The 123,572-nt window shown below is 37.4% G+C and overlaps 6 protein-coding genes and 1 long non-coding RNA gene across 11 annotated transcripts; 2 read left to right on the top strand and 5 right to left on the bottom strand.

The window, feature by feature from the left end:
* Positions 1-20,478: 20,478 nt before the first annotated feature.
* LOC133847597 (uncharacterized) lies at positions 20,479-22,428 on the bottom strand. Its single transcript, XM_062282754.1, has one exon. The coding sequence runs from the start codon at positions 22,426-22,428 to the stop codon at positions 20,479-20,481; it is 1,950 nt and encodes a 649-aa protein (XP_062138738.1).
* Positions 22,429-39,501: 17,073 nt separating this feature from the next.
* LOC133849423 (uncharacterized) lies at positions 39,502-82,289 on the bottom strand. The gene is made up of 3 exons (XR_009895376.1): positions 82,136-82,289; positions 77,648-78,122; positions 39,502-39,617 (listed from the first exon to the last, which is right to left on the bottom strand). It is a non-coding gene; the product is annotated as an uncharacterized LOC133849423 (long non-coding RNA).
* Positions 82,290-84,445: 2,156 nt separating this feature from the next.
* On the bottom strand, positions 84,446-89,674 carry LOC133847208 (mitochondrial import receptor subunit TOM40 homolog 1). Its single transcript, XM_062282088.1, has 4 exons — positions 89,275-89,674; positions 88,025-88,287; positions 87,547-87,964; positions 84,446-85,773 (listed from the first exon to the last, which is right to left on the bottom strand). Exons 1-4 carry the CDS (start codon positions 89,498-89,500, stop codon positions 85,634-85,636), a joined length of 1,047 nt encoding a protein of 348 aa, XP_062138072.1. The 5' UTR covers positions 89,501-89,674; the 3' UTR covers positions 84,446-85,633.
* A 591-nt stretch (positions 89,675-90,265) lies between these two features.
* On the bottom strand, positions 90,266-92,503 carry LOC133847209 (ras-related protein Rab-39B). Its single transcript, XM_062282089.1, has 2 exons — positions 92,051-92,503; positions 90,266-91,102 (listed from the first exon to the last, which is right to left on the bottom strand). Exons 1-2 carry the CDS (start codon positions 92,156-92,158, stop codon positions 90,551-90,553), a joined length of 660 nt encoding a protein of 219 aa, XP_062138073.1. The 5' UTR covers positions 92,159-92,503; the 3' UTR covers positions 90,266-90,550.
* Positions 92,504-92,965: 462 nt separating this feature from the next.
* Positions 92,966-97,220, top strand: LOC133847207 (pyruvate dehydrogenase [acetyl-transferring]-phosphatase 1, mitochondrial). The gene is made up of 4 exons (XM_062282087.1): positions 92,966-93,401; positions 93,503-94,004; positions 94,938-95,505; positions 96,617-97,220. The coding sequence occupies exons 1-4, from the start codon at positions 93,288-93,290 to the stop codon at positions 96,885-96,887; spliced, it is 1,455 nt and encodes a 484-aa protein (XP_062138071.1). The 5' UTR covers positions 92,966-93,287; the 3' UTR covers positions 96,888-97,220.
* Positions 97,221-99,438: 2,218 nt separating this feature from the next.
* Positions 99,439-101,852, bottom strand: LOC133848089 (probable serine/threonine-protein kinase DDB_G0267514). Its single transcript, XM_062283477.1, has 2 exons — positions 101,341-101,852; positions 99,439-101,280 (listed from the first exon to the last, which is right to left on the bottom strand). Exons 1-2 carry the CDS (start codon positions 101,510-101,512, stop codon positions 99,566-99,568), a joined length of 1,887 nt encoding a protein of 628 aa, XP_062139461.1. The 5' UTR covers positions 101,513-101,852; the 3' UTR covers positions 99,439-99,565.
* Positions 101,853-103,644: 1,792 nt separating this feature from the next.
* On the top strand, positions 103,645-120,197 carry LOC133848342 (homeobox protein Hox-B3). 5 transcript variants are annotated; one of them, XM_062283852.1, is made up of 7 exons: positions 103,645-104,476; positions 105,550-105,834; positions 114,998-115,210; positions 115,271-115,353; positions 115,424-115,542; positions 117,776-118,515; positions 118,662-120,197. In XM_062283852.1, the coding sequence occupies exons 1-6, from the start codon at positions 103,791-103,793 to the stop codon at positions 118,049-118,051; spliced, it is 1,662 nt and encodes a 553-aa protein (XP_062139836.1). In that variant the 5' UTR covers positions 103,645-103,790; the 3' UTR covers positions 118,052-118,515; positions 118,662-120,197. The 5 variants fall into 5 exon arrangements, with proteins under 5 accessions (XP_062139836.1, XP_062139837.1, XP_062139838.1 ...); XM_062283853.1 differs by lacking the exons at positions 103,645-104,476; positions 105,550-105,834 and adding an exon at positions 109,823-109,911; XM_062283854.1 differs by lacking the exons at positions 103,645-104,476; positions 105,550-105,834 and adding an exon at positions 109,838-109,967.
* The last annotated feature ends 3,375 nt before the right edge of the window (positions 120,198-123,572 follow it).

Raw genomic sequence — 123,572 nt, 5'->3', positions numbered from 1 at the left:
GACTAATATTTACTCGCTGTTTTGAGATCGCTGTTAATATTATTATTTCTTACCTCTTACTCGTTTAGCAAGTGTCTCATTTCTTTGCTTCTCTTTTCATGAATTTATTGTACAATAGTTATTATTATCTTATACTCGTTACTATCGACTCGTTACTCTCAGTGTAATCCCAATGTAGCGGCGACTCTTGCCATCTGCATGTGACAGAGTGTCAAGTGACGGGGACAGGGCGATGTAGGAAGGCACGGAGCGGACAGCGAGCGACAGGTGTTGAAGTTAACGCCAACAACGTTGAGAGCTGAGCTGAGCCAGAAGCAGAAACAGAGACAGAGGCACTGCAACGAGACACAAGAGTCGAGAGTCGAGACATAATCCCCAAGACGCACACAGGACATTCAAAGGACAACAGACGAAGGCCGACGACGACGTTAATAAGCAACAGCTCTAACTGTCTCCTCTAACTCTGTCTCTTTCTCTTGCTCACTCGCTCGCTCGCTTGTTGTCGTTATTATTGAAAGCTTTTAGACATGGCAGCAGGTCACGTCCCTCAGTCAGTCCATCAGGCAGTCATTCAGACAGTCAGTCAGCACCCAAGTCAAATGAGCAAACCAAATGCAAAATACACACAGATAGAGAGAGAGAGAGAGAGAGCAAGAGACATAGCCAGACACAGGATACAGACGACAATCCGTTTTCATGGCTGATTTAACAAAGTTGGAAATATCCTCTGAATGCCATGGCTGAATGATAGCACAGAACATTGCATAGAACACTGACTGTTGTGTAGTGCAGCGTACTGAAAGATAGTCACCGCAAAGTCTTAAAAAAGAGGAACAAACTGTCAGACAAACAGATGGACAGACAGAGAGGGTACAACAGACGAACAGAATTCAGCTAGGTGACTCTAAAATACACTTCAAATAACGACAAGTTTTGACAAATTAAATCACACACTTAGAATAGGCAAAAGAATCAAAGAAGATGTTTATAAAAGCCTTATCAACCACTCGCAATATGCTCAGCGGAGAACGAACAATCCAAAGAGTGTGACCATATACTTGCTTTAGGGATTTTTATGTTGATTTTTGCTAAAATGATCTGTATCAAATTATGTTAAGTTAAAAAAGTAACTATATTAACAACTATACGAAAGAATCAATTTATTTTATTTATTGTGATGTTTTTAAAAGCTTTATCAACCACACGCAATATGCTTACCGGTAAGAGAAGAATTCGAACAGTGGGACCATATACTCGATTTAGGGATTTTATTTTGCCTATGATAGAAAAGTCGTGCAACAAATTAAGTTAGAGCAAAACTTAAGAATCCCTTTGTTATATAAAGAGAATCCAAATTGTGTGACCATAAACTTTAGGGATTTTTAAGTAGATTTTTAATAGTTTTAATTTAAGGATGACTGGGATAGTTAGAAACTAGTTTTTATACACTTTCATATATAATTATTATTTTTTTAACTAGTTGATGTCTAGAAATTGAAACAGAATTGATGAGAACATTATTTGTTGACCAGCTAATATGCTGTAAGCATTTGTAGAGTGTTTGCAAACTGATAAAACGTGAAATTGACAAAGCTTTCAATGATTTGCGAGTCGTTGGTAAGCCGCAGTCTGCAGTCTGTGAAAAAGAAGGAAGAGGAAAGGGGTTAGAATAGTTCATTGGTAAAATGTCAGGCCAGAAATTGAATGTGTGCGGCAGGTGGAAAGAGAGAAGAGAGAGAGAGAGAGAGAGCAAGACCGAAAGTGCACATAATTGCAGTTATAAAATAAAAACGAAACTAAGATTGGGAATGAAATGAAACAAAACACGACATTAGCGGGACAGTTGGACAAAGAAAGAGAAGCGAACGAGTTGAGTTGAGCGTAAACCAAAAATCACATTAAGCCACGACGAGACAAGACACAGAGAAGATTAAGCCAAGGAGGCTGCCAAATAGGCATAAGACAGAGAGATGGAGAGGGGAAAAGGGAAAGAGAGAAGCTGAAGAGTGGCCTATCAAGGAGAAAGCAAGCAATGCAGACACGACGACGACGACGACTAAAAATCAAAAATTTGAATTTCGATCACGTCTTCAATTACGTCGAATCGACGTGCATATAAATCAACAGCGAACAGGCCGAAGAAGAGGGTGACGACTACAAAGAGTGTGAAGAGGGGATGGTGAGAAAGGGGAAAGGGGGGCAGCAAGTCAGTCAGTCAGTCAAATGTGGTTTCACCCATTGTTGCTTCTTGCTGTTGATGTTCTCTGTGTGTGTGTGTAAATCAAGTGGAAACGCCACGAACAAAACAAGTGAAAACGACGCTCGACACGAAAATATGTTGAGTTTAGAAGCATCTTTAAGAGTAGGATTTATTTCAAATTTCTTCAGCCTGGGATAAAACAAGAAAAATAATAATTAAAGTAAAGATTACGAGTTAGTAGCTTTTTATTTATTTTTTAATAATTCCAATCATTTTATTCAACTAAAAACTGAGGTTAGGTTAAAGCGCTAGCTGCAAGGAGACTGAGCATAGAACATGGAGGGTGCACAGTTCTACGTTAATATTGTACAATAATTATAATAATAGAAGCTTCATAATAATAAATTTGATTGTATTAGAATACAAAAACTTAATAATAATATCGATAATAACAAAAGCACAAATATCTTTATAATATAGGCAGATTAAGTCAGTTGATATCAGTCGAGGATATTTCCACGATTATAATGTTTGAGGGCGCTTTTGCTGTTATCGATAACAAGACAAACACAATCGTAACTTAGATATTAGTGGGGTGTGTTTTAACGATTATAATGCTTTCTTTTTTATTATGAGAAGTTCGTTACTTTCTCCTTTGTATTTCTGCAACCCAGAGGGCTCTCTTTCTGTTATCGATAACATCACAAATACAATTGAAACTTCGATATTAGTCAATGATATTTTCACGATTAGAATGGTCTCTTATTTATTATTATTCGCTTCAAACAAAACTTATTCCTTTGTTAAATGTTGTATTTCTGCACGACAGAGGGCGCTTTTGCTGTTATCGATAACAAGACAAATATAATTGAAGTCGAGTAGAGTTGAAAAAGCATATTTGACTCGCTTTAAGAGTGATGAAAAGTCACACAGTAGCACGTAGATAAGCTACCCGCTCTTTGCAGCGCATGCAGGGTGTATAAAAATCGAATCGACTCAAGATGTGAGGAGAGAGAGAGAGAGAGAGGAGAGGAGAGACAGAGAGAGGAGATAGAGTACAGCCAGCGCATTAAAGGGACAATTCAAGCGGTCTGAGCAACTAGAGAGAATGGGCAAGTGCCACATGCTTTTTGTCTGTCTGTGTGTCAATATGTGTGTGTGTTTGTCTCTATATATATATGTGTGTGTGTGTGTGTGTGTGGAGGACGCACTCATGCAAAGTGCAGTTGACATGGCGGAAATTGTAGGTGCGCCTCCTTCGAACAGAACTCGACTCAACTCAATTCAACTCAGCTCAGCTCAATTGAAGTCTTCTTCAATGGGGCGTGGCCACTTGAAGGGGCTGCCCGAGTGGGTGAAGGGAGAAGAAGAAGGTACTCGACAATAAATCGTGCGAAAAGCGTAATACGCATGCAAACACACACACACACACATATAGACACGTAGATACTTTAGAACTGCGAGCAACGCTTCAGGGATTCAACAGAGAACAGAGAGAAAGCGAGAGAGAGAGAGAGAGAGAGAGAGAGAAACACTCGAGTTTTGCGCATTTTGCGCCGTCGAAACTTTTTTGTGCGGCATTTTGTGGCGCTAATTGCAACAGTGAGTGGCATGCCACAGCAATGAGTGCAATGTGCTTGCAGCAAGGTCACAAAGCAAAACAAAACTTTCACAAGCGAGCAGCGTACGTTCATATAGTTGTCTCTCTCCCTGATGTTTATCGCTGTTGTCGCTGCTGATTTGATTTGTAAGCAGCAACAGCAACAACTAGTCAACAACAACAACTAGACAACGATGAGAGTACGTCATACTCGTCAACGGTTGCCTTCATCTTCAGCTGCCCATGTTGAGCTCTCTCCCTCTCCCTCCCTCGCTCTCCCTCTCTCTCTTTCTTTTAAGTCCCTTCTCCCTCTTTGGTTGGAATTACGTCTGGCAACTGCTTGAGCTACTGTTGCAACAACATGCATGAGGCAACAACAACAGCAACAACAGCGTTGAATTTCCATTGCCCCCAAGTGAGAAACATGTTTCAGCATGTGTGTGTGTGTGTTAGTATGTGTGTGGGTGTGTGTGTGTGCCATATAAAAGATGTCAGTCATTGGCACAAGTGCGCTTTATATGTATGGAGTCTTGTCACTGTCAATGCGCAATGCACAATTCACATTAGGGGCACTCAACGTGAACACAAAATTCGCTGCTTTATAAAGTGGCCGCTAAATCAAACTATTTGAAATAGTCACAATATTCTATTTGAAGAAAATCGCTTCACTTATAGTTTATACGCGATTAAAACAAAATAAAACGTTTCAATTTTTTTGGTGTTGCTGCTAAGCGAGATAAATATTCGAGAGATAATGGCGTTTAAAGTAAAGTAAAGTGAACTAAAGCTAATGTAACTTAAAAGTATCGCGAAGAACGTAAAAGAAGCATACTTACATATATCTAATCAGTCAGTGGAAATAATATAAGAGGGACAATCAACACATCCAATTTTCCTATTTAATAAAGTGGCCACTAAATTAAATGATGTGTACACGTTTTAAATGCAGTTGCGTAATGCAAAAGATCAACAATAGTATTTTTATTTTACTGCTTATTATTGTTGAAGAGCTCTTTACTTATATTTTAAAGAAATCTTTAATGCAACAGCATTATTTTTTGTTGTGGTCACTAAGCGAGATAAATATGGTGGCAAGCGAATTTTGCTACTGCTTAAACTAACATGTATGTAGACGTATCTGGACATTTAATGCAAATAATATTAGGCAAGGGAACACTTAACATATTCTAATTTGCTGTATAATAGAGTGGCCACTAAGTCGAATTATGTGTCAATTAAAGTTGTGTGATTCAAAGTAGCACAAATGATTTTTTTTCTGTTTAATATTAATAAATATCACTTCACTTACAGTTAATACGCGTCGATGCGTCTGCAACAGCATTAGTTTTGGTGTGGCCGCTAAGCGAGATAAGTGTATTTTGGCTCTGCTCAAAGTAACACATATTAATATTTGTTGCAGACTGGTTGTTATGTGGTTTTCTCTGGCATCATCAATCTTTCATAAAATACACGCACATAATTGCTTCCTTCTTTCGCTCCAAAGTTTTTTACATTGATACTCCCGAATTTCTTTATTAATATGTTAAATGAAAGTAATCTATAATCAATCCCGAATTTCTTTATTAATATGTTCAATGAAAATAATCTATAAATCATTTCAAATTTTCATAGTGTACTACAAATTTCAGTGATGCGATGAGGCTTTAGTTCATTAAACGGAAAGTTTAATCAAAGATTTCTCTTACTCGAAATTCTTGAACTGCATTCGAAAATATTTTTCAATTGCAGCTCCTGGCTCACCCTACTGTGTATCGCGCTGCTTATGTATTAGATAGACGATGGGGGCAAATAAAAAAAACCCTTGAGCCTGCTTCCTCCTTCCCACCGCTTCCTCCCGCTCCCACTCAGTGTCCGCTCTGTGTATTCTGTATCGCCTTTGACGTCAGCTGAGAACTGAGAGCTGAGAGCTGAGACTGTGTGACAGCTTTCTTGAGATGCACTTCACGTGCATTTGACTGCTTAAATAAATTTTGTTCATGGTAATAAATTCACTTAAACTCAAACTACGCCCCAAAAAAGCTCAGTCTGTTCCGGGTTTTCTCCTCCCCCCCCTTCCCCTTATCTATGTGTGTGTGTGTGTGTGAACAATAAGAACGATGAAGGCTTTATGCAAGTTTTTGTTTAGACATTCATAAACATAATTGACGTCATAAAAGCAGACGACAACAAAGACAACGACAACGACAACAATGACATAATGTCATGTAAATCTGTGCTCTCGGCATGTGTGTCTGTCCCTCTCCCTCTTCCTCTCTCTTTCCATCTCTCTCTGTCTGAAAACTGTGGTTGCTCTTCTCCTTTCTCTCCGCTTCGACCAGCCTAAGTGAAAATCATTAGTTGCAACTTTATACAAAAGCCTGGGCATTTGTTTGAGCTACTTTAAAATAAAATACCACTCATGTTTTATATTCTCCTCTCCTCCCCTGCCGGTTAGCCAACCCCCTCCCTGCACTCTTTCTACCACCGACCCCCGACAGAAAAAGAAACCATCATTCGTTGCCCAAAAGCGGCCTGCGTTTTTGTATAAATTCTAACAAATTGTCTACACTTCCGACCTCGTACCTCACTGAAGTCCCGAGGGGTGGAGCAGGGGGAGAGGGGGTAGACTAGGTCCTGCTGCCCCGACTTTATAAATCAAAAAGTGCTTGGCTACAGTTTTTCAGTTTTGTGCACACTTGCTTTGTGTGCTCGCTCGCTATCTTTCTCTCCCTCTCTTCCAGTCTCTTTTTCTCTCTTTTTTTTTTGCGCCCCACATTTTATGAAGTACGCTCATGTGTGGCATGAGGGGAGAGGGATGGGGTAGCTAAGAATTCCGGATGCCGTATTCCACATGCCTGGCATGCCGCACTTTTGTGCGCCGTCGAGTCTAGTTTAACATATTAAGAGTCAAGTAAGCGACCAGGACACACAAAAGTATTCAGCCCCCCTTGCTTGCATTGTAGTATTATCCTTATAGTGTCCTTTCCATGACTAGTGTATTGTTGTGCCCAAGCTATTGAAGAATGTCATCCCTAAAACGCATTCTTCATCATCCCCGGACTGCTTTCAATAATTAGCGCTGTGCTCTAGCTTTAGTGGCAATGACTTCTTAGGGCGCTACTTTGACCGCTTAAGCGCCTTTTTAGCATTAATGCAACTGTTTGCACAACACTTCAAGTGCAGCTCGCCTTTTTTTTTTTTTGTGTGGCTGGCAAACAACTTGAGCAACGCCACAGCGCAAAAGTTGAAGGCGAAGTCAAAAATCGGTTAAACAACAGTCGCTCTAGAACTTATTCGGCGTTCTGTCTGTCCGCATTTTGTGTTGCTTATAACTCGCTCGATTCTCAATTTGATACATTTTTTAATTAAATGCATAAATCAATGATGACAAATAATATAATATACAGCAATGCAAACTAAATAAATATAATACAATTTAATGTGATAAAACATTTAGTGAATATAGAAATTAAACTACTTTAATAATGTGTGATGATAAATATATTTAGTATAGATTAAAATGTCCCTTCCTCTGCTGCTTTTGTTAAACACAATTCAACATTATAAACTATTTATTAAGTATAGAAACTCAACATCATAAATAATATTCTGAATATATGATGATAAATACATTTAGTACAGATTAAATTGCTCAGTTCTCTGTAACTTGGATTAAATATAATACAATTCAACGTGATAAACTATTTGTTAAGTAATGAAATGATACATCATAAATAATAATTGCTCTTTCCTCTTCTGCTTTCGTTACTCACATTTCGTGTCACGCGTGTCTTACGCTCTCATCGCTAACAGAGTAATGGAAAATCCTTTTATGGTGTATAAGCTCATCTGTTCTTAGTCAGCGCCTCTCGCTGCGCGTTGTCCTTGCACAAATTATTGAACAGCATTGAAAACATTTGAAGTGTGCCAGCAACAGCAGCAAAAGCAGCAAAAGCTGCAGCTCAAAGCCAAGTGGCCCGCCAAAGCAGCAAAAGCGATTAAAGGAATGCATGCCAAGGGAGTGGGAAGAGAGAAAGGTAGAGAGTGGGAAGTGGGAAGCATTCTCCTAGGAGAAGCAGCTCCTTCGCGTTCACTTGTGGCAAAAGGAGGCGAATGCTTTTATGCTTATTAATGGCCCTACATGCAATTTATGTGTGGTAGTTAAAATGCAGGCGCAAATTAATGGAAGCTTCGGATGTTCCATCGATGCAATCGATGCAATGCACCACACCTCTTCCTCTTTCTCTTCCTCTTTCTCTTTCCCTTCGCACTTGGTTAATATAGCCTCTTATTGTTAAGTTTGGCATTGCATTGTTTGTTGTTGCTCACTCTTGGCATTGAGAGATGCTCGCCTCTTGGCCAGAACAACTCAATATCAATTTGACTTTAGCTTTTTGAAGTAAGCTACTTTAAACTACACTTTAAAGAGCTGCTTTAACAGTTCTCATAACTCAACCATTTGCTTCAAGTTTAACAACATTTTATAACAAAAGCTAGTTGCAACTTTATGATGCATTAAATTATTTGTTGCTAATATGCGAACATTAAAAATTATAAATAGATCGAGTTGAAACAACTATTTTATTTCACAAGGAAATATCTTAGATAGATAAATTCACAATGTGTGTCAAAACTTAAAAACATGTGAGAAAGCTACAGTCAAGTACTTTAAAAATGTACTAATGGAATATACCCAAAAATACTAAAATATACCAAAGGTTATATTTGGTAAATCAGTATACATTGTAGTAATACAGTTAAATTATACTATATTCTAAAAATATATCAAAAAGTACAAAATATACCAAAGGTATACATTCAAAATATACCAAATGATTATACCGAAAAATACTAAAATATACCAAAGGCAATATTTGGTAAATCGATATAGTAATAAATATATTCAAAATATACCAGATTCTGAAAAATACTAAAATATACCAAAGGTTGTATTTGGTAAATCAGTCAACTTATACCATATTCTAAAAATATATCAAAAAGTACAAAATATACCAAAGGCCAAAATTTATGTACATTCGAAATATACCATATTCTTGAATATACCAAATGAATATACCAGAAAAATACTAAAATATACCAAAGGTCATATTTTGTAATTAGATGTAGTAAAGTATTCAAAATCTACCAGATTCTTAAAATATGCCGAATGAATATTCCAAATCAATATACTGAAAAATACTAAAATATATCAATGCTAATGTCTGGTAAATTAGTATAGAAAATATACCATATTCTTAAAATATACCAACGAATAGCTAAATATACCAAAGGCTATATTTGCTAAATCGATATAGAACTACAGTCAAAATATACTATGGAATATAAAAGCAGCGTAGCCAGTTTAGGCTGAAGAAACCCCGCATTTTTGCACAGCGAAATATTTAGAATTAAGTCCGCAGGTGGAGCTTACTTTTTGGCCTGTACGTTCGATAGTTTCGTCAGTTAACTAATCACAAATTGATTTGCAACAATAATTAACATTTTATAGCATACATTTGAGAGTAAAAAGTATACCTGAGGTGAAATCAAAGCTGGCATGCAAGTTGAGCTTGATCAGCTTTTCAAATCGAAAAAAATCAGCTTTATCTGTCAATTCTAAAAAAGCAGACTGATCCAGTTTTAGGAGCTGTCATAAGTGCTTGCCCTCGTTCTCGTTTCCATCCTGAACCTGAGCTGCTTTAGCTGCCACCTGTCGAAAGGAGGCAAAGCAGAAGCTGCTGCTTAAGCTGCAAGAGTTGTCTTCGATGGGGGAAATAGAAAAGCCAGCTGAAAATGCTCTCTAAACTTTTCAAACACACACAACGAACGCCACACTTTGCCCCCTTGTTTCCCGCCCTGGTTTTCTGCCTCCCAAGTGACTGCAACCAACTTTTGACTTCAGTTCAGTTTAGCGAGCGGGGGTGGAGAGGAAGAAAGAGGCGAGCTACGAGAATTTATGGCCAATTCAATAAACGATTTTATTACATGCGCACGTTGTGTTAACAATGTTATTATTATTGGCGCTCCGAAAAAAGGGTTGCCGGAAGCACACCCCCCTCTGCCTCTCCTCTCTAACTCTCTTCCTCGCTGGCGGCAATGCGGCAAAACAGTTCAACGTGTTCCTAGACCAGACGAGGCGAGGCGCAGTGTTGATGTCTATTTGCCGAGTCCGACCAATTATTATGAAAATTAATTTATTTTCTATCGGTAATGCGAATGCACTCGACTCCCCTCCTTCCCTCCCTTCCCCTCCCCTCTACCCACTCGCTGCTGCTCTTTTGCTCCTTATCAACAGCTGCCCAGCTGAAGCTCAATTCTAGCACTTTGCTTCCCCTTCCCCACTCTCTCCCTCTCTCTTTCTCTCACTTATTCTTCTCTGCCTGCATTCAGCCTTTGGCGTACACTTCCAAATGCTTTTACTTTGTTTGCTTTCAATGGTAGTTTCCTCGCTCTCCTCTATACCCTGTAACTATATTCCAAATGGCCCACCAGTGGGGGACATCTGTGAGGAGATACACGCTACCCCTTATTGAATAAAACTTTATTCTAAAAATATACCAAATAAATTTACTGAATATAATATTGAAATATACTAACATATTCAAAATATGTCATATAAAAATGAAAATATACCAAATACATTTACTGAATATAATATTGAAATATACTAACATATTATTCAAAATATTCCATATTCTACAAATATACCAAATTAATATACCGAAACAATTAAAAAATACTTTATTTCATATATGCTATATTCAAAATATGCCATATTCTAAAAATATACAAAAAAATAATAATAAAATATACTAAAGGCTATATTTGGTATATCAGTATAGTACTACATTCAAAATATTCCACAGAATTTGAGAGCTGCGTAATCAGTTTTTGAGCACTTCTTTTTGCACAGTGAAATATTTTATATTGAGTTCATAGTTGTATCTTACTTTTTGTGTTGTTTCGTCAGTCAGATCAGAAATGGATCAGCAAAAATAGAGAGCATATGAAATTTATTCTGATGTATAATATTTTATTATATCTCGTTAGTTTGTAAACTAAAATAAACAAAATAAATGTATTTGATTTTTTTTCTAGCATCTGTATGTGAAACTTTGCCATTATTCCTGACATTTCTTTCTGGTGAGTCAAATTTTGATGATATCTAACATATAACTCTAATTTCTGATCCTGGGATCAAGTGAATGTGTGACGAAATTCGGTAGAAATGCGGAAAAGTGTAGCGAAAAATGTTGGGAAATTTTAGAATTGCCAAAAATATAATTCAAATGTATGAAACTACAGTTATAACATATAACATATGAAACAATAGCTATGTTGGTATAGAGAAAATTGTCTCATGAATTTTTGTCCCGCCAAGGGAGATATGTCCGCTTAAAATAGGAAAATTTCTGAAATTTTCAATATTTTGTGTTGCAACCAAACATTTTAAATGAAGACACAGTGAAAACTCGCTTGGTCGGACACGCATGCATTTTTGTCCAGCCAAGGGGGGTAGTAAACTTAAAAGTGACTGAAATTTGAAATCCATTCAATGGAGATACAGTGAAAACTCTCTTGCTTGGACACACATACATTTTTGTCCAGCCAAGGGGGGTTTATCAGCTTAAGAGTGGTAAAGTTGCTCTGATATTTCAAATAGTTTGTGGTGCAACCAATCTCATTAAATATCCTGTTAATCGATATATCCACTAAGGGAGTTTTCACTGTAATGCAATTTAATTATTTAATTATGAATTGAAATACGAGTATAAACAGAGAAAATTGTAAAAGTTGGGTCACTAGTAATAAAATAAATAGAATGTCAATTAATAGAAGAAATTAAAAAGAAAATATAAATCTACACAATTATACTTTAACGTCGAGCATACCCGCCATCAGCTGTTGTTGTTTTGTTCCTCTTGCTGTTGTTGTTGTTGCTGTTGTTGTTGCTGTTGTTGTTGGTTGTGTGTGACCCCTTGGCGGCCCAGTGGCTGTCAACGCTTTGCGCTTTTGTTTGCCCAGCACACAAAAGGCCAGCACAACATGCATTGCGAACGGTGGTTACCAGGGGGGGGGTGCTGAAGTGGGGGGGTGCTCAGTGCGGCAACCTTATTTTCTGCAAATGCATTGTGTATGTATGTGTGTATGTGTGTGTGTGTGTGCGAGTGTGTGTCAATAGAGAGCTTAACAGGCGCACTCATGTGCAACGCAACAAGGCAACAAAAGTCTCATTACTTTTACTTGGCAAATAATGAAGCTAACAAACAAAAACAACAACAGCAACCGCCAGCCGACAACAACGAGGACACCAACAACAACAACAACAACAACAATGAACAGACGTCGCCAAAGAAGAAGACGAAGAAGAAGAAGAAAGAGAACCACCAACAACCACAACAACAATTGTCAATTGAGTTGCGACTCCTTTTGCAGTCGCTTTCACTGTCTCTCTCTCTCTCTCTCTCTCGCTCTGTCTCAGCGTGTAATTGTCGCCTCATTTTCTGCTTGCCCTGTATACCCTGTGCATACCCTTTACTTATTACTTTATGATTCAGCTACTCCTCAATTTAAGGTGCATTACACAAGGAACATTGTAACATAATGTTGATATGTTTTTATTCTGCATGCTGATTACGAAATTCTGTGAAATTCACATAATATTTTGTGTCCTTATGAACGCCTAGATATCAGAGACTATTAGAAATAGAGCAGCAATTGTTATAAAAATATACCAAATATACATTTATTGGTCTTTTTTTACAATACTTTAATATGTTGAATATAATTGGTATATTCTTAAACTTTAGGGTATTTTCGGTATATTAATTTGGTATATTTAACATAATTTGGCGTTTTATTTTATATTTTGACTATTCGTATTATAAAAATATACCAAATATACATCTCGGTTTATTTCAGTATTTTTCAGTACCTTAATTTAGAATATTTAACAGTATTTGGTATATTATTTCTTATTATACATATATATATTAAATTGGTATATTTTATAGTATATGGTATATTTTGTGTATAGAACAGGTAGCCAGTATTTTTCGGTATATTAATTCTTGTATTGAGAACAGGTTGCGTCGAGTAGCCTCGACTCTCTTTCTTACCTGATTTGCGTTTATGTTTAATATTTCTAATGCTAATGCTAATAATAATGTTAATAATATTCACATTGATTTTTTTACTTGTTCCTAAACAGATGAAAACTGTTGATGGCAAGCAAATGAATGAATTCAAAAATGCGGTAAGTGATATTCTATTCAATGCTTATAATATCGTTATATTTGAATGCAAAAAGAGATAAATTTTCAACTAGCAATTGAAACTATTTTACTTTTTGAATATAGTATGTAGTCGCAGTTGTTTCGGTTGATTTACTTGAGGGTGCACACACTTCACCTGAAGCAAATCAAGCAATCAAGTTGCCAACTTATGGAAATGAAAATGCAAATGGAATTGTGAAATGTGTGAAATAGTAATCTTAATCAATCTAATTTCGAGCAAATTGTTTGGATACGCTTTTGTTTGCTAGTCGACCCAAAGAGAGAGAGAGCACATATTCCATCAATCTAATGAGTAGCTCCAGTCAGCCAGCCATATAGATATAGATATACATAGAGGAGGGAAGAACTCTACTCGCTGCTTGCACAATCATTTTGCGCAATCATGCTGACACTCAATTTAATTGATTTTAAAGTTGCTGTCAAGCAAACAAAAAAATGAAGAGAAAAAAATGGGAGAGTGTAGCGAAAAAAAATAGCAAGGCAAGCACCTTACTCTAGACTGTTCAGGAAGTGGAAGAGACACTTTGAGAAATAGAAACAGAGCGAGAAAAAGAAAGAGAGAGAGAGAGAGAGAGAAGAGAAGTGGTCATAAAACAATGAACTGGCATATGCAGCAACCACGAAATGCGTAACAGGTTGAAGACGAAGCAAAGGCTCCCACTTTTTGTCCCACTCTCCCTCTCTCTCTCTCTTTCGATTTCCTGCTCCGTTCTGCCAAAAACTGTGACAGACCCAAACTTTTGTGGCTTGAAACTGAAGCGAAGAGGGAAGAGAAGAGAAGAGGAAGTTGAGGAAGTTGGGTCTCCTCGGTTTTCGGGTTCAGTTTCAGTTCTCGGTCAGGCGGCTTTTGAGTGTTTTCCACCTGAGCGCAAACTTAAGTGGCGAAACTTGATTAAACCACACACACACACACACACACACACATACGCATCTGTGCATGGATAAAGTTTTGACTGCATGCGAGTGTATATATATATATATATATAGAGAGAGAGAGAGCAACTTTGGACTGCGGACAGAGATTAAGTTGCGGTTGTGCAACCGATGACAAAAGAGTTGACTTCCCCACTTTTCCTATTTGTCAATTGCAGTCACAGTTGCAGCAACTATTATCGTATACCCTATAATGCAGAGAGCGAGGGCAACATTTGACCTGACAACTGCGGGTAATCAAAAGTTAACGTTACTCGTGCTAGAGGAAATCAATCAAGATATAATTTCGTAACACTGCAGGGTATACGCTAGTCGATCAGTCATGTGCTGCAACTTATAACCTTTTGAATGCTTTCAAAGAATATATTTAAAGAAATAGAATAGATGCGTTGCATTGAACGTTATTACAGGGTATTCACTAGTCGAGTACTGACTTATATACTATACATTTTTTATTGTTGCAACAGTTGGAAAAGATAAAAAACAAACGAATATTTACATTTTATTTGAATAAAGACAAAGAAGAGATATATTTCTTTTGAACTTTATTACAGGGTATTTAGTAGTCCAATATATTTATATCCTATACATTTTTTGTTGCTGCAACAGTTGGAAAGGCTTAAAGTCAAACGAGTAGATACATTTGAATTCCTCTTTATTACAGGGTATACACTAGTCGGTACTGAACCTATACATATTTATTTCTTTGTTGTTGTGAGTGTTGGCAAGGAATAGAGAAAGAGAATATATAAATTTCAATTAAACTTTACAGGGTATTTAGCAGTCGGATACTTTTGTAGGGTATACACTAGTCGAGTAGTTATTTGTTATACTTTTTTTCTTTGCTGTTGCAGCAGTTGGAAAAGATTAAAGACAATAAACTTTGTGATAGATTTTGATGGAGCTTTATTACATGGTATTTAGTAGTCGGATACTTTTGTAGGGTATACACTAGTCGAGTACTGATTTAATTTCTTTGTTGTTATTACAGTTGAAAAATAGACTGTCATACATTTTGATTGAACTTTACAGAGCAGTTAGTAGTCGGATACTTTTGTAGCTTATAACGAAGTTGTAGTTCAATGCCAGGTATACGCTAGTCGAGCTGATGGCTCAGTAGTGCTGCAGTGGCAAGTCCAGAGCGTATTCATGCTGCAGCGGCAGCCACAAATGTTGCAGCTGCTGCAGTTGATGCTGCAAAACAAATTCAGGCTGTTCCGTTAGCTGTTGATGCTCCTGCTCCGTTGATGTTGCAGTTGAAGCTGCCACAATTGGTGGCAAATAAGCATTGCTGGGCAAGTCAGCTGATGAGCACAAGTTGAGGCACAGCAAGCAGCTGATGAACAAGAGGAAGAGCAATGCCAACTGCATCTTGACGACTTTGAGAACTGTTTGAATTCTCCAAGCAGACTCGATGCGCTTTTATAGCTCATCATCATCTTCAGATCGCGTGCGAAGCTCGCTGAAAATGCGACTGCGATAAGCAGATCAGCCAACTGAAGCCAAGGCCAAGTCTGCAAGCCAAGACAAAAGCAAAAGCTAAAACAAAAACAGTTATCGCACCTAATTGCAACTGCGAGAGAAGTTTGATGAAAGTGAAAGAGAGACAGGAAAGCATTATATTTGCAAATTAAAACTTTAAATTGGCAACTTTAAAAGTAAAGTACTTATTCAATATACCAAATATTGCCTTTGGTATATTTTTAGAATTCTTTGACAAGAAAGCAAACTAAAACAAGATCAATACATTTAGAACTTTAAAAATAAAAGTAAAGTACTATTCCAATATTCCAAATATAGCCTTTGGTATATTTTAGTATTTTTCTGTTATTTTAATTAGGCATATTTAGTAATGTTTTATTATATGGTGTATTTAATAGTATTTGGTATATTCTTTAAAGTTTTTGATTGCACGGGTTTTAAAAGTATACCAAATATATGTATATCTCGGTATATTTAAGTTTTTTTCAGTATATTTATTTGGTATGTTATTTTACATTTCTGACTGCATAAACATTTTCATTTCAGCATTTTTCGATACATTAATTTGGTATATCTAATATAATTTGGTATATGTTTTATTGAAAATAGGCAGCTAGTATTTTTCCGTAATTTGGTATATTTACTGCACGCTGTTTAAAATTATACCAAATATATACATCTCGGTATATTTAAGTATTTTTCAGTATGTTAATTTGGTATATTTAATAGTATTTAGTATTTTCTTTTATGTTTTTGATTACACGGGTTTTTAAAGTATACCAAATATACATCTCGGTATACTTAAGTCTCTTGCGGTATATTTATTTGGTATGTTATTTAACATTTCTGGCTGCCCGTGTTATCATATTAACACTTTGGTATATTTCAGCATTTTTCGATACATTAATTTGGTATATTTAATAGAATTTGGTATATTTTTTATTGAGGATAGGTAGCTAGTATTTTTTCGTAATCTGGTATATTTAATAGTATTTGGTATATTCATTTATATATTGCACGCTTTACAAAAATATACCGAATATACACATCTCAGTATATTTAAGTATTTTTCGGTATATTTGTTTGGTATTTTTAACAGTATTTGGTATGTTATTTAGCATTTTTAACTGCACGTGTTATCATATTAACATCTCGGTATATTTCAGAAGTAGACTAGTTATCATCACATATGATTTCTCAGTAATTTTTCGAGCTGCCCTCGCTGCGTTGATTTAAAATTGCAAATTTTATTGTCCGCGTTATTTTGGTTAATTTTTTGGAGTCGTTTAATGAGCTCGATTGATTTGCGATCACACAGAACACTCAGAACTTTGTGCTCCACATATCGAGAATTTCCCAGTGTTTTCTCTGCTGTGTGTTTGACTCTTATACGTCGATGATGTGGCTGGTGGCAAGTGGCAAGTGGCAAGTGGCAGGGGCAAGACTTCGGCAATCGTTGGGCAATCGCGCAAACTCGGCCAACGCATGCGCTTTGCTTTAAGCGGCAGCCGACGAATTGCAACGTTTCCCGCCAAACGTAATCGCTGCCAAGGCGAGGGGAAGGGGGGACAGGTGTGGGTGGGCGAAAGAGAGTGAGGAGGAAAGGTGGGGAGGAAAATTCCGCTTTTTGTTTACCTTTGTTATCAGCGCTTATCAGCTTCTGGAACGTTTGAAGCTGAAGTGTGTGCCCATTGGTGGGAATCTCATACGCTGACAATGTGTAGGCAGAATGCAATCTGAGAGAGGAGGAGAAGTGGGGTGGGAGGAGGAGAACAAGGAGTAGGAGTAGGAATAGGAGAAGAAGCTGTAAAGATGTTTAAAGGCATGTGTTGGATGATGACATGTGGCAAATGCAGCGGGACAAAACTCAATCCAAAGTCAAAGGCCAAGACAAAACTCACCAACAAGTGGAAATCGAATTCATTACTTCGTTTTTTGATATCACTTTGAATTCAATATTATACTTTAAATCACTTTGAATTCAATTCAGAACTTAAATTCATTCAAAATAATTAGAATACTCTAAATTGGCTTCACATATTCGAAAGTGGCAAATATTTCATCTTAATCGAGTAAATCTTCAAATCAAATGCTTTTAAATTGATGCCAATAATTTAGTGAAGAGTTGAATAGAAATTAAAAGTAATGTTGCAAATTCAAGCTAAGTTTAAATAAATATATTACTTAGTTTATAAAGTCTCCATATTTTATCGATCATTAAGCCACAAGATAAAGCAAGCACATTCTTTGATATGGCAATAATAATTTAGACTTAAAACTTCAGCGTTCAAAAGCATCGAAAGTTAAATTCTTGCTTAACTGCCTTATTCTGTTTTTCTTGCTTTTGAACGCTGAGCTGAAAACTAATCTCTTAACAAAATGCACATCAACTTAAAGACAAAGCATACTGTAAAAAATCAATTCTAGATTAAAAAGTAAACTGTAAATCTTGGTGTTCAAAACTATTTGAAAACTTTCAGAACTATTTTTGAGACAAGAATTTCAAATTAAAACAAATACTGTGACTTCGAGATACCCGCTACACATTCTGAATAAAAGCAAAACAGTGCGGTATTATTTCCAAAATATACCAAATTAATATACCACAATATCAAATAATATACCATAGAGTACCAAAAAACCAAATGGACAGCCAAATCATCTAAGAACCGTAGAAGTATTTCTTAAATAACTTTTATAAAGAAACATAGAGACTATAGTTACTATTGCATACCAAATATACCAAATAATATACCATATAATATACCACATAAACCAGATTGTCAGTCAAAGAAGCATTTCTTAAATAACTTTTATAATTTTTATCCAATCGCAACCAAATTTTCAGGAAACATAAAGTCCATAGTTACTATTATATATACCAAATTTTGAATTTGTGCTCTGAGAAATTTGTTGGGTTTATTAAAGAAGTAGAGAGTTCTTATTTCTTAGCGATAAAATAAAAGTTTAGCTTGCTAATTGAACAAGTTATAACTTATAACTATTATGTATAACTAGTTAAGTAATGAGAAAGCAATGTGCAACTGCTTAACCCACTTACGCACAGAAGAATTTGTTGAATTTCGATGCGTGAACATGATCGTGCACGCACAGACATGATTGTGTTCGTCACCCAGCTTTGATTATGTTTTTGGCGGTAAAGGGAGGCGACATGCTGACAACATTTGTTACTTGCAACCAGTCGGGCCAGTTGCCAGTTGCCAGTTGCCACAGCGTGGCTGTCACACTCGTTGCTCTTGCTCTTGCTGTTGCTGTTGTTGTTGCCTGCTGCTGTGTGGCAAGCAACACTTCCGGCATTTAAGCAAACAAAATATGCAGCAAGCCGAGGCAACATTTGCAACAGAGTCGAGTTGGAGCAAGCAAGCAAGCGAGTTGCCGCTGGCTGCCACATTTGTGTGCCGCACTTGTGACATGCGGCGTGCGGCATGAGGCATGAGGCATGAGGCATGCCCCACATACTGTGTACTTCATGTATGTAGGCGGAAAATGCGGCCATGTAGGCTAATGAGTTGCACGCTCGCTCCGCGTCGTCCGACCTCTGTTGCAGTTGCCACTGTTGTTGTTGCACCTCTTTTTTTTTTGTCCACCGCTGCTGCTGCTGCTGTTGCTGGTTAACGAGGACGCCGCACTCTGTGGCAAGCACTGTGTGCGCCTGCAACAAATGCTCGTGGCGGTGTCATAATGGAAATGTGCATGAAAACAAGACTCTTGTTATTTGCCGACCACGACTAACCAAGCAGCAGCTTGCCACAAAATGGGGCACACACGGTTGCCCCTCCGTATCCGCTACCCCTCTCCACTAGTCACTCGTCACTTACAACCTTTGAATGCCCCTTTGGATGTGGCATGTGCCAAACTCAGCTGGACATCGAATATTGTAATTGAGTTCGTTGACTTTGAAATACTCTGTGATCAGTGAAAGCAATTTATGAGCTTTAATTACTCTCTGATCAATGTTGAAATTAACATAATTGGCTATTAATTATTAATAATTTGTTAAACAATCTGTTTTAGAATAATCAATTTTTGTCCACACAACTTGTAACCCCAGAATAAGCCATCTGATCAACAAACATTACAAACTATTGACTAAATTGCAGCTTAAAGTTATTTATATCAACTTCTGTTATAGTTTTAACTTTAGAGACCCTTTACACTTGCTTAAAGTGAGACCATTTTAACTTGGTTAAGAGTGAGAAAGATAAAAGTTCAGTTCATCATTATCTTTCATCTTAGTATTGACTGTCAGAGACCCTTTTCTCATCATAACCACATACAATTTCAGTTTATCATCATCTATGATAACTTTTGACTTTTGTCAAAGACCTTTTTTTATCTCTCCGAATTAAAATTTACTTCATTATCATTTATGATTACTTTACTTGCAGTATTGACTGTCAGAGACCCTTTACTCATTTGGAACTCGTTTAAACACATCACACATTTAAACAACTTTATTTATTGTGGTGAGTGTTTCTATATTCTTTCTATTAATCTTTCTATTCATCATTTATTATATATTTATAGGATCTATTATGTAGTCTTGACTTTTAAAGACCCTTTGTGATAATTTATTAGGACTAGTTACTAAATTATATTCATCATAATTTCAACTCTTCAGCACATGTGATTACTTCGTTTATAGTATTGACTCTTAGAGACCCTTTGTCATTATTGGTAATCTGCTGCTTAAAGTGCAGTCAATTATCATCAATGATTATTTAAATTCTGTTCCTGGTCAACCATGATTCTTTCTATCATAAGTATTAACTTCCATAGGCCCTCTTCTTAAAATTTAGTTCTCTCTCTATTGACTCTCAGAGACCCTTGCAAGTGAAAAACATTCTTTTAACTTCTGGGTGCCTTATTTATTGAGCGGTGCAAAGTGTTGAGTGAGCAAGTGAGAAGTGCGAAGCCCAGATATGTTCGAATATGTAGCTTACAAGTTAGACAAAGTATCGCCTTAGCCAGCGCACACGTAAACTGAGCAGCTCGAGGAGAAAGATGAGGACGGCAAACGTGAGCATGACGTAGCAGACAAAGTAGAGGCCACAGAACATCTCGAGTCGAATGGCGACCACCTCGTGGGTCAATCTCGTGACGGGAGCATGAACGAAACTGTGCTCAAAGTATCGATTCACATAGCTGACGATGCCAGCTGATTGAAGCTGCTTGAGTTTGCGATCGAAGGCAAACTTGAGGATCGAATGGCGACGCAAATACATGACCAGCTGATAGAGATAGATGTGCTCTCGCACATGAGTGAGACGACTCGTCTGCCAGTTGAACTGATTGTAATGCGCCAGATTGTCGAGCAACGAGATCGTCGTCAACTTTGCACCCGGCGGTGCATTCTCCAACTGCGCGAAGCGAGTGAGAAAGTTGTAGGCGCTGAGACGCGTCCGATTCACCGGAAAGTAGTCGGCGTAGTCCGGGGCCAAGTAGATGTAATTCCCACTCAGCAAGTCCGCGATACGCTCGGGAACCGGTGGAAAATACGGCAACCGAAAGACATCATAGAGCTTGCCCTGATACGCGACACGCAGCACCAAAGCGAGCAGCAGCCAAACCCCTAAAAGGCCACGCACGACGCTCACATGCGGGAGAGCGGGAGTCTCCAGGGGATTCCCGAGGAGCGTGGTGTGCACATGCAACGCACTGGCAGACATATCGAAGCGACGGTAACGTAGACGCCACGCCCACTGCAAAAGCAACGCCAGCAGACAGCTGAGACTCAAGGCGAACCAGACGCTTCCGCAGAAAGGCTGCACGAGCTGATTGACAGCGCCCATGATGTGCTCCACGCGCACCACGAAGATCAGAGCGCTCTGGTGATACGAACTCGTCGTGGAGAAGCGTTCGCGATGCGAGAAATGCGATGCACTCAGCGCCCCGATGGCCACCGAGGAGTTGAGGTCGGCCAGCTCCTGGAAGCAGTCGTCGGAGTGAGTGAAGAACCCGAAAGTATGTAACGTCCCGTCCGACACCGTTTGGATGACTCGTTTGTTTTCACAGGGCGCCAGGAGATTGATGCGAAAGTCATAGATATCGGCAAGCTTCTTGAGGAGTACGCCATCGACGCCGCTAAGGCGAGAGAGGTCCGCTCGATGCTGGGGATCACTCGAGTTGCCGTCGAACATGACGAACGGCGGCATCGGATGCCAGCTGACGTTGATGGGACAACCGTACAAACTGCCCATGGGACGTGGAAATAGCTGTTGATTGTGCACCTGAAATTGGCCGCCTTCGTAGCGATTAAGCAGCTCGGGAGTGAGCGAATCGTGGCACCCCGAAGCATACAGTCGATAGCCGTAGACGAGCACCACGCCATCGAGTTGTTCGAGCAGCACAACAGCGTTCAGCACATGGAAGCTGAGGCAGGTGGCGAATATATCCCGCAGCGCAGCGTAACGTTGTTCCTCCTCGTGCTCTCTTCCGCTCCGAGCCAGCACGATGAGAAAGTGAAACTCCCTGTCGAACAGGGATTTGGCAAAGTGAAAACGCAGACCACGAAACGCACGCGTCGAGTCCACCAGAAAGAGAATGTGATCCTTCGGATCCTCGATGAGGGCATCGCGGTGCAGCTGCAATGCCACACGCTCTCCCAGCTGCCTCAGGAGATAGCTGATCGCCAGCCTGTGCTGACGTTGCACCGCCACCGAGTGCGAAAGATCTATGATGGCCAGCGCATTGTAGCGTTGACTCACATGCCTCTCCAGCACTTTGAGTGCCGCCTTCATTAGCTCAGGGGCGTGATATACGCTGGGCACAGGCACCGAGGCAATCACAGGAGTCGGACTCGGACTCGAACTCGAACTCGAATTGTGCCGGGGCAAGGAAAAGCCCAAGAAGAGCAGCAGCAGCGGCAGCAACACCAGTTCACGGCAGTGTGGCATGTGGCTGTGGCAAGCGAACAACTTGAACTGTCCTGTCCCAAATGCCAATTGCAGCGTGCAACACTTGCTGCTGTTGCTGCCACACGCACACTTGACTCGACGTCCTATTTCTGTAATTGCGATCGTTCCGCCAGGATAAGCTGTTGTGGCTGGTTTGACAAATTAGCGGATCAGCAGCGTAAGACAGCAGGACAGTGCGAAAGGGTTTTTGAGGTCACTTAAGGGTCGCACATGCTAAGGCTATGCAGTTGGGATGGCGAACAACTCGAGGCGCAGACATTCCCTTCCCTAGGAGCAAAGGGAACTCCTTGAGGTCAGGTCAAGGGAAAATTCCTAAAAGTCAGAATGGCAAATAAATGCGTTCGAGGTATATCTGTTGCTAGCCGTATCAATTAAAACTAGGAAAGCGTTTTACTTGGTTTTGATTGGGAATAGTTCCTTGTTCGTTTAAGAGAATTCCTTGAGGTCAGGTCAAGGGAAAATTCCTAAAAGTCAGAATGGCAAATAAATGCGTTCTAAGGATGTCTAGAAACGTTTTTTTTACCTGATTCTGATTAGGAATAGTTTCTTGTTTGTTTAAGAGAACTTCTTAAGGTTAGGTCAACACAAAATTCCTGGAAGTTTTTTGGTTGAGGACGAAATACTTTGGAGGGAAGTATATATTTATGATATTTCTTCACAATGTGTGTCAATTAAATTATGGAAAGTGTTTAAGCTTCTTCTGATTAGGCAGAATTCTCAGTTCGTTTAAGGGAATTTCGTAAGGTCAAGTCACGGAAAAGTCTCTTGAGGAGAAAAAGCGTGACAAAGAAATACAACAGTCCTGCAAAATCTTTAACCAGGTTGTGATGAGGAATGACTAAGAGTTAGTTTAAAGGAAGGTCAAGTTAAACCCTTATAGTCTGTTTGTTTACAGTAACCAGCTTGTGATGGGGAATACCCTTTTATTCCATTATACCGTATGAGTACTTTGAGGTCGGGTCAAGACGAACAAGTGATAATTCGTTTGAAGCACATGATCTTTCATTTCTCACTGAAGCTAAAGTCTCTTTTGGAATACTTTTGGGAAAAGAATCCTTAAGAACTTTCTGCAAGGGATCTTGTGAGTTGCAACTCCGTCAACAGTTTGAATTTAGTGTTGTACGAACGAAACTCAATTCGCAATTGAATTGTCAATCAAGCAGTCAAGCAGTCAAGCAGGCAGGCAGTCAATCAGTTAGTCAAAAAGTCAATAGCAGTTGTGGCACAGTTGAGTATTGAACTAGAGTTAGTTAGAGCAACTTTCAACTTGTGACTTGTGCAATTCCAATTCCAATTCCAACTTGCAAATGGAATGCAAAACGTTTCATTTATATACATATACATACATATGTATATCACACACATGCACGCACGTAGTTGGGTGCCATAAGTATTTTGTCGGCTGGAAATGTCGCAGTTTTCCTAACAAGCCTCATAATTACCAGTCGCAATAACCAGAAGAAGTAAGTTAGGGAGCGAGTGTGAGGAGTGTGGGAGAAAGGGAGACAGACATGCATGAGCATTTGCATGTACGAGTTGTGAAAGGTCAGAGGAGAGAGAGAGAGGAGAGGAAAGGGGGTCTGCTTGAGCAGTTAAAAAGGTTTTGTGACTTTTATTTTGTGTTTGTACGCTTCGCTTTTTTTTTTGACTGCGGCGAAAACTTTTAATTTAGCAACTTTTTGCCGACGACTTCTACGACATTTTTCCCAGTCATGTGTTTATATGAGTGTGAGTGTGTGTGTGTGTGTGTGTTGAAGATGTGTGGAAATCTGTTGACGTCTTATTAAGCAAATTATTGTCGATGTGCGAGCTCATCAGTTGCCTCAGGGGAGAAGGCGGTAAAGAAATGGCAAGACAACACAGTAAGAAAAAAAGAGGCAAGTTGAGAGAGAAGGCAGGAAAAGGGAACGGAGTTGGAGGAGATGTTGGGAAGTAAGAAGGAGTTAAGCAGAGTGAGAAGAACAGAGAACAAGGAAGAATCTGTGAAACAAGGAAAGACAGTTGAGTAGGTCGAACAATTATGTATATGAGAGTCAAGGGTAATAGGGAGAGAAAGGAAAGCAATGGGAAGGAATCGAAAGGAGTAAAGATCAGGAATAGTTTAAGGGAATTTGGTATTAGCTGCGGGAATATATTGGGAAATAAGGAAATGAAGAGGGAAGAAGCCGTAAGTGAAGAGAGAGCTAAGAGACAGAAAACAGAGTTGACAAGGTCGCAGACACAATCTACATAAGGACTACAGGAAGAGGAAGGAATGGGAACAGAATAGAAAGAAGTGAAAGGAATGGGAAGGAAAAGAAGCAAGTCAGGAATCGAAAGGAGCAAAGATAACCAATTATTAACTATTATGAGAATTTGATATTAGCTGCGAGAATATGATGGGAAATAAGAGAGATGTAAGCAAGGCTGATGCCGGAAGGAAGTGGAAGTGAAGAGGCTAGTAAGTGAAGGGAAAGCTAAGAGACAGAAGAAAGAGTTGAGAAGGTCGGAAACATAATCTACAGAACAGAATGGAAAGAAATGGAAAGGGAAAGAAGCAACTCAGGAAATGAAAGGAGCAAAGATCACTAATAGTTTATCAAAGGATACTATTATGAGAATTTGGGACGATATGTTGGGAAATAAGAGAGAAGTGAGCAAGGCAGATATAGGAAGCGAGAGAAAGTGATAGGAAAGGAACCGTAAGTGAAGGGAAAGTTACGAAACATGGAAGAGAGTTGAAAAGGTCGGAGACGCAAGAGTCAATACCAACAAGAAGAGGAAGGGATGAGAAGGGAAGGGAAGGAGTGGAAAGGCAAAGAAGTCAGGAATTCTAAGGAGCATAGATCAGGAATAGTTTATCAAAGAATAGTTTTGAGGGAATTTGGTGTTAGCTGCGAATTCTTTTGTTTATCAAATGCGCACAATAATTACGCAAAAGCACACGGCTGCAACAGAACAGAGAAAACGAAAGGAAGGAAGGGGCAGAGGCAGACAGAGAGAGACGTGTGGCAGTGTGCATTCATGCAGACAGCTATACAGCCACACACAGACACGCAGATATATCCTTCACACCCGTTTTTGTCGACAACATATCGTTTTACCAGTCAGCAGGACAGACTGAAGGACAGACGGACGGACAGACAGACGGATGGACGGACGGACAAACGGGCAGCAGGACAGCAGTCGACGATGCGGACAGCAGCCGCGGCAGCGTCGACGGCGGCATTTGCATTTATATGCAGATCCTTTGTGCCCCAAAGGATATTACATTTTTCCACTTGAAGCATTTTTGTGAATTTAATGAAATTTTTAATTTTTATGCGCACAACCGAATGTGCTGCGGCGCAAGGCTGTGCTGCTAACATGCCACACACAGCAGCTGCAGCTGCAGCACACACGCAGCCACTCGGCCACAATTGCAGCCAATCCCAATCCCAATCCCAAAGCGCAAAGATAAATGCACAAACTAAATAAAAAAAAATGGAGCAAGTGAAAAAAACGCAGCGCCGCTGGCCTGCGTATCTCGCGCCTCCTCTCCCCCTCTCTCTCTCTCCCTCTCTCTCTCTCTCTCTTCCCTGCTCCATCTTTCTCTCTCTCTCTCTTTTGCTTTGCCCCTAGGCCAAGACGCAAACGCAACCACAGCAACAAGCTTGAATCGAGTGCTCATTCATTTGATGCAGTGACTGCTGATTACCCTGTAATTGGACGCCACTGTAAAGCTACAGTGGCGTGCAAGTGTGAGTACATGTTTGCAACTACTGACTTTGGGTTCGCATTAAAAAGTTATTAGTAAAGTAAATGAGTCCAAATTTTTTGTGTTTATTCTTTGAATATTTATTAACAAAATCTTATACAAAATATACCAAAAAATACTAATTGGTTTATTTAAGAAATAAAAAACAAAAAAAACTCGCATGTACTCAGTTATGCTCATTTTGAACACTTTTCACCAAACGTTTTTTTTTTAATACTTGGTCCAAAGATCGATATTTGTAATTGTGATATTTATTAATTCTGGTATATTTTCTACCAAAGTTGGTAATATTTATTTTAGAATAGCTCTCCATTCGTGCTGGACTCGTTGTTGTATCTTGCGCTAACTTGCTGGTACTGATTCGTAGAGTCCCAATCATTTTCTCATTATCGACCACAAATTTTCGATCGGATTGAGATCAGGACTTTGTGCTGGCCACTCCTTTAACTTAAAATGTTGTTTTGCGATCCATTCCTTGAAGATTTTGGACGTGTGTTTTGGACCTCCATCTTGTTGAAATGTGATGTCTCTCCCCTTATATGCCCATTTGTCAACAAAATCGCAAATATGGGTTTGCAAAATATCTGGAAAGTCTTCCTTTTGCATAGTATCATCTATTTTCATAATTGGTTCAACGCTCCACCAAGTAGAACAGCTCCAGGTCATGACATTTCCTCCTCAGTGTTTCGCAGTTCCTTGTACGTGGCCTATCTGCAACGACTCTTCTGGCTTCTTCAAACAATATTGTTTACAATCCGACTGGAATCGATTGAATTTCGTTTCATAAGACCATATAACTATTTTCCAGTCGTCCAATTCCCAAGATTTATGGAAGAAGCCAGAAGAGTCGTTGCAGATAGGCCACGTACAAGGAACTGCGAAACACTGAGGAGGAAATGTCATGACCTGGAGCTGTTCTACTTGGTGGAGCGTTGAACCAATTATGAAAATAGATGATACTATGCAAAAGGAAGACTTTCCAGATATTTTGCAAACCCATATTTGCGATTTTGTTGACAAATGGGCATATAAGGGGAGAGACATCACATTTCAACAAGATGGAGGTCCAAAACACACGTCCAAAATCTTCAAGGAATGGATCGCAAAACAACATTTTAAGTTAAAGGAGTGGCCAGCACAAAGTCCTGATCTCAATCCGATCGAAAATTTGTGGTCGATAATGAGAAAATGATTGGGACTCTACGAATCAGTACCAGCAAGTTAGCGCAAGATACAACAACGAGTCCAGCACGAATGGAGAGCTATTCTAAAATAAATATTACCAACTTTGGTAGAAAATATACCAGAATTAATAAATATCACAATTACAAATATCGATCTTTGGACCAAGTATTAAAAAAAAAACGTTTGGTGAAAAGTGTTCAAAATGAGCATAACTGAGTACATGCGAGTTTTTTTTGTTTTTTATTTCTTAAATAAACCAATTAGTATTTTTTGGTATATTTTGTATAAGATTTTGTTAATAAATATTCAAAGAATAAACACAAAAAATTTGGACTCATTTACTTTACTAATAACTTTTTAATGCGAACCCAAAGTCAGTAGTTGCAAACATGTACTCACACTTGCACGCCACTGTATACTCGTGGGCATTCTTGTGTCTCGACTTTAAGCACTGATTTTCCTCCCTGTTTATCTCATTCTATTTTCTTCTCACTCCGTCTCTCTATCTTCCTTTCTCTCTCGATCTTCCTATCTTTCTAAATATCTCATTTTCTCTCTCTATCTTTCTATCTCTCTCTCTATCTTTCTCTTTCTCTATATTTCTCTATATTTCTCTCGATCTCTCTCTATATTTCTCGATCTCTCTCTCTCTCTTTCGTTTTCTCTCTCTCTCTCTATCTTTCTCTCTATCTCGCTCTTTCTCTCTCTATCTATCTTTCTCTCTCTCTCTATCTTTATATATATATATCTCTCTCTATCTTTATATATATATCTCTCTCTCTCTATATCTATCTCTCTCTATTTTTCTCTCTATCTCTCTCTTTCTCTCTCTCCATCTTTCTATCTATCTGTCTCTCTCTCTCTTTCTCTCTCTCCATCTTTCTATCTATCTCTCTCTCTCTCTCTACATTTCTCTCTATCTCTCCCTCTTTCTCTTTCTCTATATTTCTCTATCTATCTCTCTTTATCTTCCTATCTATCTCTCTCTTTCTTTCGCTTTCTCTGTCTATCTTCCTCTACCTGTCTCTTTCTCTTTATCTTCTATCTCAATCTCTTTTTCTCTCGCTTTCTATCTTCATCTCTCTCTCTGTCTCTTATGGTAATGCTTGTTTGGACATCACTGTAAGTCCATACTAGCGGTCATTCTATTAGTCACTGTGTTGCGAAAATTCCCAATTTTCGGGTATTCTTAAAATCAAAGTTAGAGTTTATTGTTGAAATTCTTTGATTTTAGTTACTATTTTTGTCGTAAATCATCAGACTTTATCAACTGAAAAGTCTAGCATTGATTCCTTAATTGGCATTTATAGTAAATATTAAGGTAGGTAGTTAGGTAAGAGGTGCGGAGTATAGAACTGTGGAGATCCGTAGCTATTTAGTTTAATATGTTCCTCAGATGTTATCATAGAGATAATAACAAGTTATTTTAATAATCATATAGATAATTTCAAGTTATTTTAATAATCTTCAATTATAATTGAAATGAAGAATCTAGTTTGGACTCCCTCAATTTCTCAGCTTGCTAAAAATTAATCAATGACTGAAATTAGTATTTCAAAATTGGGAGGTTTCCCTTCTTTCCTCTCCTGCTGCTTGCTTTTTAAGTTATTTTTATAATCATAAATTATAATTTAAATGAAGAATCTACTTATAACTCCCCGACAGCTTGTTAAAAACGAATCAATGAATGAAATTAATATTTACGAAAATGCCAGTTTTCCTATTTCCTCTGCTGCTCTTAAATTATAGGGTATAACAAGTAGATTGGCCCTCAGAGTAGAGTAACTTGTTATTTTATAAAGCCACAGCTCAGTTCAGTTCAGTTTCGCAGTTTCGGGTTCGCATTCGCTTTCGGCTTCGTTTTTTGCCGCGTCTTCTCCTGTTTTCTCTCTGCTTCCCTGGGCAGCGTTTGTGATGGACATCAGTGAAATGCGAGTGGAGAGGAGAGCGGAGAGAAGAGAAGAGAAGACTGCATGCAACTGCAATTGTTTTTGTTGTTGTTATGCTGTTGTGGTTGAGTTGCTGCGGCCTCTGTGGCTGTCCGCTTTTGCTTTGTAATCTGCGGCGGCAAGTTGAGATAAATAAAAAATATGTTAAAACTCGTGTTGCGGCGAAATTATGAAACTCGCGCTTATTAATCGTTAAACATTTCAGTTATTGAAGACTTCTCTGCACCTTTACACGAAACATAACCTCAATTAGTATTCTGTCTGTCTAATTAAAATTCATAAGACTTTTCGATTTATTTAGTAAATCACTGCAACAATAAAACAAATGCAGGTTCAACGCTTTAGCATAATGAGTGTGGTAAAGAGAAGAAGAGCGGGGATCAAGTAGAGTTGAATTCTTTCTAGAAATATATAGTAGTATATTGGGAACTGAGAAGAAAAATGTCACATAATGTTGTATGTACTAATGAAATGACTAATGCTTTATGTTTAAGTTTGTTCTTAAAGTTCTCTTATTTCAAGAAACACAATTTTTAAGACGAATGTTTTTGATTTAAGAAACTGGTCTATTTTCAGTGTATCATTTCTGTTGTTAGAGACTATTCGGAACCTTCACACCAAACATAACCTCAATTAGCTTTCCTGCTGCCCGTCTGTCCGCTTGTTTAAATGATAACTAGAGTCTCAGCTTGGCAGTTGCTCCAAATGAAAATCGCTCAAGTTATAAGTTGCAGCAGTAAATGAATCTTTTCTTCCCGGTTTCTTCGGTTAACTATATTATATGGAGTCAATATTAAATATGAATATTCCAATTTAATTTCGTATCTAAATATTCTTCAAATTCCAACTAAATTGCTTAGGAATTTTGTCTAGTCTTTAGAGAATTCTTGTAAATGTTTGCTTGGCTTTAGGCAAACCAAACTTGGCTGAATTTGCCATTCTCAAGTCTAGAAAAGATGTTTAAAGTTTTCTTAGAAATAGAGTCTAAAGCTTCCGTTTAAATTAGTCTACTCATTGGCCATTAGAGGGTTAAGGTTTCCAAATGTTCATTTCCTAAAATAGCTAATCTTTTATTGTACACTGTTCCTCATCCCTATATTAAGAATTTAATAAGAACAATTTCGTTTATCTTTCGCAGAACTTTCATTAATGTTTGCTTGACTTTGGATTCTCTAGAAAATTTGCCAACAATTACCTTAGTAATAGATACTAAAACGTATATTTAAGTTAGTCTAGTCATTTACTAGTATTCATTTCCTAAAATAGCTAATCTTTTGCACTGTTCCTTTCCCTTCCCTTTGAACTCCTTTCGGTTGTTTTGGTCAACTGGAGGTGTGGGAAATCTTTTTGAAGGTGTCGTTTTCCTGAGACACCTTCCATATGCAGATTGTGTGCCCAAAAGCCGCAATTAAATTGTATGCCACATGCTGCGCAATAGGTGAAAGGGTAGGGGTGGGAGCGGAGGAAAGAAGGGAGAGAAAGGAGGGAAAGGGTAGACAAAGGAAAGTCTCACTGATATGGGCCATAAGTCAACTATCTGCCTCAAAAGCGAAGTAGCTGGAAGGAGAAGCTCCCAAGTTTAGTCAAAGTTCTGGTAGAAAAGCAAAGTGAAAGAGGTGGGAATGGAGGGGAGGGGAAGGGAAGGGAGGAGAGCTCAGGGGTTCGCCTTCATTCGGTGCATAAATTAAAAATGACAAGGGATATGCCAGAAACGGCGACAGCGAAGAGAAGCGAGAGAAGTGAGAACCGAGAGAAGCGGAACGCATTGTGTAACCCAAGGCGCCAAGGTGGGCAACAAGTTGCAACACTGTTTGAGTGTGTTTGTGTGTGTGTGGCATGTGATACATGGGGCAGGCAGCAGCCACTCGAATGGCAACACATACGTAGAGAGTAGAGAGTGGCGAGTGGAGTGTAGTTGAGTGTGCAACTCTTTCTCCTTCTTGGCTTCCGCAACAAAATTTTCTACAAATTCAGCGAAAAGTATTTTTCCACCTTTAAAAGTGCCTACGCCAGAGCAGAGAGAAGAGATAGGAGAAAAAAGAAGAGAGCGTGGCAAGGCTGAGAGCGAGAAATGATTTATGAATGCAAAAAGTTTTGGCCCCAACTTTGCGGAACCGTTTGGTTACCTTTCATTGTTGTCGTTGTTGTTGTTGTTGTTGTTGTTGTCAGTGCGACATGGGCAGCTTCGAGTTACGCAGACACACAGCTAAATAGACACACTCACACACCCACACACATGCAGGCACACATGAGTACACACACACACACACACGAGCTGCCGCTTAATGGAATTATAAAAATGTTAACTTCAGCAGAAATTCAAACAGCGCCTCGATGTATGCAACACTTTTTTTTTTGCAGAGCCACGCTGAGTGCGAGTTTGTATGAGTGACTGAGTATGTGTGTATGTGTGAGTGTGAGTGACTGTGTATGAGTGTGTGTGTAAGTATTGGCAACTAACCTTTTTTTTTTCTTTTTGCTTGTGTTTGGTACGAATTCAGTTATAATTTTGTTTAACATTCGAAGTGGCTTTGTTTGCGGCCAGCAGCGGGGGAGGGGGAAGGGAGAAGGCAACAGTATAGTATTGTGGCCAGAGAAAAAAAAAAAAGAGAGAAAGAGAAATATTGAAGCGAGCTTTGTATGGACAAAACACTTTCAACATTTTTCCATCAACTGTCTAAAACAAAAATATTTGCCAACTGACCTTTGACGAGAGGCAGCGAAAGAAGTGAGAGAAGTGAGTGAGGAGAAACTAGAAATTATAGTTGGAAATGAGAAACATATTTATATTATGTAGATTAAATCATATAAATCATATAATATATCCTCATATCCTCAATTTAAGCTACATCTAAAAACCTTAACCCTTTACTGTCCACAGTTTTCTACAGGCAACAGAAAACAAGAATTTCAGTTCGAAAACAAGATTTGTAATCTTTAAATTTATGCTTGGACAAATTAAGAATGTTCTTGGATTAAGAATTTTATTGCTTGATGTCTTTTGGTTTAGTCATTTTCCCATATTCTTTAGTTTAATCAACTGCTCTATTGCACTCCATGGTATATTTTGAATGTAGTACCAATATACTAAATACAACCTTTGGTATATTTTTAGTATTTTTTCGGTATATTTATTTGGTATGTTTTGAAATTAATACTGAGTTGGCGTTATTCAATATGTTTTTAATTTCGGTATATTTTTAGTATTTTTGTGGTATATTTATTTGGTATATTTTAAAATTAATACTGATTGTCTGCCATTTAAAATGTCACATTTTTTGTATATTTTCTGGTATATTTATTTGGTATATTTTTGAATTATTAACAGTCTTGCTTTTACTCAAAATGGTGTATTTTTGGTATATTTTTAGTATATTTGAAATGGCTAATTACCTCGTTAGGCGCAGTTGAATCTTACTATAACTAGAATGCTATTTTTGCATTATATTCAACTTAAGTAAGCATCTAAAAAAAAATCATTTTAAACTCTCATGATTTATCGTTCGATTAACTATTGCCGTATTTCAATACGCATCAACGTTATTTCGATTCGTTTGGCTTGTCTTCAATTTTCGTGGATTGTTTTTTACGATTGTTTATCTCGTGAATGCGCCGCTTAAAAAATTAAAACAAAGCAAAGCAAAGGCCGCCGACGTCAGCATCAAAAACAGCAGCTGAGAGAAGAGAAGAGCAGAGCCTCAAGCAACATTTGCTGCATGGGTTAAATGAAAGCGCAAAGGGTAGAGGGGAGAAGGGAAAAGGGAAAGAGGGTGGGGGGGGGGGGCGGAAGGGAAAGCCAATCCAATATACTTTTCAAAGCAAACACAGAAGACTTGAAGCCAAGCGCTGGCTAAATCGAAAGGCTAAGGCTCAACTTGAGAGCAAAAGTAGCTGGAGAGAAGCTGAAGAGAAGCTGGAGAAGCAGCCAATCTAGTGCCAAACGAGCCACCGAAAAATGCACGAAAATGAGTTGACACGACGCACAGATACCCTGTACGAAAAGCCAAGTAATTTAAGTATGAAATGATAACGAAACAGGGTGTATACGTAATGTGGCTTAGGAACTAAATAAGAATGAAATGCTGTACCCAAGCTTAAAAGATGATTCCTAAACAAGATTTGTATACTATAAAGAGGAATTTCAATTCTTAAACAAGATTTTTGTACTGAAAACAGGAATTTCAATTCTAAAACAAGTTCAGAAAATAAGAATAATTTCAAAACAAGATTTTTGTACTAAAAGTGGAATTTCAATATTTAAATAAAACTTTTACTTTGAAAAGAGAAATTTCATTCTAAAATAAGATTTCGTTCCGAAAGGATGAATTTCAGTTCTCAAACAAGTTTCTTCAAAAAAATATTTTATTTTAAACTTTAATGGAATTTCGATAGATAGCAGATTTTTGTAATTTAATTTTGCTCTTATATTGAGAGCTTGGCATTTTTCAGAATAATGTTTCTTAATATGGTTTTATTTAAAGAACAAAAATTTTCATAGATTTCATTGAAATTCTTTGGTTATAGAGTTAGAAGTTTATGTTCTCAATTCAATTATGAATCCAATTTTTTTTCATATAGTTTTGTTCTTTGTCTTCTCTCTGATCTGGACTACCCTCTTGCCGTTGTCAGTCGTATTCCAGGGTATATTACAGCATCAACCACATATGTACAGTAATAGTAATAGAAATGGCACAGCAACTGCCTCAGCCTCAGCTACAGCCTCAGCTTCAGTTGCTGCCGTTTGCTGCTGCTGTTGATGTGTCTTATCTTATCTGCTCTGGCAGCGACGTCGACGCCGACTGCGACAGCGACTGCGACCGCGGCGTCAGTGTTTGCGTTGGCGTTGGCGCATCCTGAAGGTTTTTATCTTGGCGTCATGTTGATGTTTGTCGGAAACTTGATTATTTTCGCTGCTTTTTTTTTTTTTATTCGCCTGCTCCCAATAATGTTGCTGCTTTTTTTGCTTTTGCTGCTGCTGCTGATGTTCTTGCTCTCCACATGTTGTCTGTGGCTGCTGCTGTTGTTGTGCTCAGAGCTGGGCAGCGAGCGATGCTCGTGACAGAACGTTTGCTTTGAAGCACGCTTTAGAGTCCAGCAATTTTCCAATGCTGCACTTTTCATTGCTATTTTCAAAACTTAATGGCACAAAGGCATTGCTAATTAAGTTTCTCTTTACAGGTTTTCAATTAATTTTCGCTTTTTTAAGTGATTTTAAATGCTAGCTTAAATACATACTTATATTTGATCAAATCAAACATTCTTTGAAACGAGAAAAACGAATCTAAAACTATCTACTAAACTATCGATAGTAAATTGCGATAACTATAACAAGTACAGGTTAATTTCTCTTTTTAGGGGTTTTAAATACTAGCTTAAATATATACATATATATAAATAGTTTATATTTGTTCAAATCATGCGTTCTTTCAAGTTATCTTTTAACTGCTAAACTATCGATAGTAAAGTGCGATAATTATTATTGACAGCATTTGTATACTTCAATCGAGTTTATTCTTCACACCATATATATTTTTTTTAAATGAAGCATTCTTTCAAGCTAAGTAAGCTTTGTGAAACTATCTATTTTACATAAATCAGCAGTAGTTGTAAATAAGGTGCTGATATTATCGATAGTAATCATCGATGTCTATTTTTAAAATACTTGAATCAACTTTATCCTTTAAATTCATGCATGTCATGCATATTATAGAATTTTCTAATGCCAACATAAGCATTAATCTTTTATTTGATTTGTTTTATTCATAAATTTCTTATTTACTATCGATGTAATTTGCTGACTATCGATAGTTATGGCATCTGTGGTGTCATATATTATCATATATTTTTTTCTCAAGTCAAGCTTGCTTTGAAACTTGTCTGAAATATTCTAATTTAAATAAAACATCAGTAAAAGTAATATTATCGATAGTATACAGCGGTAACTATTATTGATTACGTTGAAATGATTAAATCAAGTTTGTGCTTCATATTCAAAAGATGTATTTTTGCTTTTAATTTGTCATAGTATGTCAACAATCTTTTAATTAATAGCTTTTATTCAATGACTATTTACTTACTATCGTTGTCATTGCTGACTATCGATAGTTGCGAAATCTGTCGTGTCACGCGGCCATTGCTAGTGACTCTGCTGGCTGGCTGACTGACTGAATGACTCGCTGACTGAAGATGTTTGTGCTGTGCCCGCAGCGTACAAGCGGAAGCAGGCAAACAGCAGGCGAGAGGCGTCGAGGGCGAAGGCGAATGGAGGCTGTTGTTGGAGTCAAGGATTAGCCCAAATGTACTCTGTATATGTGTGGCCATAAGTGTGTATGTGTGTGTATGTGTGGGAGACCAAAGAGTTTTGTGACTTCAATGTAAATGCAACTTTAAGTCGAAGCAAATGCCAAAAAAGGAAAAAACAAAAGACTTTACAACCATTCAGTTGTCGTCCTGGTTATCCTGGTTGTTCATATTGTTCGTGTTGCTGCTGTTGTTGTTCGTCTTATGCTTGTTGTTGTTGTTGTTGTGCTGGTAAAAACAAGCATAAGTAAAATAAGTTGTAATAAGAGCAGTTAACAACAAGGACTAACCAAGGCAAGGCAAAAGTAAAGGCAAAGGCAAAAGGTAGAAGGTAGAAGGCAAAAAGCAAGCAGCAGGAACACGGCTGAAGATGAAGTCGTCGTAGCACACCTGAGCACACACACACCCACACACACACACACACATGCATGCATGCCAGAATTCCCCTCTCTCTCTCCTTTCTCTCTCTCTTCCGCTCTTCGTGCTGTCGCTGTCTCGTTTCGCTTTCTCTGACAACTCCTTTAAAATGTAGTTACTGTTGTTATTATTCAACCTTAATGAACTTAACAAGCTCGCACGACGACGACGACGACGACGATGAGGACGACATGCCAGGATACTGCTGCTGCCAGAACATCAGCTCCTTGAGTTGGACACAGCGCTGACTGCCTGCTGCCTGACTGCCATGACTCCCCATCAACAAACAGTAAAGAGACAAACAGACAGACAGACAACCGGACGGACGGACCGACGGACAGACGGACAGCGCAACAGACACATACGTTATGCAACAGAGTGTGTGTGCTATGTGTGCTGGTGTGTGGGTGTGTGTGTGTGTGGCGAACGAAGTTGCATGTTCATGTCGCAAGAAATTTCAGCGCTCAATGGCGCAGGGTCACGTAACTCAAATAAAGCGCCCCAGTCACTTGGTCGCTCGGTTGTTGTCGGTAGTTGCTAGTTGGTAGTTGGTAGTTGCTTGTACTACCAAAGTACCCAAAGCCAAAGCCAAACTAAACCAACCCGGAGTTGCTCGCAGTCGGTGCCGGAGCCGGAGCCGGAAAATAAGGCAACTGAAATCTCAAACACACTGAATCAACAAGCAGTAAATACGCGACAAGTGCAGCTAGCAAATTCCCCCAACAACAAATTACACTGGAATTTAAATCTATGATTTAAACAAGTCAGAAAACTACAGTCGAGTGTGCTCGACTGTGAGATACTCGCTACTCATTGTTAAAATGTATAAAATATATACTGCATTCAAAATGCAGATTTTTCCCACCACGAAAGTATTGTAAATATTTAATTGTATTGTAAATATTTAAACCATATTTGATCGGCGCAGAAACATAACAAGTTCCGTCGGACAAAAATGATATCTCTATCTCTATGGGTAACCTATATAAAAATACATAAAATTAAGATAAAACTGACACATGTTGCACCTCACTTGAATGTCAAGGGTAGTGGGAAAATTCTACATGCCTTTTGTGTATGATGTTTTTAATTAATTGTAATTTTTGAATAAACAAAATTGCTAAATGTATTTATTTATTTTGAAATTTCTTATTTTTTAAATCGTTTGATTGATATTTGATATTGCCAAGTTTATTTATTTATTTTAAAATTTCTTTTGTTTTTCAGGATGACTTGCGGAACGGCTCAACCAGTTGCAAGTAAGAGAAGTGCGGCATCCATTCCAGATTTTGAAAGAATTTTGGCATCCATACCGTCCTCCAAGTCCTTCTTTTTAATAGTTTTATTTAGAAATATTAAATATTAATAAATATATACAATTATGCATTCATACTCCTTACAAAAAAGTGCATCTAAAAATATGCATTTTTAATTTTATGTATCTTTGATTAATAAATAATTATAATAATAATAAAAGTAAATACGCATTTGAATCTGAGGTACAAACACAAATATATATACATATATAATTTAATAAAATAAAAAATCGTTGTTTAAATTGAAATCTATTTGCATTTTTGTCGACATCTTTAAAATTACAAATTTGAAATTGGCGCGCTAAAAGCTACTGCAACTATTTGGAAACAAACTAAAACATACTTTCAGGATGCATTTGAATTGCAAATATTAAATTGGCATTGAAAAAATTTCAAATTATGTAGCATACTTTGGGGGTGACCCAATTTGAAGAGTCATTACGAAATTGATCAATAGATGGCGCCACTCCACCTGATGTACATCGGCTTGCTGCTGATTTCTGTTCGCCTGGTATTTCACCTGCTGAGTTGGTACTTTTTGACGGCCGACGATAGCATCAAGAGGCCACCAACAACAACCATAATGACAAAAGTAGTTGTTGCTTTCATTACTTGTGCTGTACTTGTTGTTGTAACAAATTTTTTTTTGGTCGAATACATTCAAATTTGAAATTGGCGCTAAGCAATTCTAAATTTTTTACTGCATACTTTTAGGGTGCAATAAGGGTAAATTTTAGAAAAAAGCCTATATCTCGGCCATATCCTGCCAAATTTTCAGGGGACACATATTGCCAGGATCGTAAGGACCAACTCCATCGATTGGCATCAAAAGTTTGTTATTATTCCGTTCCGTTTATAAAATGAAAAATAGGTAATTTAGAAATTTAAGGATAACTCGAGAACCCCAAGGACGATCAGGATCAAATTTGGCAGGAAAATAGTCCTCTGAAGTACGCTTTGATTGACATAGGACTCGCAAGGTATGTCTGAGATATACCCTTTTTTCTATAAACAGTTTATCACAGATTTTTGTAGCATACTTTGGGGGTGACCCAATTAGAAGAGTCATTGCGAAGACGACCAATAGATGACGCCACTCCACTTACTGTACATCTGCTTGCTGCTGATTTCTGTTCGCCTGGTATTTCACCTGCTGACTTGGTAATTTTTGACGGCCGACGATGGCAAAAGTTGTTGTTGCATTACGTGTGCTGTAGTTGTTGTTCTAACAAATTTCATTAAAGCAATTTTAAATTTTTTATTGCATACTTTCAGGTTGCAAAATGGGTAAATTTTAGAAAAAAGGCTATATCTCGGCCATATCCTGCCACATTTTCAAGGGACACACATTGCCGGGATCGTAAGGACCAGCTCAAAGGATTGGCATCAACAACTTATTATTTTTCCGTTCCGTTTGGAAAATTAAAAATACGTAATTTATAAATTCAAGGATAACTCGAGAACCACAAGGACGATCAGGATCAAATTTGGCAGGACAATAGTCCTCTTGAATACGCTTTGATTGGCACAGGACTTGCGAGGATCGTTGAAGATATCTCCGAGATATATCCTTTTTTCTGTAAACATTTTATTACAGATTTTTGTAGCATACTTTGAGGGTGTAAGAATGATTATATATTGAAAACAAGCTATATCTCGGTCATATCTGGACTGATTTTCAATGGACTTGTATTGCTAGGATCACAAGGACTAACTCCATCGATTGACATCAAAAAAGTATAAGGTTATCTAAAGATCCAATACTTCGTCTTTTTTAGTATACAAGATTTGTTTAATGTCTAGGTTTTTGAACAGAATTGTAAACAAAAAGTGCTTATAAATTGACAAAAATAAATATAATAATAAACAGATTATTCAGAATTTTAGGGACTACACATCATTTGCACATAGAGATATTAGATATTGCATCGAGAGTTGAACTGAAACTGTTCCCAGTTTTATGTTTGGTATAAGAGTCGCTGCTTCGTCCTTCGAGTCCTTCGTGTCCTTAGTTGGGTAACATAAAAAGCGCCGCCAGTCGCTGAAGTGCCAACAGTCGGCTGTTGTCCGCCAACGAAGCTGGCAATGCGGCGGCTTTCGTGATGATTTACAGTCATTAAGTTTAAGTACGGAATGATCTGAAAATGTATGAGAATTAAAATACGTAATTCAGAAATATTAAAGTGACCTTAGGATAATACATGCAGTCTATGATAGTTTGATATATTGACGACTTCTTAATAACGTGTATGAAGTGTTGAGTTTCTGAAATAAAAATTATATTGATAATGCATTACAAGGAAATATAATAGAGGTTTAAGAAGTAGATATTTGGATTACAGCTTTAGAGAAAGATTTAAAGTGATTAATCCAAGTAAAAATATTGTGTTTTCGTATATTCAATTCATATTAAACAAAAAATTGCATTTTCTAATATATTCTCTTATTAATTTGAATTTCAAATATTTCCTTAATGCTAAAAGTAAAGAAGAAGTTAAAGAGCAGAAATTAAGTTATTGATAATGCATTAGAAGAAATATAATATACTTTTAAGAAGCGGACTGCAAATCTAGGGAAAGATTTGAAGTGATTTTGGGATAATCCAAGTAAATATTGTGTTTTCATATTAGATTATCATAGAAACCTTTTTAATACTTTGAATTTAAAATATGTTATTTCTTTAACGCTAACAGTGAAGTTAAAAAGCTACTATTCATGCATGAACATGAAGATAAACATGAACATGAAGAAGCCTAAGACTATAAGACTCAAACTTTATCATAAAAAAATGCAAGACAAATAAGATAAGATCCTTAAAATGTAACATGATTGTTGTGTCTGCGTTGTGTGATGTGTGCATAAGAACTGACTTTATTAAATATGTATGTATAAGTAATTGGTGATTACAGAGTTGCCAGATTATTATTAGTATAATAATGTACGATAGTATTATTGTTAGTGAGGAGAGATTTTAAAGTTTTTAATTTCAGTATATATAACACATCTCCTCCCTAAATTAAGAGCGATTGTTAGTTTTTGATTTTCTAAAATCTTTTGGCTGGAATCGGTTAACTCCTTGGCGAACTCGTGTGCTTTGGCGGACTGGTATTCCCGATGGACGTCGTGCTGGTTGAACTTCCTTGCTCTGTTGGGTTACGGTTGCTGGTGTATCAGGGGCTTGTTTCTGAGCGGATGATGAGTTTAGCGGTTCATCTTGGTATTGAGACTCTGGACTTTTAGTAGGGATGTCAGGTACAAACCAGAAGTCGGTTGATTTGTCATCGTCGTTATCATTTGAGGATCTTGATTTGAGCTGATTATAATGGCGTTTAACATAGCCACTTTTGGTGCGAACTATGTACATCATTTTCCCGAGTGTACGATCAATTATTCCTTCAATCCACTTTTCTCCCTTGAAAAGTTTCGAGTGAAGACCGGCTGATTAACTCTGTATTTGGTGTCTTCATGTTTGTGTTGCACAGGCTTCTCAAATATTTGGCTCAATAATGTTCGAACTGGTCGACCGTGTATTAATTCCGCAGGGTTTTTCCTTGGGCATTTGGTGTAAACCTGTAGGATGCGAGGTATTTGGTCACTGCTTCTCGAACTGTCAAACCATCAGATAAATTTTTCTTTACAGAAAATTTGAAAGTCTGTACAAAACGCTCTGCCAATCCGTTGGATGCGGGATGAAACGGTGCTGTAGTAATGTGCTGTATTCCATTTTGTTTGCAAAATACTGCGAAGGCGTCAGCAGTAAATTGTGGTCCATTGTCACTCACTATTGTTTTTGGATATCCCTCAATTGCGAAGATTGAGGATAGTGCTGCAATCGTGTGGACGGTTGTAGTAGACGGCATTTGAACAGCAAATGGAAATTGTGAGAAAGCGTCTACGCAAATTAGCCACATGGCGTCGAATATTGGTCCCGCGAAGTCAATGTGAATACGTTCCCAAGCTGTTGATGCTTCCGGCCAACTGTGATATTCTCTCGGCGGTGCTGGATTGTTGCATTTGCAAATGGTGCAAGAATTGACAAGATTTTTGATGTCTTGGTCAATGGTAGGCCACCAAACATGTTGCCTGGATAGCTGCTTCATACGAACAATGCCCCAATGTCCTTCATGCAGGAGCTGCAGAATATGGGCGCGAAGATCGGCTGGTATAATTACACGACTGGCATCTGTGTGTAAGCAAAGTAGTTGTCGGTTAGTAGTGATTGCAAACCTACGATTAAAATATGGCAACAAATCGTTTTGACTCGGTTGAAGTTTTCCTGGCCAGCCTTTAGTGACGAATTGTAGGACTTGTTTGAGAACTTTGTCGTTGTTTAAGTGTTTGTGAATTGTGTCAGCATTAATGGGCGGTGACGATTCAAGAACCGTGTTGCAGGCTTCCTCTTCTTTGTCGAAGTCTGAGTCCATACCTACTGGAAGGCGTGAAAGAGCATCGGCGTTGCCATGTGCTGCTGTGGCACGATATTGAATCTCAAAGGTGTATGCCATAAGAATGATAGCCCAACGTTGTAACCTATTTGATGTCATCGAAGGAAGATGCTTGCCTGGATTGAAAATAGTTACAAGTGGCTTGTGATCTGTTATCAACGTAAATTTTCTTCCATATAAATATTGGTGAAATCGTTTTACTCCAAAGATTATAGAAAGTCCTTCCTTTTCGATTTGGCTGTATTTCACCTGGTGCTTGTCTAAAGTTTTTGAAGCGAAAGCTATTGGTCTTTCTGTGCCGTTATGCTGACGATGGGAAAGCACTACTCCAATACCAAACGATGATGCATCAGTTGCAAGTATTAGCGGTAAATTTTCGTCGAAGTGGGCTAGTTGCGTTGCATTGATAATGTGCGACTTTAAATCCGTAAATGCTTTATGCTGCTGAGGTCCAAACGTGTAATCTACATTTTTTCTGCGAAGTTGGTTCATGGGAGCAGCCAATTGCGAATAATTTGGAATAAAGTTGCAATAGTAATTTACTTTACCCATAAATGCTTCCAATTGCTGCAGATTCTCAGGAGGTTTCAGTAGTTTAACCGCTTCTAGGCCTGAGCTGTCTGGAAGAATTCCATGTGCGCTAATTCTCCGTCCCAAATATTCAATTTCATCTTCGAAAAAGAAGCATTTCGCGATTTTGCATCTAATTCCATTTTCCTGAAGGATTGCTAGAACTTGGTCTATTCTCTTTAAATGTTCTTCACTGGTCGGCGCTGAGATGATGATGTCATCCAGATAATTTCCACAACCTTCTATCCCCTTTAGAAGTTGCTCTAAATATCTTTGAAAGATTGCTGGTGCGCTGGCTATCCCGTATGGAAGACGCTGATATTGGAAAAGCCCCAGCGGTGTGTTCACGACCATGATTTTCTTGGATTCCTCATCCAGTTCCATTTGTAGATAAGCATCCTTGAGATCTATTTTGCTAAATTGCTTACCATGACGGATGATATGAAATAGAGATTCCTTTGTAGGCAACGGATACTGTTCCACATCGATTTGTGCGTTTACTGCTTGCTTAAAGTCGCCACAAATCCGAATTGCTCCACCTGGTTTTGGTGCTAGAACAATTGGGGATGCCCAATTGCTGAACTTGACTGGTTTCCATATTCCGGCTTGTGTGAGCCTGTCTGCTTCTGCCTTGAATTGCTCAATTTGTGCGAAAGGAATTTGGCGGCTTTTGTAAAATTTTGGCGTTGCTGACGATTTTAGGACTATGCTGGCTTTGAAGTCTTTGATAGCTCCCATTGCTGACTCAAATACGTCTTTATATTTTTTGCAGATGTCACTCACTTCGTTACTGCGCACTTCATTAATGTTCGACACTGGCATTATATCAAACCCGAATGTTTTGAATAAATCCATTCCGAAAAGATTGGTCGAATGTTCCACATTTGCCACAATTATGATTATTTCTTTTCATTTTGCCACACTTCGCGACAGTGTGCAGCTCTCCGAGTAATGGAATTGGTGTATGTCCAAACGCATGTAACACTCGCGAGCACTTGTGCAATACTGGTTTGTTTAAAAGCGCATATGTATTTGAATTAATTACAGAAGCTGTTGCTCCTGAGTCCATTTGAAATGAAATCACTTGTTTAAGTATTTCAAGATCAATGACTTTTTTGTTCATTTCACTTTTACTACGCCTGTAATACTGTTCACTGCTTCTAATGCTTCTATTTCGTTTGTTTCGCTTTTGTTTTGTTTTTGGCCTTGGAATCTATTTCGCAACTGTGTTTTGTCTTGCTTTGACATACAGACGACAGCTATATGTCCTTTTCTACCGCACTTATGGCATTCAGCATCGCGAAACTTGCACTTCTCTCTTTTGTGAGAATGTCCACAACCCGAGCACGATTTTAATGCGTTTTGTTTGAGCTGGTAACTCTCGAGTTCTTTGAATACGCGTTTACTGCATTAAGTGGAATATTTTTTTCAACATTTTCTTTCAGCGTTGCTACGGTTTTTGTCGTTGTCTCATAGGTTTCTGCAACTATGAGCACATCTTCCAGAGTTGGCTGTGACTTCTGAAGAGCAGATGCACGAACTGCATCGTATGGAGTATGTACTATGATCTGATCTCGTATCATTTCATCTACATATTTTGACAAACAACCTTCCGATTTACATACAAACTGACATTCACGAGCGATCCCGCGTAAATCGGCTACCCACTCTCTATGTGTTTGTGAATGTTGCATTCCTCTTTTAAAGAATTCGTACCGAGCTGCCACAATGTGTCGTTTCGTTGTGAAATGATCTGTGAGCTTGTCTGTGAGTTGTTTGTATGTATATGTGTTCAAATTGTTAGTGCCGAACAGATTTTTTATGAGTTCAAATATTGTTACACCACACCACGAAAGAAAATAAGCTTTTTGTTTTTGATCTGCACTGACCGAATATGCGTTAAAGTGCTGCGATAATTGTTCGAGATATGACTCCCAATTTTGTATTTCTTTGTCAAATACATGAAATGGAGGACATAGAGATTCACCCGCGTGGCTTGAATCACTCACATTTGGAGCTGCGTTCTTTTCTAATATTTCTTGCATCCAATTGCGTTGCTGCTGCAATATCGCTGTTGTAAATTCTTGCTGTTGAGCAAGAATTGCTTGTATTAAGTTGTCATCTGCCGGCATCTTGATGAATATCAACGACTACGCGACACGATTCACTTTTATTTTATTTTTCTTCGAATTTTTCTCCTCGTCGCCAATAATGTTGTGTCTGCGTTGTGTGATGTGTGCATAAGAACTGACTTTATTAAATATGTATGTATAAGTAATTGGTGATTACAGAGTTGCCAGATTATTATTAGTATAATAATGTACGATAGTATTATTGTTAGTGAGGAGAGATTTTAAAGTTTTTAATTTCAGTATATATAACAATGATAATGATAATTTAATAATACTTCAAAATGCACTTGAGGAAGTCAAATATTCTTGTGTTGTATAAGAAGAAGATAAAAATTATTCCAGATAAAAATAGACTAAATAAAGATTATAATAAAGAAGGGTTACTCCTCGCTGAGGAGAGATAAGAAAATTTGTTACTTGTGTACTATATATAAAACCTAAGATTTTAAGATATATGTTAAACGTCAGTTGAATAACAGAATTCACCCAAGCTACTTTTTAGTTAATTTACGTCTCATTTCAATCATAGTTCGAGGACTGCTATTTCAATATTTTCAATGGCAATGTGCAGCTCATTGAAATTTCAGCTCAATTATTGTCAACTTGAATCCAATCTGCTCGACGCAATGATGAACAATAATAGTATTAGGCATGTGAATGTGAATATCTGTGCACAGAGTTGGCCAGAGTTTAATCATTGTTCAACATGCAACGAGAATGTTGTAATTGAATATTTAGTTCTTTGTTTCAGCTATTTGTAAACACAGCGCTCAACATTTCGCCATTTTCGTTGACCGCGGGCCATTTTACCTTTATGAAATTTATTTATTGAACGGAAGGTTTCATGTTTAGGTCATCGATATGCAAATTGATTGACAAGCCCATAGCTGCATAGCTGCACAGTTTCAGCTGCAGTTCAGTTTCTCTCAATTTACTGTTTCAGCTTGCATCGCAATCCAATCCGTATTGAATCAAATCGAAATTCAATCCAATTCAATTCGTTTCAATTCTCGCAGCTGCTGCCGTATTATATTTTTATGCCATTGCTTGTTTGGTCCTTCAATTTGATTTCCTCTCACACACACACACACACACACACACCTGGCTCTAAGCTGAAGTGGCCAGCGAGACTCGGTGATTGGAAGAGGAGCAGAAGCAGTTGCTTTAGCTTTGCGGTGGCCATTTGACATAATTAATTGTAACACAGAACAATTACGTGCCCCGCCCCCACTCGCCCATAACCCGCTAGCTATTGTGGCCAAAAAGCAGAAGGGAGACGAGGACGAGGACGTGGGCAGGACAATAAGGATATACATTTTAATTAAAGCACCTCGAGCAACTAATTACATTCCCACAGCCAAATGCGATGGCGATGGCGACGACGATGGCGATGGCGACCAACCAGCCACACATCTACATATGTGCATAAGTGTGCATGTGTGTGTGTGTGGATGTGTGTGTGTGTGTGTCGAGTCTTTGTGTGCGTTCATGTGACCAAGAGAGCAAACGCCCTTACACCGTGTGCGCCATTTGTTGTTGCCAAATGTCCTTGAGCAACTACCTTCTTCCTTTCCCTTTCCCTTTCTCTTTCTATTGCCAGCTCTCTTTCTTTCTTTCTTCCCCTCCCTTGTTCATCTCGCTCTCCTCGAGCTTTCATTGAATTTCAAGCAGTTGCAAAACATTTCCATTGAACTTATTTTAAATTGTTTCAATTTCATTACTCTTTACCAAGCGCTTGTTCCATTCCATCATTTCTAATACATGCCTACGAATTTTTGTATTCTATTTCCACTGTTCCTTATCGATCCCTGTAACTGCATTCGTATTCACATGGTTTATTATTTTAATGACAATCAGACAATCACAAACCCATCTAATCTTCAAGTCTATTCGCAACGTTCTATTCTCATTTTGCTCGCCATATTCAATTCCAATTCGTTCCATTTTATTACCATTTCATTCCACTGTTTTGTTGCACCTTTATTATGTTCCACTCTACTCGCTTCGTTTTGTCTTCATTTTGGTGACTCTCTTCAACTCCTTTTCGTTCCATTTCCCACTTGGCTCACTTTGTTCATTTCCATAATGTTTCATTCCACTGTTTTGTTGCACATTTCTCATGTTTTACTCTACTCGCTTTGTCCTATCTGAATTTAGCCGAATCTCTTCAATTCCAATTCGTTCCATTCCATTTCCATTTTGTTTCATTCCACTGTTCTGTTGCGCACTTATCATTTTTGGTTCCATTTTCGAGTTGGCTCGCATTGTCGACATCCACTTTGTTTCATTCCACTGTCTTCATAATTTTTTCGCTACTCAATTCATTCTATTTCATTCCGTTTCATTCCATTTCCATTATGTTTCATTCTACTGTCTTGTTTCAATTTATCACATTTTACTCTTCGTTTTTCTTCGTTTTATCTTTGTTTCGCTGCCACTCTTCAATTCCATTTCGTTCTATTCCATTTCCATTTTGTTTCATTCATTTGACTTGCTTTATTCACATCCACTTTGTTTCATTCCACTATCTACATATTTTTTTTGCAACTCATTTTGTATTATCTGGCTCTCTTCAATTCCATTTCATTCCATTCCATTTCCATTTTGTTTTAATCCACTGTCTTGTAGCTATTTATCACATTTTATTCTTCACGCTTCGTTTTATCTTCGTTTCGCTGCCACTCTTCAATTTTATTTCGTTCCATTCCACTGTTCCACTGCTTACACCACTGCACTTCCCTCATTCATTTTATTCTACTGGCTTCGTTCTATTCCCATTCATTTCCCGTACTGCATTTTTGGAATGTATCACAATTCCTTCATTCGTTTCGTTTCCCCCCGTTCCAGCAGACCAGAAATAATTGTCTTTGCGGGCATTATGTTTATGTTAATTGTTGTTCTGACTGCTCTCGTTCCACATTGTTGTTGTTGTCTCTCGTTGTTTGTTTCTGTTCTGTTCTGTTGTGTTGTTTTCATTACTAATTGTTGAATGATAGCAATGAAGGAGGCTGAAGACCCAAAAAATGGGAAATGTGAAATGGAGGGAAAGGATCAAGGAAGGAAGGCGACAAAACCCCTTTTGGTTCAGTTCTTAGCAGTCCTTTTAGCCAGTTTTGTCGTTCGTTTAGTGCCGTTAACATGACACTTGAGGCTTAACATCTCTCGCACTCCCTTCTCACCCCTCCCCAGCTTGTCATCAGCGTCGAAAGGATACGCTTTCGTCCTCATCCTTTCGGAGGCTGTTTAAAATGTGTTAAACCGTTAAATGAAATTGAAATTCTTGGCGCGTTTACTTGATTATCCTGTCGCCAATAATTAAATGTCGTCGCAACAAGTTGCCACAAGAAGTTTGCAAAGGACAAGCGGCTAAGGACTCACAGCAGAGGCAGCTCCTGCTTATAAATTGTACTCATTAAAATATTTTAATTTACTTTGCCAGCCGATTACCAGCTTAGAGTCCCAGAGGCAGAGAGAATTAATGCTCAACACATTTTGTTTTCGTTTTTTTTTTTGCTGTTCTCTGTTTGCTGTTTGCGATAAAGACGCAATAATTGGCCGCAATCGTGAAAGGATACAGCCAAAAGGAGAGAGAGAGAGAGAGAGAGAGAAGGAAGAAGTCTAATCTGGAGCGGTGTCAAGTGCGTGAGTGCTGCAAATTACCCAGAAAATGTCATCAAGTCAATTTTCGAGAGGGGGAAATGAGAAAAGTAATCAACGCTTCAACATAACCTCAAAGTCGAATCTAACCTCAAAATGTTAACCGATGAACGAATTGCGACAATGAAAAAGAAAACAACAACAACAGAAAATAAAAAAGAACAAACAAACAAAACGCAGCAAGTGCCTTAAAATTTAAATCACTTTCCCCAAAAGCGTCGCAATACAAATCCCTCACTCCTTGTCTCTCACTCTCTCTCTCTCTCGCTTCTTACACACTCGCTGCTCTATATAAATTATATTTTGAGGGTAAATAAAACACTTAACGCCCTTTTAGCGGTTGATACTCCACCTCCCGCAATCCCCCCACAAATCCAACCCCGCTAAGCAAACCCGCTACATGCTCTGTTAACGTCGCGTCCTCGCGCAAGGATTCACAGTTAAAAAAAAGAGGAAGACAACAAGAAACACGCTTAAAAAAAGCGAGTGTGAAACAAATGCTGTCGCAAGTCGAACTATAAATACTCTTTAGGAAATTTTGATGTAAATAAGTTTCAAGCAAAAATTGTAGAAATTATTCTAGAAATTCGTTTATTTACTACGGATCTAGTATATTTTTCACTCTATGGTATATTTTGCACGTACTATATGAATATACCAATTAACGAATTTGGTATATTTTAAGTATTTTTTAAATATTACATATTTTTGGCACATTTTAAAAATAATATCGACCCCATGAAGTATACAGTATATTCGTGATCTGGAGAGTCTGGTATATTCTGTGCTCTATGGTATAATTCTGAATTTAGTACTCTGTCAATATACCAAATACAGCCATTGGTAAATTTTAAAATTAATACAGCAGCACGCTCGACTTTAGCTTTGTTACATGTCAGTACTTTTGCAGTATATCATTTGGTATATTTGGTATACTTTAAGAAATACTTTGTTTGGGAAAAAAATTGTTTTGTTTTTACCAAATATATCGTTTGGTATATATTTATGGTATATTAATTTGGTGTGTTTTAAAAGAGTTTTGCTTTTATTTTCAATGGGTAGCGGGTATCTCTTCTTATCTTACTTGTTTTGCATATTCCTAGAACAATATTCCTATGCCTGATACCCTGCAAAAGTGTGCCGCAAGACGTTACACACATTATGACATAATTATCATGCCCTCTCCAAGGACAAAGTAAGCGAGCACATTGTCGCAGCGGGCGTTAAGCCATCATTACCAAAATGGCCTGCAGCTGAACGACGAACGAGCAAGAGGAAGGAAGATAAAGAGAGAGAGAGAGAGAGAGAGAGAGAGAGAGAGAGAGAGAGAGCGGTTGGCAGACTAAGACTAAACAAATTTGTTGCCCCGCTGCCTCGCTGACTGCTTTCCTGACTGTCTGCCTGGCTGACGTCTTCGTCAGCTTTACTTTTTCTCATAACTGTCAGCTGACAGCTTTAGCTTCAGCTTCAGCTGCAGAGTTGCCACCCCGCCTGCTGATGATGACGACAACAAACTTTGTTGCCGCTTTGTTGACGTTCCACATTTTCGGTTTGACTTTATTCTTTTTGCCACTTTTTGGCACTTTTGAGGTGCAACTTTTGGGGTAGCTTAGTTGACATTAAAAATAACTGTATCTATATGCAAATCAAATCAATGCTTAAGCATCACTTGTTAATTATAAATACATATCAAATATTTCATTGTCTATAGTTTTACTTCCCTTTTTACAGGGTATTTTACAGTCGTTCAACTTCAGTTTACAGCTGCCAGCTGAACTGTCTCCTCAGTTTGTTGGCTTTTTGGTTTTGGCTGCACGATTTGACATTAACCTGTCAGCGTCTGCCTTGAATTTTGTATTTTATATTAAGTATTTATGGGCGTGGCGCGTCCCCCTTTTTTATATTTTTTCGATTAATCGTAAGGTAAATCTGCCATTGCAGAGTTGAAGTTGCTTTTGGGTTGATTAAATTAATGAACTGATAACTTTACCCAGTTATCGAAAGTGTTATCTGTATCGATAAGTTTATTTTTTTACTTCAACTTGCTGATGAGTTGATTGAATGAATGAATTGAAAACTTATTTACTTATCGATATCAATAAATTATCTAGACATAAAATTTCAGAATGTTATCGATATCGATAAGTTTATTTAATCGATAAATGGCAAGGAAAATCTGTTGCAGATTTAAAGTTGTCTTTGGGTTGATTGAAAGAATGAACGGAGAGCTTGACCTAGTAATTGAATTCCATGGATTACTTGAAGATTACATTGCAAGTGTTATCGTTATCGATATGTAATGGCAAAGGCAACTCTGTTGCTGTTCCACACTACCAGTTGCTTTTGAGTTGATTAACTATATGAAGGGAAACCTAATCTAGTTATTGAAATCAATAGATCACTTAGAGGTGACATTGTAAAGTGTTATCGGTATCGATAACTGTATTTTATGAATTATTCACAAAGCAAATGGGTTGCAGTTGCCAAATTTAAGTTACTTTTGGGTTGATTGAATGAATCATCGGAGAACTTTTTTTACTTTCCTTAGTTATCTTACTTTACTTAAGTTATCGGCATCGATAGGTTTATTATTTTCGAATAACGGAAAGTCAGTTGGAATAGCAGACATAAACTTTCGAGTTGATTGAATAAACAGAGAATTTATTTAGTTATCGAAATCAATTAGATGTGTTATCGGTATCGATAAGCTTAGCATTTCTTTACCAATCAATCTGCACTTAAATGTTCCATCAGCAACGCTTTTGAAGCACTTGCTTAGCATATCAACCACAGCACGTATATCAATCTCTCTTCTTCTCTTTGTCTTTGGCTCTGTCTTCTGACTCGTTTTTTTTTGTGAATAATCCCAGCATTGTAGCTTTTCAGCTTTTTAGCCGCCTACAAAAAAAGCTGGCGCCATATGAAAATTCAATTGACGCCAGTGATTCGATTTGTGTGCTTCGGAAACGAGGCGAGGCGTCGCGACGCAACGCAAAACGAAACAAAGGCGAAATAAAATCAAGCGAAACATGAAAAAATCAAATAACAAAATTTTGTTGTTGGTGGCCCGCGGCGCTTTGAAGCAAGGCGCCAACTGTTTTGATTAGATAAAAGCGGCGAGACCGTATGAACGTCAAAAGTAACGAGTGCGAATGTGGCAGCAATAACGAGAAGCGAGAAATGCGTGAAAGGAAACGAGATGAGTTCAAAAATCGCCTCGAGGGCGAACATCTAAAAATCAGGAAACAACAACAGCACAATTGTGTTGTGTTCTCTTCTGTTCTGTTCTGTTACCCCTTGCCCCACTCCACTCGTCGCTCTCTCTCCGCTCTCCGCTCTCCACTCGCCGCTCGTCACTCTCGACAACAAGATGCCCCTTCAGGCGTGGACTGGCTGCCCTCTTGTTGAATGTGGCAACTTTTGGCTTACAAATTGTTTTTAGTTTGCACAACTTTTAATTTGGTTATAGTGTGAAAATGTTTGTTCCCTCTTTCATTCATTTTTTCACTCTCGAATACCCTGTAATAAAGTATGCATAGCGGGTAGTTTCGCTGACACAAACTGAATTGATTGAATGACTTAATTGGTTAACAATGAGCTCAATATTTGTTGTTGATACAGTCATAAAATGCAGAATTCCCTTAATTATTAAATTTTGATAAAAATAAAGAAAGATGTAATAAAATTTAATAAATTTATTCTCGAGCTTAATTCCAATCTCTGAACGAATAAGAATAAGTTTCCACAACTCGAGTTTTCGGTTTTTCTACGTTTGTGAACTATGTGAAAATATCGAACACTAACGTAGAAATATCGAACACCAATTTTCGATAGACAGTCACGCGATATACAAAAATGTATAAGAAAAATTCATGAAAACTGCTTTACTGATTTTAAAAAATCATTCTACTTAAGTTTTTTGATGATTTTAATCGCTCACTTATTAAAAATTTTGTGATAAAAGTTTATTTACACACTAAGAAATTTACCGTCGTTAATTTTTTTCCATTTGTGGCTGTGGAAACGCCAAAACGAGACTTGATCAAATGTGAAAAAAACTGAGAGGTTCTAAAAACGGGGCATAAGAAATTGTATATAAAATAGATCGATAGTTTAAGCACTCATTCGATAGTTTGTACGAGTTGGCAGCACTGTTAAATAAAAACAGATTGGCAGCTCGATGAAAGAGCATCAAAAATCGTTCAAACGATCAAAAAGAGAATAGATTAAGTGACTCACAAAAAGTCAAACTAAAAAACAACTTAAATTTCGATCATAATTTTTTTCTTGTTCATCGTTTTTGTAATAAATATGTTTTATATAAAACAAAGTTACTTTGAAATGTAACGAAAGTTGAATTGTTTTTATGAAAATTTGTAGCTGAAGACTGTTTGAAATCAATATTCTTTACAGGGTATTTGCAAGTCTATCACGCTCGCTGCTGTATACGCTTTAACTTGTTTTCTATTTAATTTTTTCTATTTATTCAAAGTTTGCGGCACAAATTAATTTGCATTTTGCCCACGCACACACAAAAACGCACTCGCTTACCACAACTTTCCCCCGCTGTTCCCCTCTCTGTTCCTTTCCCTCTCCCTGTTCCTATATCTGCCCCTGGTCACTTTTTCAATTAGACAAAGAGGGAAGGCAGTGTTTGCATGCCAAGCCACAATTAGATGGCAATTAATAAACTAAAGATACAAGACGGCGTAACAGCGAAAGCAAAAGGGGGACAAAGTGGGAAGTGGAGTGGAGTGGAAGGGAACGCGTGTCCTGTGGAACAAAACAGGACACGCGTCCGACACAAAACGACATTTGTTGTGGTGCATTAATCAAACAAATCAATTTTCATATACACAAATGTATATGAATAGACGACGACGACGATGATGAAATCTAAGACCAGAAAGCACTCACAAACCCCCCCCGCAACCCCTTCTTCTACCACTGCAATAACTACAGGTTGAGGTCAGTTGAGGACTTTAGTTGGGGTTTCCTTTCTTCCCTATTCATAAATGTAATAAAAAACCCTAAAAGCTCACACGTCAAACGCAATTCAATTGCTACGTTTCTCACTCTCTCACTCTTCTCTATCTGTCTCACTCTTCTCTCTCTTTCTCTCTCTCTCTCTCTCTCTCTCTCTCTCTCTGTGACAGTTTTGTGTTGGGACAAGTTTGTTGCTGGTGCCAATTATCAGCGCTATTACCGAGTCGAGCCTCAATTCAATTTGTTTGACGTTTCAAATGGCTTCGGCTTTCAGCTGCTTTTGGCCACATGATACGCTCAATGAGTGTACTCACACTATTCACATTCACATTCGCATTCGCATTCACATTCGTTTGGCTCAAGTTTTTCGCTTACTTTTGTTTTGTGGCCCCAACAAACTTTCGCATTGATAAAAGCCGCACTACGCTGCGTATGAGTAATGTCCCATCTCTCTAGGAGTTTTTCTTCTGTGTGTTTGTGGCTCGTAATGAAAAGTTTGGCGTAATGAAATAAGCCAAAGTTTCGCTTTTTTGTCTTGCCAGCCAGCTTTCAATAATAACTGTAAAAGTAACTAGCAAAACTTTTGCTTCGTCTTCTGGCAACTTTTCTCTCCTTATTTATCTCATCTCCCCTCTCCGTTGTTGTTGTTGTTGTTGTTGCTCTCTTAGCGGTGCTATCAATGCGATTATGAAGTGGCCATCGATGTATCCACTCCACTCCACTCAACTCTGGCACTTCACTCTCCTTCACTTCTCCTTCTCGGGGATTATTGCGTGTATCTTTCATCAGTGGCATCTTTATTTGCCCAGCACATAAACGAAGCGTTCACTTCTCTTTTCTTTGTTCCATTTCGTCTCGTTCCACTCGTTCTTACTTATTTTCTGTTTCGATTTCCCCCTTCCATTTTATCTCTGCTTTGTTTCATTATCGTCAACACCTCAGCTTAAGGTAGTCGCTGAATATTTTTTGGACGTTCCACATTCCAATCGTTCCCATGGCAAAAACTGTAATTAAGCAAACTTGCTTTGATTAATTTTCTTTAAATTCACTATTATTTCATCTAATCGATTTGTTGTTTCTTTTTTATCTCCTATTTTTGACTCGATTCATTTAATTTGTTTTCACTTGGCTTGTTACTTGTACTATTTTCACTGTTCCACATACCAATCGTTTTTATCGTACCACAATTCCAATTGAGTTGCATTTTGATTTAATCTTATCTTTTTGCTTGTTCTATTTCCACTGTTCATCATGCCAATCGTTCCCATTGCACCACAATGTCGCTGAACTGTATTTTACTTTTGATCTGTTCCAATTGCTTCCTTACTTATATATTAATTTGTTCTATTTTCACTGTTCCACATACCAATCGTTCCTACTGTGCCCCAATATCAATTTCTACAGAGTTGAACTTTCTTTTTACTTAACATTTCTTCTGTTTCATCTCATTCTCTTTTATTTGTTCTGTTTCCACTGTTCCACATACCAATAGTTCCAATTACACCACAACGTCGCAGAGTGTCTTAATAATTCAAATGAACTGTATTTTACTGTTGTTCTATTCCAATTTCATCATTTCTTATATATTTATTTGTTCTATTTCCACTGTTCCACATACCAATTGTTCCCATTGTACTGCAATCTTAGTAAGTGTCGTTATTGTTCGCAATTCCAATTGAGTTGCATTTCAGTTTAATTTATTTTACTTATTTTACGCGCCTGTTTTCTTGTTCCATATTCAATTGTTGCTTTTCTAATCTATTTATTTGCTCTCCATTCCAATCGTTTCTCCTATGCCTCAATATCGATTTCCATAGAGTTGCATTTTCTTTAAACTTAATTTGAGACATATCTTCCGCTTCATCTCATTCCCATTTTTTTTTGTTCTATTCCACTGTTCCACATACCAAACATTCTCGTTGAACCTCAAATGTCTTTATTGTTCGCAATTCCAATTTAGCATTATTTTGCCCATTAAAGAGGTCGCTTTTCGTGTTCCAGTTCCAATTGTTTCATTTCTCATCTATTAAATTTGTTCTATTTAAAGTACCAATCGTTTCCACTGATTTCGATTTCCACAGAATTGCAGTTTCTTCTGACTTAACTTTAAATTTACACTACATACACATTTTCTGTTTCATCTCATTCCCTTTTCGTTGTTCCATTTCCACTGTTCCACACTCAGTGCGTTGCAAAACGTCACCTGCGTCCGCTAGGTGAGTCTATATTTTCCATGCTATTTATGTGCACTTCATTAAACAGCCATTGAAGTACAAACAAAGTGGGCAGAAATAACAATTAATCATAATTAAGCCGCAAAATGCACACATAATCATTTATTATGATACGGCCGGTAAGTGGAACCAGTGAAAGAGAGAGAGAGAGACAGAGACACGGAGTGAGGCTGAGCGACAAACTGGACTGGACGAGGATAATAAATTAAGTCAAAGAGGTCGTGTTAAGCTCCTGCGTAAGCCGTTGCCCTTAACTCTAACCTGCTCTATTGACTATTTGGCCAAAAGCCACCGAGCCACAAACCACAAGCCAAAAGCCAAAAGCTGGCCGCAGGTAGCTTCGGTTGTTGCGTTAATCAGGCGTTAAATTAACGCACTCATTAGCACAAATTACAAATTGAGCTGCCACCTCCTAGAGAGAGAGAGAGAGAAAGGTGTGTTCGGTGTGTTTGGCCTGTCTCTGACCGTTTCATTCCCTTTCATTCCCTTTGCCTGACTGCCGAGAGTTCGAAATGCCAGGCTAAGTCAGGTGCTTAATATAAATCACTTAATAATCAAGTGCAGCCGTTTAATTGACCGTCTGACCATAGTTCTATGGTTCCCTTCCCATTTCCTTCCCATTCCATTCCCCATTCCCTTTCCTCCTCTCTCCTTCTCAGTTCATTCCATTTCATTCCGCACTGCGCCGCTGCTCTGCTCTGACGCCTTTGTGCAATTACTTATTTCATTAGTTTCTTGCCTCTCAAAAGCTGACTGCTTCCAAACTCCACTTCCAATTTCTTAGCCCTATAAAGTACATGAATAGTTTAAATCTCTCCAACTTTTTTGCATCTGCATTTTAACTTCAACTGTTAACGACTTAGAGTTTCGTCATACCTTATTTTTAAAGAATTTTGTGATACCTTCTCTAAGTAAAACAACAAAGCTATTACAACATTAAAATATGTATTAAGTTCACTAAATAAATCAAACTTTCAATTTGAAGCAGTTTCAGTTTGCCTTAAATTTATCAATTTTCACAACTCTCTGCTTAAAAAGCATTAAGCATTATCTTTCTCTCCTCTTCTCTTCCTTTTTTTTGGGTATCTCAAGATTGTGATAATGCTAATCTTGAGATACCCAAAAAAAAACCAAAGTAATCTTTTCTATGGCACTTAAAATAATCTAATATAAAATTATTGGAGATTCTATTCTCTAACTTATTGTGCCATTGCTAATCCAGAAAACAATTTCAATATAGTAAATACACAAAGGCAAACAAATCAAAACTGAAAAGTAGCTTTCATTTAAGAACTGTTTGAACTTTAAAAAAATGTTCATACAAGAATTTTAGGCTGAATGCATTTTGAATAAAGATTCCGTTCAATCATAGTTCTAAGATTACAACATTTTTTTAAGATCGAAAAGCTTTCAAATGCCAAAATTGTGTACTAGAATTTTTTATTTTGATTCAAGAATTTACTTTCTTGATTCAATTTTGGCTTTATATAATCTAGACTCATACACAAAGGGATAAGAAATCTAGGTTAAAACGTAGATTACAATTTTGATTTAAGAACTTTTAGATTCAAAAAGATTTACAGCAAAATTTCGTTTATCATACGAAGATAAAAAATCATGTTTTAAGATCGAAAGGCTCTCAAATTCAAGAATTGTATTGAAGAATTTTATTCCCGATTTAAGAACTTTTTTGCTGTGTAGTAAGTAGATTTTCTACTACAATCTAAACTGTTATCTGTAATGAATTCGAATACTTTCCACAAATATTTTTATTTCGATTTAAGAATTTGCCTTCTCGATTCAAGTTTGACTTAAAATAATCTTGAATCAAGGTTTTGTTCTTAAAGTTAGAACTTTTTTCTTGCTGTGTAGTAAATTGGTTTTTGAACTAAAATCTCAAGTGTTCTTTGTTAAGTATTTTGAATATTTCCCAACAATATATTGTCACCTAATGATTTTATAGACGAAAATTGTAAAGCAAATCTACAAGGTATTCTTTCTTGTACATTTCATTGTCGTTGTTGTTGTTGTTGTTTTCGACCTTTGACATTTAATTTAAGTTTTGCAATTTGCATGCGAATTACAACGACGACGTTGATTGAAACACTCCGCTTTCTCTCCAGCTGCATTTAAATCAAATCTATTGCCAGGAACAACAACAACAGCAGCAAGCAGCAAGCAGCAATAAAAAGGCAACAGAATTTGGCAAGTTTTTAATTGCCAGCAACCGCTGCCAGTGACAACCGCAGGAAACAAACTTTTCCTTCGCCCAATTTCGTTCGCTGTTCCTCAATGTTTTGCCTCATCGTATAATTATTTTTGCCTCGACATTTGCATTTGTTGCTGCGAGCTACGCTACGCTTAGGCTCAACACCAGCTCAATAAAATGACCAAAAAATGAAGCGAGCATCTTAATCATCGTCCACAACTTGCCCATCATCATCATCTTCATCGCCATCTTCATCGAAGATTTGGGTTGCAAATAAATCGAAATCGGAAACATAAAAAATAGAGGCAAACCCCAAAAGGAAAAAAACTGTGCCAAGAGCACACAGAATAGAGCAGAGCAGAACAGTGTCGCGATAAAACCCAAGACGAACACCAAAACCAAAATCGAGTCCAATCCCAATTTCCAATCCCAAGCCAAAGTTGCAGCCAGAGCTTCAATCTCTGCCAGCTTTACTCGCTGGCCACATTCAAAGAGCGCACAACAAATAGTTAAAGACACTGCTACACTGTACAAAATTACTAGCACAAATGTAAGAAGAGAAATTTTGAGTGCAACATGAAAATGAATTTGAATATTGATTGATTTTGACTGTAAATTTAGTCGGACACAACATTTGACTTTAATTTATGACGTTGAAATTTTTTTAGTCCATAAATTTCATCAGATCTATTCGAGTTTTAGAATATATTCTTACTTTAATAACTATGTAGAGTTTTAATACCCGCTACCAATTTTATAAAAGAGTAGAGAAGAATGCATCTCTGATCCCATTAAGTATATAGAATATTCTTGATCAAGACAGTCTAGTATATTTTGCACTTTATGGTATAATCCTAAATGTAGTATTGTATCAATATATACCGAATATGTATATCCTTCGGTAGATTTTAGTATTTTTGTGTGCCCAAAGGTATCTCCGATCTGATAAAAATATGTAGTATAATATATTCCTGATTAAGTATGTGTGGTATATTTTTCACTTTATGGTATAATCCTAAATGCAATACTTCTACCTTCGGTATATATTTTAGAATTTTTGCAGTATATTTATTTGGTATATTTTAAGAATAATAGCAAACAGTCCGCAGGCTTTGGATATATTTGGTATAAACTTGATTGTAATACTATATATGTAAATATACCAAAAATGACCTTTGGTATATTTTAGTATCTTTGTGGTATATTAATTTGGTATGTTATAAGAATAATATCGAACAGTTTAGTATATTTGGTATAAACTCAAATGTATTACTTTACAAATACATATACCAAATATAGACGTCGGTATATTTGGTAGTATTTTTGTGGTATATTAATTTGGTATGTTAAAAGAATAATATCGGAATAATAAGAATAATATTCGGTATAAGCTCGAGTGTATTTATAAATATACCAAATATAGACTTTGGTATTTATTTTAGTATTTTTGTGGTATATATATTCGGTATATTTAAAAAAATAATTATACCAGATAGTCTGGTATTTTTTGTATATTCCTGAATGTATTAGTATATCAATATACCAAAAATAGGTTTCGGTATATTTATAACTTTTGCGTAATACTTTTTTATTTTGTATGGTATATTTATTTGGTATATGCATTTCTAACCAAAAATATTCTCTCGTTTCAGTGAATTGCAATTGAGAACGTCAAGATATGGAATTTAGTCAATGCTTTGTATTTTTTGTTCAGTGTATCACTTGCTAGCCCTTTCCCCCTCCCTTTTGCCCCATTCACCCCCATCAGCTGTCCCTGAGCCCTGTGGTCGCGTCGTCCAAGTGTATTCGTATCCCTTGGCCAATCTCTCAAAGTGCCAGACATGCCAAAAGGACTAAACAATTTTCTGCGCTGGCAATTTTTATGGCCAAACGATAAGTAAAACGATATTGAATGTGTGTCTGTTCTCTCCCCTTTTTGTATCTGTATCTCAGATTTTTTTGTGGCAAGTGATTGCAGCAAGCAGAAGAAGGCAGATGGATAAAGGAGAAGGAGAAGGAAGCGGGGAGGCCCATTAAATGGCGATAAGCATCGGCATTGTCCAAGGCAAAAGCATTTGCCCACTTTAAAGGCAATTGCCGGGCTTATTAGCACTTTGTTTTCTCCCTTTAGTTCTTCTTCTCTCAACTTTAAAGGTCAGCATTGGAATTGAGATTGGGGATTGAGACCGATACCGAGACTGAAACTGAGACTGAGACTGGGATGCAAGCCTTGTTGTGAGTGTGTGTGTGTTCCGCATTCCCCAACAAAATTAGCTGCAGCCAGAGTGCGAAAGTGCGAATTGTGTAATGTTAAATGGTCACTGCCCATGCCAGAGCAGAACAGAACAGAACAGAACAGAACCGAACAGAACAGAATGTTGCAAAGTGCCCCCAGCAGAGGAAATGCTGCGTTAAAAATTATGTTTACCGCTCTCGCTCCCCGCATCTTCGCTCAGTCTGCTAAAACCAAGGGAAAAAACATATATATAGTATATATTCATGGCATTTATAAAAGTCATTTGGAACAGTCAACGTTGCAAAAGAACGCGCTCCGAGGCTAGACCCAGGGCCAGGAATATACATGATGTATACATGGGACAGCAGGGGGGAAGAGAGGGACAAGAGAGAGGGAGCGGAGGACTCTTACGGCACATGCAAAATGTGGCCATTACGTTATGAGCTGCGCTACAATCTGCAGTCAAGAGGATTACAACGAATGAACCTCAAGTAAAGGAAGATCTTAGGTAGGACCTGAGGAACAAAGATCTAAGGAAGTCCCTAGCTGCAACGGTGGAAGTTAGCTTCGTCTCAGAAGTCGCATCTTAAAAGAAACTTCAGGAAGATCGTTAAGACACATTCAAGATATTTCAACCGGAGTCGGGACAGCGCGGAACATTCACAGAGGAAATGCTCCAGGGTTTCCTTAACTCCGGACTTGTTAGGAAAATTCCCAAAAACAAACGCAACAAGCTTCCCTCTAACTAAATTCACATACATATTGAAGAATGTGACTGTGACTCAAGCTGCAGCTCATCAGTCTTTGGTCCAAATCTTCGTTATTTCAACTTGAAATTGACTCTTTGCTGTCAGTTTCTCAGAACTTCTCTCAGCTGAATTTATTAATTTATTGTACTGAAATACCTTACGTTATTATGCAAATAATATGTAGACAAAAATGTCAAAATTTTCATTGTTATAATTGATAATCTAAAAAAGATTTCTAAAGAACATCGTAACAAGTTTCCTTCTGTCTAGCTTGCACATCTTCAATGTGATCCAAGCTACATCTCATCAGCCTTAGCTTTCAATCTGTATATTCTTATTTTCGAAATCTTAACTCTCATAGAGTCTTAATTCGACTCTTTGCTGTTACGTTCTCAGCAGGTTGGTAAAAATACAAAGCCACATAAATGAACTAAGGTGAAGACCCAAATACGCGCCGTATTCCCTTCCGTTACAACACAACGTAGATGACTCTCAATTCCCTATTTATGTAAATGCTTTGCTAACAATTGTCTGCGCTGTAAAGTATGCTACATTTTTTTTTTAGTTTTTTAGCGTGTAAGGAGAAACTTGCTCAAGTAAACTATAGAGTGAGTTTCAGTAATAACCTTTTTAATAACGAAGCTATGATACTATTTTCTATTGTTTGTACAGATTCTTTATTACTTATGATTCCTGAAAATTTGATTGCAATATAAAGTGATATAAAAATTGTCGATGTTATAAAAGGAATTCTTTTGTGTGGGCGAAAGACTCACATACTACGGATTTTAGTTGCTGTGGCAGATATTTTGGTATATTTGGCACTCTATGGTAAATTTAAAATGTATATCTCAATATGAAATTGAAATGTATATATCTTTGGTATATTTTGAATGTAGTTCTATTGTATCAATATACCAAATATAGCCTTTGGTATATTTCAAGTATTTTGTACCGCATTGTAGCTTTCTTAGTTGTTTTCTATAACTCTTTCTTATTCTTTCCGAAGATAACCTTAACTCTCCTTGAGCAAGCAGCGATATTCGAGCTGTCAATAAACCCTTCAACATTCTCTGTAGAGTGCAAAAGAGGGAGGTGAGAATGGAGACTGGGAAGTGGGGAGCAAATTACTTTGACTTTCGCTGCGCTTTTCGACGCGTTTTCGCTGGTTGTCCTTGTTGCTGCGGCCATTTGGAGCATTTTTCGGGTCTGCGAGCCAAGTGCAAGCGCAAAATGTTTATAATTAAACTTTAATGCGTATTTAATGAGCCCCGGCAACGGGGCCTTGAAAAAATAATGCCAACTTTCAATGCGAATGCGAATGCGAATATGAAAGCTACCCAACCACTCTTCAGTTTATCTCTTACTGTCTCAGTCTCTGTTGCTGTTGTTGCGTTATGCAATCCTGTTTACAAGGCCAAAAGTTTTTCGGAGGGAAAGGGAAAGAGCAGACAGACAACAAATGAAACAAAGTGAGGACAGATGCTGGAATGCTCCGTATCCCCTGATAATATAAATTTAATCGTTCGCTTAATTGTCTTCATATGAAACCGAGTAAATGGTGTTAAAACTTTTGCAAACAAATTGCAACTAGTTGTAAGGAGTCCAGGAGCATGACGTTCACCAAGGACGCTCAGCACCAAGATGTCGACAAGGATCAGGACTTGAGACCGAGATGGAAACGGAGATGGAGACGGAGACGGAGACGGAGAAGGAGACTAAGGGATGAGCATGACGATGATGACGACGAGTTGTGAACAAATTTCTAAACGCCACTCGAGCTCTCGCTTTGAGCCACTTCAAAATTGCAAGTTGCCTCTGCCACTGATACTACGCAAAGTTTAACAGCCAAAAGTTTACACACACACACACACACACACATATAGAGACTGTCTGTCTGTCTGTGGTTGGAAGGCATCCTGGGTTTTTTGGCCAGGCTCTGGCTCGGGGCCAAAAGTTGCCTCTCAAATGAAAATGCGCTTCAAAAATTTATGAAAAACCATTTGACCAGCAAAACGAAAACGAAAAGAAACAAAAACCAAACGAAACCAAACGAAACGAAACTGAAACGAGCCACATACAAAATGCAACAGTGTGTAATTGCTGTTCGCATTGCGAACGCACGCTGGTTCCAGTTCTAGTTCCAGTTCCGGTTCCAGTTCTGTTTTCAGTTCTACATAACCTCAATATATGTTGATGTCTGTCATTTGCTATTCTGTTATTCTTTTCTCACTTTTTAGAACTTGTTTGCAATGCGAACGCACACTGGTTCCAGTTCCAGTTCCGGTTCTAGTTCCAGTTCCAGTTCCACATAACCTAAATATATCTTGATGTCTGTCATTTGCTATTCTTTTATTCTTTTCTCACTTTTTAGAACTTGTTTGCAATGCGAACGCACACTGGTTCCAGTTCCGGTTCTAGTTCCAGTTCCAGTTCCACATAACCTAAATATATCTTGATGTCTGTCATTTACAATCGTCCATTTCTCAATGGTTGAAACTAGATCGCAATGCGAGTGCAAACTGGTTCCAGTTCCAGTTCTGTTTCCAGTTCGACATAACCTCATTATATCTTAATGTATGTCAATCTTCTCAATTTTTGGAACTAGTTGGCAATGCGAATGCCCACTGGTTCCAGTTTCAGTTCTGGTGCCAGTTCCATAACTTCAATATATCTTGAAGAATTTGTTATTTGCTATTTGTCATCATGTGCTGAATGGTTGGAACTAGTTCGCAAATCGATTCAATTCCAGTTCTCGATATATTTCAGATTTTTTTGAATGTATCGTGAATGTCTGTCATTTGCTATTTGTCATTCCTCTCTTAACGGAACTAGTTCACAATACCAAAGTACACTAATTCCAGTTCCCGTTCCAGTTTCAGTTTCAGTTCCGCATTTCTTCAATATATCTTGATGGCTATTATTTGATATCTGTCTAGTCTTCAATGCAAAATCATACTGGTTCCAGTTCCCTTTTTAGTTCCATTTTCAGTACAACATTTGCTTGATGTCTGCTATTTGCTATCTATCATTCTTTGCTCAATGATTGGAAGTAGTTCGCAATGCGAATGTATATTGGTTCTAGTTCCAGTTCCAGTTCCAGTTCTAGATCCAGTTCCCGTTCCCGTTCCCTTTACAATTGTAGATCCCAATTACTCAAAATATGTTAATGTCTGTCATTGTAAAAACTATTTTGATATGTGAATCCACACTGATTCCAGTTCTAGTTCTAGTTGAAGTTTCAGAAATAGTTCTAGCTCTACTTCTAGTTCTGGATCCAGTTCTAGTTCCACATTTGCTCCATTTATTTTGATGCCTTTCATTTACTATCTGTCATCCATTTCTCAATGGTTGAAACTAATTCTATACAGATAACTTTTATTTTACATTCCAATCTTTTTCATTACAGTGTTAATTTAAACTAGTTCACCTAATATCTTTCTATACAGTGTTTATTTGAACTAGTTAATTGCAGAGCCATTTAAATGTGACAAAATTGAAATCAAGCCAGTTTGAATATCGCATATCAACTCTTAACAAATCTCAAAGCTATACTCAATCAATATATCAATTAATCTTTGTTGCTTTGCTCATCGGAACTAGTTCCACTAAGCAACATTCAAAGCAGTGCGAATGGATTAATAAATGAAATAATCAATCGCTTGTAACGACACAAATTTATCATGAAAACGAATCAAAACACTGTTCGATATTCCTGCTAAAGTTATTTCTTTCATAATTAATGTTTTTCCTCAATTAATAATAACTTCTTTGCACATTAATCTTGCTATCAAAGTGAATTGAAATCGTACGAGGATTCATTGTCAAAGCAGGCAAAACTTGCTATGCTTCGGATTGTGGATTGCGGATTGCGGATTGTGTGAGAGGAGTTTTTGTTGAACCTGGGCCTGCGTGCAGTCTGGGCACACTGGCAGTTGGTGTAAATGCCCAAAGTTTGATTATGGTGACTCAAAGTAAAAAACCTGCAACTGCCAAAAGTTTCTCTTATAGAATATCGTTTGTTTTATTGACGCCATAGCCAGAAAAAACTTTGCAAATTGCATGCACATGCACAAGCTGAATTCAAACACACACACATGTACACACACACACACACACAGATGAAAATTTCCTGCTACTTTTCGACAGAGTGTGAGAACTGTTGAGGGCACATAAAGACATCATCAGATATAAGTAGAGAAAGCAGAAGCAAAAGCATAATTCAGCAAGCAGCTGTGTTTGAGATTGTCTGCAATATAGGGTATATATAGTCGATCATAATTGCAATGCAAAGAAATATCGATGAGTATAATAATTATCGATAGTTTTCACTATAAACCTAAATATTACAATACAAGCAGAATTATCTTAAAATAATCGATGCGTACAATAACTATCGATAGTTAAAAACTTCGATAGTTTTTAAGGTAGTAAAACAGATTTTTATAAAAACTGTTTAGGACACTTAGAGACATCATCTGATGTGAGAAGACGAGCAGAAGCAAAGGCATAACTCAACCAGCTGCGTTTTAGATTGACTGCAGTATAGGGTATATATAGTCGATCATAATTGCAATACAAAGAAATGAATCTAAATTTGTTCCAAAGCAAATGCATATTCTAAGCTGACACATAATACAACCTAAGTGTTACAATATAAGTAGATTTATCTTAAAATAAACGTGTATATTATCTATCGATAGTCGAGAAAAATCGATAAAACCCTATTGTTACAATACAAGCAAGATTTATTTTGAAAAAAAAATCGTAATAATTACTATCGATAGTCAAAGAAAAATCTATAGTTTTTTAGGTAGCAAAACAAAACTATTATTGAAAAGTCGTGCACTTGCACTTATTTGCACAATGAAAATCAGTGCTTAAGTTACTAACGGCAAGTCTTTAATATAAGTAACATGATTTATAAACTATCGATGTGAATCGATATACCAAAGGGAGGTAGCAAAATATTATTATTAAAAAGTCGTGCAATTGCATTTATTGGCTCTACCAAAAAACAGCATTTGAATGAATATCAGTTAGACTTTAATACAAGTAATATGATTTAGCATTTATCGATGTGTAAAACTATCGATATACTAAAGTAAAGTATATATTGTAAGCACTTTGCAACTGTAACTTCAAACTCTTGTAGTTTAATTTATTAATCCTACCAACGACACCAGTCGAGTCTCTATAATAGCACCAATCCATAATTGAACTATTAATTTAACATACAAAGTGTCTCCAAGTCGAGCATGCTTTATTCTTATGAAATGGAAATGCCCTGACTCTATAATATTGCCAATCTAAAATAGATTAATTTATTTTAGCGTACAGGGTATCTGCAAGTTGAGAAAACTTTATTTTTATGAAATAGAAATTCACTATAATATTACCAATCTATAATGAATATATATTATATATTACAAGGTGCCTCCAAGTCGATCATAATCCATTCTGCCTGCAAGTCGAGCATGCTCCATTCTTATTCAATGTAAACCCTCTGTAATATTACCAATCTATAATGAACATATTATTAGAGCGTACAGGGTGCCTGCAAGTCGAGCATACCCCATTCCTTTGCAATGAAAATGCACTGCAAATTTTGGTGTTCGTATATAAATCAATAAACTTATTCAATAAATGTCTGCAGCACTCGTTGACGCTTTCCGACATTTATGGCGACAATCATTATGACCCGAAAATTCCCTTCTCCCCTCTCTCTCTCTCTGTTTCTCTCCCCTCCTCCGTCTTGATAATACCCACAGTTGGTTGGGCAGGTCATTAAACGCATAATCGATACTAATGAAGCGTCGGATTTACTTGCTGTTGGCAATTATTGTGAGACTGCAGCGTGCCAAGTTCTCTCCTCTCCCCTTCCTCTCCTCTTCTTGGCACTGCATCCGCTTCATGGCATAATAAATTGCCCCCTCCCCCCGCTCTGCTCCTAAATATCTCTGATCTCATCAATAGAGTGTAGCTAAGCCCTCAAAATGTGCGTACGCATAAACGTTTTATGTGCTTCAGCTTCAGCTTAAGCTTTAGCTTTAGCTTTGGCTTTGGCTTTCACTTCTTCTTCCTACTACGAGATTTGTCCATTTACAGCCAAGGCGAAAACGAAGACGAAGGCGGAGACGAAGGCGGAGACTGAAACTCAAACTCAAACTCAACTCAAGCTGAGGCTGCAACTTGCTTAATGAGCCTAGCAACATTTACCATGGCAGCACTTTTCAGCACTTTACAATGTTTCCCCCCCCATAAATGCAAATGGCAAATGGCAACTGAAAAAAAAAACTAGTTCACACATTCGCTGTGCCATCAAAGTGGTCCATATAATTTAAGTAGACGCTCTTTAGATACCAGATTGTCACAGCTTCTGACGGATTAGGCGAGCTATCAATTTTGTGAGCTTTCAACCAAATTCAATTCTTAAACAAAACTTTAAAGAGTTACTTTTTGTATGTGACAAAATATATTCAAATTCAAAAAAGTAACTCTTTTAATAATCGACATCTTTCAAGTATTTACATTTATCTATAATTATATCTGTGCTATCAATTCTGTAAAGCAGCTTTCAACAAAATTCAGTTCTTTGCGCTGATTTTAGCTTTAAAGAAACTTTTATTTAAACATTCTTTTAATCTACAATTTCTTTGTAGAGTTAGACTTATCTTTAGCTATTCACCATATTTACATTTATCTATAATTATATCTATACTATCAATTTTTTAAGCTGCCATCAACCAAATTCAATTCTTTGCACTGATTTGAGCTTTAAGAAAACTTTAAAGAATTCCTTTTTGAATGTGACAAAAATATTTAAATTGTATTATTTAATTTTTTTTAAATTATTATTATATAATAAAAAAAAAGAAACTCTCTTACTAATCCACATCTTTTAACTATTTACATTTATCTATAATTATATCGATGCTATGAATTTTGTAACCAAATTCAATTCTTTACGCAGATTTTAGTTTTAAGGAAACTTTAATTTAAACATTCTTGTAATCAACAATATCTTTGTAGACTTAGACTTATCTTTATCTAATTGGTATATTTACATTTATCTATAACTATATCTATGCTATCAATTTTGTAAGCTGCTTTCAACCAAATTCAATTCTTAAACAAAACTTTAAAAAGTTTCTTTTTGAATGTAACAAAATGTATTAAAAATATATTCAAATTCAAAAAGTCTTCTTTTAAATATTTACATTTATCTATAATTATATCTAAACTGCTTTCAACAAAATTCAATTCTTGCGCTGATTTTAGCTTTAAGAAAACTTCAATTTAAACCTTCTTTTAATCAACAATTTTTTTTTAATTTGACAAAATATATTCAAAATGTATTCAAATTCAAAAATAAACTCTTACTAATCGACATCTTTTAAATATTTACTTTTATCTATAATTATTCAACAATTCAACAAAATTCAATTTAGGAAAACTTTAATTTAAACATTCTCTTAATCAACAATTTCTTTGTACAATTAAACTTCTTTTTATATAGATAAAGAAGACATCTTTTAAATGTTTAAATTTATCCATAACTCGACATTTTATTTAGATTTCGCAACGCTTCACAGTTGTTTGGTTGTCGCCATTTATCAGCTGGCAAAAAGCAGAGAAGAAGAAAGAAACACACGCTAAAATTGCAATTCAATTGAGTGGAATAAACTTAGGGCGAGTTACGAGCGCCAACTTGCAAGTTATTTTATTCCAGCTGATTTTCAATAGCATTTGCAGCACAACGCTTAAATTTATGACTGCATCTCAAAGAGAGAGAGAGAGAGCGCAGAAGGGGAAAGCTGAAACAGTCTTTGAGAGACTACTTACAAAAGGCGCCTTAACAAAATGGCAATTCAATTGCGAACAATTGCAATTGCATTCAATTTCGCGGCTTATCAACAGCGCACACACATTAAAACCTCAAAAAGAGAATGTGTGACTATTGACTTAAAGAGACCCTTTTCAAGAAGTTAAACTTGTAGAGACCCTTTAGTTATCATATTAAGAACCTAGAAATTAATGTTTAATACTAGAGCAAATGAAATGAAACATATTTAAGCTGAATGAAGAATGTATAAGTATTGACTTGCAGAGACCCTTTAAAAAAAATGTGCATTAAAACCAAAGCATATTATATGAAACACATTGACTGTTAAAGAAGAATGTGTCACTATTGATTTTCAGAGACCCTTTTTAAGAAGATGAACGTATGCAATTGACTTTTAGAGACCCTTTAGTTATCATATTAAGAACCTAGAGATGAATGTTTAATACTGACCCTCAATAGAGTATTTTAAATGAAACATATTTAAGCTTAATGAAGAATGTATAAGTATTGACTTGCAGAGACCCTTTCAACAAAACGTTCTTTAAAATGTAAAGAAAAAGAAGATTAAAACCAAGAGAAGAATGTGTAAGATTGACTTCTTTCGTCAGTTTATAGAGCATATTACATAAAACACATTAACTTCTAAAGAAGAATGTCTAACTATTGACTTTCAGAGAAAAGTGCCAAAGAAGTGCCAAAAGAAGAATTTGTGATATTGACTGCCGTAGATACTACATCAAATATTTTATGTGAAACACATTAACCCCAAATAAACAATGTATAAAGTATCGACTTGCAGCGACCCTTTCAAAAAAATGGCAAAGGAAGAACTTATGATATTGACTTGAGTAGACTCTTTAACTTTCATATTGAAACCAGGAGATGAATGTGTGAGGCATATTATAAGAGCACACATTAAAACCTACAGAAGAAGGTTTTTAGACTTTCAAAGACCCTTTTAAAAATTATATGCAAAAAAAGTATTTGTGATATAGATAACGTGAAACATATTTAAGCCCAAAAAAGAATGTGGAACTATTGACTTGAAGAGACCCTTTCAAAAAAAGTGTATTAAAACCAAAAATAGAACGTTTGGTATTGACTTACAACGACCCTTTATCATATTATAAAAAAAAAGATGAAACCAAGTGAAGATTGTGTAATATTGACTTCTATTGTAGCTCTAAAGAGCGCTATTCTATGAAGGGCAGAGATCTTAAAGCCAACATTGTAATCAAATAGCAAATATATTATTATATTGTTCTAATATTGGAAAGATTGAATATAATACAGAAACATAGAATATTTTTTAAAAATGTTAGACCCCTCACTGAATAATGTGCAGCTCAATAATAGAATAAAACTTTGTGGAGTATCTGCTTCGATTGCGTTGCTTAGCATACCCATCATTAATGATTCGCTGTGTGGAGTATATTTAACATTTAATGGGCTTACGCTTCGCTCATTTGATGTCTACCGGGTATTATTAAGGGTCACGCCCCCCATTTCATAGCCATGCTGCAAGTGTTATCAGCGTGGGCGTGGCAAACAACGCCCAAGTGTCGCATAAAATAAACATTTACTAAATTGACACTTGCGATTCAAAACCAAACACTCAATTGCCGACGTTGCAACGTTGCCCCAATGCGACGACTGTTGCCTCGCTGCCTCACTGTTGCCTCATGCTGCAGTTGCAAGTGCAACTCGACAACGACAACGACAACAACGACGACGGCGACCACGACAGCGACACCATCATCAACTGCAACAACAACAACAAGAGCAACAATCGTTATCAACTAAAATTCCTTGCATCGACGCACATGCTGCACACACACACACAGACACACACACACACAGACATACTTGCCGCACAGACAGTTGCAGATACTCTCAGTGCTTGCCTCATCGATGGAGCAGCACACTCGAAGCGAAGCGTTAACTGCGGACACAGGCACAAATACAACGAAGAAAGCTGCATTCGAGTGTGCTCAACTGTGAAATACTCGCTACGCATTTTGAAAAAATACTAACAGAATATATCACATTAAGTATTCAGTATTTAAATATATTATCTATATGATATAGCCATCACTCTATGTTGCAAATATGATATCGGATTGCAATTTATTTGGGAATCGGAATGAAAGATAATTAATTAATAACTTATACAACACAACAATAAATCAAATCAATGCATAAATGGTATTTAAATATACCAAAACGTATAATAAACATTCAAATATATCATGGAATACAAAATAACTATCACACTACGTTGCAATTCATTAAGAAATCTGAGTGAAAGTGGCTTGATTAAAAACATATACCACATAAATATACTTAGAATATACCAACATTGATAGAACATTGTATAAATAGTATTTAAGTATAGACATTCAAATATATCACAGAACACAAAATAAATGACCATCAATTCAACTCAATTGGGAATCAAAAAGAAATCGATTTGATATACCACATAAATATACTACAAATATAGCAAAGTAAAGTATAAATGATATTTAAATATACCATAACATATAATAGATATTCAAATATATCATAGAATACAAATTGATCATCAATTCTATTTTATAGAGTATCACACCACGTTGCAACATTGAGGTCGGATTGCAAATCAATTGAGAATTAGTATGCATTGAACACTAATATAAACCACCTAAATAAATATACTTCAAATATACCAAGAATAAATCCAGGTTAAGGAGAAACGATATTTAAATAACCATCATTGGAAGTTTGATATCGTATTGCAATTCAATTTGGTATCATGAGAAAAAAAGCAGCTCGACCAAAAAGATGTAACAAATAAATATACTACAAATATACCAACAATAAATGATATATACAAAAGTTGGCATTAAAATATACCATAGAACACAAAATGACCATCCTATGAAACTTAGATATCCGATTGTTATGCAATTGCCCAAAATGATGTAACAAATAAATATACTGTAAATATGATAACAATAAATGATATATAAATATATCATAGTATAGGTTGATATTAAAATATACCACAGAATGCAAAATAACTATCATTGGGAACTTTGATATCGAATTGATATTCAATTGATCAAAATCAGATATCAAATAAATATACTACAAGTATACCAACAATAAATGATAGAAAAATATACCGTAACATAAGTTATTTAATATTAACTACTATATCATAGAATACATATTTTCGAACATTGATATCCGATTGTTATGCAATTGCTCAAAATGATGTAACAAATAAATATACTGTAAATATACCGACAATAAATGATATATAAAATATAAAATCAAATTGTGAAAGTTATAAATCACCCCTTAATTCGCTTCGATAAAATTCTTTAATAAAAAAAATTCTATTTAAATATACCACTACATTAAATACTGAACAATCAAATATACTAAACCCTAACACAAAATTCTTTAACAACTAAATAAGCGTAGGTTCATTTATCAAAAAATTTTGCTTATCTAGCTCAGTCAGAGATGTCTCGACCTCAGTCGCTCTAACCAACTCACTCATAATGCCCTTCTATGCAGTGGCTCGGGCCCGGGATATAAACACAGACAAAGATGCTTCGCTCCTTTGCCCTTAATCCCCGCCCCCGCTCCCGCCCCCGTGCCCGCTTCCCCCCTGATGAGAACCATTATCGTCAGACCTCAAACTGCAACTCTAACAGCAGCTTCATTGCCATTTACATTCCCATTCCCATTCCCAATCCCATTTCCACTCCCATCGCCATCGTCATCGTCATAGACATTTATAAACTCCACACAAAACACTGTCCACTTCGGCTCGCTGGGCTGCCAACTCTATTGATTTCCCTTCTCGTTATTCTCTTGTTGCAAGCGGCAACTGAGTCTGTCAATTCGTCGACAGATCAAATGAATCGAACACGAAACGTAACGCACTAAATTAATTTAACTTTCACTTTAGTAACTTCAACTCGAGTCCATTTCGATGCGCAGTTCAAATTGAAAATGCAATACGCTTGATGCCTCTTGACACCAAGCAATTATATTGACAGCGTTGCCACATCGTTCGGTATCATCATGCTGCATCCAATAACTCATGCTTTTTTTTGTAGATTTCGACAACATTGTATGAACTTAACATATAAACTGATTTAAGTGATGTATCGATTGCTTTAAGGAACTGATAGATGGACAGTTTCACTCATCGAAACATCTTCTGAACCGGTTCATGAACTTTTTGTTTGTTGATTTATTTTTCGTCTAGCCGCACTTTAGCGACCATTAAAAAGTTGGGAGTTTAACAGCTAAATCGATCCCTTTATAGAACAGCTAAATCAGAGTCACCTTCCAAACCGGTTTATAAAGTTTCTGTTCCTTATTACTTATTCGGTTCTTCCAACTATTTATTCATTTACTTTTCGTCTAGCCGACCAATTAAGCGGCAAATCAATCGCCTTATAGAACTGCCAAATCGAAAGTTACAATCATCGGAGCCACTTCTGAACCGGTTCATCAACTTTCTCTTATTTTTTGTCTAGCCGCACTTTTACCGACCATTCGAAGAAAATGTTGTGAGTTGTCTTCTTATGAATATAAAAAGTAAATCGATCCCTTTATAGAACAGATAAATCGTTTAAGTTCTAGGAACTATACTTCAGAACCGGTTTATATAAACTTTCTGTTGCTTCTTGTCCCTTCGATTCGTGCAACTTCATAGCATAGCCGACCATTAAAAAAGCAAGTTGCAACACTTAAGGTCCGCTTACGAACCGCATTCCGAACCGGTTCATTGACTTGCTTAATATGCAATTGTTGCAGCAAAAGTTTCGCTGACAATTTTGTGAATACAACGAGACCAAACCGATGATGATGATGATGACCACATCATCGAGTCGGTCAGTCGATAATGAAGATGTGGACATGTAGCTCTAACCAAAAGCAGACAAAGAGAGGAAGCTAGAATCGAAGTCGGAGCAATTGGAATTGGAGTTGGAGTTGGAGTTGGAGTAACAGACTTTGTCACGGCCACAATGATGGCCACACTCCTGCACACAACCAATTGTCCTGCCTTGTCCAGGGTTCACACAACGCGCTCTTTTTTTCTCGCTTACTTCCTTTAAGCGTTTTCCCCCTTTTCAATATATCCTGTAAGCTGTAGCAAAAGGCGCCAAATGCGCTGGACTAGACACTTGATTGAGATGACTACGAGGGCAGTTGAAGTTGTAGTAAATCAATCAAATTAGAATACTAAAAGTTACTTTTGAAGAACTAACTATCTTTAAACTTTCACAATTATGAAGCAATAGTTAAACGAATAACAGTATTTTTGATTTATATTCCATTATATTATGAATATGAATAAGGCATGAAATTGAAATTGTCTTGGAAGGAATACGATATGAACTAACTATTCTTAAAGTTTCACAATGATGAAGTAGGAAATAGTTTTCAAACATTAAAATATGAATTATCATAAGCTTCATAAAGGCAGAGCAATAGTTATCTAAATATCAGTATTTTTTATATACATTGAGGGTTTTTAAAAATACGAAATAGTTTTCAAACATTAAAATACGAACTATGAATCAACTGTCCTTAAAGTTTCATAAAAAAAAAGCAATATTTATAAGTAAATAACTTACTTTGAATTAAAATATTAAGTGGAAACTTTTCTTTCTTTTCTTTCTTACTCTTAAAGTTTTGCAAGAATTATCCAAATAATCTTAGTTGTAAAGTATGAAATTGAAACTGCTTCTCGAAGTTTACGATATGATGTGAAATATCTTAAATTTCATAAAGATGGAGAATAGTAATCTAAAAAGCAGTATTTTTTTTATGGTATAGAGTAACAACCACTTTTTAAAGATTATAAATGATATTTATACAAATAACAATATTTTTATTTTATATTCCTTTATAGAATATGAATAAGACATGAAGTTGAAACTGTCTTTGAAGGACCATTATATAAGTTAACTATTCTTAAAGTTTCACAAAGATGAAGCAATAGTTATCGAAAGTAAGACATGAAATTGAAAGTGCTTTTCAAATATTATAATATCATATGAACGATGAAGCTAAAGTTATCTAAATAGCAGTATTTGTTGGGTATGTTGTGTGTATTTAAAAAGACATGAAAGAAGTAAAGATTACAATATTAGAACTATCCTTAAAACCTCACAAAGATGAAGCAAAAGTCATGCAAGGAACAAGATTTTCCAAGAGCGAATAAAAACAAAAATATTAGTGTATTTAATTGGATATTTAAAGAAACATAAAGAAATTATGAAGATGAAAATAAATAATGACTTTGGCGATTACAGGGTATCCTGCAGTCAAGCAAGACTTCAACAAGCAAAGAAGAGAGAGAGGGAGAGGGAATGTGTGTGTAAAGAGAAATTCCTAAATGAACGATATAAATTGTTGGCAGCCACAAATAATGAAAACACTTTGCGGTCATTTAGCGCTATTTGAGTCACACTCACACACACACACACACATACAGTGACAACTGTCAACAGCATGCGTATGTGTGTATGTGTGTGCGTGTGTGTGTGTGTGTGTGCGTTGTCCTCTTCTGTCTGTGGGTGACATTTTTTCTTGCTCTGCGCTGCAAAGTCTATTGCAATTCGAAAATGACATACGAAGTCCATTAAGCACACTCACACACACACACACAGAAGTGCACACAGATGCAGCAAGAGAGCAAAAACAACAATTGCAACTGCAAGGGGCTAGCTGGGGGGCGTGGCGTAACGCCTCTAATCCCCGCCTGATGAGCATTCAGCAATCGTCTCAGTCTCAGTGTCAGTGTAACATTCTCAGACGAACGACGAGTTCAATGGCTACACACACACTCTGACGCACACTGACTACCAAAATTATCTTCATCAGCTCTGTTGAATCGCATTCACATTTGATACGTTTTGTGCTCCATTCTGGGTAATGAACATTGACAACTACGAAATTCAGACAATTGAATCTTAATTTTCCAACAGAGATGGATAAAGCGATAAAGAGTGGGACAGATTAAGTGTGCAAAAGGGAGAGAGCGAGCGAGATAGCTACAGCTAGATAGATGACCATTGAGAGAGAGAGAGAAAAGCTTTGTGCATGAATCAATCGCAAAGACAATAAACATTTATTTATGAACAGCTTCATTTTGCTGCCAAATACCCTGCACATTCCCAACCTCCCCCATTGGGTATACTCCTCCATTACGTTACGAGTTTCGCTTCGCATTTAATTAGTTTTTCTTTCGCTCATTTAATTTACTCCCAGCTTAATAATGTTGGCACTTGAGTCGTTTATTCGCTGATTAAACTGACGTCAAGTGTTTCTCCGACTGCACAATTTGCCTTGCAGTTATTAAGTAAATGGAAGCAGAGAGAGAGAGAGCTCATCAAATGCTTAAATACACTTGCAAGAGAGCTGACTTCTATGTTTGTATGGGTGTTCACAGTAAGTTACCTTAATGCAAACAGCTCAACTAAAGCAAAGCACAGAGAAGAGAGCACATTTTTCGCACACTCAACTGATGCTTAAGGGTTGGTTGCCAGCTGTGCAAGCAGATCAAGCAAAGAAAGCCTTAGAGCGGCGTCATCTTGCAAAAGCAGATCCGCAGGCAAAGAGAGCGTTAAATTGAGAGCGACTTAAAGAGCTGCTCAATATGGAAATTGTTGTTGCTGCTGCTTTGGCTGCTGCTGCTAAGGCTAAAGCAAAAGCAAAAAGTATTTACTTTCATGTTTCTAGTTTTTTCGAGTGCAACTTGCGAATTTACGTTACAATTATTAAGAAGTAAATAAAGCAGAGAGAGAGAGAGCTTACCAAATACTTAAATACACTCGCAAGAGAGCTGACAGCTATGTATGTGTGTCTACCCTAATGCAAACAAATCAATCAAAGCAAAGCGCAAAGAAGAGAGCTCATTTTTCGTGCATTCAACTTATGCTTAAAAGCTGGCAAGCAGATCAGGCAAAGAAAGCCTAAGAGCGCCGCCATCTTGCTAAAGGAGATCCGCAGGCAAGAGAGCGACTTAAAGAGCTGCTCAATATGGAAATTGTTGTTGCTGCTGCTTTGGCTGCTGCTGCTAAAGCTAAAGCAAAAGCAAAAACTATTTACTTTCGTGTTTCTTCTAATTTGCCTTGCAATTATGAAGCAAATAAAAGCAGAAACAACTCTCTCTTAGTAACAATACAATTTGATAGAGTTAATTTAAATAATTTGACTTTTTGAAATGTGAAATAAGTATTGCTTCATTTAGTATTTCTTTAACCAATACCTAACCTCAAAAACTGTAAATAATCATTGTTTGACCTAAACAAGCAAAAATAGTTAAAAAAAAAAAACTTTCCACTACGTTTTTAAATTAAGATCATCATTTATATACATACATATATAAAAATATTAAATAAATTTCCTATAAACAACACCTAACCTCAAAAGCTGTGTTTTTAAGGAACTTTGGTGAAGTAATTCATATCAGTAACCTCCCCATTAAATATATCATTTATATATCTTAATAGAAATCAAGAAATTAAAAAAAAAATTAAATATTAAATTAAGTTCCTTATTTAGATATCTTGTTAGTCGTAGCTTACTTTTCTTGCTTCTCAAAACTATATAATAAATCTTCTTTTATAAATAAATGTTATCTGTATTAATTTTCTACGTATTCCCCCGTCTATTTTGAATCTATAGGCAATAACTAACCTAAAAAACTTTTAATAAATATATAATAAATCATAATTTCTACTTTCTATATTAATTTTCTACTTAATCTCCCGTCTATCTTCAATCTATAAGCAATACATAACCTCAAAAAATGTGTTATTTTAGGAACTTTGGGGAAGTAATCGTTTTATGAATCAATTTTAAGTAAAGAAACAAAACTTTTTAAGAAAACTTCCTATCTAAATTTAAATTTATAATTTATATTTCTTAATTGAAGTCAATAAATTAAATATTTCATTTTCTCTTTTAGATATCTTGTTAATCCTAGCTGACTTTTCTTGCTCCTCTAACTTTATGATAAATCTTTATTATTTACATACTTATATTAAATCACAAGATTGTTTTCTATATAAATTCCCTAGTCTATTGCTATTAATTCGTTTGTTGATGTGTGTTGAGAACATTTATTGCTCTTGTTTATTATTTGCTTCTGTGATTGTCTTTGATTTATATTGTTAACTTCAAATCTGGTCAAGTGTTGTTTGTTGTACTTACCCCGTCTTTTATCAAGTTGTTGTTGTGTTGCATAAAATATATAGCATACTTTCCATCACACACTATATTGCAGCATTTTTTATTTCCGGGGCTCTTCTATTGTCTTTTTGTCTTTAGGCCTGCTGCTGCGTTCGTTCGTTGGATGGTTGGTTGTTAGGTCTTGTTGTTGTTGGGTTGACAGCCTCTTCATCATGGCCAGAAACACGCAAAATAATCATAAATTTACATAACTGGCAAACAATAGCCGCCAGGTGGCGCCACTACTACCAGAGAGAGAGCGAAAGAGGGAGAGAAGGAGAGCTAGTCAATGCAGCTTCTCACTTTCACAGGCAACTCTGTCCGATAGTGCAATTGAGCCACAAATGCTTCAAGCAAAGACTCTTTCTCTCTCTCTCTCTCTCTCTCTTTCTCTATCTCCTTTGTTGTTGTAGTTATACCCGGTATTGAAAGCTGAGCAAGGCATTCAAAGTTGATGCTAGAAGTAAAAGTAAAGTGATTCAATAAGAAAAACATCTTGGCGTAGAATTTTTCTGAAATTCTATGTAAATAAAATATCACGTTAAATCATAACAGATTTATGTAAGGATGGATCAAGATTATATAGAGAAAACTTATTAAATATTAATGGTTCGAATTTGGAAGCACAGTTTCGTTTATTTGATTGTGGTTTAAATAAAGTTCGTACACAGAGAGAATGAAATCGAAATTGAAAAATGTTGACTTAAGATTTCTTGGTTTCATTTTAAGATTTTTCCACTCATGAAACAAGAAATTTTCAATTAAAAGATTGGGCAATATAAATTTTTTATAGATTTTCGACTTTGATACGAGTATAAGAATAAGTTTTCTTGGTTCAATTTTTACATACAAAGAATCTTGATTCAAGATTTCATTCTTGATTTTAGCACATTTTGTTCTTGTATTTTAAAAGGCCACAAATAATTGAGGGCGCGACCATGATATAGATAATATAAATTTAACTTTCAAGGTGCTACAAAGTGATTCTGTTCCTTTGTTGTCACTTCTTCTTCTTCTTCTGCGTCCTCTTCTTTTACTTTTACTTCTACTTCTTTTATTTTTTCTAATCTTCTAATCCACAAAAAACTAACATTAAAAAATATATGAGAAAAATAAAAGGTTTTATTTAAGTCATTTTTCTTCTAGTTCTTTTTCTTCTTATTATTCTTCCTCTGCTTCGTCCTCTTCTTTTACTTATACTTATATTTCTTTTTTTTCTTTGTCCTCCTCTTCTTCTTCCTCTCATTCTTCTTCTTCATCTTCTTATCTTATTCTTCTTCTTCATCTTCTTATCTTATTCTTCTTATTCATCCTCCTCTTCTTCTTGATCTTCTTCTTCGTCTTATTTTTCTTCATCTTCTTCCTCTGCTTGCTTTTCTTCTTTTTCCTTTGCTTCTACATTTCTTTTTTTCTTTTCTATTTTTTTCTTTTCTATTTTATTCTTCTTCCCCTCATTCCCCTCTTCTTCATCTTCATCTTCATCCTCCTCTTTTTCTTCCTTTACTTCATCTTCTTCTACATTTATGTAAAACCACAAAAAGCCATCATTCAAAAAGCGTTTTCTCTAAATTGAAATAAAAGTTCTAGGAAGAAAAACAGTCCTACTGTTTTTGCCGGGTATCTCAAAGTCGAGCACACTCAGCTGTTGCCACTTTACTTCTCTGCCTTTGGCTGTTGTTGTTGTTGTTGCTGTTGTTGTTGTTGTTGTTTATCCTTGCTCCGTCGTTGTCATCATTGTCTGCCTTGTCGCATTTTACGCCTCGACAACGATGCGTGACACAAACAGCAGACGGCTTATGCTCCCTCTCCCTCTCACCCCTCCTCCTCCTCCACGCCCCCTCTCTCTCTGTGTGCATCGGCTGGTGATAAATAGGCAGTTAGTGTGGCGCAATCTCAGCTTACATTCATAATGCATTAATTTTTCGGGTTCGGGTTAATCGCATGCAGTTGCGAGGAGGGAAGGGAAGGGAAAGGATGGACAGAAGGAGAGTAAAGGAGGAGACGAAGGACTTCAAGTGCAGAGATCCTTTTGCTTGGCAATTTTTTCCATTAAATTACACGCAGTCAGCAACCGAATTGGATACTTGGACAAGACGTTTTCTGCTGCCATAATTGCATGTACAAGTAGGAAAGCAAGGAGTGAGAGGGAGACGGAGAAGGGAGAAGCTTGCTGGAGGATCTTTGGAGCAATAGCAAAGTGCTAAAGTGGTAAATATGTCAGCGGCAGCAACGACGATAAATTCTCGTTAAGTAGACGCGCACACGCAGCCCAGAGCGGGGGCGGGGGTGGGGGCGCGGGTGAGAGGCGTGGCAAGAAGTGTGTGTGTGGGGGGGGGGGGTAAAGGCAATCGGTTGGCCTAATCTGCTGCGCTTGAATGATGATGTGCCACGCCCATGCACAGCCCTTAATTACAGCGTGTGTGGCGTGAATTGAGTTTCGGCAATGTGTAAGAGAAAGAGAGAGGGAGGTGGGGGAGGGGGCAGGCATTGGTAGAAAACACGTGCGCACATGTGCAACTTCCGTTAAAAATCTATTGCTAACTTTCAACAATTCCACAACGAAGAGGGGCGTGAGAAACAGTCAGCGACGTGAACAGACACGCACACACACACACACACAGATAGATAGTAAGGTGCTCTGGATGTATGTGTGTGTGTGTGTGTAAGTGAGTTAGAGTTTCCTGCAGCTGTCGTAGCAACTTCCGGCTGTTGCAGCGTCGACGTCTCTGCCGCTGCCTCTGCCCGTCTGCTAAAACACTTATTTGGCTTAAGGCTACAAAACTCAAAGCCAAAAATAGCAGAAACAGCAACAACAACAGCAGCAGCAGTTTGAGGTCGCCATCTTGAGCACACCAAATGCTTAAATACACTTGCAGAAAGAGAGCTGACAGCTAAGTGTAGCCACAGATCAGCCAAAGCGAGACAAAACATAAAGAGAGCACTCCACTTATGCTTAAGGGTTGCTTGCTTGTTATGCAAGCAGATCAGGCAAAGAAAGCCTAAGAGCGCCACCATCTTGCAAAAACAGATCCGCATGCAAAGAGAGCGACTTAAAGAGCTGCTCAATATGGAAATTGTTGTTGCTGCTGCTAAAGCTAAAGCAAAGAGTATTTACTTTTCTTCTTTTTTGAGTGCAACTTGCGATTTACCTTGCAATTATTAAGAAGTAAATGGAAGCAGAGAAAAAGCACACCAAATACTTAAATACACTTGCAAGAGAGTTGACGTGTGTCTTCAGTATGTTACCCTAATGCAAACAGTTCAATCAAACCAAAGCGCAAAGAAGAAAGCTAATTTTTCGTACATTCAAATTATGCTTAAAAGCTGGCAAGCAGATCAGGCAAAGAAAGTCTAAGAGCGCCGCCATCTTGCAAAAGCAGATCCGCATGCAAAGAGAGCGTTAAATTGAGAGCGACTTAAAGAGCTGCTCAATATGGAAATTGTTGTTGCTGCTGCTTCGGCTGCTGAAGCTAAAGCTAAAGCAAAGAGTATTTACTTTCGTGCCGTGACTGCATTTCTTCTTCTGCTGCGTGTTTTTTTTTCGCCCACTCTTTGGCTTTGCCTTTGCTGCTGCTGCTGCTTCAATATTTTTTTACGTGCATGTGTAATCAACAGACAGATAGTATGTAAGTATTTATAAGTATGTACGTAAGTAATATGCTCTCCCTGTATGTGTGTGTGTGTGTGTGTGCTTAAAAAATTGCACAAAGTTTAAGTCAGCTCTAGGTGAATGTGTCTGTGTATGTGAGAGTGCTCACGTGTCTGTGTGTGTGTGTGTGTGTGTGTGTGTGCCAGTCTCTGCGCTGTTTAACTCAGTCATAGAACTGTTGCTGAAGTCACGTAATTCAAATAACTAAAGTTGGCGTAAATATGCCAAGCATACAACAGCAGCACACACACACACACACACACACACACTCGCATACACATGCAGACAGTCTAACGCCCTTTCTGCAAAACACAATTGCATGGCTGTTAGTTATTGTTGTTGTTGTTGTTGTTGTTGTTGTTGTTGTTGTTGTTGTTGTTGTTGTTGTTGTTGTTGTTGGTTGCCGGTTGTCAGTGCTAAGAGAGCTTAGTGCAGTTGAAGCTTTAAGCGTGTTAATTTTGTAATTTGTATTAAGCGCTCGTTTTAATTGGCCAATCAGCAGCAAAAGGGCATAAAGCACTGCACACACACACACACACACACATACTAATACACACTTGCAGAACGCTAACTGTAAACAGTGTAGACGGCTTAAGCACGCCAGCCAATTAGCTGCGCATAGACAATGAATGTTAAAGAATGGGATTTAACTGATTTGCCCCAAAACAAAACAGACACAAATGCGAGTGCAAGCTCACACAAACACACACGCACACACACACACACAGCAGACACTATTTTTCTCTCCCTCCCACTTTTTTTTCGCTGGCATGTGTGCGTGTGTTTGCATGCTTAGAACATTTTACATTTATGTTACTTACGTTGCTTTTGCTTCTCCACACTTTTAACACATTTCTTGCACAGTTTATTTACATACATACTTATTTGAACGCACCACGAAATTTATGTAATTGAAAACAACTTTTTCACCGAAGTAATTCGCGCACACACTTTACTGCTTCTTCGCCTGCTTGCTTGCAGGGCTGCCAAACTGCTTTCACTATCGCTGTGTTATCGATTATCGGCGACTACGATCCTTGCCCACCCACCCGATTACAATGCTGCCAGAGTGATTTAATTATCGCCGATTACGATCCTTGCTCACTGTGTTATCGATTATCTTTGATGCAACTGCCCTGGCATTGACAATTGCGATCCTTAGGACTTACCCAGTTTTACATTATTGATTTCGAATTATGCATATATGTATGTACGTAATATACCCAACGCGACTTTTCATTAATTAGTTAAAGCCGATTGTGTGCCACGCACAATGATGACCATGGGCGGCATTGCATAACATTTGTGGGTGAGGAGGCGTGGCAGGGCAGCGCAAAGTGCGCGCGCTAATTACTTATCTAGTAGAGCTTTGGGGAACGATTTTAAAGCTAAAGCTTAACACAGTTTAGCGGCCACTTAAGCTGCTGCTGCTGCTGCTGCTGCTTCTGCAAGACGCCATTTTGTAATTAGCCGCATTACAAGCACATAGTAGCACACTCACTGAGATTTTGTGCGGCTACTTTATATGTTAATGAGTTTTCTTGCCTTTGTCTTATCTGGCTAGCTGACCCCCCCTTCCCCGTCATCCCCTACACATCCTGGAGTGGACATGAGTGCGTGCAATTGAATTTGAAAGCAGTGCTCGAGCAGTGCTTAAGCTCCACTGCTTCCCCCTTCACACTGCACACTGCACACTGCTCACTGCACTGCTTGATGCTGGCATAATATGCAATATGAAAGTTGTTGTTGCCTCTTTTTGGCAAAGTTCAAATTGCATTTGAGCAAAAAATGGAGAAGAGAGAACGACAGAAAAGAAAAACACAAAACAGGCAGCATGTAAAAGAAGCGTTGACTGTTACAGTGAGGGGGGAGTGGGGGATAGAGATGGCAAGAAGGTGTGAGAGTGAATGAGAGTGCGGCCAAAGCAAACAGCAAAGCACAAACGGCAACTTGCATGTGCATGTAAAACACACACACACACACACACACACACACACATACGTGCAGTGGAACATTTTCTTATCTAAACAATATTTGGCGGCGCCAACGACGACGACAACGACGACAACGTTTTTCTCTTACTGATTGAACAAAGTTTGTTATTGTTGTTGCTGTTGCTGTTGATGTTCTTGTTATTGTTGTTTGCTATTTGACTAGTGCAAAAATTGTTTTTGATAAAAGCTTCCAGCAGGAAGAATGCCAAACAACGAAGTCTTTTATTTTTATTATTATTATTATTATTATTGCAGCTGTCCATTGCATACAAGCGACATACATACATAAATATGCATAGCAAAATAAATGCTCATAATATTATTGCAAATTTTCAACTTTGTGCATTTCACCTTTAAAACTGTGCCGAAAACAGAACAGTTTGAGTGCCACTACATATCACAGTTTGAGTAGCTCGATTTGATTTGCAACTACAGTTTTGGTGGCATTACATTGCATAACACTGAATTTTGTCCTCTTTCATCTTTACCATTTTTTTTTGCAAGAGAGAGAAAGAGAAATATTAAAAAGAGAAAAACAACAAGAAATGGAAAAGCACATGAAATAATAAAGTTTAATAATATAGTCGCACAGCAAGTGAAACAATTTCACAGTTTGAGCAATACATTGAACTAGCTTACAGTTTGATTTCCACTGTTGGCATTGCGTCACAATGGCGATCCCTAGCGGCAGCCACATAGTAAGACAGTTTTGCAATCACTGTTGCCTGCTAGCACAGTTTGTGTGTTACTTCCCTGTATAGAACGTGCGTGACAGAGACAGCACTACAAAATGAAATGCAAAGACAAATTACATGTTTTTTGTGTTTTCTTTTTTCTTGGCAAATTACAAATACAATTTGAAACATGCGTATATATTTAACACACTTAACGTTTTTTTGTTTCATTTATGTTTTTAGGTTTTGTTTTGCTTGGCTTGGCAAAAAGTTTTACAGTTTGAGCAACATATTGAAATTGCTTACAGTTTGATTCCTACTGTCAGCATTGCGATCTCTAGCGGTAGCCACATAACAACAGTTTTGCAGTCACTGTTGCCTGCTAGCACAGTTTCTGTGGCATTTACCGGTGCGCACACGTGCGCGACAGAGACAGCACTACAAAATAAAATGCAAAGATAAATTTTACATGTTTTTTTGTGTTTATTTTTTGGGTTTTCTTTTTTTGTTGTTGTTCGCAGCTGGCAAATTACAAATACAATTAGAAACTTGCATATATATTTAACATATTTTGCGTTTTTTGTTTTATTTTTTTTTTTGGGTTTTGTTTGTTTGGTTTTTTTTGGTTTTGCGCCCACACGAAAAAAAAAAAACATTGGTTTCAAATTGTTTAACAAATTTTGTTGTATGTATGTAAATGTGTCATTGTGTAACTAGAAACTAATTTATAATTTAAGCATTATAAACTTAAAGCAGTTTTTGTTGTTTTGCATTTTCCGTTTTGTTGTTGTTTCTTTTTCTTCATACGCTGCTGGTTCTTCTTTCCACTCGTTACTGGTTACTCGTTACTTTTTACGACTGGGGCTCTGGCAGGAGGAACAAATGTTTTGTAAATGCGCCACAAATTCATTTTTCTCTCGTGTTTTTTAGGAAGCAATCTTAAGTGTAGAAATTAGATAACTGTTTCATTCTTCATCTGGTTTTTTCTTTGTTTTTTGGTTTTGTAATGGAATTGGAAATGTGTAGAGGGGTGAAAGGGGGGAAGTGGGATGAGGGATGAGGGGATGGGCACAACTTAAGTTTATTGTTTTAGTTGTTTGATTTGAATACAGCACAATTTGTGTATTTTCAAATGTTTCTTTTTTGTTTTACATAACATAACATTTTATTTCCATCTCTTTCTATGCTGCTTCCTCTCTTCTTCTTCTTCGTCTTGTACTAATTGCTGATAAATTTTGCACCCGTTTTTTTGTTTTTCTTAGTTGCCTCATGTCGCTGTTGCTTCTAGTTGCTGAAGGGGAGGGTGGAAAGGGGGCTGGGGGGGCGTGGCCTAGGGAGCTTTCGAATTTTTACATTTACAATTTGTTGTTGTTGTTGTTGTTGGAAATGTCAAATGATCAAAAGCGTTGATGAGGTCAGATTTAAAACAAATGAACAATTATGCTTGGCTTGCTGCAGTTGTGTGTGTGTGTGTGTGTGTGTGTGTGTATATAACTATACATGTGTGTGTGTGTGTGTGTTGAGCATGCTCCAAAAATCCTTTTCCTTTTTTCTTCCTTTCTATTGCTCTGTGAAAACTGTGTGTGTGTGAATGCTATCGACTCTCTTTCTCCGTGTGTGTGTGTGTGGTATCGATTAATCGATCTATCGATTAACCAATCATCAGTCCACAGCCGAGCTTAAAGTTGTTCTTCACATGATTCATGCGCCCGCTCAGCGTAAACGAGAATGGCAAAGGCTGCAAACGCTTCTCCAACACTCCCGAAATGTGCCAATTGGAGTCAATGGAGCCTGCAAAACAAGCGAGATTCATTATATTAATAAAAATAAAAGTAAGTACAAGTTTAAAGTAGAGCTAACTTTGAAATTCCCTGAGTTATAGTTATTTATAGCAGTGGACGGACAGAACGACGGACAATGTTTTTAGTATTTGATTGTTGCTAAAGTTAGTAATTTAAATTGTGTTACTTTAGCTATACTTTAATTTCAATGAGGCTTTGAAGTTATCTGAGTTATAGCTATAAATTCGAGTGGACAGACGGAACGACGGATAGACAATGTTTATAGTATTCTAGCACTTTCGATTGCTGCTCAAGTTAGTAACATGAATTATGTTACTTTAGCTATACTTTAGTTAAAATTTAACTCTGAAATTCGCTGAGCTATAATTATAGATATAGATATAGATATAGATATAGATATAGATATAGTTATAGATATAGATATAGATATAGATATAGATATAGATATAGATATAGATATAGATATAGATATAGATATAGATATAGATATAGATATAGATATAGATATAGATATAGATATAGATATAGATAAGATAGTATTCTAGCACTTTCGATAAGATTACTATTTTTAATTTAACTTTAAATTATGTCAACTTAGCGACATTTAAGTATTTTTAGTTCAAATTTCAAGTTGGTGAAAATATTCTTAAGGTCCATTTTTGTCGTATGAGCTTAAGAATATTCCCATCAACTTTACAATTTGAATTTAGATTACTAAAGAATACTTAAATTAACACTTCAAAATGTCTTGTTTTCCTTTCCTAAAGCTAATGCTAGAAATGAAGAAAAGTTACTAGGGAATTCGAACAGCTTTAAAAGCAAATGTTAACTTCAATTAACTAAGATATGGCACTTCAATTTTAATGGACAGAGATGAGTATAAAACTCACAAATGAAATGTTGTTGAATAACATAACATAATAATAATCTCGATTGAATTGGACAGATGGAAAGAAAGACAAACATGAGTATAACATGCTAACAAACTAAATGTCTATTCATTGACATAATCAGAATCATCTTCATTTAACTAGGCAGACAGACAGACATTACTATAATATCCTAGCAGATGAAATTTCTATACATCAACATAATCATAATGATCCTGATTTAACTGGACAGACATTAGTATAGTATTCTAACAAATGAAATGACTATTCATAGACATCATAATAATCATCTCGATTCATTTGGAGAAACGGAAAGAAAGACATATGATATCCTAACAAACTAAATGTCTATACATAAAATCATAGGAAAGACAGACATTAGTATAAAATGCTAACAAATGAAATGTCTATTCATCGACAATATAATAATCATCACGATTCAATTAAACAGATGGAAAGAAATACAGATATGAGTATAATATCCTAACTAAACTAAACTGTCTACTTAGCGACATAATCATAATCATCCCGATTTAACTGGGCAGACAGACTGACAGACAAACGTATAATATCCTAACAAATGAAATGTCTACACAACGAAATCGGATCGAATCATATTATAGACATACATAACTATAATATCCTAACAAACTTAATTGACTACTTATCAACATAATTAGAATCATTCCGATTCAATTAGACAGACGGACAGACAGACATAAATATCTATACATCGACATAATCATAATCCTTATTCAATGAGACAGACATAAATATCTATACATCGACATCATAATCATCGGAAAGGGAGACATAACTATAATATAACTATATATATAATCCTATAGACATTCTAGAACACTTTTAGGTACCTTTGAAGACCAGATCGGCCTTGGGCAAATCGATTTGGTAGGCAATCGTAGCGACGGATTCCTGCATGCGGAGACTTGTCTCCACCTCGACGCCAATCTGCAGCTGCTCGCTGGCCTTTTGATAGTAGCACAGATGCAATCCACTGGGACCGAGAGTGCCCGACCAAATCGAGTCGCCGTTGGTGTAGCGTCCCAGAGCAGAGACGATGGCAATCTGGCGTCCAGGGACATTGGGACCATACTGATAGGCGACCTCAGCGCCGAGAGCTGTGCGCTGTGTCACCGACTGCAGATACTGGCCAACGATGACGCCGGAATTGGTGAATATGCTCGGATTTCCGAGAGTGATCGAGGCGGTGAAATCATTGCCTCGATAATCTGTGCTCAGCTGTGTGGCCATCACCTTGGACTCTTGAATCTGCAAAAGGATAAATATTAGAGACTTTAACTTGTTAAAGCAAGCAAGTCGAAAACTTACCTGCGAGGCAAACTTGCAGCGCAGACGCGAACTGAACTGATGTATGACATTGGCATTGAGATTGCCAGAGGGATCAATGTCACCCAGGAGCACGGGGAATGCCTCCGTTGGGCTGTATTGCTTGGTGCCCACGTAGGTGGCCCCAAAGCGATACCCACTTGGCACTGTGGTGCTCAAGTTGATCGTGTGCGATACCTGAAAATGATTGCTCAGCCCTTTGTTCAGCATAATCTTGGCCCCCTCGAATGTGATGGCCTGTACATCTGTGAAGGAGAGTTAAAAGAGTGATATTGTGATGAGAAAGTGATCTATGTAGGGAATTAGAATAGAATAGAATAAAATAGAGTACAAAACAAGATTTCACAGTTATCAAATCACCCATAAATTGCAAAACAAGCCTTCATACTTTTCTGCTACAAAGTAATTATGCTTTATGAAATTGAAATACAACTGGGGTATCAACATTTCTCATGTCTCATTTCTGCTGCAGAGCAATTATGTTTTATGCAGTTCAAATACTACTGGAATATCATCAAAAACTGTTTACAAGCATGCTTCCTTTTTCCGCTGCCAAGGAAACAATGTTTTCCGCACCCAATATGCAGCTGGGATGACTCGACACGAAATGCGTGAAAATGCAATTGGACATGTCAGCCGAAATGTCAGTCGCAAGTAAACTGCGCTTAAAGGAAGCAAGCAGTTCATGCGGAGCACTGCTTTGTTAAGCGGCTGTTTTAAATTCGCATTTAAACTGCGCTCAAGGGAAGCAGACAAGTCATCCATAATTTCTGCACGCCATATGCAGCTGAGATGTCAACGCATGACTCGACACGAAATGCGTGAAATTCCAGTTGGACATGTCAGGCAAAATAACCGGCGGAATTAAGCTGCGCTTAAAGGAAGCAAGCAGTTCAAAACATAGCGCGATCCGTTTCCACTGCTTTGCCAAGCAGCTGTTTTTCGCAGGTCAAAACCCAATTTGGCCCCCCACTCATATCGATAACGATAAACATGCACATGAATGAGTACATCGAAGGTGCAACTGATAATACATAATCACAGAGAGACAGAAACACGCACACGCTCACATACATACGCACTCACTCACACACGTACGCGCGCACACACACACATACACGCACTTGGGTTAACCCCCCCTCCCCACATTCAGCCCGTTTCACATGCTTGTAGGTTATGTCATCAGAATGGCAAAAACATTTTGGGTTTGCTCATGAATGAGAATCGCATACCTTTGCATTTCTTGTGCAACTCCTCAACGGTGCCGGGATTCTCGAGTGTGTTGTCCTTGGACGCATCGCCCACATCGGCCGCAATCAATGTGGCTGCTGTTCCTCCATCTGTGCCGCTTCTGCTGCTCAGTTGCGCTGGTTCCGGCAGCCCGAGACTTGCCGCAACGCTGTTGCTGCGCGCCGCCGTTGGCTCGATGCCGGATGATGCCGCTACCACGTTACCCATTATTACCTAGATATATAGTTTTTCTTCTTTTTTCGTGTAAATTACTGCTGTTGTTATTGAATGTGTGTGAGTGTGTGTTCCTTTTTCTTTTTTCTTGTTGGCCAACGAAAATTAGAGAAGTGGCACGCGCTGTACGGGGTATCACACTACAAAAAAACAAAAAAAAAAGACTGCTTTTGACAGTCAAATGTCTCGATATCACATATGTTTTTGCCTATCGATATACTGCCAAGCATCGATGCTTGCTGCGACTGACGACTGTTTCACAGTTTACTCTGTTGCTGTTGCTTGGTTAGCTCACAAAAAAAAAATAATAAAACAAATTATGACTAATTATCATTTGATTGAAATCAACTCAAGTAATAAATATTGATTGATTAGCTAAGCGAGTAATCGATACTCGTTGCGAGCAGCTGAACTGCCATTCCACTGGGCAGCGTTGCCAGACTGTTAAGCCTAGTTGACCGCTGAATTTGAAATAAAAGCCAACAAATTTAATCAATAAAAACGTTTATATTTCAAGTTCAAGTATATGTGTATCCTTGTTTTTTTTTAATTTTGTTTTCTTATTTTCTGTTTCACATGTTCACGCACATGCATTGAAGTATTTCTCTTGTATATAGGTTAATAAGATGCAGCACAATACTCAGCTGAACAGAACAATTATGAAAATCAGTGTAGAAGAGTCTTGGCTGGGTTTTTTTTTTACCGGGAAAATGCAAAAATATATAAGATTGGACTTAACTATGAGTCAACAAAAATACATTTTGTTTTCATTCTTTTTTGTTGTTTTTTTTTTTTCTTTTTTTTGGTGCACTATTAAAAACGAGTCAACAAATAAAGACAGCATACAATTATCAAATCGACATACACAAAATAATAATATGTAAAATCGCATAGAAAAAATAAAACATATTGTATGTTCTGCATATATATGTAGGAGACGGTTTTGGTTTTGGAAAAAAAATTTGATGTATACTAAACTAAACAAAGTTTGCCGCTGGATTGGAAACGCAACGATCACGATCAACGATGATCATCATCATCCCATCAACAGCAGGAGGACTTCTCGGGCTCGGCGACAAAGAGATTAAAGTCCAGACTGTTGGGTCGCGCAAATCCAGATTTGATGCCATCCCAGCCATCCTCGGCTTTATATTCGCCCGATCGGATGCGGGCATAAACCTCTTGGGTGACCATGCGAAATGCCTCCTCAACGTTGGCCCCAGTCCGCGCCGATGTCTCCACAAAGTGCAAGCCATGCAGCTTGGCAAATCCCTGGCCATCCTCAGTGGACACCTCGCGATGCCCCGAACCCGAATTAACCAGATCCAATTTACAGCCAACGAGTGCAAAGACCGGAACATGCGGCTCAATGTGACGTCGCGCCTCCATCATCCAGAGCGGTATATGCTCGAAGCTGGCGTAGTTCGAAATATCGTAGACGAGGAGAACGCCAACCGAGTTGCGATAATATGACTTTGTGATCGAACGAAAACGCTCCTGGCCAGCGGTGTCCCACAGCTGAAGTTTGATCTGTGTGCCGTCCTTCATTTCGATGAGGCGGGCGAAGAAGTCCACGCCCACTGTGGGATCCGAGAGCTGGAGAAGAGAGCAATAAAAGTGTATTTAGTTGAATGGTTAAGAAATAAAATCGATATTTGGATTCAAAGATATGTAATTAAGCTATTATTGCAACTGTATTTAGTTGAATGTTTAAATATTTGGATTCCAAAAATAGTTAAGCCTATATTGGAAGTGTATTTCATTGAATGTTAAAAAAATAGTATAAATATTTGGATTAAAAGATAGTTGAGCTAATATCGCAAGTGTATTTAGTTGAATTTTAAAATTATAGAACAAATATTTGGATAAAAATATAGTTTAACTTATATTGAAAATTTAAACAATAATATAATAATAAATGCAGCTACATTTAATTCCACAAAGTTGTATTAAAAGATAGCTAAGCTAACATTCCAATGTTAAATTGCTTTATTTCCACATTTGAAATTCAAAATCTAAGCGCCAAGTGTGCTTAAGCGTTGCCACTCTTGTTGAAAATTGCTATCCTTTACAATTGCTACTTCACACAGAAAGAGCAAGAGAGGGACAAGAAGTTGAAGAAGTGAAAGAAAAAGATTGTGCAAACACGAAATTAAATTTTATCTTAATTTTTCTTGTTAATCACCCAAACTAAATACAATCAAAACACATTTACTTGAGTTCAAAAGTAAGCGCTACATGTTCAAGGTTGCCACTGTTGTATGTGCTCCTAGGCAGTTGCATTATCAGTACTTTACACACACACACACACTAACACCCATATAGCCATTCGCTGCGACACTGCGATTATGGGTGGGGTATGACGAAGGGTGGGGGGAAGCGGGGGCACATAGGAAAGATGCTTGCCTTTGTCTTAATGAATATATTGTGCGCTACTTTAATTATGTAATTATTATGATTGCACTTGACACAGTTGCACTAAGAAGCACATACAACAAAAACAACAAAAAAAAGGAACACTTTCAAGTAATACGCATAACATACCTCGGCAAATTTTCCATCTGTGAAGAATTTGAGTAGCGAACTTTTGCCCACTGTGCTGTCTCCAATGAGTATTAAGCGAAATTGATAATCAAAAATTGGCTCAACCATCGTGTTTAGTTTGTTTTGTTGTTTGTTGACTTTTGTGTATTTGCTTCGCTTCTTGTTTTTGTTTTTGCGTTAATGCGCAAATTAACTTTGTCCTTTTTGCTTTTCTTCTTCGCTCTAGTTGCTGCTGCTGTTGTTGTTATTGTTGTTGTTGCACGTCCAGCGCAATTGCGTTTTGCTTTTGACTTGTGCTCTTGGCGTTAATTAATTCACCGTTGAACGTGCTGCTAGCGTATAAATCAATTTGTTGCTTTTTTGTTTATTAAATTTAACTAAACTCAGCTGCTTGCTTTGCACTGTTTTGTTTGTTTTTTTTTCTAACGCACAGCTATTACTGTCATTGTATGAGTGTGTGTGTGTGAGAGAGCAAGTGTGTGGGTTGGTTTCCAGGGCTGCCAGCAAATTACTCATGCTTGTTGTCAGTGGCATCGCTGCCATTGCCGCGAATTTAAATTATTTATTAATTTGTTTAAAATGGCTTAAAAATATGAGAAACACTAAAACTATTTTTTTAATAATGATTGTTGTTGTTTGTATTTATTAATCAAGCGCTCTATTAATAAATACTATCAAAAAATACTCATTTGCCTACTTAGTGGCAACGCTGCGTCTGTCGCGCAATTGCGTTTTGTTTATTGAATTAGCGTAAGCACACAAAAATGCAAATTGAATACCGAAAAAAAATAATTTATTTTTAGTAAATTTTGTTTACAAACATTTAACGTAGTTAATTAATTAGTTTACATTTGCTGTGTTATCGATGCCTTATCGATATTCGGTGCGCTGCTTCTGTCATCGCTATCTGTCATATTTGACATTAGTTCGTTTTATTTCGGCTTTATTTTCGTATTGTTTTCAATTTTGTGCTGCACAAATGTACAATAAAATCGAACACGAAGGCCGAGCAATAAAGAGCAACTTGTGCAGCAGCAACCGAGAGACAGCACCAAAGCGCCCATAAATTGCCGTTAACTGCCTTGCGCGACAATTAATCAAATAAAAAAAAGAGAGGCAACAACAACAACCAGAAGAAGCAGTAGAACGTGTGTGGTTACCGCACTTGGAAGGAAGGAAGAAGTAAGGCAACACACACAGATCCAGCATAGCATATAGTATTTCGAATCACACATAGATGTTAAAGTTTGTGCTGCACGACGCCATTGGCTACGTGCGCAACAATGTGCGTGAGTTCAGTCTCAATGCTCTCCGACTGCTGCCGCAGCTTCCCCAGCTGAGTCCCTACGATGTGAGTACAATTATCGATCGCAGCCAAAAGAACTATCGATTAATCCTTTATCATTCGCTATTGTTGTTGTAACGATGTTGTTGTTTCTGTTATATGTGCAGGTGAATTTGGCATTACGCGAAAATGAATTCGTTTACAATTTCCCGCTGGACGGCATCATACGCAGCTACGAAACAAATCAACTCGGTTCCAATTCCCCCTGCGAGGATTCACGCACTGAAGCCAGTCTCCTCCATCGCAACGGCTTCATCTGCGGTGTCTTCGATGGCCACGGCGGTGCTGCTTGCGGTCAAGTGGTCTCCAAGCGCCTTCTCCGCTACATCTCCGCGGGCACGTTGCCCCGCCAAGTGCTGCGGGAGCAGATGAAGCAAGGATGCACCAGCCAATCGTTCCTCAAGTGTCACAACGACAATGTCGATTTCGTTAGCGAGATTCGTCCCATCTACGAGAACAGCTTCCAGCAGTACATCAAGCGTCTGAGTGCGGAGCCGCAGCGCGATGTCGCCACCGAGCTGGAGCAGGCTTTCCAGCAACTAGACGAGGATTTGGCCCTCGAAGCCTTGGCCACCAACGATGTGCGCACCATGAGCGTTGCGCTCTCCGGTAAGTAAAACATCTTCCAAAATTGTAGAAGAAGTTTCAGTTCTCGTTTGGTCTAAAACTAAGCCACGCCTTCTCTTAGCCCCCTAAAGAAGCTATGTCAAAAAAGTAGTAATCATTTTTATGATATTCTCTAGGAACAATCTGCATCTAAATTATATTGAACTTGCAAATCATTTCTATGGATATCTATTCCGTCGTTCTGTCTGTCCACCTATTGTATCTCTTATATCTTGAAGACTATAGGAGCTAAGGCAAATAAATTTGTTGATTACACTCTTCAGCTTAAAAGCTTTGAGTACTAGGAGTATCTTAATAGCTGCAACTAAATTTAAATTATAAACTGGCAAACCATTCATTTATAGGAACATCCGTCTTTCTGTCTGTCCGCCTCTTTAATCGTTTATATTTATATTCTTTTCTGGTTCCTACGCAGTTTAAGAATGCTGTAAGGACAAACCCTTCTTCTAAACCCTAAAATAAATTATAAATAAAAAGATAATTCATTTTAATAACTTTGTTAAAAGATGATAAATTTCTATTATCATAAACTTGCAAACTATTCATTTATACGGAGATCCAACAGTCGTTCTGTCTGTTCTCCTCTTTTATCTTCTATATCTTAAAGACTATATCAGCTAAAGGTAATAAATTTGGTTGCTACACAGCTTAAGAATACTGCAGAAGAGGTAAAATATAAGTATCTTAATATCGAAATTATAATAAGCTGCAAATTATTTATCATTTATAGTGAGATTAATCTTTCTTTGCGTCCGCCTCTTTTATATCCCATATATTGACATCTGAAGCTACTAAATTTGGGGATAACATTCTTCAGCTTAAGAATACTGTAGAAGAGGGCAACTATGAGTTTCTCAATAACTTAATATACCATATACTTATTTCCTTTATACTCATTTCCTTCCCTTATTTTAGGCGCCGTTGCCTGTTTGGTGCACCTGGAGGGACTTCAGTTGCATGTGGCCAGCACAGGGGACTGTGGAGCTGTGCTCGGAGTGCTCGATCCGCAGACGAATCAGTGGCAACCGAAGAAGCTGAACAGCGAACACAATGCGGACAACATGCAGGAGGTGGAGCGCATTCTCCAGGAGCATCCGCGAGAGGAGCGCGAGACGATCATACGGAATGGTCGACTGCTGAGTCAATTGGCGCCGTTGCGCGCCTTTGGCGACTATCGATACAAGTGGCCGGTGGAGACGATGCAGCAGCAGGTGGTGCCCATGTTTGGGGAGCATGTGATGCCACCGAATTATTATACACCGCCGTACCTGACCGCACGCCCCGATGTCCAGCAGCACGAGCTGGGCGTCAACGATAAGTTTCTAGTCATTGCCAGCGATGGCCTCTGGGATTTCCTCACGCCCAGCGAGGTCGTCAGTCTGGTGGGTGAGCACATCAACTCCAAGAAGATCCTCGAGCCGATGCGTCTCCCCAGTGGCGATGTCAAGCTGAAGGAGATCTCCGCCCAGCTAGCGGAGCGCAAGTGAGTAAAGAAGTTAAAACTGTTTGTGTGTTTGTTAAAAGAGTACTACCGGGAAGGTTGTTGACGCTTTTAAAACTCGGAAGAATAGAATAGGTTTGCAGAAATATTCACATAGAATGTATGAATGATAGAATGAATATTGTAAGCAGTTAAATTGGTACTACCAAGAAGGTTGTTGGCACTTTTGCAACCTACGAATAATGCTTCAAGTTGTGTAGGTTTAAGTTTTTATAGAGTGTATTTTGATTATTCCATTGTTCAGAAATGTTTACATAATTGATGGAATGAGTATTGTGATCAGTAGAATGGGTACTACCGAGAAGGCTGACGGTATTTTTATAGCACAACTCACTAATAATGCTTACAAACATATGTCTTCTGTAGTATATTGCATTATTTATAAATAATTAATTAATTTTTACAATTAATATTGCAACTAAATGTTATTGAAAAGGGTACAACCGAGAAGGCTGTTGGTAATTTTAAAGCTTAATGCTTCAAAGTGTTTCTAGAATGTAACTTACTTGTAATGTAACTAAAAACCATAGAATGGGTTCTACCGAGAGGGCTGTCGGTGCTTTTTATAACACTGCTTAAAAATAATAACAAACAGTTAGCTTAGGTTTTCCTAGAATATAATTTTTAACTACTTTGCATTGTTGTAGAGTAGAATAAGAAATAAGAGTAGAAAGTTAGGAAAAGTTAGAATATAATTTATTTCCGTTTTGCATTGATTACAAATAATTGTAATAGGTACTAATGGATACTACCGAGGAGGCTGTCGGTACTTTTATAATAATACTAACAAACAGTTAGCTGAGGTTTGTAGAGAGTACATTTTTTTTTGTATTTTACATTGTTTGGAGAGAATATCCATCATTTTTATTAATAGCAATAGAATAGGTACTACCAAGAAGGTTGTCGACATTTTTACAAGTAAGGTTTTGAAGTGTTTAGTTGAGGTTTTCCTAGAATATAGTTTACTTCTATTTTACATGATTTACAAATAATTGTAATAGGAACACTACCGAGAAGGCTGTCGAACCATTTTTAAATTTTATACCGAAGTTGTGCCATCCCAAAATGAACTCTATTGTTTGTTCGCTTTCAGAGCCGGACTGACGCGCAAGCCGATCGATCAGAATGCGGCGACACACTTGATAAGGCATGCTTTAGGAGCCACCGAGTATGGCATTGAGCACTCAAAGATCTCGTATTATTTGTCGCTGCCTCAGGATGTGGTGCGTTTGTATCGCGACGACATCACCATCACCGTCATCTACTTCAACTCGGAGCACATCGCCAAGCTGCGCAACGAGACAGCGACTGCGTCATCACCATCTTCATCATCATCATCATCGCAACCTCAGCCAGCGGCGTGATTTGAGTGAACGACGAGATCTGGATGTTGGATGGATTCACGTGTACCTTCGAGCATCTAAGCTAAATTGATATATATATATATATATGTATATGCTATATATGTATTTGTATATGATGAATATGTATTTATTGGACGGCGTCTTAGCTAAATCTCAGCTAGTCGCATAAGTTGTTTCGTTTAAGTTTTGTTTACAATCTCCTCCTTCTCCTCTCCTCTTCAATTTTTCCCTGTCTCTAATTGTTGTCACTAGTTGTTGCTATTGTTGTTGCCGAAGTCTTGATCCTTGACGATCGAAGCACTGAAAATTACAATTTAAAAAACACACTTTGATTTACAAACTATCCTAACGATAATAAGCTGGAACTGATTATGCATTATTTTGCTTTTGAAATTGACTTCTTTTACGAAATAAAAAATGAAAAGTTAATAGCATTGCTTTGCTTTTTAAATTGGCTTCCTTAGGAAATTAAAAATAAGAGTTTATTGATTTATTTTGCTTTTTAAATTGGCTTATTTTCGTAAATAAAAAATAAGAGTTAAATATTTTTGTTTAAGACTTATTTTAATTGCAATTGAAATACAAAAAATGTGGAATATTTCATTATTTATTTCAATTTAAAATAATTCAAAGTAACTCTTATTTTTTTCATGGAAATACAAAAATTGTCAAATATTGAATTGTTATTTTTGTAAATTTAAATTAATTGAAAGTGTAACTTTTATTTTTTTCATGGAAATATAAAAATTGTGAAATTTAATAACTTATTTTTCATTTTTCGACTCGATTCGAATTCAATTACTGAAAAGTTCAAGCAATTTAAATATTGGCGCCTGTTATCGATAACTCACCAACTCGATAGCTGTGTCCTGTTTTGTGATAACGCAATAAATCGCACTTGAACTCAAGTCGCCTATCGATAACTTTGCTTTCGATTTGTGATTTGAATGCAAAGCGCCAAAAAGAGTTTTTCTGAGTTGTTGCTTTTGTTTATTACTGCGCTCAGTACAACAAACCTTTTGTTTGTATTATTGTTTATCGTAACAAGCGGTGATGGCTTTGATTTATTTACACTTTACTTTTTCTGTGTGGCTGTGACTTGTTACAGCCTGTTACCAGATTGCTTATACGGATTAGAAGTAAAGAAAATTTGCAGTTATATAATACAAATGCACAAATTAGTTAATTACGGAATATGCCTTGAATTCAAAATAAATATTGTTAAATTAATTATTGTATATAAAGCATTAGAACTGTTTTGGTTTCTATTCGAAATGGGTACAGGGTATCTCACAGTCGAGCACACTCGACATTCTTAGCTTTCGTAATTGTTAGTATATTATTTGGTATATATGGTATATTTTGAATGTAATACTATATCAATATACCAAAAATAGCCTTCAGTATATTTATTTAGTATTTTTGCGGTATATTGTTTGGTATATTTAAATAATAATACCACACACGAGTCTTGTATATTTTGTACTCTGTGGTATATTATGAACGTAACGCTATAATAATATACCAAATATAAACTTTGACATTGTCCGGTATATTAGTTTGGTATTCGATTTTATTAAGTATCTCACAGTCGAGCACACTCGACTTGCTTAGCTTTCGTACTTGATAGTACTTTTGCAGTATATTATTTGGTATATTCGGTATATGTTGAATGTAATACTATATCAATATACCAAAAAATAGCCTTCAGTATTTGTAGTATTTTTGTGGTATAATGTTTGGTATATTTAAAAAAATAATACAGCACTGGAGCCTGGCATATATTGTACTCTGTGGTATATTATGAACTTTATACTATATAAATATACCAAATGTAGGTTTTAGTATATTTGTGGTATTTTAATTTGGTATATTTTTAAGAATAATACCGCACTGTTATATTTTATATGCAATACTATATCAATATACCAAATGTAGATTTTGGTATTTTCCGGTATATTAATTTGGTATATTTTAAGCATAATACCGCACCGTTTCGCTTTTATTGGGTATCTCACAGTCGAGCACACTCCACTGTAGCTTTCTCACTAGTTTCAAGTTTCGTTAAACGGCGAAGGCGTCAGCAGTGGGCGTGGCAACGTTATAAATCAAGTTGACTGATGAATTGTTTCTGTTTAGCAAGTTGTAAAACATTTTTCGAGAAATGTGATTAGTTTTATTTTACAATTATATTCATTACACAGTTTGGGGGGGGGGGGCGTGGCAGGGTTCAAAGGGGGGCGGGGGTTATACACAAGGTATAGACGAGGCATCGTTAACGCTAAACACTACGTTCAAATTGGCGAGCTAAGGCTAAAAACGAACACTTAAAAGAGAAAGAGAGAGGAGGAGAATTGGGGAAGAGAGAGAGAGAGGGAGAATGGGGGACAAGGAAAGGGAGAGAGGAAGAGGAAAAGCGTTAAAACTTAAAAATGACCGATTTACAATTCTAAATAATTATATTAAAAGAGAAAGAGAGAGGAGGAGAATTGGGGAAGAGTGGGACAGAGAGGGAGAATGGGAGAGAGAGAGAGAGAGAGAGAGGAGAATGGGGGAACAGGGACAAGGAGAGGAAAAGCGTTAAAACTTAAAAATGACCGATTTACAATTCTAAATAATTATATTAAAAAAAAGGTAAGTAATTTAAATCTGATGAAAAAACGCGCGCTCTCCTCCGTTTAATCCTTGGCTTCCAGATCGGCGGCGACTTCCTGCCGACTGACGCAGTTGAGGAACTCCATTTGGATGTGCGTGATTTGCGTTTTGCTAAAGTATTGCATCTTCTTCTTGAGGAAATCGAAGAACAAATCGAGCTCATCTCGCTTGAGTTGCTGTTGCTGATGTTGTTGTTGTTGCTGCTGTTGATGTTGCTGCTGTTGTTGCTGTTGATGATGCTGCTGTTGTTGTTGTTGCACCTGTTGCTGCTGCTGGAGTTCGTCTTCTTTGATGAGCGTGCTGCTGGAGGCAACGCTGATGGAAGTGCCTCCACAACTCAACGTTGGCAGTTGGAGTATCGTCGTCGTCGGGCTGCTGAAGTGACCCGCTGAACTATTGCACAAAGTGGTTGCTGCTGTTGGTTGCAACGTCGTGCTGACAACAGCAGCAGCAGCAGCAGCCGAAGGAGTTGCTGTCGCCGCCGCTGTTGTGGCATTCAGTTGACAGGCGGCGGGTTGGGAAATTGTGACGCTGGTGCTCGTTGCCTCGGTGACATCGACAAGCGCAATTTGCTGCGATTCTTTTGTCGATGATGATGATGTCGTGGTTGCTGCATTCGTTGTGGTCACCAGCGTGAGATTCTTGAGCTTCGTGTCCGCCGTAATCACTCCGCCAGCAAGCACGCTATTTGTGGCCGTCGCTGTTACTGTTGTTCCTCCTCCTCCACTGTTCCCGCTCCCACTTCCAGTTCCACTTCCACCTCCAGTTGTGCTGGCAAAGTGATGAGCACGCAGAATGTGGCACGTGATCTCCTTTTGGGTCTCGTGCGTCTCCGGCTCAATGTCCTCGATGAACTCATCGATGTAATGGAAGCCCTTGCTATCGGCCACATCATCGCCACAATGCGCTCCACTCGCCTCCTCATACAAACACACTTCCTCGTAGTCAACTTCGGCTCCTGTGGCGGCATCTTCGTCCAGTTCGTGCTTCACAATGTCCACCACTTGGGTACCATCGTGTTGCTGCACTTCATCCTCATCCAGCTCATCGTCCACAACATCGTCATCGTCCTCCACTTCGCCATCAACGTCATCGTCGTCCTCATCTTGCGTTATCTGTGACAATTCAATGCTCGAGATGCTGCCATCGTGATGACGTTGTTGCTGTTGTTGTTGTTGCTGCTGTTGTTGTTGCTGGTGTTGCAGGTGATGCACATGCTGCTGATGGCTGTCGGGAATGTGATGGTGATGATGCTGCTGATGCTGCTGCTGGTGATGATGATGATGATGGCCATGATGATGCGTCGGATGCGTATTGCTGTCATCGGCCACACTCTCCTCATAGGCAGTCAGTATAAAGGTTTCCGCCTCATCGCCGCCCACCAAAGTGATCTGCGAGCTGTGTCCATGATGATGATGGTGATGATGATGGCTGGCCAAAGCACCGCTGCCATCCTCATCGATCACATCGTGCTCCAAATCATCCACATCCCCCACATCCCCATCCTCGTCTTCGTCCTCATCATCGGGCTGCTTTTTGATCTGCAACATTGCAGCGAGCGCATTGCGCTGAGCTTTCAACTTCGGTTGATACACCTTGGAGAGGAAATCAAGTGGCTTGGCATAGCGCCACTTTGACAATCGTCCCTCAATGCATTTCGGGGACCGGCGACGATATTGATGATAAGTGTCCCTCAGATTTTTCCATTTGCGTCGCACTTCCTGCACGCTGTACTTATCTAGGATTGATTAACTTGATTAGATGGAAGCGGAAGACAACACAACACTAGACAACTTACTGCCCATTTGCTGGGACACCTTCATCCAGCCGCTTAAGATGTCCGGACGTCGTCGCTGATTTGGCTGCAATTTGTAGTTGTAGAGCGCTGGATTCTGGCGCACCAGATTGATCAGCGTTATAATGTCGTCGGTGGGCGCATTATCCTTGTGATAACGCTTGCGCTCCGACATCGTTGGCTCCACTTTAAGTATCACTATTATTATTATTATTGTTCAGGCAGGCGCTTGGTTTGTCGATGGGCGAGGGGGGGTGGAGGAGTTGGCCTCGCTCGCCTGCTTGTGTGTGTGTGTGCGCTACGGCCAGCCAAATTGCACACTGCTCCAACTGTTGCTATCCTCTTCGTCTTCGTCTTCGTTTCGTGCACACACACAGCCAGCGATCGCGTTTAATATTGTGCAGCGAGCCACGAATTAGCCATATTACAGAATTACGCAGAAAAACACACAAAATTGGACTACAAAATTTTTGGGCTATGCCAGCGTTGCCGTACCGCTTTTGTATACGCTGCAGCCGCAGCGGCGTTGCCACCTAGTGGCAAAACGATTGTGTAGTGAATATGCATATTCGATTTATTGCGAATAGATTTCGAAAAAATAAAATAATGTAATAAAATTAAATAACTGAAATAAATCAATTGTATTAATTAACAACTAGATAAATGAATTAAATATATATATACTACAGCATAAAAACAAGAAATAAAATAATTAATGCATTTAAGCGCAATAATTTATTCTAATAAAATAAATACAACAAAATGTAATAGACAAAAAAAAAAAATATATATGAATAATAAAATAATAAAATAAAGAAAATAAAATGTTTTAGACAATAATACAGAAATAATGTAAATAAAAAAATAAATAAAACCAAATGTAGACAAAAATAATATAAACAATATGCGTAAGAGCAATAAATTCATCTTATAAAATAAATAAAAAAAAAATGTGATAGACAAAAATAAAACATAATATGTGTTAGCACAAAAACTTAATCTAATAAAATAAATAAAAACAAAATGTAATAGACAAAACTAAAAAAATTAAATAAATAATATGTTTAATCGCAGTAGATTAATATAATCAAATAATTAATCAAAAATGTAACTGACAAAAATAAATCAAATACAAAACTAACACGTCTTCAATTTGTTTTCTGAAATGCGTATAAATATTGTTTAATAATTAGCTACTAAATGCATTCCATTAATAATATAATAATATACGATAAATTAGGTGCGTAATAAAAATGAATTAGCCACCAAATAAAATAACAAGAAAAATAACTAAATTAGCTACATATACATACATTAAATTAACAAGTACTATAAAATAAACGCATAAAATAATAACAAAAAGTAGAACGCATTAAAATTGAAGTCAAACTCTTTGGCAGTGCTGCCAACTTGCTGTAACTGTTGAGCGCAATGCTGCCAACTGTGCGCAACTTTGTCTGCAGCAGTGTGACCGGAGCACAAGCAACTGTTAAGGTGAGCCCCCCACCACAAATGAACTCCATGCAGTCGGCTTATTTGAATACGACACTTCAGTCACACTGGCGGCGAGACAGTGGCTGAAATTCGAAGCGCAGCAAAATACAAAAAAAAACGAAGAAACAGAACGCAAGAACGCAATCAAATAAGTAGCAACAGGACAACACGAGTCGAAGAAACAAAGAATAAAAAAACGAAACGTAACGGATTTATGCATATCTAGCATATTTATTTATAAACGTGTGTTAAATGCGCAACACAGCAGTCGCCGCTGCTGCCGCCGTTGCCGTCGTCGTCGTCGTCGCCGCCGCATTTCGTTGTGTTTAGTGCCAAGTGCAATTATCGAGCGTCGTTCGTCGTTTTGCATCTTCTTCCCGCCCTCCCCCCCTCGCGCTCTTACTATCATCCTTCACATTGTTGTTGTTTGTGTTGTGTGTTGTTTTGGGTGCTAAATATTTAGCGTGAGTGTGTGTGGAAGGAAATTCAAAAGTCTATTCAATTTTGTGTTGCGGAAATTAAGTCGTTTATCTCTCGTTCTCCATGTGTGTCAGTGTTGGTGTGTGTCTGTGTGTATGTGAAAGAAAAGGTGATACAAAAAAGGCGCAGTAGCCACAAAGCAGCGACCCCAAAGCCAAAGCAGAGCAGAGCAGAGAAGCATTCGTATGCAAGAATTGTCGTCGTCGTTGTCGTTGTCATTATAACGTTAACGTCGAGCAGCGACGTTTGCCGCGCTGCGTCCGGTTTAAATTCAATCAAGCGGTAACAGAGAGTGAGCGAGCAAAAGAGAGAGAGAGAGATAGAGATAGAGAGTGAATAAAGCACACAACTGTGAAACATTGCCAACGTTGTCGCATTGTTATTGCCGTTCTTTTTTTGTTGTTTTGTTTTGTGTGTTTTTTACGTGATCGTGAGTGATCATTAAACGTGAGTGCATTCAACTCACGCACGACTCACGCATGCTGGCGTTAAGCCGACGACAAAATGATACAGTGGCGCCATCTGTGAATCTGCATAAGCAACAACGACAACAACAACAACAGCAGCAACAGCAATTGAATCTCACTACTAACGAAAGCTACAACTACAACAAAGCAAAGCTCAATTCAACCGCAGCAATGCTCGCCAACGTGCCGTCAACGTCAACGTCAACGTCGACGTCGACGTCTAGTGCAGTCGACGTCGCTGCTGCGAGTGCAGATGATGAGCGCAGTAGGCTGCTGGGCAGCACAACGCCGCCGCCGCAGTCGACGTCGCCGCCAACTTCGCTGTCGCTGGCTTTGCCACTTGTGCATACAACAACAATGCATCCGTCCCGCCAACAACAACAACAACAAGAACACGAAAACGAGAGCATGAATAATAATAATAATAACGATAACAACGATCAGCAGCAACAACAACAGGAGCATCAGCTGCTGCTGTTGGAGAGCAGCAGCAGCAACAACAATTACAACAACAACGACAACAGCAACCGCAGCGACATCGAGGATCTGTCCGAGGAGACGGCAACAACAGTTGGCGCCGCTGATTCCAGCGATCAAAGTGATAAATTCAACCGCCCGCCAATCACAACAACAACAACAACCAATCAGAAAAAGCCCAAGCTCAGCAAGCTGGGCACCAAAAGCGTCGGCCTCAAACGGTAACTACGCAACAACAATAAAAGCTTTTTGTTTTGTTTTCCTTTGCTCCTTTTTGCGCCTAATTACGCACAACGCACAGTGTTGTCATTTCTTCAGGTCATAATAAAGCTAAAAACCGCTAGAAAATGTTGCTGATAGCTAAAAGATAACGAGAGAGTAGTGAAATAAATTTTGTTTTGAATTTTCATAATAAAGCTATAATAACTTATGAAAAAAGCTAAAAACAGACAGAAATTGTTGCTGATAGCTAAAACATAACGATAGATTAGTGAAACAATTTTTTTTTTTTTCATTTAAAAAAAATAAAGTATTTTTGAGTCTAATTACGCACAGCGTTTTCAATTCTTCAGGTCATAATAAATCTAAAAATAATAACTTATTAAAAATCTAAAAACCGCTAGAAAATGTTGTTGATACCTAAAATATAACGATAGATTAGTGAAACCAAAATTTTTTCATTTTCATAATAAAGCTCAAATAACTTATGAAAAAAGCTAACACCGGCCAACTAAAACATAACGATAAATTAGTAAAACCAAATTTTTTTCATTTTTATTTATTTTTTTTAGTATTTTTGAGTATTTTGCCAATTTTATCAACTGCAACTGAAGTTTTGACGGATGATGGTATACAACATTTGTTTTTATAAACCGATAAATGTAAAGCTCTTTTGGCATATTGATGTTTTTATATAATTAAAAATTCAATTCATTATTAAAAAATTAAAAACGAAAGCAATTACTCCTCCTCGAAGAATTGCGTAAGCAAATAAATATATCATTCAGGTTGAATATTGGCTGGAGTTACTAAAGGATTTGCAATTCATGATCATTATCAAAAATTCATTATCATAAAGCACAAAGATACATGACTTATAAAAGCCAAAGTTACGTCAGAATTGCTTAAAAATAGCTATATTTCGCTCTAGCCGCTAGTTTATAATTTATGCCACATTTTGCTTTTGAAAACCGTCAGATCTAGCAGAGAAATAGCTGAATTGGCAACGCTGATAACGCATTATGCAAATATCTCTGCTCCTTTGCTCACTTCCTTTCTCTCTCTCTTTCTGCAGCGTTTCGTTTGGCTCGTCAAAAGGCTCAATGGTTGAGACGCTGGTCTTTGAGACGCCGACGCCGCTGTCCGAGCACGTGGAGCCGAGCTTTGGTTTCGATGCTGCCGACGCTGCTGGTCAGCCGCAGCAGCAGCAACAGACGCTTAGCTCCGCAGCAGCCGCAGCGGCGGCAGCGGGGACAACAACAACAGCAGCAGCAGCGACCGCGACGCTTAATAGCAACAACAGTTATGGTGACTATGCGAAACTCAATATGGACGACAGCGGCATCGAAGTGCAGGAAGAGTAAGTACAATGCACTAAGTAGGCAATTAGAAAGAGCGAGAGAAAGAGATATGTACTATGTGTACAAACAAAATGGCTGCGCCTTTGATCAGCAGCAGCTGTGACGTAACAATTAAGTTGCATGCCTTTAGGCAATAAAAACGATTTGAACTAATTTGGCAAATTTGATTAGATTTTTCTTTTGGGTTTCTTTCTTCTTTTTTATGATATGCAGCAGTTTATTTTTAATACTTGAGTGAAAGCTTTTTTGCTCTGCTGCTCTTAACTCACGCTCTCATCTCTAGTTAAAAATCTAGCCTCGAATGTTAATGAACCCTTTACTTGTTTTTTTGTTTCGTTTTTTATGCATTTTGCTCTCGAAAATTTAGGTCTACTTTTTGTTCATCAGAAAAAAAGAATGTAATCAGAATAATGAGTTTTTGGCAGCTTTCACTTTTTTGGGGCAATTCGTAAGCCAAATAAGCCATAAGCTGATCTCTGTCTAAGCACAAACACACACACACACACACTTGCATACATTAAATAGTCGTGCCAAATTGCATGCAATGAACTTTTTGCAGCGCATTGGCCCCGCAAAACAAACAGAAAATCCCCCTTCCCCTTCCACCGTCTTTTAGCCATTCAACTTTTAATCGATAATTACGTTTTGCATTTTAAAACTTCCTTTTGCGATAAAACACACGCAAGAGTGGGAGAGAGAGAGAGAGAAGTTAAAAAGATAGCAGGATGCGTCGCTCTGTTTACCAATGTTTACGCTCTCTCTTTGGGGCTCCGTTCTCTCTCGCACCCGCTCTCTTTCGCTCTCTCCCGTTTAACCATTCCAATTGGAAAGCATTTTGCATGCGGACACCACCAACGACTCCAATTGGAGTTGCTCTAACTGTGTTTTCTTCATTTTGTTTTGCTGTCTGCGCCGGCGCTGCAGTTGAACGTTCTCAGCAGCAGCGGCCGCAATGAATACCGTTAAACTGCGCTGCCATCGTCGTCATTTATTACATAATGCTTCGTTTGAAGTTGGTGTGTGTGTGTGTGTGCATTTTAAAGCATGATGTAGGTCAACTCCATTTGGTGGTTGTTGACCCACATCTTTTTCGGCTGCATACATCTGTGTGTGTGTGTGTTGTCTAATCAACGTGCCACACCCACGCAAGCGCCTACAACAAATAATTAAGCTGCCCATCGATAAACGCCCACACACAAACACACACACACACACACAAGCAGCGCTTAAGCTTTGTTTACCTTTTTGGCAGTTGTTAATCGATAGCAGCGAGCTTATCGATAACTTAAACACACACTTGGAGCTGCCAAGCTGATTTTTATTTATTTCTGACCTTTGCTGTCGTTGTCGTATGTGAGAGAGCTTTAATTTGCCGGTTGGCCGCTTTAAGCGCAACGTGATGTCATCCGAAGAAGAAGAAGAAGAACTTTCTTTTACACACAAATCTACACAAAGATAAATGATGTATGGAAAGGCAGTGTCTGGGGAGGGGGGAAGACAAGGCATAGAACAAGAACAAAGCGTTTGCTGTTATTATCGATTATGTTTATGAGATGAATGGCAGCTGTTAAAGGTGACGTGAGGTGAAATGTGTGATGATGAGGGAAGGTGCTGTTAGAGAGAGAGGCTGCGGAAGAGGCGTGCTAGCAGTGTTGCCAGTTTAGCTTATTAGAAGCTAGTTCTAGCTTGTAAAATTTGCATCTAGTTTACAGCTTAAAGAGTCGATGGCATTAGTAGCTAGCACTCGCTTCTTTTAGTTATTATATTATTTGGCATAATAATTAACATGTAAATAAATAAATAATATAGCTTATTTTCAAAATCATCTAGCATTTTCTGGCTGTAAATGTGTTGCCAGTTTAGCTTTTTATAAGCGAGTTCTAGTTTGTAAAATTTGCGTCTAGCTTATAGCTTCAAATATAGCTTATTTTCAAATTCATCTAGCTTCTTTTCTAGCTTTTAACGACATCAACGGTTTGATTTGTAAGAGATGCGATGATGAGGTGAAGGTGATCATTGCTGTGCTGAGGTGAGATGAGGCGAAACGAAACCCCCCCTCTCTCTCTCTCCCCTTTCACCTCTTAATGTTTGGGCACATTTTTAGTGAATGTCTTGAAATTCGAGCAAAGCTATTGTGAAAGTATTCAGTGTGTGTGCATGTGTGTGTAAGAAAGTGTGCGTGTGTGTGTAAGAGTGTGTTGAATTGTCAGTCAGGCGATTGATTTTCCGGTGGCCACACTTGACATGCATAGCAGCAAGAAGAAGCAGCAGTAGCAGCAAAGTGTCCAAAGGGTGTGAGGAGGAAGAGGAAGAGGGACAGCAGGCAGCCATTATCACACACACACACACACGCAGCCACGTGTAATTGTGTCGCTGGTCAGCAGTGCGTGTTGTAGTTTTTGTTGCTGTTGTTGTAGTTGCTTTACTTGTTGTTGCTGTGTTGCCAGTCAGCCTTATTACCTACATAGAGAACATAGCAAAGCATAGTATGAAACATTCTGTGCGTGCTTGTGCATGTTTGCTCTGAATAGTTTGTGGCGACGGCGACAGCGACAACAATAGAAAGAGACAGACAGACAGAGAGACGGACGGACGGACGAACAGCGTTCCCAATTGGCAGCATCGCGTCGCTCTGTCTGTCGCTGACCAGTGTGGCAACCCCGTTTATTAACTGTCACAGCAACCTCCCCACCTCCGCCCACAAGAGCTTCCTCTTTCCCCTTCCCCACCCCCTTCCCACTGCCATCTCCATCCCCTTCTCCAACCATACACACGAATAATACACATAACATAAAATAAAAAAAAAGAATTCTTGCTGCTGCTCCCGTTTTCAATTTTGTGTGTTACACGCTCCCCATTCCCCCTCCCACCCCCTCCCACATTCACATGTTCGCTGCCGCTTTGCATTCATCAGCCCAGCTTCCCCGACTGCGACGTCGACAGCGCGACGGCGCTTCGAGTACCTTTTTTTTTTATATAGTTATGTGTTTATGTTTCTTATGTTATTATTTTTATTTTTGTTCACGCTGTCGTCGTCCGCTGCCGTCACCGCTCGCTGCTGCTGTGTATAACATAAGCAGAGCGCGCGGCAGCGGCAGAGAGAACGCAAAACATTCGATTGAGAGCGAGCTTGCGTTGCTCTCTTATTGGATCGCTCTCTCTCGTTCACTCGCTCGCTCCATATTACTTTGGCATTTTAGTGAGTGCGCAAAAAAAAAGTGATGTCATGTTTGTTGGTTTAATAGCGTTGCCAGATGTGTGTGTGCGCATTGCCGTTTTTAGTTTTTGTTTGTTTTCATTACAATTTTACAATGTGCGTTGCCTCTTTTGTTTCTTTTGTTGTCTTTCTTCTCTTGTTAATGCGCAGCTTGACAACAACAAAGCATAAAAGATCAACAGACAATATGACAGAAATAAAAGACGCAGTTTGTTGGCCTTTTCCTTCTCGCCTTGTTGTTGTTTTTGTGTTTGTTTTTGTTCTAACAGCTGCCAAATTTCGTGTTTGTTTTTGTTTGGCCAAATTGGCGAATTTTGCGCGCATTTGCTAGAAATTCCAGCCAATAATGTGCGCTTGTTTCTAAATTTGGCTAGTTGTTCATTTTATTTTTGTGTTTTTTAGTTGCCCTGATGAGTTCATCTCCAATCAGATTTGATAAGCATTTACCAAACAGGTTTCCAACTGGGTTATTGCATTTAATTTGTAAACAAAAAAATATACAAATCGAAATTTGTTTATTTGTTATAAGACATTTAAATTGTTGCAATTTGTAAGTAAATAAATATAAAACGGTAATTGTGCGCAGTACGAAAACAAAACAAATAAACACACACTTAAATGCAGTAAGGTGGCAACGCCATTCGTCTGAACTTCACGAGAGAACGCGCTCTCTTTTACGCTCTCTCAGCGGCTCAAGCGAGAGCGCCGTGTGCTCCTGCAAACATTCGTGTGTGTGTGTGTGTGTGTGTATTGTATCTTTTACTTTTTAGCAGCAAGCTTGCAAGTTTAGCTAGGCAAACGCAACGACAACGCCAAACAGCCAACAACAAACGAGAATTACGTGCGGGGCGCTTAAAAAGTAAAGAAAAAAAAGTTAACTACGCTCATCATCATACATTTGAAATTTTGTAAATTGTACGTTGTTGTTGTGTTGTTGTTTCAAACAACCCCAGCAGCAGAATCCGAATCCGACGACGTCGCGTCGCTGCCGTCGTTGAGCAAAGGGCAGAGAGAACAAGTAAGAGAGAGCGAGAGAGAGAGAGAGAGGACGGAGCTAACTATCGAGAACGGTGGTCGCAAAAGTAAAACGCGCGTAGAATCGCAAAGAGGAAGCAGAACGCTGAAAAACACAGCAGAAGAAGCAGCTGTCCAAAAAAACAAAAAATCAAAAAGTTTGTCAAGTGCGTGAATTAGTTTGTTAACAAATTGTAAAATGCCAACAAAAATGCCAAGTGAATAGAAAAAAAACAACACCAAAGCAAAGCAAATATAAATGCAAAAGTCAATCGTGCGTGCCAAAGAGGGACACAAACACACGCATACAAAACACACACGCACACGCACACACTAACACATGCAAGCAGCGCAGTCAGTGAGTGCAAGTGGTTGACAGTGGGTGGAAGAGTGACGGGGGCAGGTGGGGGTTGGGTGTTAAGGTTGTACTCCCACCAACAGTGTTGGTAAATGCGCTTTGCGAGCGCACAGTGGAAAACACGCAATTAAAAGTGGCCTGGCAAATACTATATTGTATACAATACAAATTATAATTGAAATAGGCAAATAACAATGTGAAAGTAATTTGTGTGTTGTGCACACACACACACACACACAAACACACTCTGTGTTACGCTTTGCTGCTGCTCTTATATTTATTTTGTTGTTTTTGTTGTCCATGGTGGGATGCGCGCAGTGAGTTCATCGCAAAAAATAATACACACGAGTCCGCGATTGCCAATCCACCTCCCCCCCTTCCCCTCCTCGCTTCGTACACACCTACATTGCCCGCCAACGCCACTTCAACACCCCATCGCCCACTCCACACCCCCCCTCAGCAGCCACTCCCCACGAGTAAGCGCTCTCCTACTTACGCTCGCTCTCACTGTGCTCTCTCTCTTCAGCGTTGCTCTCGCTCAGTGTGCTGCTAATGCTCTGTGAACGCAATTAAAATACACTGCCCGACTAGCAGCAAGTGTACAAGTGTGTATGCGTGTGTGATGTATCGGCTTTAACAGTGTGTGTTAAAATATAGTGCCTTGTTTGTACATAAATTAGACATAGCTTTAAGTTTAGACGCTGTGTTCGTGCCTGCTGCGACGTTGTTATTTCTATATATATACACACAAACACACACATAATATAAATTCTATAATATAAAGTCCATGTGATGTGTGTGCGGTGTATATGTTTTAAAATTTTCAAAAATGAAATGCCGACCGACTGCTGGGCAACAAGAAGAAGAAGGAGAACAACAACAACACATCAGCAGCAGCGCAGTTTGCGTCGCAATGCAGCGCTGCCTTTTTATCGCATGCAAAAACAAATTGCAGGCGTTTCGTTTTCGTTGCTTTTCGTTTCGTTTCGTTCCCCCCAATTGGCATGCAAAATAAATGGCTGCTTGTTGTTGTTGTTGTTGCTGCTGCTGCTGTTGCGTCGTTTGACGTCAAGTGCAAAAATATTCAATTAACATTTAATTTCATTATTTTTGTTAAAACGCAGCAGCAGCAGCAACGGGTGGGGCACACACACACACACACACACATACATGTGTAATTTGTTAAATTAATTTACTGCTGCTCTCATTGCGTGTGCTACTGACCATATGCGTATGTGTGTATGTTTGTGTGTGTGTGACGTCTGCAGACTAATTGAAAGCTGCGCTGCGCTGCTTTGGCGGCAAAGCCGATGCGCTCATCGCGGGCAGCGCAGCAACAACAAGAACAACTGTTATAAGCAGAGCAAACAGACGAAGAAGCAGATGAAGAAGAAGCAGCAGCAGTAGCTTCAAGTTCGCGCTGCATTTCGTCTGCCAACACCTCTGTTGTTGTCTCCCTCCCACACACACGCACAGCAACAAGTATTATTTTTTTTTTTTTTGGTAGTTTTCATTTTTGTTGTTGTTGTTTTTGGTTTTACTTTTTCGTGTTCAAACACTTCAAAGGAAGTTTTGTGATGAGAAACACGACAATAAGCAGAAGCAGCCCCCCCTACCTCCCTTCCTCACGCCCTTCGTGAAGCGAGGCCAAACGAAAAAGCACTCGAAAAACATTTTAAAAACTTGTTTTTATTTGTGTTGTTGTTGCTTGTAAGTTCTTGTCGCTGAGCTTGTTACAGTTATTGTTGTTGTTGCTGTTGATGTTGTTATTGTTATTGTTGTCGCATTCGCGCATATCAATTTCGGCACATGACGTAATCTTCACATGCTCAATGAGCTGACAACAACACTAGACTACACAACACAAGTTCACTATTTACTCTTGAGAGTGTAAAAAACAGATACAAAACTAAAACTTGTTGATCGATAGTTGATAGTTTAAAACATTTGTCCAAGTTTTGTATTTTTCATGTTTTTCTTAATTTTTTTCTATTTCTCTGCTTTGTGTTACAAGTTGAAAAATGACTGGCAAAATGAGCAGAAGAATAGCCTAAAACGGGCAGACAAAAGATCATCAGATAATGGCTATGGAGTGAGAGAGGGATAGAAAGAGAGGGGGAAGCAGAATAGATTGTTTGATGGAAACGTACACAGACACAACTGGAGCTTAGAAGACTTTAAAATATCGGTTCTTAGTTCACTTAACTCGCATTTCTGGGAAGCCAACGAAACAGTCGACAAAATAGAAAGCACAAAAGCGGAGGCAAAAGAATAGACCATAAAAAAGAAATAGTTAAAAGAGCAAGAAAATTGGCCGTAAAGTGAGTTACCTTTATAATTGTTTTTTTTTTTCTCGTTCGTTCTTTTTGCGACCAGAACCAGTTGTGAATTATAGCGTGTGATTGACGTGCACAAAAAAAAAAGAAAAGAAGAAGAAAAAACCGCAAGTAATTAACATAAAACAGTCCAACTTATGCAATCCAGATGATAAAAATCACCGCAGGATTTGCCGGTGAGAAATGACTCACAACTTTATTGTTTTTTGTTTTTTTGTAGCCTTGGGTTGCCCTTTGTTTATTTTTTCTATCTATGTAGTTATGAAGAAGGGGGAAACTGAACTCAACTCAACTCAACTCGACCCTTTTTATTTCTTTCACTTTTCAACTTTCCACCTTGCTTCGCTGTCCGTCACCTTGCATTGCCCTCTTCGCCTCTTCGCCTTTCTCTTGCCTGAGGTCTGATATCATAACGTTTACTCAAACTTCGCCAGCGCAGTTTTGCACTTTTAAATTTCCAATTTCTTATCAACTTGTGTTAACTTTATCCGACTTCTAAATCTCTTTCAAATGTTGTTTGAGTAAACACGAGATATGGTCGAAAAGAATTGTTATTTATTTATGTAGAACATTCTATTTGAATAATGAAAAATATATTATACTAAACTAAGAATTTAAAGCTTGAATAACGGGAAATATGTTATATTAAACGAAGAGTTAAGAATTTGAATAATAGGAAATATATTACACGAAGAATTAAGAACTTGAATAATGAGAGATATATTATAGTAAACTCTAAATTATATAACTAATTGCTAGTTTCTTAACATAAACATAAAAAATGTCGAAATTATATAAGAAATTCTTTTGTATGAGCAAAAACGCTTTCTTAATGCGTATCTTAATTGCTTTGCCTGACAATCTGGTATATTTTATACTCTATGGTATATTCTGAATGTGGTATCAATATACTAAATATAGCATTTGGTATATTTTGTGGTCTTTGTTACATTTTGAATATTATACCATATCAATATGCGGAATATAGATTTTCGGTATATTTTAGTATTTTTGTGATATATTAATTCGGTATATTTTGTGCACAATACCGCACTGTTTTTTGTTTATATTAAAAATCGTAAATTTTCAGTATTTTTATGGTATGTTTGCGGTATGTGAATTTGGTATATTTTAAGAATAATACCGCACTATTTTGCTTTCATTCAAAATCTAAAATCTATCTAACATTGGAGCACACTCGACTTTGTTAGCTTTCTTATGTGTTTAACTCAATTTATTTTTTTAAATTTTTTTTACTCATAATACAATCTAAATTTATTACTTATGTATAATTCGATATTTAATCCATTGAATGAAAACTTTCTGAATTATTTTTGTTGAATTGTCTTTTTTGCTGCGATTAATTTAGAAAATTTCAATTCTGTTTATTGTATTCCTTATAATACGATTTAAATTTATTATATAATTTATTTTAAAAATGCATTTTTAAATTCTGTTATTCATTAATTATGACATGATTTTTAATGTGTTTAATGAAATCTTGTTGGTTGCACTTTTTTTTCCTGTGACTGAAATTGAAATTTCAATTTTATTTAAATTTGTATTCCTCATTATACGTTTTAAATTTATTGTACAGTATTTTATATATTTGAAAATTCAATGTTTCATTACTTATAATACGATCTTCAATGCGTTGAATGCAGCGTTGACATTGCCGTTATTTCATGGGCATTTGGCAGCACTGAAAACTTGCTGAATTGGTTGCACATTTTTTTTTTGTTGCTGTGACTAAATTGGGAATTTTCATTGCCGCAATTCCCAATTAGAGAAAGAGAAGCTCAAGCTGGAAGATTGTGCAAGATTGAAAGAGGAAGATGTCAGTTGCAGGTTGATTGACACTCTTTGAATAGAGCTGCAACAACATGTGGCATGCAGCTTGTGGCAGTTATAGAGCAACTCTCCAGGGGCGTTATATAATGCAAAATGCAAAAGGCACGCGCCGAGATTTGCGGTCGGAGACTTGTCAATTTCCATTTGTGAAATGAAACGAATTGAAAACGTGAAAATTGAATTGAATGAAAAGTTCAAATCGCTGGCGACGCGCAATTGGCAAATGACTTAATTTAATTGACATTGGGGGGAAAATGTGACGAAGCTGTTTAGGAATGCGTGTGTGTCTGTCTCCCTCTCCCTCTCTCTCTCTCTATCTCTCTCGATAGTTGTCTTGCCTCTTTTCATATACTTAATTTTTTTTGCGTATTTGTGCCTCATTTCAGATCGGAACGTTCGATAGTTCGCGTTTCAATTTACCAAAGCAGTCAACCGCAACAGATTTGTCCACCAAGCAACGATTATTCGTTGACGAGTTTTGCGGATAATTTAGATAATACGTTTAGTAGCTACAATTGTAACTTAGACTATACAACAATGGCGACGGCGACGATGCAGCCGACTGGAGGCCTAGGACCAGCCTACGACAGACAGCAGAGGTGAGTCGACTTCCATTTAAAGCGTTTACCAACACTAACTAACAACTTGTACTTTTGCAGCACTGATTCCGGCTGGGATAATCCTTTTCGTCCAGGCGGCGATCTATCCAGAGAGGCTGATGAAATTGTTAGCATGATACGTGGTAAGTTTCTTTCTTTTTATGCATTCGATTCTCTTGGATTCATTTCTTTCATTTTTATGCGACTTGACAGGTGGCAAACCCATCACGCCCACAGAGGATCGTACAATAGGCAATGGCAACGCACAGCATGGCGATGATAACTGCAACGGCGCAACAACTGCAATCGGCGAGAGTGTAACCAAAACAAATGTAAGCAAATGTCACCCACGAAAAGTCAAATGAACAGGGAAAGGAAGCAGTCAGCAGCCTTTTTCAAATAGAGAAGAGGGATCATCTGTATTTGTCACTCAGGAAAAGTTGCATGAAAGGGGAAAGCAAGCAGTCAGCAACCATCTTCAACTAGAGTAAAGGCTTCATTTTATCTGTCACCCACGAAAAGTTGAATGAGCTGAGAAAGGAAGCACCCAACGAAAAGACGCATAAACTTGGAAAGCTAGAAGTCAGTACCCAACTTCAACTAGAGTAGAGGCGTCATCTTTCTTTAAACTATGTTAGCTTGTCAGTTGCCTATTAGTTTTCTGAAATCTTCAGTTAAAAACGAAGCTCAGTCACCGTCAATTATTCTCCGATTTAATATTGTAATTATAGCTAAACAGCGCTTAGTTTTGTGTTCCTTGAGCATTACAAAAATAGAGAAATTATTTAGGTACTTTTCAATTCCTAGCCTAAAGCAGTCAGCGCTACTAAATTTACACTAGGTTATAAATTTATTTCTTATCTATGTTATAATAATAATAGTAATAGTAATACTTGTCAATTTAACACGTCTCAGCGCTAAACTTTATAGCATACTTAGTCTTATAATTGAACTCTATATTAAACAATGTGCTAAACAGAAATAGTTTACTTTAAAAACAAACACATTTACAATCTTGAAGATTAGATTATGTTCCCAACATAGAAGATTAAAGATAAAGGTTTTCAAACAATTTGTTGAAACTCAATAAATTATAACATCACTCTATATTAAGCAATGTGCTAAGCAAAAATAGTTTACTTTAATGCATAGGCAATAATTTATTGAAATCAAAACCAAAAATTTGATACAAATCAAATCGTTTAGAAATATAGCTAGAATACTTTTAATTATGTAAAGCTAATATGTTGGAAGTTTTGTTGAAAAGTGAAATTTTACTCGCAAAAAGTTGAACTTACTCGTTGAAAGTTGAATATCTCGTTAGTGAATGTTTCTCTCTTGCTTCTTTTGTACTCTTCATTAAGCTTGATTTTAATAAGAGAATAATTTATTTAGAGCATTTAGAAATACTAATGGAATGTGTAAAGCTTATTTGTAGAGAAAACTGGGAAAGTTTACTCGCTAAAATTTCAATTTACTCGTTGACAGCTGAATGTCTTGTTAGTGAAAGTTTCTCTGTTTAGTGCACTCGACAAAAGCGAAAAATAAGAGAATAATTTATTGAAATTGAAACTAGTTTAATGAAAAGCATATCGTTTAGAAAAAGCTAATTTGTTTTAGAAGATTCGTTGATTCCTTCGTACTCGCTAAAAGTCGACTTTACTTGCTGAAAGCTTAATGTCGGAAATTTGATGAAAAGCGAATCGTTTAGAAGTTTTGTTTCAGATTATTTGTTGAACTGGGAAATTTGAGTCGCTAAAAGTTGAGTTTACTCGCTGACAGCTGAATGTCTCGTTGAATAATTGTTGAATAAATAATTTACTGAAATCGAAACACACTAAACAGTACTCGCCAAAAGCTAAGTTTAATAAGTGAATAATTTATTAAAATCAAAACAACAAAATATAAGGAAAAAGTCAAATCGTTTAGAAATACTGTTGATTATGTTAAGCTTATTTGTATAGAGAAGATTCGTTACAATGGGAATTTTTACTCGTTAGAAGTAGAGTTCACTCGTTGCAAGCTTAATGTCTCAAATTTGATGAAAATCGAATCGTTTAGAAGTTTTGTTTCAGATTATTTGTTGAACTGGGAAATTTGACTCGCTAAAAGTTGCGTTTACTCGCTGAAAGCTGAATGTCTCGTTAGTGAATGTTTCCTCGTTCAGTTTACTCGCCGAAAGGTCTTGCTTTTACATTCTTCATTAAGTTTTGTTCTATCAAGATAATAATTTATTGAAATCGAAACTTAAAAATGAAAGGAAAAGGAAGCGTTTAGAATTAGCTAATTTGTTTCAGAGTATTCGTTAAACTGGTAAATTGTGCTCGCTAAAAGTTGAGTTTACTCGTTGCAAGCTTAATGTCTAAAATTTGATGAATAGCGAATCGTTTAGAAGTTTTGTTTCAGATTATTTGTTGAACTGGGAAATTTGAGTCGCTAAAAGTTGAGTTTACTCGCTGAAAGCTGAATGTCTCGTTATTCCAATTACTCGCTTAAGTTTACTCGCTGACAACTGAATATTTCTCTGTTGTACTTTTGCATTAATGAAATTTAATTCGCTTGCAGCTCTCGCAGAATCAAGCGACAGCACAAAATGGTACAAATTCCCACGGCAGCAAGGTGGAAGGATCGACAGGAGGCGGGGCAGGTGGCAAATCAACGGCGGTGGCTGGCAATGGAAAGGGTGGCGGAGGCGGAGGAGGAGGTGGAGGAGAGAGCAATAATGGCGTCACTTCGCTGGCTCAAGTCTCAAAGCAAGTGGTACCTGGACCAACTTCGGCTAGTCACGTGGTTATCGACGAGAAGAAGAACAAGAAAAAGGGCTGCTGTGTGGTGCAATAATCAAGAAGAAGAAGAACAACAACAACAACAACGAGACACGAAGCAGAGAGGCAACACAACAGCGAAACAAACAAAAACAGAGGCAAAACATACAGAACGACAACAAGAACAAGAAAGAGAGAAAGGGATGGCAACAAGTGCAAGCAAGGATCACTTGTTGGAGAAGATGGAGGAGCAGGAGGGAGGGAGGGAGGCGTATCATATTTAATGTTAATGTTAAATGCTAAAAACTGAAACTGACGAAGCTGTTGATATTTGAATGCTGCTGCATTATTCGCTTGCTTACACACACACACACATACAACCATGAAAATAGCTAAATGAGAAAACGAAACGCAAGCTCTCTGAACAGAACCAACAAACAAAACCCACATACAAACATACATACATAGAAATGAAACAGCAACAGAAGCAAAACCAAAAGCAGAGACAGTAACAGCGACGCTTAACAGTGAAGCTGTTAAGTGCTGTAACAGCTGCTGCTGCAGTAATAGCGACGCTTAACAGCAACTATGTTAAATGCTGTAACAGCTGCTGCTGGAGTAACAGCAGTAACAGCATTAACAGCGAAGCTTAACAGCGGCTCTGTTAAATACTGTAGCCATAGCAGTGACTGTAACAGCGACTTTCTTAAATGCTTTTAACAGCTGCTGCTGCTGTTGTCGCTGGCTCTGCCGCTGCCGCTGCTTCTGCTGCTGTTGCTGCTTCTGCTATTGCCGACTCACTCTAAAAACTCAATGCGCGCTATTGCTGTCGCTGTCGAACCCACGTTGCAGTCGCAGCCTAAATTTAATGAAATTGTAACTATGATATATATGCACAATATATACACACATTTCGTATATATTGTGTGTGTCTATATATTTGTTAGTCTGGATATATATATATATGTAAGTGCAAAGCCGATGCTAACAGTTGAGACATCATATAACGAACATGAGAGATCAGCTGTTGAATTATTATGATGATGCTGATTATATAGCGTATATATATGAATCGATATATATATATGTATATGCGTATATAAATATTTTTTCCTTTTTTTTTTTGTAATGTGACTCGACTTTATATACATACATACATATATATAATATATATTTTTTTCGTATTTGTAAAATTAGTGCAGCTTTTTAAAGAACATTTAAAAAGTCGATAAACAAAAAAAAAACAAAAACAAACAAAAAATGAGAAAACGATAAACAGAAAAAAAATAAGAAAAAAAAAACAAAAGTTTTGCCTGCATGCATAAAAGAGAACAAGAAAAGAAAAAAAAGAGAAAGAAAAAAACAAAAAATGTATTTATTTTTTATTTATATGACGATGAAAGTAAAGAAATTAAATTAAATGTTAAACCTTAAACAAAATATACAAAAACTAGACACACACACACACACACACGAATACATACAAATATAAACACACACACTCACACATATACATAGCTAAAATGCAGTTTTGCATTTGTATTAAAATGAAACCTTAAACAGCAAAAAAGCTCTATTTCTATAACTTTCTGTCTGTCTTCATTCTCGATATATCGTTATATCGATATCGATTACCCCAGTTGAAATTGTCACGCATGAAAAACGCACAGAAATCAACACACACACACACAAATAAACTTTGCGTTCCCAATTCATGTTTTCTCAGGCTTCCTTTTTTTTTGTTTCGTTTTTTTTTTTCCTGCTTGTGGATTTTCAGCAGCCTCATTTGAATTGTGCTTGCGATTTACTTAGATCTGTGTGTGTGTGTATGTATGTCACATCAACCCACCCACCCACACACACACACACACACACACATTCACAATGACCAACACACACACACACATAGAATGTCGCGCTTAAAGAAAAAATAACTTACAGAAAGCTAAACCAAATAGATAAACGAGAACCGATTCAATACACCGATACAAACCCACACACACACACACACACACACTTATACACACCAACACACACTCAGCCTAAGCATTAAAGTGCTGCATTTGATAAATGTAATAATAATTATTAAAGAACAAGAAAAGAAAAACAAAAGATATATATGTAATAGCAATCCCCGAAAAATATGTGCTAATTAAATTTCGAATACAAATCAAGAGAAGAACAAGAAATCAAAAAGAAGCAAAAAAAACAAGAAAAGAAAAGCAAATCAACAACAACAACAACAAAAAAACATGAAATCAGTGAACTAAACAACAAAAATAAATGCAACAAGAAATCAATATTTAATATTGTATATTTCCAGATTCCAAAAGCAAAACAAATGTTAAGTTATTGTATAAATCCTAAATAAAAAAAAAAAAAACAAAAAAGCAAAAAATGAAACCAAAAAAAGCGAAACATTTTTACAGCGTGCTTTTCAGCGCATTAAAAAATTGTGATGCATACTTTTGGGCAGTCAAAAAATAAAGTCAAAGCTGAAAAGGAAACTCAACTGACTTCCGCATTGTCAGCACATGAAACGGAGAATGAGAAGACACAGCAGGAGGTAATACTGACTGCGCAATACCCTTTCACCTTTTGCACAATCAAGCGTGAAGCGTAAAATCAATTCACCTCATTAATCATCTGGAAGCACATTAAAAGCTCACAACGAACTTTGAATACACTTGTTTCACAAAAATGGATTACATTGGAATTTCAAGGCATGAAGAAAAAGCGTAAATTGAATAAATTTTATTAATTTTCTGGCGTGTGATGATAGCACATTAAAAGCTCCGAAATATGTAAATTAAATTCACTTCATTAATCATCTGGAAGCACATTAAAAGCTCGCAACGAACTTTGAATACGCTTGTTTTACAAAAATGGACTAAATTGGAATTTCGCAGCATCAATACAAAGTTATTTTTGGTAAGTTGTTTCCCATTTCATTATACTTAATGTAAGTAAGACCCTTAGTTGACAATGCAGTGTGAATACTCTTTAAAAATGAACGCGTTAAAGAAGAAGAGAATGTAGATGTAGAACGTACAACGTCACGAGTCTCGTTGAATTTGTCAGTTTCCTGATGCCAAATACATAAATAAGAAGTAAGAAAGCTACAGTTGAGTGTGCTCGACTGTGAGATACCCGCCACTTCTTTGAAATAAAAGTAAAATACATATGTCAAAAACAACATTTGGTATAGCGATATACTAATTTAAAAATATACCATATTGTCAACAGAAGCAACTAAGACTCAACGAAACATACGTTTGATGAAGCCTCAAAATATACCGAAAACTATTTGGTATGTCAATATACTATTAGGTTCAAAATATACCAGAGAATTAACCAATGCAACAAAGACCCACTCTAGCATACATTTTCTGAAGGCACAAAGTTATAATGCTGAAAAATACAAAAAAATATCAAAGACTATATTTGGTATATTGATATACTATTAGGTTCAAAATATACCAAATTGTCAACCAAAAACAATTCAGACCCATTTAAAGATTCGTTTTTTGAAGACACAAAATATACCAAAGACTACATTTGGTATATCGATATACTATTTGGTTCATACCTAAAGATACATTTGCTGGAGGCAGAAAGTTGTGATACCCTTTTACCCTATGAGTAGTTGGTATCAAAAACCTCTCAACACACAACTTTCAACTATTGGAACAGAGTAAAATTTATGGCTGACATTTTGTGTTTCTTTTTTTTGTTTGTTTTTGTAGCTTCGATTTAATTTATGAACTTAATTCGTAAAGACATTTATAACAATTTATCTGGATTTGGATACTCGATTTGTATTTTTATTTTTATTAGTGTCTGCTTTTTTGTTTTTATTGCCATTCGGATGTTTTTATGTTAGATTAATTGGTAGATCTGCTGTCAATTCTTAAATTGCTGCGCCTAAGTGAGCAGCAAAAGCAAAAGCATTCAGCATCAGCAACAACAGCAGGCGGAAATGTCGAATAATTCGATACGAATCCAATCGATTCAAATCGATTTGTGTCCATTAAAGTGCCAACAATGATGATCACGATCACGATCATGATCACGATCGAAGAACCCAAATGATGTATTACTCACGGGGGTCAGAGTTATAAGAAGAAGAAGAAGAAGATGAAGATGAAGAAAAAGTGTGTGTGTCTAGATATTGTCTATTCATCTGTCGATTATACAAAATACAAGCGTTGCTTCTAATGGCTAAACTTGTTTTGCCATATGGCATGACATGGGGAACGACGACAGTCTATACGCAAAGTTAATAAACACCACCAAAGCGGATCTACTAAGCTACCAATTATAAACCGATCCCAAACAAATCACAAAACCCCTCCACACAAATTAAACAACGCAGACGCAGACACAGTCAGAGTGCAAAAGCAAACACATCTTCAATCATTTCTCGATTGAAACCAGTCATCTGTAGCGCTCTGAACCCAATGAACTCATTCTCGCCCAAAGCTAGAGTTCTCAAATTTTATATGCAGTTGTCCAAATACTCTATAAATACTTAAGACTTATAAAATAAGCAATATAACAATGAATAATCTAGTTAACTGGAAGTTAGCTGTCGAGAAACCGTTTGAATAGATTTTCTTTATAGTTTATTATAATTATATTACCAACCATAGTCAATTTCTGAAGAGTATATATATTTAAAAAAAATATCCAAACATTTTAAAACTTAAATTAGTCTGACAAACTAAAAAATCTCTATTGAAATCGCTTCCAGACTTATAATCTAAGCAATCTAGCAAAGAATACTATGGTTGACTGAATATTACCTATAAAAAAACCGTTTAATATTATTTTCTTTATAGTGAATCTTTAATATAATACTTTAAGAAATTTCTTTACTACATTCAAAAAGTTTCATATATTTTAAAACTTTTCTGACAAACTACAAAATCTCTAGAGAAATCGCTTAAAGGATTTTTCTATTATTATATAACTTTATTTTATTTGTCATAATTTTACAATTAGGGTCCTGTTTTTTTGTTTATTTTATTAATGAAATTTAAAATGATTTTTTATAATTTCTATATTACCAACCATAGTAAATTTCTTCAGTACACATAACTTTAAAAAGATCCAAAATAATATAGCAAGGAATATTCTGATCAACTGAAAGTGATCTCCAGAGAAATAGTTAGAATCAATTTTTTTTTAAGATTCTTATTTTTATATTACTAACTTTGGTCCTAATATTATATTACTAACTATAGTAAACTTCTTCAGTTATAAAACTAATTAAACACTTTTAAAATTAGTCTGATAAACTACAAAATCTCTAGAGAAATCGCTTCTCTTGTTTCATTATACTTCAAAAAGATTTAAATTTAATAAAATTAATTTAAAATTTTAGAAAAACGTATGACAAACTAAAAAAATCTTTAAAGAAATTTCTTAAAATCGCTTTTATTATTATTATTAACTTTATTTTATCTGTCATCATTTTATAATTAAATACCTGTTCGATTTGTGCTTATTTTATTAATGAAATTTAAAATTATTATTTATTATTATATTAAAAATAGCTTTTCTTATTCTACTTTATTTTATTCGTCATAATTTCA

The sequence above is a fragment of the Drosophila sulfurigaster genome, chromosome X, assembly GCF_023558435.1.
Source record: "Drosophila sulfurigaster albostrigata strain 15112-1811.04 chromosome X, ASM2355843v2, whole genome shotgun sequence".
NCBI classification, from domain to species: domain Eukaryota; kingdom Metazoa; phylum Arthropoda; class Insecta; order Diptera; family Drosophilidae; genus Drosophila; species Drosophila sulfurigaster.
The sequence above is the reverse complement of the archived record's forward strand: the minus strand, read 5'-3'. Positions and strand labels throughout refer to the sequence as shown.

Excerpts from the sequence above, each read along its gene's own strand:
- LOC133847597 (XM_062282754.1), bottom strand. The coding sequence starts at position 22,428 with ATGCCACACTGCCGTGAACTGGTGTTGCTGCCGCTGCTGCTGCTCTTC.
- LOC133847208 (XM_062282088.1), bottom strand. The coding sequence starts at position 89,500 with ATGGGTAACGTGGTAGCGGCATCATCCGGCATCGAGCCAACGGCGGCG. Across the intron at positions 88,288-89,274 it reads GTTGCACAAGAAATGCAAAG|ATGTACAGGCCATCACATTC; the intron begins GTATGCGATTCT and ends TCTCCTTCACAG. Across the intron at positions 85,774-87,546 it reads GGCCGATCTGGTCTTCAAAG|GCTCCATTGACTCCAATTGG; the intron begins GTACCTAAAAGT and ends CTTGTTTTGCAG.
- LOC133847209 (XM_062282089.1), bottom strand. The coding sequence starts at position 92,158 with ATGGTTGAGCCAATTTTTGATTATCAATTTCGCTTAATACTCATTGGA. Across the intron at positions 91,103-92,050 it reads CAGATGGAAAATTTGCCGAG|CTCTCGGATCCCACAGTGGG; the intron begins GTATGTTATGCG and ends TCTCTTCTCCAG.
- LOC133847207 (XM_062282087.1), top strand. The coding sequence starts at position 93,288 with ATGTTAAAGTTTGTGCTGCACGACGCCATTGGCTACGTGCGCAACAAT. Across the intron at positions 93,402-93,502 it reads CCCAGCTGAGTCCCTACGAT|GTGAATTTGGCATTACGCGA; the intron begins GTGAGTACAATT and ends TTATATGTGCAG. Across the intron at positions 94,005-94,937 it reads CATGAGCGTTGCGCTCTCCG|GCGCCGTTGCCTGTTTGGTG; the intron begins GTAAGTAAAACA and ends CCCTTATTTTAG.
- LOC133848089 (XM_062283477.1), bottom strand. The coding sequence starts at position 101,512 with ATGTCGGAGCGCAAGCGTTATCACAAGGATAATGCGCCCACCGACGAC. Across the intron at positions 101,281-101,340 it reads GGTGTCCCAGCAAATGGGCA|ATAAGTACAGCGTGCAGGAA; the intron begins GTAAGTTGTCTA and ends AATCAATCCTAG.
- LOC133848342 (XM_062283852.1), top strand. The coding sequence starts at position 103,791 with ATGCTGGCGTTAAGCCGACGACAAAATGATACAGTGGCGCCATCTGTG. Across the intron at positions 115,354-115,423 it reads AATTGTTAGCATGATACGTG|GTGGCAAACCCATCACGCCC; the intron begins GTAAGTTTCTTT and ends GCGACTTGACAG. Across the intron at positions 115,543-117,775 it reads AGAGTGTAACCAAAACAAAT|CTCTCGCAGAATCAAGCGAC; the intron begins GTAAGCAAATGT and ends ATTCGCTTGCAG.